At 38.2% G+C, this 144,179-nt stretch overlaps 1 protein-coding gene across 1 annotated transcript; it reads left to right on the top strand.

Moving 5' to 3' along the window:
* The first annotated feature begins 21,017 nt into the window (after positions 1-21,017).
* Positions 21,018-107,010, top strand: CPA6 (carboxypeptidase A6). Its single transcript, XM_090284895.1, has 9 exons — positions 21,018-21,190; positions 45,051-45,165; positions 47,222-47,323; positions 50,235-50,336; positions 71,592-71,702; positions 72,419-72,509; positions 97,812-98,014; positions 101,578-101,662; positions 106,557-107,010. Exons 1-9 carry the CDS (start codon positions 21,018-21,020, stop codon positions 106,742-106,744), a joined length of 1,170 nt encoding a protein of 389 aa, XP_090141021.1. The 3' UTR covers positions 106,745-107,010.
* The last annotated feature ends 37,169 nt before the right edge of the window (positions 107,011-144,179 follow it).

Raw genomic sequence — 144,179 nt, forward strand, 5'->3', positions numbered from 1 at the left:
GTACATATGTTTTCCCAATTAGGTTGTAAATTCCTTGAAAGTATGAATTGTATTATGCTCATTTGGTATCCTCAGCAATGCTTAGTGGAGTTCCTGACATGTATTTTTCACTAAATTAATGGACAGTTTTAAATCACTGAGATTAAAATCCGGGAGTTTTGTTTTATTGGCAATTTGCAGTAATTATAAATTTTGGGGTATGGGAGAAACATTGAAAGTGTTGTTAAAGAATGATGAATTGAATGGTTCTATGAGTATATAAGGTGAATTCGAATAGGAATTGAAAGTGGAAATTTAGAAAGCATTTGGTCATCTATGTAGAATCTTCCACATCTGCATGTTTATAACAGGGTTTCAAAGAATCAGGGTTTTGTGCTGCTGTGTGTACTCTCCGAACAATAATTATTTGTGTTAAGCCTAGCTAGGGAAATGCTTTTGTTTGTAATGTCTGGGTGAATGGGGCCGAGCAGCAGGGAGCATGAAGGCTCCAACTAGTCGTGCACAAGCAGGAAGCAGATCTAAAAGTAAAGTAGGGCGTGGCTTAGCAGTTCATTTCCACTTGGCCTAAGGCCCTGGGGTCAGCAGGTCTGTTAGGGCACCAACCTATACCCAGATTTAAAAGTCAGGAATAGTTGAAAATTCAGCAAACCTCAGTTTCCTCCATTTCAACCCCTTTTCACTGATGTGAACATCTTCTGCTAGTAGAGAGGGAAGAGTGGAAGAATAGAGAGGGAAAGAATGAGTAGTGATTCTGGGGGCCCCTCCCCTTCGCCTTTTCCCCCAACCAATAACAACATAGGTTATTATATTATATAAAGATTTCCCATCCACAGGGGCCATTGCTGTGGAACCCTAGGAAGATCAAAGCCCTCGCAGAACACTGCTCACTAGTTTCTTGCTTTTAAAGCTTTGTATTTCCTCCTAGCACATACCTGTATTAAAGGATAGGAAGTCTGAGAAAAACAATTTGAGACTGTATAGCTTTGTCCTACTGAGATTATAAATCAGGTTAACAATACTAAATGTCATAAATGATGGAGTCTAGCAAGCACCTTTAGAGAGTATTTCTTTTGTAATTACAGTTTTCTCAACATTTCATTGTGTGAAGGTTTAGAAACAGAGGCCTACCAAAAGTACATCTGGGAAACAGGATATTTTTTTGTATAAATCATCAGCAATAGAGAGCCCTAGTGTAGAACTCTGTGTTTATGAAGGTACAGATAAATTTCCCATTTTCCCACCTTCTCTGGATAACCCAGAGTATGATGTCTATGGCTGTCAGAAGGTATTTATGCTAAGGTTTATCAAGGCCTTAAAAGATAAACAGAGTAGAATAAATAAGAAAGCTGGCTTGTATCTCCACACTTGAAAATTTTGAATAGACTTTGTTATATTGGCAGTGGAGAAAGTTAGTTCTACTGTTCCTATAAAACTATGACAGAACATGAGCAGAAATCTGAAGATCATACACTTATGCAGTCATGTGCCACATAATGACATTTTGGTCAAAGACAACCGCATATATACAATGGTGTCTCATAAGACTGTAATCTCATAATTTTTATACTGTATTTTTACTGAATCTTTTCTATGTTTAGATATGTTTAAATATATAAATTCATACCATTATGTTACAGTTGCCTACAATATTCATTACAGTAACATGCTGTACAGGTTTGTAGCCCAGGAGCAATAGGCTAAACCATTTAGCCTATGTGTGTAGTAGGCTAGACTATCAGGTTTGTGTAATTGTGTTCTATGATGTTTGCACAACAACCAAATTGGCTAGCAGCTCATTTCTGAGAACATATTCCCGTCAGTAAGTGGCAAATGACTATACAGCTAAATCTGCTACCTGAGAAGGAAGCAATTATAGGCTATCATGGCTATGGAGCAGTGCAGGGGGTTGTAGGCAGGCTAGTATTCTTGTCCTGACACTGAATTTGCAGGTGATACTTGTCTTGTTCACTTCTTCTGCACAGTTTCCTGTATATGTGTATTTGTAGAGAGGGTAATAAATACTTTCAGTATGAGAAGTATAAGACTTGGATAACATAACAGTTGGGAAATCATTCTCTGAATAATCTAAATAAAATTGCCTATCAGTCTTATTAGGTCACATGTATATATAAATATTAAATGGTTTAGAAACAAATTTCATTGATTGTGTAGATATGGTATAGCAAGAATGTGCCAATATATGAGGGGAAATAGAAATTCCAGCTGGCTGTTAAGGAAATTCAACTCTCCAAAAGTGTAATGTACTAAACCTGACACTGTAATAGTCAATCCTCTGATTCAGGTGGGCCTCATGTGCATTTTGAAAAGCAAGGTGAGTCAATATCACCTGGAAAAACTCCTTGGGCCAGTGCAAGTCGACAGGGCTTTGTTAAAAGAAAATCTCACCAATTTCACTGACTCTTATTCTTGGACTTAAATTTTTACTTACTTGATAAGACTGTACCTTTTCCTTTTTGATGTTTATGGACACCTTCAGCATCATGATGGAGTGTGACCAGGGTGGAGGAAGATATAAACCTGCAAGATTTGTGCTGTGCATTTGCTAGGATGAAACATGTTGGTGAACAGTTTACAACAGCTCTTCTTCACGCTGACAGTGTCTTGCATTGACAAGGTCTTGCATTGACAAGGTCTTGTATCAAAACTATGCTGACCCCTTGCTGCTGATGTCTTCCCCAGATGATTTACTGTAGTCCATGAATGGCAGATCCTATGAAAATTGTTTAGAATTGGTTTAGGAAAAGAAAAAGTTATATTTAGGTACTTTGAAGTTTAAAAGTAATCAATTTGCATTTATATGCCTATTTTAGGTAGTACCAAAAGCTAAATTCATTTTTTTTATTCATTAGATATTTAAAGAGATTAATCTACAAGACAGACAAAATAGATGCCCTTCTGAGCTTATAGTCATGGAGAAGAAAATAGGCAAATGAAGATGATAATTATAGATTGTGGCAAATGCTGTGAAAAATATAAACAGGATTAAATACAGAAAATGGGATTATTCGAAAGTTCCAAAAAGGCCTTTTTAAAAGGTGATTAATAAAGCTATAACCTGTCATGCAAAAGTCTAAAGAGAAAAGTTACAGGCAAAGATCATTGTAAGTTGCAAGGCAGATTTGCCTAGCTGAGCTGAGTTGTTTGGGGCACAGAAATAAAGCCAGTATGGCTATAGTGTAGTAAAAAGAAGGGAGAGAGCAGTTAATATGCAAGGTCTGAGAGATAGAGCACAGGGCAAGTTCATACAAGGCCTTAGAGGAAAGGATAATACCTTGGGGTTTTGTTCAGAGGACAGTGGGAAGCCATTAAGAGTTTTTAAGCAGTCCTGGCTGGTGTGGCTTAGTGGATTGAGTGCTGGCCTGCAAACCAAAAGGTCACGGGTTTGGTTCCCAGTCAGGGCACATGCCTGGGTTGTGGGCCAGGTCCCCAGTTGGGAGCGTGCAAGAGACAACCAATCAATATATCTCTCACACATCAATGTTTCTCTTCCTATCTTTCTCCCTCCCTTCCCCTCTCTCTAAAAATAAATAAAATCTTTAAAAAAAAAATTTTTTTTTAAGCAAAGATGTGATATAATCTAAAGAAAAATACTTCCTTCCAGGAAAGGACAGACTTAGCCATAACACAAAACCAGTTTTGAAAATGGTCTTCCCCAAAGCTCAAGTGCAGTGCTTAGAAGACTAGTTAGTATCTATTCCGTACTTAATTCTGGGCTTATGAACAAAGGGAATAAGTGAGGATTACTAGACTTTGGAGCTTGCAGGAAGGCCCCCAGAGAGCCAGAGTTCAGCCTTGGAGGAAGAGCACTGCCTGCTGATACTGGTGCCAGGGGAGCTTTGAGCAGAGACTCTGCAGAGCTGAGGTCAAACCTGAGGGTGGAGGGGTTTGCTGGCAGACGGTGTGGATCTCTGAAGTTGCACAAGGATGCTGATTCTGATAGAGCAGAACAAAACTGCAAATTGAATCCAACTGCTACTGCTAGAAACACCTGATACAGCAACAGATACAGGGAGGGCAGCAGCAGCTTAATTTTTCAGGAGTGAAATGGAAACTGCAGGCATCACTTCTACTCATAACTTACTGGTCTAATGGGCATCAGCAGATTTTGGAATAAGTACAACTAATTCTTGGTAAGCATGAAGTTCAGCTGGGGGGAACAGGGATGCATGATGTCCTATGGAGAGTAACCATCCAACAAGCCCTGGGCACAAGTCAGTTTGCCTTCCAGAGAACCTGGGTCTAGCAATCTGTTAGTTGCAGTCCAGTTAAGTCAGGACACTCTGACTTCTGGTTGTGCCCAAGCTTCACCACTTGTCCCTGTCTCCAAAAGTAAAGAATTGAATCCAGTTATAGGCCGAAGAGGTACCCACTTAATGGGACAGGTAAAGAACCATAGATGGGGCCTGACAGGAGTAAAAGTTCTTTCTCCTTCTCCCCTCTCTCCCTGTCTCCACCACTCTTGCAAGGTCCGGCAGGACGAGGGTGAAGAGGCATGAACAGCAGTGGCTTATAAAGCTCAGCTTCAGATCTAAGGAGGAAGGGGTCTTCTTCTTCGGTCCAAGTGCTAATCTCAAGGGCAAAGATCAGATACAGTCCTACAACAAAGAGCCTAAGTAACAGACTATTAGCTTTGTTCTTGTTGGGTCATGGGCTAAAGGAAGCAAAAAGAGGTCGACATATAAAAATGGTTCCTCTCCACTCACCAAAGATGGAGTCCAGATAGGGATTTGGGAAGAGCCTGCATTTTTTTCCTGGCATGTGTTCATAAGCAGTGGTACTTTCATGTTTGTCAATATAGCTTAGCTCCCCAGAATTCCCATGCAGTTCTGAGTTACAATTGGCCACAGGAGAAATTGCTGGAGATAAGCAAGGCAGAGGTAAAGAAGAAGCCAGCCTGCTCTGAGGCCCAGACATCCACAGCTCACCCACATAGTCCCTGATCTTCCAGTTCACCCTCACCATGTCCGTGGAGCAGAAATCTGGCCCATGACCGCTAAGATTGCATGGAATCTCCTTCTTCAAGTTTTGTGCAGGTACACATTCAGGTCTGTAACACAGAATGCCAGCTCCTTCTGCAGATACCCATGTAGTGAAGGTCAGAGGTGGTGGGAGACAGGCAGGTTCCACTTTGCCCTCTGTCTCCTCCAGCCCTGCTGACCAGTGGTGGCTCCGGGCCCACCAGGAGACCAGAGGCAGCACCCTCTGATCGACTTGTATCTCTTGAACTTTAATGCAATAAGCTAGGTTATGCTGTGGAGACAAGTTATGCCTAAACCTTAATAATAAAGTTTATTTCTTGCTCATGGTCCATCCGCAGCTCTGTTCAGCTTTGTCTTTGCTCCGGCACCCGGGCTGAAGAAGCAGCCTCCATTCAGAGCATTGCCAGTCATTGTGACACACAGAGAGCAATGGGGAACCACACCCTGCTCTTAAGGCTCTTCCTGGCAGGGACTCCCACCACATCACCTCACCCTTCCTTGGCCAAAGCAGTTCCCACTGCTTTGTATTTGTATGTTTTGTTTTGTTTTTTTCTGACAGTAAATATGTGTCATTTTTCCACACCAATTCTGCAATTCACTAACATCCACTGGGCGTCCAAAAGTTCAATTCAATTCTGACACTAACTCCCACAGTTAGCAGAACCCAGAGATTAAGGGCTCAGTCCCTCAAGATGACCCCTACTTCATATATCAGCTGCAAATAAGGTACCCAGGCTGCCCCACTTCTTTCTGCCCAGTGAACTGCCATTTCAGGGGTTCCCATGACCCCCTCTTCAGGTGTAATGATTTGTTAGAATGACTCAGAACTCAGGAAAGCACTTTGCTTACCAGTTCATTAAAAGGGTATAACTCAGGAACAGCTAACTGTATAGACAAGGTAGGCGGAGGTGGCGCTTCCATGCCCATCTGGGCACTTCAATATGTTCACCAACTTGGAAGCTCCCTGAACCCATCATTTAGAGGTTTTATGGAGCTTTCTTTAGTAGGTATGATTGATTAAATCATTGACCATTAGTGATTGAACTCAATCTCCAACCTTTCTCTCTTCCCCTAAGATCATGGGGTTGGTTTTTCTGGCTACTAACCCCAATGCTGAAGCTGTTTACTCTCCCCCAACACCCATAAGTCATCTCATCAACATACAAAAGATAGTATATTCCAAGGGTTTTAGGAGCTCTAGGCCAGGACCTGGGGACAAAGATCACATATATATATATATTTATTATACCACAATTTGTCACAATAATAGATAAGTACATACCCACATCCTTCAGGAATCTAACAGTTTGCAGAAAGCCAAGGATTTAGGTTTGAAGGTCAATGTTGTCTCTTTCTCTCCATCCATCACAAGTGACTATATTGTTCACTCAGCAACATTTGGGGGACCTGAATTAGATATTTGGGTTATTTTGAGAGCAAGTCATTATCCTGTTTATTTTTATTATTTTTAGTAGTTTTCCTTTGGGACTAAAATTCTACGTTATATTTCATTTGCAAAATGATAAAATATTTATTTGAGAAATGAATGAGTTGAATATTGGGTCACTTCTGAATCTTGAGACCCAAGAGGAAAATTATTGGTTTTTCCCCGCTCTAATGTATCAAAACTAGACAAACTTTAAAGTGGCTGTGGGGGATTAATATTGCAAGTGCTTGAGAAATAAATTAAAGGATTGTTACAGGTTAGTTCCTGTATGCTCATAAAACTAGTTCTACTTTTTACCTATTGTATAATCAATATCCTTCATATAATTATGTTACCAGAAGGTTTCTTCTTGTGTTTCGAACAAAGAGAAAATTAACTTCAGAACTAATAAGATCATTACTCTTTAACCTGAAGTTGATTTCTCTACTTTTCTCCTCTGGGAAAGTATCTTGTTCATTTCTGAATATCCAGTTGTTATCATAGTGCCTGGCATAGAATAGATGCTCAACAAATGCTTATTATATTACCATATTTTGTCTATTTTAAGATGCTCATGTTTTCTGCATTTTAACATCTCTGAAATTGGTATGCACCTAGTAATCAATAATGGCTTACATCAGTGTCTGCTAGGTTTGAAAATCTTCAGTAATTAGTAAGTTATTCAAAGGTTACTTTTCTAGTTATTTTTTATAATATTGATTTAAACATATTATATAAAGTGATAACATTAGTGTGACATTATATACTTTCAAAGTTTTACAGCCCCATAAATTATATAGTTTAACTCAAAATTTATCATCATCCCTTTTGTTACTTATCAGTTCAAATAAAAATATAATCTCTAGCCCTGGCTGGGTGGCTCAGTTGGTTGGAGCATTGTCCCATACATCAGAGGGTCACAAGTTCAATTCCCATTCAGGGTACATACCTAGGTTTTAGTTTCCATCCCCATCAGGGAGTATATGGGAGGCAACCGATCGATGTTTCTTACATTGATGTTTCTCTCTCTCATACTCTCTCTCCCCCCTTCCTCTCTCTCCCTGCCTTTCTCCCTTTCTCTTTCTCTCCTTCTCTCTCTCTCTCTCTCTCTCTCTCTCTCTCTCTCTCTCTCTCTCTCTCTCTCTTTTTCATCAATAAACATATACTCAGGTGAAGATTTAAAATATATATAATTCTCCAAATGGAGTTTATCATTTTAACCAAATTGATAACATTTATCCTGCCATGTAATTGAGACATGGGTCCTTCTCTTCAGAAATCCCATTATCCTTTTATTCATTCTTTTACAATTTACTCAAAAGTATTAAGACATGTTTCACCTTAATTGGTGTTTTGTATTCACTCAATTATTATATACTGAGTCCACATAGCGAGTAACATATTCTGCTGAAAGCCTTGAGTTGGGGGAGTTATATGCTATTCCCATGCCATCTGAGACCCGAAGCCACAGGCAAAGCCTCCACTCAGCAAGTAGCACTTGTCTAGTGAAGCAACTATCACTGTATTGTGTTCAACCAACCCTCTCCCAAGCTTTAGTAAGTAAACTGCTGCTGCCCCTATTCTATTTACAAATTTCAATTTACTATATGTGTGTGTTGCCTGTTTCTCTAATGCTCCACTGGTAAGCTTGGTGGTTTTAATAGCTAAGGAAAAAACATTTCATTATAAACTGCATGGCCATATTTGTTTAATTTGAAAGGATTTGGAAGAAAGGAAACTAAGAGGCATTTTTTTAAAAACAGTGTGTTTGTATATTGTGAATAAAGTGTACAGATGAAAGAAAGTAAAAATATCTTATTTTTAAAGGATCAGTCTGTTTATTATAGCAGATGATCAGAAATGCTGACTGACATTCTGCACCAGACCATTTCATCAGCTGCAGGCATGACAGTCTTTCTGACAACCCTGTGGTCTCTAGGTGCACATAAAGGCAACTCCTTATATCATACATGAAAAGATTATTCAAATGGACACATTTTTTTCAGTTTTGTAAATAGAAATTTGTTATATGTTCAGTTGCATGACAAATATGGGAATATAGGTTATTTTCAAATAAGGGCCAATTGGCCTTTTATGAGTAATTGACATTGCACTTTTGGGCATTTACCCCAGAGAAATGAAAACTTATGCTTATACAAAAACCTGTACAGAAATGTTCATAATGACCTCAAACTGGGGGGTGGGGGTGGGGGGGCTGGGGGAATGACAATATCCTTCCATAGGTAAATGCTTAATTCTTTTTCAGTTTATATATGTAAGCACCTACCATGAACCAGGAATGTGCTTAGAATGAATGAGGCATAGTTCTTGTAGAAGTTGGCCATCAGTATCATCTGGGAACTTGTTAAAAGTGCAAACCATCAGACCCCCTCCTGACCCCCACCCCCAGAAACACTGGGTCCAGAACTCTGGGAGTGAGATTAACAAACTCTGCAAGCTAATTCTGATATATGCTAAATATTTAGGACCACTGATCCACAAATAAACAACTATTAGCAGGTAGTGTTGAAAGTGCCATATTAAATGTGTCTACAAAGCACTCTGGAAAAAGGGAGAAACAGCAAATAACTGGGAACATTAAGAGAGTGTACAGGGAAGAGGAAGGTGGCAGAAGAGTGAGGGGAGGTTGCACTTGCTTGCTCCTGAATCTGGTCTGGAGTTTCAGCTAATTGTGGACAGAACATCTCAGTTAACTTCTGGATACTAATGGGAGTTGAGCCTTGGCACTGGTGAGGATTGAGGAGGAGACATGAGAGAGATGCGAGCTCTGGCTGGCTTGGCTCCCCAGGCAGCGGCTGGTAGTACACAAAGATTTTTCAATGCCCCTGGGTTTCCCCTGAGAGGAGTTGGGGGTGGAGATCAAGGCTGCGCCTGCTGGCAGGGCTGAGAGTTGGCCAGGTGGCGCCTGGCTCTGAGAGGCAAGGAGCAGCATTTTTATGGGTTTGTTGTTGTTATTGTTGTCGTTTGTTTGTTTGTTTGTTGCTGATAGGGGAGGAAAGACTAGGTGTGAGGCAAGATTCTTGAGAAGGGCATGCGCAGGAGTGCATTTGCCCCCCACAACCTTTCCCCCTCCCGCGCCCCCGACTGTGGCAGGAGCCCACATGGCCCACCCACCCCACGCTGGGGAGCGCAATTGGCCAGCACACCCTCCCTGGGCTGCGCGCTCAAGGGAGCACACTAGCCCACTTGACCTTGGCTGCAGCTGAAGGAGGGTAAAATGAACTAGGGGCACTTTGAAAAAGTTTTGGGCACTGGCTTTGGAGAAAGAGCTGGGGAAGCGGTGGACTGGATCCCAGTGCAGATTCATCCCGAGTGCTATGGGGGAAATCTCTTAAGCAGACTACTCCCCTCCAAGTGGCATCAGCGGGAGGGTGAGCAGTAGCCCCTCCTAGAGAAATTACTCAGCGCCACCCTCCATGTTGCTTAAGCCTGACTGCAGATTACAGAGCGACTAGAGCAAAAAACAACCAAAAGAGACAGACATGGGCAGTAGAACACTAGCAGGCTTGAATAGACTGCCTAGATCCAGACTGGGACATCGGGGTGTAGATCCAGAAAGAGAAGAAAGTGGGAAAAAAACAGATACTACAGAGACCAGTTCCAGGGAGATCTACTACAGGAGTTTTAATCTCCTATATATCCTTTTAACAGTCATTTTTGTCCTCACAGTTTATGCATTATATCGTTCCAATTTTAGTATATGTGCTGCCGAAGCGAGCACAGTTTATGCATTATAAATAACTAGTCTTTATATTATAGTTTATTTCAAATTTCATATTTTGTTCATCCCTTTTCTTAATTATACCATCTGATTTCCTCCTATTTTTGTTTTAAATGCTATATTTTCTCTCAATACAACTCACTTCCAATCTGCACTCATTATTTTTCACCTCTCCACAACATTTTCCCTATCATTAGTTACCTCACACTCTTTTTCCATCATAAAATACGCTTACTCTCTCTGTAACTTGATTAGTCAGTGCCCATTGAGTGGGAGAGGGTGGACATTTCTGCAACTTTGTTCATAGATCTTCACTATCTAGTATTTCATATTACAAATCTTATCATCCCCCTCTCCTACTGCATTTATACCTTCCTCCAGCCCTTTCCTTCTTTCATTTTAAATTTGAATTTTTCCGTCTTAGCCTGGTTTTCATTCCTCGTTCTTAGTATTCCTTCTCCCTCTATCATCTCAAAATCACTTCCTGTTCCTCCAGACATCTCTTAAGCTTCTCTGTCTTTCTTTTTCTTTCTTCCTTTCTTTCTTCCTTTCTTTCTTTCTTTCTTTCTTTCTTTCTTTCTTTCTTTCTTTCTTTCTTTCTTTGATGCTTACTTCCATCACACCTATATTAATCTTAGCTCATAGGTTATTGAAAATGCTGTGGTGAAATTTTTCTCTACTCTGGTGCCTATTTTTTTTCCCTGCTCATTCATCTACCTTATTTTGGTGTGAGTGTGTGTTCTCTCTCTCTCTCACACACACACACACTATATATATAATATACACATATGTATAGTATATATACTATATATATAGTACAACTTCTGTTTAAACCTAATACTACATGTGTCCCCTCTATTAATTCATTCTGTCTTATTCCCTCCCCTTATAAATATATGATATAAATTTTACTTTCTCTCATTTCCTTGTCTCTACCCCATACTATTATAGCTCCTTCCCCTTCCCTCTCAAAAATCACCTTCCTTTCAGTTAGTCCACTCTTATTTGTTCTTCCTTTCCTATAATATCTTAATCTCTATACATCCTTATTAATACTGGCTCATTTGCAGTTCATATGGTGATTGAGGGTAGGGGATATCTTTGTGAGTATGGAATTCTTGCCTGGACTTGTGGCTTTATTTTAGCAGCAGTTCAACCACTGTCTACAAGACAAGATGGATGGAGTGACTCACAGTCAGCTAATTGGAGGGAAGGACCCACCAAAGAGCAATACAACAACAACAAAAACCAAAGTACTACCAGAGAATCCAAATAAAAGGCATAAAGGGCATCCCAAGAGCATCAAGTTGAGGAGATCAAGGAGCCTGCACCACTGAATCTCACAGGATTTCTACCACAGAAAGTCACACCACAAGGCAGGAAACAAAAGCAGATCAATCTAAGAATCAGAAACAAACAAGAGGAGCCACCTAAAATGGGGAGATAAAGAAACAACACTCCATCGAAAGGAAAGGAGGAATTCCCAGATGGAGAGATAGATGAAATAGAGGCAAGGAAACTATCAGACATGGAATTCAAAACAATGGTATTGAGGAGGCTCAATGAACTCAAATTCAGAGAAAACTACAATGAACTCCAGGGGAACTACAAAGAACTCCAGGAAAACTATAGAGAACTCCAGGAAAACTACAGAGAACTCCAGGGAAGCTACAAGGAACTTACTGAGAACTACACCAGCATGAAAAGGGACATAGAAACTATCAATAAGAGCCAGGAAAAAATGAAGAATACAATTTCTGAACTGAAGAACACATAGAAGCAATCAAAAGCAGGCTAAATGAAGCAGAGGGTGGATCAGTGAGCTAGAGGACAACGTAGAAAAAAATTTCCAGACAGTACAACAAGATGAAAAAATATTGAAAAAAATGAAGAGGGTTTAAGAGAGCAGCAGGGCAACATGAAGCATAATAATATCCATATCATAGGAATACCAGAAGGAGAAGAAGAGGAACGAGGAATAGAAAAGCTGATAGGAGAGGTAATGACAGAAAATTTTCCCAACCTGATGAGAGAAAAAGTTATGCAAGTTCAAGAAGCACAGAGAGTCTCAATGAAGAGGAACCCCCAAAAACCCACTCCAAGGCACATCATAATTAAAATGGCAACTTTCAAAGACAAAGAGAGAATCCTAAAAGCAGCAAGAGAAAAACAGCAAGTAACATACAAGGGAGCCCCAATAAGGCTATCTACCGATTTCTCAACAGAAACACTACAAGCCAGAAGAGAATGGTCAAAAATATTTCAAGCAATAAAAAACAAAGGCCTAAAACCAAGAATACTCTAACAGCAAGGCTCTCATTCAAAATGGAAGGTGAAATAAGGAGTTTCCCAGACAAAGGAAGACTAAAAATAATACATCTCCACCAAACCAGCATTGCAAGAGATGCTAAAGGGAATGCTTTAAGAAAAAGAAGAAAAAGAGAAAGGAAGAGGAACACAGGTACAAATGGAAATGAATAAGTACATGTCAATAATAATCTTAAATGTAAATGGATTAAATGCTCCAATCAAAAGACAGAGTTGCAGAATGGCCATGAAAACATGACCCACATATATGCTGTCTACAAGAGACACACCTCAAAACAAAAGATCTACACAGACTGAAAGTGAAGGGATGGAAAAAATACTTCAAGCAAATGGACATGAAAAAAAGGCTGGAGTAGCAATACTTATATCAGACAAAATAGATTTCACAACAAAAGCCATAAAAAGAATCAAAGAAGGACATTTTGTAATATTTAAGGGAAAAATCCATCAAGAAGATATAACCCTTGTAAACATATATGTACCCAACATAGGAGCACCCAAATATATAAGGAAAATATGGGAAGACTACAAGAAGAATATTGACAGCAACACACTCATAGTAGGGGACTTTAACATGCCACTGTCAACAATGGACAGATCTTCAAAACAAAGAAACACCAGGATATTGAGGCATTGAACACACTCTAGATCAAATGGACTTCGTTGATATATATATAGAATCTTTCACCCCCAAAAAGCAAAATATACATTCTTTTCAAGTACACATGGAACAATTTCAAAGATAGACCACATGGTAGGACACAAAACAAGTCCAAACAAATTCAAAAAAACTGAAATTATATCAAGCATCTTCTCAGATCACAATGGCTTGAAACTAGAAATCAACCCCAAGGAAAAAACTCAGACATTCAAACTCATGGACAATGAATAACATGCTATTAAACAATGAATGGATTAACAATGACATCAAGGAAAAAATCAAAAAGTTTCTGGAAACAACTGATAATTAATACACAACAGCCCAAAACCTATGGGACACCATAAAAGCAGTCCTAAGAGGAAAGTTCATAGCAATACAGGCCTATCTAAAAAGGATAGAAGAATATCAAATAAAAAATCTAACCCTACACCTACAAGAACTAGAAGAACAACAACAAAGCCCAGAGCAAGTAGAAGGAAGGAAATCATCAAGATCAGAGTGGAATTAGGTGACATAGAGACTAAACAAACAATTCAAAAGATTAATAAAACCATGAATTGGTACTTTGAAAAGATAAACAGAATTGACAAACCTTTAACCAGGCTCATCAAGAAAAAGAGAGGACCCAAATAAATGGTATCAGAAATGCAAGAGGAGAAATCACAACCAATACCACTGAAATATAAAGGACTGTAAGAAATTACTATAAACAACTGTATGACAAGAAAGTTGACAACCTAGAGAAATGGACAAAATTCTGGAAACACATAATCTTCCGAAACCAAATCAAGAAGAAGCAGAAAGCCTGACTAGACTGATAACAACTAGTGAAATTGAGCAGTAATAAAGAAACTCCTGGCACACAAAAGCCCTAGACAAGATGGCTTCACAGGTGAATTTTACAAAACATTTAGGAAAGAACTAACTCCTATCCTTCTCAAACTATTCCAAAAAACCCAAGAAGAGGGAAGACTCCCAAACTCTTTCTATGAGGCCAGTATTACCCTAATTCCAAAACCAGGTCAAAAACAACAAAGAAGGAAAATTACAGGCCAATATCACTGATGAACATAGATGCTAAAATCCTCAACAAAATATTGGAAAGCAGGATCAAGCAACATATTAAAAAGATCAAACACCACAATCAGGTGGGATTCATCCCAGGAAAGCAAGGATGGTTTAATATTCACAAATCAATAAATGTAATACACCATAAAAAACAAAATGAGAGACAAAAATCACGTAATCATATCAATAGATGCTGAAAAGGCATTTGATAAAGTACAACACCCATTTATGATGAAAACACTCAGTAAAATGGGAATAGAGGGAGCACACCCCAACATAATAAAGGCCATATATGAGAAACCTGAAGCCAACATTATACTCAAAGGGCTAATACTGAAAGCATTTCCCCTAAGATCAGGAACAAGACAAAGATGTCCATTCTATCCATTCCTATTCAGCATAGTGTTGGAAGTTCTAGCCACAACAATCAGACAAGAAAAAGAAATAAAAGACATCCAAATTGGAAAAGAGGACGTAAAACTGTCATCATTTGCAGATGACATGATAGTGTACATAGAAAACCCTATAGATTCCATAAAAAAAAGTATTCAACATAATAAGTGAATTTGGCAAAATAGCAGGATACAAAGTCAACATTCAGAAATTGAAGGCATTTCTGTACACCAAGAATAAAATATCAGAGACAGAAACTAGGAAAATAATTCAATTTACTATAGCAACAAGAAAAATAAAGTACCTAGGAATAAACTTAACCAAGGAGGTAAAAAACCTGTACTCGGAAAACTACAGAACACTGAAGAAAGAAATTAAGAAAGCTACAAATAAATAGGAGCATATACCATGTTCATGGATGGAAAGAATCAACATCATTAAAATGTCCATACAACCTAAAGCAATTTGTAGATTCAATGCAATCCCTATTAAAATACCAGTGACATATTTCACAGACCTAGAACATATACTTCAAAAATTTATATATAACCAAAAAAGAGCCTGAGTAGCCACAGCAATCTTGAGGAAGACCATGGTAGGAGGAATCCCAATACCTGTATCAAACTATACTACAAAGCTACTGTAATCAAAATGGCCTGGTACTGGCATAGAACAGACATATAGATCAATAGAACAGAATAGAGAGCCCAGAAGTAAACCCAGATCTATATGGTCAATTAGTATTTGACAAAGGGGGAAGGAATATAAAATGGAGTGAAAAGAGCCTCTTCAACAAATGGTGCTGGGAGAACTGGACAGGGACATGCAAAAAAATGAAACTAGACCACCAACTTACACCATACACCAAAATAAACTCAATATGGATCAAAGTCTTAAATGTAAGCTGTGACATCGTAAATATCCTAGAGGAAAACATAGGCAGGAAAATTTCAGATATCCCACATAGCAATATTTCCACTGGTATATCGCCTAAGGCAAGGGAAATAAAGGAAAGAATAAACCAAAGGGACTACATCAAACTAAAGAGTTTCTGCTCAGCAAAAGAAAACATCAGCAAGATGAAAAGGGAGCCAAATGTATGGGAAAACATATTTGTCAATGATACCTCAGACAAGGGATTGATCTCCAAAATACAGGGTGTCCCCAAAAAATGTATACACACTTTAAATAATTATAAAGTTGGTGTTCATTAAAATACATTTCATTTTCAAAATGTAATAGAATCTACAGACATTATTTAATTGTTTTGTCAACACCTGTTTTCAAACTGACATCTGTTCTGGTCCAGACACTGCTGACAACGTGAAGCAATGGAATTGCAAACATAACAAAACATTTCATTTGGTATTTGTGTGCATTTTCTTTCAATGGCTGCTCTCAATTCAGCAACTGTTGTAGGTTTCATAGTGTAGACTTTGTCTTTTAAGTATCCCCATAAAAAAAAATGTCTAGTGTGAAGTCTGGTAAATGCGCGGGGTATTCTATGAAATTCCTTTGTCCAGTCCACCTGTTTGACAAGATTTCATCAAGGTAGGATCTAACATCATGATGGTAGTGTGCGGGTGCACCATCTTGCTGTTTCGTGATGTTTGCGATTACATTGCTTTGCGCTGTCAGCAGTGCCTGGACCAGAATGGACGCCAGTTTGAAAACAGGCATTGACAAAAAAATTAAACAATGTCTGTAGATTCTATTACATTTTGAAAATGAAATGTATTTTAATAAACACCGATTTTATAATTATTTAAAGTGTATATACACTTTGGGGGGACACCCTGTATATAAAGAACTTATACAAGTCAACACCAAGAAAACAAACAACCCAATTAAAAAATGGGCAAAGGACCTGAACAAACACTTCTCCGAAGAGAACATACAGAAGGTTCATAGACACATGAAAGAATGCTCAACATCACTAACCATCAGAGAGATGCAAATAAAAACCACAATGAGATACCACTTTACACCAGTCAGAATGGCCATCATCAACAAATCAACAAACAACAAGTGCTGGCGAGGATGTGGAGAAACGGGAACCCTACTGCACTGTTGGTGGGAATGCAGACTGGTGCAGCCACTATGGAAAACAGTATGGAACTACCTCAAAAAACTAAAAATGAAACTGCCTTTTGAACCAGTGATTCCATTGTTAGTATTATACCCAAAGAATCCTGAAACACCAATTCAAAAGAACCTATGCACCCCTATGTTCATAGCAGCACTTTTACAATAGCCAAGTGCTATAAACAGTCTAAGTGTCCATGTGTAGAAGAGTGGATCAAAAAACTGAAACATTTACACAATGGAGTACTATGCAGCAGAAAGAAAGAAGGAACTCCTGCCATTTGCAACAACATGGAGGGAACTAGAGAGAATTATGCTTAGTGAAATAAACCAGACAATGAAAGACAAACACCATATGATATCACCTAATACAGGAAACTAAGGAACAACACAAATGAGCAAAACTGAACCAGAGGCATGTAAACAAGGAAATGACTAACATAGACCAGGGTGGAGGTGGGAGGGAGAGAAAGGGGGTAAGAAGGGGTATGGTCTAGTCAAGGAATTAGTATAAATGACCCATGGACATGGACAATGTGGTGGGCATTGACTGTAGGAGAAGGGGTGGGCAGGGTTGGGGGGAGCAATGGGGTAAGAAGTGGGACAACTGTAATAGAAAAACAATAAATAAATCAAAAAAGAGAGAGCGTGTGTGGACAGAAGAGATGACATTTGGGCCAAATGTAAGGGCAAATAAGATTTTATTCTTTGATTTAACAAATCTTTACTGAGCCCATACTATCACAGTCACTCTGTCAGACTGAGAGTTTAATAAATAGTTCAATAGACGTCACTGAGCAATAAATCAGAGGCAGATTTACTAAGTGGAAGCTTCAGGCTTCCTTACTTGCCTGGAATCCTTCCAACACCCTGTCTCTATGTTGTAATTATGCAAAATTATGAGAATATATGTGTGTACTCTTTTTCTTACATTAGACCCCAAGGCTGTAAAAGCCTCAGGTCCCCTCTAAACCTGGATCTGCCTCACACTTGCTAAATTTAGGGGTATGAGGGAGATTATAAGGAAGCAAGCAGGATGTTACAGTAATGAAAATGATATGATCATGCTCCAAACAAGTGGCAGGGGTAGGTTTCAAGCCAGGTCATCTGATTGCAGAAAGCAGCCTCCAAGATTCCACATAGTGGTTGGAATAGCACAGTGTAATGGTTAGAAGCATGGACTCTATGAAGATGGGGGTTTGTAATAGCACCTATTTCTTAGGGTGCATGTGGGAGTGACTGGAGTGAAATAGATAGAGCAGGATGACAGCTAAGGGTGGCAGACGGTTAGGGGGTGGAGAAATTGAGAAAAAAGAAAAAAGACTCATGGACATAGCCAACAGTGTGGTCATTGCAGGGGTGGGGGCATAAATAAGGGGACTGAATGGTAATGAAAAAAATACAATAAAAATTTTAAAATACAGAAAAGAAAAAGAAACACATATATGCCAGGGCAGAGTGATGAGTCTCTTGGTGTGACTAAACTATACATGACTGACAAGGTGCATTATCAGAGGCCTTGGATGTGCTGCCAAGGGGTTTGGACTTTATCCTCTGCTCAGTAGATAACATTAGAGGATTTTCTGTAGGTGCCTGCCTGCATTTAACAACGGTAACTGTACCAACTGTACAAGGCAACAGATTGGTGAAGAGAGACTGAAGCCAGGCATGTAGATCAGCAGTATAATGAAATGGACCAGCAGGGAAATGTTGAAGGTGTAGATTCAGGCAAGGGGAGTGAATTTGAGGGACAATTCGGAGAGAGAATCTACCTCAGGATCAGTTGGAAGATAGGCCAAATAAAGACATTAAGAGTGACTTTTAGATTTATAGTTTGGGTGTCTTGTGTGCATTATAATGTGGATAATACACCTTGCAACTCAAAGAAAACTATGGGAGAAGCTGTGGGTTTTATGGAGAAAATAATGAGCTCTATTTTCAATATGTTGCATTTTTCTACATTATGCTTCCATCATTCTGAATATATTTATAATTCTAATTACTTTTTGATAAGAGCTACACATTTGAAAGAAAAATCACTTATACATAGACCAGTGCTTTATAATTATATATTATTATTATTATAAAATTTGTTGTATTCCAAAGCCATTAATTAAATCACCATTTCTAAAGAACAAGAAATGGGATTTAAGTATATAGACAAAAGTCTGCCTCACTGATAAAATATGAATCAAGCAGGCTTTAAAATAATTTAGCACCATCTCTGATGACTAGAAAAATGGTTCTACAGTCTCTGCAAACAGTTTCTAGGATGAAAAGGTCAAAAGACTCTCCTTTTATAGTATCACTAAATGGAAGATGGCAGAGCAGGTAAGGAGAGGAAGTAAGAGTAAGCTCTGCTGGGATCCAGGTGGAGGTTGGGGGTTAATGGAAGAAAGTTTAAAGTTGCTAGTCAGAGAAATACATGAGAAAGAGAATGAATTATATATGCAATCCACATCAAAGAACGCTAAACAGATTTTGTGTCCTGATATAATTATCTCTCTCGGCAGCCGTCCGTCTCGAGAGACGATGGTGTAGCTTCTTAAGAGTCTATCTGCACCGCCGAGAATGGTTGTGCAGTCCAACTCGGGAGTGACACGGTATCTGTCTCCTCCCGTGTTGAATAGACATCTTGCGATGACGCTGGAGTGTCCTCTCCAGTGAAGCTGAAGCTACAGAGCCTGGCCAGGGTGATATGGAGGGTCTGCTGTTGCCCATGCAGCAGACCCCCCCCTCTCTTCGCAGCTGAAGGATCCAAGGGAAAGACGGAGTCAATACAGCTTGGCTTCAGGTGCGCCGCAGGAGTTGCCGGTGTTGACTACAACGTCAAACCGCCTTAGGGACTCCGGCTCTGGATTTTCTGTCGGGGTTTACTCCCTTAGCCTTTCCCCTGAAGAGGTATGCCACAAGGCAGCGGAGGTTTTTTGGAGTCAGAGTTTTCCTTCTCTGATGTGCCCTGACTGGAAGATCGAACCAGCGACACTTAGCTCGCAGGCTGACGCTCAATCCACTGAGCCAAACCAGCCAGGGTAAGCATAAAGTAGCATGATGTGTCAAGAAAAAGTTCATCTAAATATCCCTAAGTGATTATGCACTGAGATTACTCAGAAAGAGTGAACTTCTCGAGGATGAGGGAAATCTGTGTTTGGTGCATGAGCTTTGCAGTGTCTGTTCAACTTCATTACTTACTCATTGCTATTTAACAGGAAAGCCATGGCCAGGACACCCTGGACCTAAGCTAATGCTCCACATGCCGGGGCCAGGGCATCGCTGAACACAACAGAAGCAAGTAGCAGATGCCCTGGAGTTGCCAGAAAGACTTCAGGCCAGCTTAGCAGATATCAGAGTTCCTTTCCGTGAATTATGAATTGATACACCTGAAATTCTGACATTGCATCCTGACCACATTTCTACTCTTAGGATTAGAAATATTTCCCTCTTTTCCTGGATTTATCCCCAACCTGGTTAAAGTGAATTACCCTGGTTCTCTGAATCTTTTATGACTTCTCAAGTAAAGGTCATTTCAGATATGCATACAATCACCACCTGCTCAACTGACAAATAGTCAGGATTTTTTTTTTTTTAATAATAGGAGAGGGGGAAAAGGGGAGTTGTGTAATGGATATAGATGAAGAAGCTGTAGATCTGTTTCACAACAATGTGAATATACTTAACACTACTGAACTATACACTTAAAATGACTAAAAGCATTTAAAAAATAATAATGGAGTGAAAATTCTCATTCTTATGCATGATGCCACAAGAAACCTTCTGAGATCTTTAATGGGTACCTCAAAACTTTAGCATGCCCCCCCCCAAAAAATATACCTCTTTCTTTCCATACTTGTTTTCTGTATAAAGTTCCTGGTGTGATTCTTGGATCTTTAACTGCACATCTGTCAGAAACTGGGCAGCGATCTGCCACTGTAAGAAGCTGTGTGATTCATAAACCAAACCCCTTGATGTAGCATCAAAAACAAGGCTAAATGATTCCAAATTCAAAGTCAAACCTGCCCATTCTTCAGCATTCCTCTTCATGGCAATAAACAAAAACATAAATGATTTGAAACAGCACATAGATATAGCATTTCCATTTTGTTTTAAAATGTAGGTGTTTTTGCTATAATGCAATATATGTATTCTAGAAAATCCTTGCAATCTACATAATTATACTCTAAAAATGACAAGGTTTTTGAGAAAAACTGGATTAGTGACAGACCACTTAAACCTATGCAGCTTTATAAGCAGAATATTAACAACAAAAGCCCTAGTAAAACACTAAATTCCTAATGAATAAATATGACAGTTAAGATGAGTATGATAAATGAGTATATTGCAGTAAATAACAGCAGCTTGATGGAAATGGATGATGAAAAGGTTGAAGCCATTGAGCTTTATAGCAACACAGAGAACATTCAGAGGAATCAGGGAAAATCAAGCAAAGGCCACTTCCACGAGAGAGCAGTGGCCAAGCTGAGACAATGGTGAGAATATGAGGTGAATAGGATCATGAGTGGTCATGTATTCCTCTGGGCCTTCCTGTGCTCTAATACCCTTTGTGTTTAGTTCCTGTCACTTGGCAGTGCACTGGGGACATCATGTATGAACCAATGAAAATTCAGGATTTTGACATTACCCTGTATTACCACTGTAGACTGAATGTATCCCCCCAAAAAATTCATATTGAAATCTACTTCCCACTGTGATGGGGCCTTGGGGGGTGATTAGGTCTTGAGGGTGGGGCCCTCATGCATGGGATTAGTGACCTTATAAAAGAGACCTTAGAAAGCATCTTTGTCCCATTACCATGTGAGGACATAGTAAGAAGATGGCTGAACAGACTAAGACAAGTACCAGTCATATTGAAGCTACTTTGAATCACAGAAATGTACATTCTACCAGAACATACTGTATCTGCATTTGAACATTTTCTGAAAATTTGTATACTGGGTAGATTTGACTCAGGACAAACTGAGAATTGATTTGGCTCCTATCTCTACATGAACACCTCTATGCAAATCCATTCCTGCAGCCAAGTAGATGAATTTTCCTCTCAAACTGTACCGAGATTTGACCTTTCTCTAAGAGTCACTGGAAATGAGCAGGTGATTAAGTGTCACTGTGGGTTTCTTATGTAAAGCAAGGAAATTTTCAGTGTCTTAAAACTATAGTTAAACTTGGTGCTGTCATTAATGATTACTTGAAAGAACAGTCCCTACATGCAGAAGACTTTCATAAAGCATGGTCCTCACACCAACTACAGTTGGCCCTCTGTATCCACAGGTTTCATACCTGTGAACTTAACCAACCTTGGGTCAAAAACAGTATTCAATCCACAGGTGAATATTTGAGGATACAGAGAGCTGACTACATATTATTCTATGCCATTTTATGTAAGGGACTTGGCATCCTTGGGTTTTGGTATCTGTGGTTATCTTGGAACAAATGAATACATGAAGAACAACTGTACTTTATAATTGCCTAATGGGCTGGTTACAAAGGCAGATTCTCCTGTACCAAACCAAGACTCTTGAAATCAGGATATCTGGCAGGAGGTCCCAAGAATCTTCATTTTGTCAGGATATCTAAATGAGTCTGATGTTCTCTACAGTTCAAGAAGCTGTGATATAAAGGTTTCTCTCCAGATAATACAAATGGACATAGTAGAAAATAGTTGTCTACCAATATATTTTTCAAAGCATGTACTACTTAGAAATCTGATATATCCTTATGACAGGAACTGGAAGGAGGAAGACATTGCAGGAATAGACTTAGGCAAATGCTACCTAATACTATTAAGGGGTGTTACACCTTAGACATTGATCTTAATGTACATCTATTCCCTAACAGGGCATTCAGGTCTATGTTCTAGTCCTTAATTAATTTTGAGTTGATTTTTACGTGTTGTGCGAGATAGGAGTTCAGTTTCATTCTTGTATGTAACTGTGCAGTTTTCCCACCACAATTTGTTGAGGAAACTATCCTTTTCCAGTGTATATTTTTGGCTCCTTTGTCATAAATTAATTGACCGTATATGAATGGGTTTATTTATGGGCACTCTGTCTTGTTCCATTGATCTATGTGTCTCTTTTATGCCAATACCATACTGTTTTAATTACTATCACTTATATAATTTGAAATCAAAAAGTATTGTTCATCAGCTTTGTTATTCTCTCAACATTTCTTTGGCTATTTTGGATCTTTTGTGGTTCCATACAAATTTTAAGATTGTTTGTTCTAGTTCTGTAAAAAATGCCATTGGAAGTTTGATAGGGATTGCATTGAATTTGTACATTGCTGTGGGTTATATGGACATTTTAATGAAACTAATTCTTCCAATCTATGAGCACAGAATATCTTTCCATTCATTTTAGTCTTCTTCGATTTCTTTCTTTAATATCTTACTTTTTGGTATATAGGTTGGTTTTCCACCTCCTTAGTTACATTTATTTTTATGTATTTTATTCTTTTAGATACAATTGTAAATGGGATTGTTTTCTTAATTTCTCTTTTTGGCAGTTTGTTATTAGTGTATGAAACATAACTGATTTTTGCATATCAATTTTATATTCTGTAACTTTACTGGTGGAGTCTTTAGCATCTTCTAGATATAATATGTCATCTACAAATAGAGACAGTTTTACTTTTTTCTTTCTGGTTCTAATGCATTCTATTTCTTTTTCTTATTCTTACAAAACTATAACTTTCTAATATTGCCCAGATGTTAAGAGTCATGTAAATGAAACTATCACTTTAGAAATGAATGTTCTTGATGGCTTAAAATCTTAAACAACTGAACATTTGAAAATTCTTAATGCTTTTAAAAATTAGCAGTTATCTTTTATCTGAAAGAACCACTTGGCTGTCAGTGTATGCAATCTTTCTCATTCTTCTCCTTCTTACAGCTACAGCATTTTCTTGTCTTAGATGATCTGACTCCAACATAGAGTGATAGAGGTGAGATTGTAAGGGCAACCAGTCCTTACCTTCAGTCCCATTCAGAATGTGCACAATTACATGATTGAATTTTTTGTTCCAGTTTAACTAGAAATAGGATTAACAAAAGCATCATTTATATTACTATCTAAAGAAAATCTTACCTAAATGAAGCCCAATTTCTATTGAACCTAGAATAGGTCATATTTTAGCAAGGAACAGCACCCAGGAGGGCTAACACATTTACAAATATATGTCTAAAATATCTGATTATTTAATCCAATGTGCCCAGCCTCAAAAACTTCCATATGTGGGCTGCCCCTTTAGCCGGCCCAAGAAAACAAAACGCATCTGTCAGAATGAGGCAGACAACTATAGAAATCCCGGTGGCACAGCTCACCAGGCAACAGATGAGGAATCTGACAGATGAACAAATAAGAAACCTGTCAGAGGCTCAGTTCAGGGCCATTGTTATCAGGTGGCTTACAGAATTAACAAAAAATCTGGAAAAAGATGAGAAAGAAGTGAAAAACACTGATAACAAAAGGAACAAAACCACATACGAGACAGATGGTGAGGAAAAAAAAGCCAGAGTTCATTTCAACAAACCGGAATATGGAGAAGGAACAAGCAGTCAACCAATGCAGAGAGAGGAAATGGGAAGCAACGATGAGAGGATCAGAAACCTCTGGGACAGCTATAAAAGGCCCAACATAAGAATCATTGGTTTGCCAGAGAGCGAGGAAGATGAACTAGAACTTGAAAAATTGAGTGAAAATATAATAAAGGAGAACTTCCCAGACTTGGGGAAAGAAATAGACTTACAGATCCAGGAAGCACAGAGAATTCAAAAAAAACTGGACCCAGGGAGAACCACTCCAAGACACATTATAATCAAAATGTCAAAAATTAAAGATAAAGAGAGAATCCTAAAAGCAGCAAGAAAGAAGAAAAGAATCATGTACAAAGGGGTCCCAATTAGACTATCAGCTGACTTCTCAAGGGAGACCCTGCAGGCAAGAAGGGACTGGCAAGAAATATTCAAAGTAATGAAAATCCAAAACCTACAACCACGAATACTCTATCCAGCGAAATTGTCATTCAGAATAGAAGGACAGAGAAAGTGTTTCCAGGACAAAATAAAACTGAAAGAGTTCATTAGATCCAAACCACTGTTATATGAGATGTTAAAGGGACTGGTTTAGAAAAAGGAGGATCAAGACTATGAAATCTAAAATGAAAACTGCATCACAAGAAACAACAGAAGCTAGGGAATTGAAACAAAGGCAAACTAAACAGGCAACGAGAGTGGAAAAAGAACTATAGGTACGGGGAACATATTGGGGGGAGGTCAACAGGGAGGGGGAATGGGGAGAGGGAGGGAGATGATATAGGAATTAAGGATCATGGTAGGAGGGAATGGAATAGACAGAGAGAGGTTGAGAAGAACTATATGCACAACTAATGGACATGATCTAAAAGGGGGGGGGCAACTGGAGGGAGGGGGACCACCAAGTGGAGGGGAGCAGAGGGAAGGGAAATTGGGACAAATGTAATATTATCATCAATAAAACACGTTAAAAAAACAAAAACAAAAACTTCCATATGTGCTTATGCCTTGTGCCTATAAATGCCCATCTTTCCTCACTCATGAAATTTAGAAATAATATCAATAAAGGATGATTTTTATGATACTTATTTGATGACCACTAGGTATAGGAAAGAGGACAATAAATTATGAGTGTAATGACAGCCCAGTGGAGTCAGGAACAGCTAATGGGAACATGCATTTATTTAGAGGAATGAAAAGGGAACATAGTCATGCACAATCCCAAAGCTCATGATCTCAAAGGAATATTTAACACAAGAGTCTAAAAACTGTCCGTTAATACCAACAGAGTCTGTCCATTGTAGACTAAGCCTCCAGAGTACTGCATTCACTTCAGCCTTGTAAGGCCAGTGGGCTACGTTGGTGTGTAGCTATCATCGTTAGTCCCTCCTGGACCTTAGAGACAATCCACAGTACAGGAAAGATGAGTGGCATGTCAGCAACAACAGGGTAAAAACAGAGCCAGGGAGGGCCACATCCCTTTGGAAAGTCCTGCAGTAGAGACTCTTGGATTTAAAGTTCCAACAACAGAATGGAAGCACCAGCTTAGTCAATTAACAAGAAAAGCTACGGAAAAAAAGGTATCTAATAGGTATCCCGTACTGTGGGAAAATGAGATTACCAGAAATTTGCCATCTCTTCCAGCCTATGTCCTTCAAAATTAGAAGAGTTTCAGCAATATAGTAAAAAGTATGCCACAAAGAAATCTGTCTTCAGATATTTCAGAGAGTGCAATAGTTGCATATCTGGATTTGTTTTCTAAGGACCCAAATTCATCAATAAATTCTTGGTGCACACACCTTTGGGACAGATCTGTATGTATTGACTGGAAAATGCCCTTGATACATTGGCAAGTTAAAAAAAAAAAACCTAACAGTTCCACTTATTAAGTCATTAGGTTCAAGTAACTAAATAATGGCATACTCAAGGTATTTCCATTAAAAATTTTGAATGTCTATGTGGTATTAATTTATTCTGTCTTAATCTACATTTTCCTGATTACTAGTGAGACTGATCCTTTCTTCTCGTCAAGTTGCCATTTCTTGTTCCCAGTAAGCAGGCAGTTTCCTAACATGAATGTATAAAAGACTTGAAAGAAACAGGTGGAGATAAAAAAAAAATTTTGTAGATGGCAGAGTTGAGTAGCATTCTCTACCAGAAGTCAAACATCCTCTTGTAGAATTCAAATTACTTGAATTATGGGTCTTTTTTCCTCCCAGCTAGTTTTGTATTCATCCCAGTTTTTGTGTGTGTAAAAATTTATTAAATATATATATGTTTGTTTTTGTACAAATGGCATCATACTGTGCCTACTATTCTTTTTTACAGCTTTACTGAGATATAATTGACATACAATTTTGTATAAGGTTAAGGTATACAATTTGTTCTTTTAATATAATTATATATTAAAAAATGATTACCACCACAGCATTAACGAACACCTCCATCACATCACATAATTACTATTTCTTTTTTGTGTTCAGAACATTTAAAATCTAGTCTCTTAGCAACTTTGAAGTGTATAATAGGGTATTGTTAACTATAAGCATAACCCTATGCATTAGATACCCAGAACCCATTCCTCTTAAAATTAAAAGTTTGTACCCTTTGAGAAACATGTCCCCATTTCCTACCCAGATCCTGGTCACCACCATTCTACTCTGTTTCTATGACTTCAGCTTTTTTAGATTCCACACTTATTTGATATCGCACAAAATTTGTCCATCTCTGACTTATTTCACTGAGCATAATGCCCTCAAGGTTAATCCATGTTGTCAAAAATGGCAGGATTTTCTTCTTTCTTGTGGCTGAATAACATCTATTTTATATACTACCCAGCACCCCTCACTCCCTCAGGCAATCCCCCCACCATTGTTCATGTCCATGGGTCTTGCATATAAGTTTGTCTTTTTATGTTTTCTATTTTTTTAACTTCTCATTTTGTTCATCTAATGTTTTCCTGAAATTATTAAATTGTTTACTTGTGTTCCTTTGTAGTTCTCTGAGCATCTTTAAAATAATTATTTTCAATTCTTTGTTGGGAAATTCCTGGATCTACATTTCCTTAGGGCTAGTTATTGGAGTTTTACTTTATTTCTTTGGTAGAATCATGTTTCTCTAATTCTTTGTCATCCCTGTAAGCATAGGTGTCTGCACATTTGAAGAAGCAGCCACTTTTTCCTGACTTTATGGACCGACTTCAGTAAGGGAAGATTTTTACTTGCAGGTGGAAGCATGCTATGGCATGCTGTGAACTTGGGTCTAGTAGTGCAGGGCACCAAGTACACAGGTAGGTTGTGGCACCAAGTCCAGGAGGGCATTATGGCTCTACATTTCAGGCCACTAGGGTCCACACCATCAGTAACAGTGTGGTCCACAGTGGCTACAAGGGCTGTTGGAGTTTTCAGCAATGCCTTCAGGATCAATGGCCAGAGATCAGGGCAGGCACCAGTGGTAGCCAGAGCTGGTAGGATGCACACACTCAGCTGTGGTGGCCAGGTACAGGTGCCTGTGTAGTAGCAGGGGCTACATGCAGATCACTCGTAGTGGTGAGGGCCAGGACAGGCAGAAAGGGCCTAGGCCAACTATGGGCTCTCTGGCAGCTGCAGGGACCCTGGCTGTCAGCGTGCTCTCCCATGACTGTGCAATCTCCCTCTGGGCATGTGCCTAGCAGTGGAGGCCAGCAGCAGGACTTGGGCCAGGATGTGCAGAGGTGCGGCTAGAGAGGCTAACTACAGGTGAGTATGGTAGTGCAGATTATTGATAGAAGACAGAGCCTGATCGTGGCCACAAGCAGCTGCAGAGGCCCTGGTTGTGAGCATGCTCTCCCATGCCTACACAATCTCCCCCAAGGTGTTCACACTACAGTAGAGGCTGGTGATGGGTGTCAGGTTAGTGGCATGCAGCAAGAGGTGCAGCCATAAGCACATACACAACAGTATGGATCAGTCATAGGCTGGTATCTGGCACTTGCTGTGGGTGCAGTTTCCAAGCTCCAGTGGGAGGATGGGAGACAGGGAGGAACTCAGGCAGCTGTTATCAATAAGTGTGACCCTGTGGGGCAAAAGCTGGTGAAGTCTGCAGGATGTATGTGGTGGTTCCTTCTCCAGCAGTGAAAGCTGCTGGGTTTATCTGTATAACAGTTCACTGTGAGCCCTCTTGCTCCCACTGCACGGCTACAATGGGTAGCCCCCGCTTTTCTTCCTTGTTCATACCATCTCTATGCAGCTCAGCTTTGTTGGTCTGAGACGAAACTGAAGCAGAACCATAGTGCAGGACCACAAAGGACTGCAGAAGCTGGTCACTCACCCAACTCTTCCTCTCCTGGTAAGGGGAACTCTTTGATCTGGGAAGTTCCCTCCTGGTGCTTAACAAGGGGAAATGGGATGATGCTGGCAACATGGAGCCATCTTCCTTCTCTTTTTGTGCAGTTATTCTCATGGATTTTGTTCCACTGTGTTACTAAACTTTCTTAAGTGAACTCCAGGGTTCTCCCACATCTGTTTTTGTTCATGGGTATCTGTCTGATTGCTGATCTTTGTTGGAGGACAAAGGCTGAGGTCACCTATGTCACCATTTTGGTGATGTCACCTATTCCTATTATTCTATAATCTGCTTTTTCACTTAATGTTATTTTTTTGAAGATATTTCAAGGCCAATAAATACACATTTACATTGATATGTGTGTATATACATGGGGTATGTCTGAAAAAATTCCAGCCATTGTTAATAAATCAAGAACGGTTTGCACAACATCGATGTAACCTAGCAGCCAAGGAGAGTGGACTGAAACTCACATGCATGAGCAATGATAACTTCACTGTACTAGTCAGTGGGGATGGCAGACACCATTGAGCCACTATGTGGCTCTCACGTTCAAATGACTAAGTGAGTAGACCAATGGATCTGCATCAAATTTTGCATTAAGTTTGAACATTCCTCCAGAGAAACTATTCACATGATTTGGAAGGCCACAGCTATGGGCAACTGGTGATTGGCAACTTCATCATGACAATGTGCCTGCTCATACATCTCATCTCATGCAGAGTTTTTTTTGGCAAAACATCACATTACTATGGTGACTTGTCCCTGCTACAGCCCAGATATGGTGCCCTGTCACTTCTGTCTTTTACCAAAACTAAAATCACCTTTGAAGGAGAAAATATTTCAGACCATCGATGAGATTCTGGAAAATACAATGGGTTAACTGATGGTGATGTGGAAAAGTGAGTGAGGTCCCAAGGTGCCTACTTTAAAGGGGACTGAAGTGTCGTTATCTTATGTACAATGTTTCTTGTATCTTCTATCTTCTTCAATAAATGTCTCTTTTTCATAGTACATAGCTGTATACTTTCTGGACAGCCCTTCATATTTATGTTGATATATCCCTAAATGCCACTAACCTTTCAGTATTCATGGTTTGCCTGAATTGGTTTTCTGGACCTCTGTGCAGATAGTTGTTTATGAATAACAGTTCTGTTTCTTAACTTCTGATTCTTAAAAAAAAATTTTTTTTTTTTTGCTTTGGCAATGACCTTCAGTATAAGCTATGGAACTGGTATTACAGCACATTTACTGTATTTTTTGCTCCACAAGGTGCACTTTTTTTCCCCAAAAAGTTGGGGGAAAATGTCTGTGCACCTTGTGGAGCAAATATTGAGTCACAGACTGTGATGTGTATTACCTGATCTGTCAGCGATGGCGACAGCTGTTAGAAGAGGAAGTGGTGGGCCCATGCAAAACCCCTGGGGACGCTTAAATGTCCCACTTTACTGCTGAATCTCAGGGTGCCTGGTCAGTATGAAGATAGCAAAGAAAGTGATATCAGTGATTGTGAGCAAATGAGCTTCATAAATTCTGACACTAGCCATGATGAGTTCTTGGGGCTCCCAGAAAACTAGAAGAGTACTTGAACCTTGAAGTCTCTCCTCATTTGTTAATGACAGTGATGATGGTTCTAATTACTGCTGTTGACTGCTATTCACTTTACATGGTTGAAATATTATTCTGTTATATTTTATTAAATACTTTAGTAAACATTTGGTTCAGAATTTTTTTTTCTTATTTTCCTCCTCTAAACCTAGGTGCATCTTATGGTCAGATGTGTATTATAATGTGAAAAATACGGTACTTTGTATCTAACTTTAACATGAATGCCTCTAATACCAGTACTGCATATAAATGTTTGCAGAAGATTTTTAGTAAATACCTTTTAATAGATTAAGGAAATATACTTTTTATTACTAATTTCTACAGATATCATGATTAAATAGATGTAAATTTTCCAAAAGTTATTTTTCTGAGTATACTGATATGATCATATTGTTTCTTTTCTTTAGTACATTACTATTAATATGACAAAATCCATTCATAGGTTTTTAATGTTATATTACAATTGCATTCAGTCATGATTTTAGTATTTTTTATATTTAGTTTGCTAACATACATTTTTAAGATTTGCACCTGTGTTTATAAGTAAGATCGGCTTATAATTTTTTTCTTCATGCTATCCTTGCCTGGTTTTTCTTATCAGAATTCATACTAGCCTTATGGAATGGTTTTAGAAGCATTTATTTTTTCTGTAAACTCTGAAAGAGTTAAAATAAGATTGAGATAATATTATATATTGCACATGTGTTAGAGCTTCCCTGAGCCTGCTGTTGTTTTATCTTGTTATATAGGGTTTGCACGTAGCAGTTGGGAAGAATATAAATTTTTAACTACTAAGTCAACTTGTTAATTGATAATAACTCCAGATTTTTATTTATTCTTAAGATAATTTTAAGTTATATTTTGGTAAATTATGTTTTCCTATGAAATTTTTCAATTTTTGTTTTCAAATGTATTGGCTTAAGATCATTTATAGTACCCACTTTTTGTTAATTTGATAAATCTTGAGTTTACATCATTCTCATTGCTAGTATTATTTGAGTCTTCATTTCTCTGTTCTTAAGCAGATTTGCTAATACTTTTTCTACTTTAATTGTTTCAAAGACCAACTTTTGTGTTTTGCTGATCCTCACTATTACCTTTGTCTTCATTTCAATTTATCCTCTTAGCTATATTATACCCTATCATCTACCTTTTTGTAGTTTATACTATTCTTTTTCTAACTTCTTGATTTAGACATATGACTCATCAATTTCTTTATTCTTTTGTAACATGAGTATTTAAGGTCATAAATTTCTCTATTAGAAAGTTGTATTGTATTTAGTTTTGATTTGGTTCTAATTTCACCTGTATCTTTTTTAACCCACAAGTTATTTAAAGTGTGTTTTTAAATTTCTAAATGTAGATAGTATCTATCACTGATTTTTGAATTTAATTATGCTATAATCAGAGAACATTTGTTTGACATCCTCTTTCTGACATTTGTTGAGACTTGTTTTGTAGTTTGATATTGAGTCAATTTTCAAGAAATTCTATGTGTTCTCAGGAAGGAAGTATGATCTTTGTTACTGAGATATATCTAAAGATTTATAATTTACAATCCTTATGATATTATCGATATTTCGTACATACTTTTGGATGCACTTAGATTAATAATACTTATGCGTTCTGGTAAATTGAACATTTTATCAATATATTTTAAAAAGCAGCCAGGTGGTATGTAGATGTTCACTTAATATACCTGTTTTCCATCCAACCACAGTCTCTTAAAATGCCCTATATTACCACTTCTAAGCCTCTCTGATTCACTTTCTCCAGAAAACATACTGGGTTGGCCAAAAAGTTTGGATTTTTCTTTAGGATGGCTCTAATAGTGCTTAGTTGTCTTTAACTTCATTCAATATAATTTTGTTAGATTGTATTGTGACAGCTATCATATCTGCATGCATTTTTTTAAGTTATCAAAATTGGTGAATTTTTGTGTAGCCAACAGAAAATAAGAGTAAATATAGAGCAGGACCATCCTCTCCCGTGCTTCTGTGTTATTTGGGGCAGCTGGGAGGCAGGCCATCTGTTACCAAGTTGAAAGAACACCTCAGGTGTCTTTCCTTATCTACATATGGAACTCACCCTGAAGCTGTTGAAGGACACTGATCACCATTCCAGTGACACCTAAATAAGATGTATAAACAGCCTTGGGCCTAAAAGACAGGTGAGTGCTTTATGGAGGCTGGACCAGGCCAGTAAATGAGCATAGGACTAAAACCAGAAGAGCCATGAAATTAGAGCCACACTGTATTATGATTATTTTTGAATTGCAAAAAAAATTTTGAATTTTGATTTATTTAATGAATGTCTCCTAGTCACCATGTACTGTTTTAAGCACTGTATATGTATTAATTTAAGTCTATCAATCTATGAAAAATTTACTATTCACAATCCCATTTTGTAAATGAGGAAACTGAAGTGCAGAGAACTAAAGTAAATTGCCCAAAGTCACAGAACTAATAAGTGTCAGAGCTAGGATTCAAACTCAGCCTGTCTGGTTCTAGAATTCAAGTTCTTAAGCACTGCATTTTCTATAATCTCTATAATCCTGTAATAATAATAATAATAACAACAACAACACACCAATAACCACTAACATTATCAAATACTAATTAACCAAGAATTAGCATCTTCATTTTACTGAGGCCCAGAACGGTTAAGGAACTTGCCCTACATCACACAGATGCTAATTGGGGCACCTTGAATCCTAGGCATTCAGACTTCCGAGTTCAGGAAGTTAACCACTACATTAGAGTGGCTTCAAATCCAGCCTTTGTGCTAGACCACAGTCCAGCTTTGTTCATATTCATGGCTTATGTATTGCTTTACCATCCTCCTTAAAGCCAGTTATAGGTTTTAATCTCTGAACAAGAGGAAAGTCTCACCATATCCTTCATCTTAGCTAGAAACATGTAAAATATAACTTTATCTTTACTGCTTCCAGCTTTTCTTTTTTTATCCTTTCCAAAAATAATAACAACAGATAGGTAATATTTGTTTGGCTTTCACTGTGTGCCAGACTCTCTGCTATATGGTATACTTCTGTTATTGCAGTTAATCCTACAGAAAAGCCTGCAGGTAGATTTTTTATTTTCACAGGACAGATGAGGAAACTGAGGCTCAGAAATGTCACAGAGCCAATGCTGCCAGAGCTAGCATTCTAGCTGAGGGTCATTGCGTTCCAATATCCATATTCTTGACCTTTATACTGAACTGCCTCTGCCTCTTAAATAGATCTGACTAAATGTGGCAGATAATCATAAAAAAGGACCACATGGGAGCAACCACCCAATTCCAAGAATGGAAGGATCTGCAAAGGAACATTCTTTCCTTGGATTTAAATGACTGTTTGCAGCAGAGACCTGCAATGGTTGGCAAATGACCTTAGACCATCCTGACAAGGTTGATGATACTTTGTTGTCATCATAATCCAAGGTCACCCAACATTCACATGGGGAAGCTATTTTCTTTTGCAGGGCGAGGATTCTTATTTTAGCATGTAAAATAAGAAAATAACCCTTACAGACTCATCTTCAGAGTGGTTATTCATATAATTTTAGGTTCCTGTAGCTCTTTATCCTATGAGTATGGCAGTATTTCCTCCTCTCCATTGGCATTAAGGGATGGTAGCAAACATTAATATCAAAAAAAAAATGTCTGTAGAATAAACTGATGATTGCCAGATGGGAGGGGTTTTGAGTGGGAAGGGATAAAGAAGTTCAAATAGTCATAAAGAACAGTCACAGGGATGTAAAGTACAGCATAGAGAATATAGTCAATAATTTTGTAACAACTATGTATGGTGTCACATGGGTACTAGACTTATTGGGATGACCACTTCGTAAGTTACATAAATGTCTAATCGCTATGTTGTACACCTAAAACTAATATAATACTGAATGTCAACTGTAATTAATTTTTTTAATTAGTGATAAAAGAATTTAAAAAACAACACAATCAGAAAAAAAAGTCTGGCAAGTCCCAAAGGTGATTAAAGGATTAGAAAATCTAACATATAAAGAAAAATGAAAGATATCAACATATTTTATGTCATAAAGGCCAGAAATCAGCTCACTGAAGAAGGGAACAAGAAAAAAATGAAATTGTGCTGCAATGTAAGAGATTAAGACAAATGTCTGCTCCCTTGTTAGTGTGGATATAAGTTAAATTAATGTTATCAACTCTCCTATTTTGGAGACTAAAAAGATGTGGTTTTGATGCATCTATTGGGGAGTTTGTTTGAATCCTAGATGTACCCTTGCCCAAGGGCTGACAGATGGAGCAAATGATCTCTCAGCATCCCTTCCAGCCCCACAATTCTGTTTTTCTAGTATTGTTGGACAGAATGTTAGCAGGTCAGATTTGCCTTTGCAAGTTAGTGGAGGAGTCAGCTGCTTGAAAGAAAACAGGTAGACTCTTTGTCCCAAAAACCAATGCCTCTCTACCCTGTTCCAGATTAAATTATACCACTAAAGGTGTGTTTTTCCTTGAGTCACAAACTTTTTTTAGTCTTAGAATTCCTAACTGAAAACAGATGCTGACACCTAAGTGAAGATAAACGCAACCTTATCTTATAAAAGCTCAGCCACAAACCAACTCTGGAAATGCAGGGTAAGGGAGTCCCAGAGCAGAGAGGAAACAGACATGACTGTACAAACTGCACCTAATTGAATGCATTTTGAGGCTTATGCAGAAAATAGTGGTCTGTTCCCTCCCAGCTGAGTTCAGTCCTTCATTCTTTTTTGTTGTTGTTACATAAATTCATTGGTGGAACATTGGTTGATAACATAAGTTTCAGGTATACAATTTTATAATACATCATCTGTGTATTGCATTATGTGCTCATCACCCAAAGTCTAGTCTCCCTTTGTCACCATATATTTGACCCCCTTACCCTCTTTATCCTCCCCCGACCCCATCTTTTCATTTGTTACTTTTTGTTTTATATCACACACACGAGTGAAATCACACAGTTCTTGTCTTTTTCCGTCTGACTTATTTTGCTTTGCATGATGCTCTCAAGATGCATTCATGTCATCACAAAACACAATAGGTCATTCTTTTTGTGGCTGAGTAGTATTCCATTATATATATATGTACCAGATCTTTTATTGTTGTTTCTTTTTTTCTTGTCTTTTTTTAATATACTTTATTGACTATGCTGTCCCAGTTGTCCCAGTTTTCCCCCTTTGCTCCCCTCTGCCCAGTACCCCCATTTCCTCTATTAACTCCCCCCTCCTTAATTCATGTGCATGGATCATGCATATAGGTTCTTTGGCTACTCCATTTCCTATACTGTTCTTAACATCCCTGTCTATTCTGTAGTTACCAATCTGTACTTCTTAATCCTCTCACCTCTTCCCCTCTTCTCCTCTTTGAGCCTTTCAACTGATTACCCTCCAAATGATCTGCATATCTATAATTCTGTTCCTGTTCTCCTTGTTTGCTCAGTTTGTTATTTGGATTCAATTATTGACCATTGTGAATTTGTGATTTTAATATTTATTATTTTGATCTTTTTTTTCTTATAAAATTCCCTTTAGCATTTTATATAATAATAGCTTGGCGATGATGAACCCCTTTAGCTTTACTTTGTCTGGGAAACATTTTATCTGCCCTTCCATTCTGAATGATAGCTTTGCTGTACTTAGTAATCTAGGTTGTAGGCCCTTGCTTTTCATCACTTTGAGTACTTCTTGCCAGTCCCTTCTAGCCTACAAAGGTTCTTTTGAGAAATCAGCTGACATTCTTATGGGTACTCCTTTGTAGGTAACTCTCTTTTTTTCTCTTGCTGTTTTTAAGATTCTCTGTTTATCTTTAGCCTTTGGCATTTTAATTATGATGTGTCTTAGTGTGGTCCTGTTTGGGTCCAACTTGTTTGGGACTCTCTGTGCTTCCTGGACTTGTATGTCTATTTCCTGCACCAAATTAGGGAAGTTTTCTTTCATTATTTTTTCAAATAAGTTTTCAGTTTTGTGCTCTTCCTCTTCTCCTTCTGGCATCCCTATGATTCAGATGTTGGTATGTCTAAAGATGTCCCAGAGGTTCCTTAGCCTATCCTCTTTTTTTTTTTTCAATTCTCCCTGCTGTTCTAATTGAATGCTTTCTTTCTTGTGTTCTAAATCATTGATTTAATTCTCAATTTCATCCCCTCCACTGTTGGTTCCCTATAGATGTCTCTTTATTTCACTTAATGCAGCCTTTACTTCTGTCTGGGAACTCTTTTATGCTATTGAAGTATTCAAAGAGTTCCTGGAGCATCCTGATAACCAGTGTTTTGAACTGTGCATCTGATAGGTTGTTTATCTCCATTTTGTTAGTTCTTTTTCTGGAGTTTTGTTCTGGTCTTTCATTTGGGCCATATTTCTCTTCATTTTGGCAGCCTCCCTGTGTTTGTTTCTATGTATTAGGTAGAGCTGCTTTGACTCCCTGTCTAAGTAGTGTGGCCTATTATAGAAAGACACACCTATATTTGTATGGGGCAGAGCCTTAGGTAATCACCTAGGTGGGGCAACCCATGTCACCACTCTGTTGCTCTGCTGGGGGAGGGCTCAGAGAGAAGAAAATGCTGCTGCATGGCCTCTGGGATTTTGCCTGGAGGAAGCTGTCTCTTGTCACTCACCCTGTTGCCAGTTGCTTCACTTCTCCCTATATGCCACTGGTAACCTTCCAGCAGCTGCCTGGTGCTGAACCCAAGAGGGGGTGGGTCTGCATGTGTCCTAAGTCTATTGTGGGCCCTTTAAGAGGAGTCTCTTGAGAATCCCAAGGTTCTTCCGCCACCCCAGCCCACACTGGTTTTTATAGCTAGAAGCTATGGGGACTTATATTCCTGGCATTGGAACCCTGAGGTGAGTGGTGAGGTCTGGAGCTGAGATCCTCACTCCCAAGGTATTGCTCCCAATATTTATAAACCACCCATTCCACATCTACGTGCCTCTTTGTGCCTCTTCACATCTCTGCCCCTCTTACCTGACCGGATGTATGTGGCTTATTTAAATCCTAGTTGTCAGACTTCCATACAGCTCAATTTCTGACAGTTCTGGGTGATATTTGTTTTGCAGTCTAGTTGTAGTTTTTTCTATAGTTGTGCAAGGAGGCAAGGCATATTTACCTGTGCCTCCATCTTGACTGGAAATCTATACGAGGTCTGCTTTATCCAATCATCTATCACAGGACACTCAGGTTGCTTCCATGTCTTGACTATTGTAAATAATGATGCAATAAACATAGGGTTACATATATCCTTATGAATAAGTGTTTTTCAATTTTTTCAAGTTGATACACCAAAGAGGGATTGCTTGGTCACATGATATCTCTATTCTTAACTTTTTGAGGAACCTCCATAGTACCTGTGCCAGTTTACATTTCACCAGCAGTGTACAGGGTTCCCTTTTCTCCACAGCCTTTCCAACAGTTGTTTCTTGTCTTAATTGATAATAGCTATTCTAACAGGTGTAAGGTGGTATTTTATTGGTTTTAAGTTGCACATACCTTTGTTGTTGTGGAGTTGTGTTAGTTCCTTACATATTTTGGATATTAGCCCCTTATTGGAGGTACCATTTGCAAATATACAGTCACTCTTTCAGTAACTGTGGAGCTCCTACCAGGTACGGAGCACTAGACTAGACACAAGGGACACTACAGTAAGCCAAATAGACATGGCTCCTGCTTTCCTGCCATACATTGAACATGTGGTAAACATATAGCGAATTGTTAAGTGGAGGTTTACACACATGCAAAGGATAACAACTGAGTTGCTAATATGCACAAAGTGCCATTCTAGGCACTTGGAATGGGGTGGTAACCAAATGGACAAATCCTTTGCCCTTATAGAGCTTACATTCTGATAAGAGGAAGTTACACAGTGAAAACACAATGTGTTCTAAGAACCATAACAAGGAGACCTACCCTAGCTGACAAGTCTTCCCTGAGAAAGGGATATTTCTATGGACATGTGGAGACCTGGTAGGAAATGGTGAAAGGCATGTGTTGGGGAAGAAGGAGGTACCTGGAGAGTGTTCCATTTAAAGTTACCAAATGTCAAACTACCATAATTTGCTTTTATAGTAGAATAAAGGGTAATTTCTATATTTTTTCTCATTATTATTCAATTTTTTTGTGCAGTAAATAATTGTAAACTATCAAAATAATACTTAGAATGATGTTATCTCATTTTTACCTTGTAGCTTTAATATATTGATCTTTAAACTATTATAAATTATGATCAAAATTTATATGAATGTGATGTAATTTGGAGAACAAATTCAAAATCAAATAGGAGTTTTACCCTAATGATGCAAACATTGAGTCTAATTCCATAATGTGTTTATATTGCTGAATGCAAACAAGATAACATGTTTGACATTGTGGCATGGATCTTTCCCCACCTACACTGAATATGAATTACAGGTTGGTTCCTGCACTACAGGTGGACCTATGGCAGCCCAGCAGTATCTCCTATGTCTCAGAGGGAACAGTTACTGATGTCCATATTCTCCAAAATGGTTCCCGAGCTCTGCTAGCCTTCTTACAGGAAGCCAACATCACATACAAGTAAGCATTTTTTCATTGCTTTATTTATACTAAGCTGGACTGGATGGTAACATATTCAGGTGATTTATTGAGTGTCAACGACTATGTTTCAGGTACTGTTTATCAAATTTGGAAAGCAAACACGAATATAACAACTATATTTACCTTTGAGCTTATTAATGTAACAGGGGAGGAGAGAGGAACGACATTGACCTATTATCTCACCATCAACACTAAGTGATCAGTATAAACACAGAAGGTTTTTTCCGGGGGAGGGAAGGGAAGCAGCCTAGCAATCCCTAGAAGGTGAATGGAAAGGCAGAGAGAGAGGAAGCTTTCTGCAGGAGCTATTTAGCTAGGCAAAGATTGAGACTCAGATCCTTGTACACAGAAGGGACAATGCAAGCAAAGTGGAAAAGCAGCATCGTGTGTTTGCAGGAAACTGATGCAGTTGAGTGTTATTAGTGTACAAAGTGCCAACTGAAGAACAGAAAGAAAAAAATGTGGAGAGGTGGGGGAGGCCATGTTGTGGGAAGACTGATATACAGGGTTCGGAGCTCAGACCTTTTCCTGAAGGTGATGCTGCATAAGTCAAGGATGTAAGCAAGGGAGCCACGTATATGTAACTGGATGGAAACTGCAATCATAGTACATGTAAGAGAAGTGAGGCCCTGAGTCATGACCAGAGTTGTGGAATCAGGAGAGCAGTCAATAAAATAGTTCAGAGGCAAAACCACCTGGACTCCACAGTTAGTTGGATGTAGGTGCAAGAGGAAGAAGTCAAGGATGATGCCAAATCTAGCTTGGGTGACTGAGCAGACAGATTCAAACAGATTTGGGTATTTGGATATTTTGCGGGTTTTTTAAGGACTAGTTAGAGTAGTAGGAATAGAGTAAGTGGAAGATAGTCACAGTAGTCAAAGAAGCAATGAAAGACTTTTGAGAGAGGGAACATCAGTGGTACCAGGTGTTGCAGTGATACCAGCAAGAAAGGACTGACCAGATTCCTTTGGATTTGGCTATAGGAACTGTGTTTGTAATTCTAATGCTGGGATTAGACTTTCAGGAGCAGGAGACAGAGAAGTGAACGGGACCTGAGAACATGGAATGCAGAGAAGATGACTGCTCTTAGAGGGTAGAATAAGGAGAGATGCAGAGCATGAGGAGTAACTACAGGGAGATGCAGCATCATTGACTACTTGAGATTTGGGATTTGCTTGGGAGGGAGCAATTTAGGCTTATCTGTAGGCTGAGGGGAAAGACTAATAGGGCAGAAGAGGATGATGAGACAGGAAAAAATACACAAGTGGAGGAGTGAGTTTGAGCAGTACGAAGAAACCTTATCCTCTAAGATGGAAGCAGTAAATGTGGGACTAATTGAAAAAGATCATTACTGATCACTAAATTTTCTGAATGAAGAAAGAAGGAAGATTATCTAATGAAAGTGAAAAAACAAGTGTTGAAAAGTGTTCCAAGAGGAAAACTAGGGTAGCAACCAGTAAAAGTAGTTGTTGGAGAGAAGAGAGATTGTAGCCCTGATACAGAGTTGAGATTTCATTGGACAGGAACACAGAAAGGACAAGGTTGCAAGGAAGTCAAAGTTCCTAGTGAGGTACTAGCTCAAGTCTTCATCCATGGAGTCTAATTTGAATAGGATAGGAGGAGAGTCTGGGAGGCATGATGGGACAAAATGGAAGAATCGAAGAAGGGATGAAGACCTTTACATTGAAAACTGATGTAGTAAGATGGGGACAACAAACTGAAAGGAAGTAAGCTTTGACAGTGTTGGTGATTGGATGGTAAGAGTTCTGGGGTAGAACATTTATGGCTGGTGGCAAGATTCAGGGGGTAGCCATGGGAGAGATGGATGAAGTGTAATGGAGATCACTGAGGCTGATGTGGTCAAGAATGGGTGGGCTAAATCACCATAGAATTATCATAGCAGTCTTGAATTTCCTTGAATAATAGCAAGTTTAGAGGTGGAGAGAGAATTTTACTGGACAGGGAATATCAGGACATATCCAGAAGGTAGAAAAAAGCAACTAGGAATAGTGCAATGATGAAGGGAGGATGAGCTTTCCCTAGAAGATAGAAGATTAAGGGGGAAGCAGGGTCCAGGAGCATGTTGACCTCCCTCTCCTCTGCCCCTATGGTAGATGGAGTGGAAGAAGAGAAAGCCACAAAAGAATCTGCATCCTTAAGAGAGTTCAATTTTTATTGGGGCAAGAATATAAGAAGAGTTCTCTGGAAATGACAATGCAGGAAGCTTATTTATAATGAAAGAGGTATTCCAGCAGGTACAAGGGAAAAGAAAATAGTGGAGGGATGGAGAATCAATACGGGATCTGAAGTGCAGTGTAGTGAATTAATGAGACTCGATCAAGTGACTTACCTTTTGTTTGGAATCCTAGGATTTGAGGAGTGAGAAGCATGATTGTTAATGACTAACCTCAACTTCTCCAACTTCTTAGCAAGTTCTGGGGCTGCCAAAACAAGCCAAAGATTTGTAATCATGTCTGGCAAGGCCTGGGATGAGCTTATGGCTCTGCAGGCTAATGGTGAAGGGCCTAGTCTCTGTGGATGTAATGTGACAGTGACAAATACTTCCCTGCCAGAAATATAATTGCAGCCTTATTAAAGTACTGATTGTCCTTTTCAGTAAGATATTTTATCTGTGCTCCTAGAACAAGGTAGAGTCACAGCTGTGCACAAAACTATTGTTCATATTGAACACATTTTAGTCATTGCCGTAGCTTTGATTCTCTGAATGCCTGGCAGGAAAGAGCTTGGTAATTATATCTATGGGTGCTCAGTAACAATTCACATGCTTCATTAATTATTATTTGATAGAAAAGAATATACCAGTTATTTTAACATGTCTCTATTTCCTATTAAGTATAGGTCATGTGGAACTAACATAGAATAAAATACCACACTGTATGTCACAGAGAATAGAGTCTAATAAATGAGTGTTTTAAACCAGTTTTCTCTTCATGGAGAATAATCATTTAGAATTATTTATTTTGTTTGTCTCAAGATAATAACATGTAAGAGTCCATTAAATCCCATGGGGCCAGTAGGTAGAGATCATTTTAATTGACTTTTATTATTGTAGCCTGGGATATTTTCAAAAAATTATCATTTAGTCTGTACAATTACACATAATGTATAGCTAGAGTCATCTTTAAAGCAGAGATAATGTGACCCCATGTGTCTAGCACCCTAGATGATCTATCCCTCTTAGTAACATGACAGGTGAAATGACTCATTCTGCCGTAAAAAGTTTTATTTTGTAAATTAAACAACAATAAAAATTTGTCATGGAATTTCAAATTCTGAAGCGCCCCCCCCCCCCTTCCTGCCTGGAAGCTTGGAGGAGATGGTTTTGTACTGATGACATCACTTGGAAAGTTCTTCATAGGACTGCCTACAATTGAGGTAGGAATAATAATAAGATGTAAAGAACTAAAATACAATTACAAAAACCATTTTTGGGCTCCATTTCATAGCCTTCTCATCAATTCACTGGTTTCCAATCAACTACTTCATGAGGAAAATGAACTATACTTGCCACATCATAATTATTAATTTTTTATTGATTTGAGAGAGAGAGGTTGATTTGTTGTTCCACTTATTGATGCATTCATTGGTTTCTTCTTGTATGTGCTCTAACCCAGGATCAAACCCACAAACTTGGTGTATCAAGATGATGCTCTAACCAACTGAGCTACCTGGCCAGGGCCATATCACAATTATTTTAATTTTCAGGTTTGTCTCTTGAGACAAATTATTGAACTGTACTAGTTTGCTAGGGCTGCCATAACAAAGTACCACAGACTGGCTGGCTTAAAAACAGAAGTATATAGTCACCTCATGATTCTAGAGGCTAGAAGTCTGAAATCCAGGTGTTGTCAGGCTGGTCCCCTCTGGGCACTGAGAGAAGGATCTTTCCCAGGCCTCTGTCTTTGGTTTCTACATAGCCATCTTCTTCCTTTGCCTCTTCATATTGTCTTCCTGCTATGTGTATCTGTCTTTATGTCCTAATTCTCACCCCCTCTTCACAACGTTTCTTCTACCAAGAGCTGCCAAACAGAGTATTAACATCAGAATCTCAGAACTTCCTGGTGATGCATGAGAGGGATTGCTCTTACCTTGAATGGAAACAAGTTATCTGCACCTGTTCATGTTTGAAAAGTCAGTTCACTTTGGAAATACTGCAAAAACAATATACTACAGCTCCATTTTGAAAACATTCTGAAATTTTTTATACCCTTGAAATCTTTGTTTTTGTAGGTATGTGTTTTATCTTTTTAAACTGAAAATTCAGAGGGAGATTCTTTTTTGTTTAAATCCTCACCTGATAATATGTTTATTGATTTCTTTTTCTTAGAAACAGAGAGAGACATCGGTTGGTTGCCTCCCATATAGCCCCTGGTTGGGGATCAAACCCATAACCCTTTGGTGTATGGAACAATGCTCCAACCAACCGAACCACCTGTGATTCTTCTGTAGATTGCTGGATTTGGCAAATCTATTTATATTTTTCCCTAGTTTCCTGAAATAGAGAAAAGTAACCAGGAGAAATGAAGGGATGGTACTAGAAACCTGTCTAAAAACTGCCTGCAGTAACTGGAAGGTGTTGACAGTTTAGAACCAACCTTCTCAGCCCTGATCACACTCACGTCTTTCTTGACCACCCCAATTCTCTCACAACACAGGAAGTGTGGACATTGGTGTAAAGGTTCATATGGTTCTTAAGCCCTACACTGGCAATAGTTTAAGGTGTTTTTAGTCCACACAGGCTTACTTTGATCTATAACTTCTTTCCTTCAGGAGTGAAAGGAAGAAATAATACAGAAAGGATGACTAATCCTCTGCTCTCATTTTGAGCTACTGCAAGTAGCTCCCAAGCAAGCTTACCAACTTTGTATCACCCTACCTTACTTTAATATTTAATGTTTCTATTTTTAAAGTCAAAAATTGAAACAAAAAGAACAGTAAGCCAATGATAAATTTCTAAGTATTTGTCCACAGGGGGTAAAATACTCAGTAAATATATGAGTGAACTAAAAGGACTGTCCTACACCCAGCATTACCCTAAGTTAGTCTACTTCCTCATGGACCAGATAGTGTTTACTCAGATAATTCAGGGTAATTTTTAATGAAGTGGCTTGTGTAGATCAACCTTGAAAGTCATTTAAAGATGCCATTATGTGTTCATTTAATTAGCACTTAAACCACTATGCAACAGTTCTTTTAAAAGATAAAATATGAAAGCAAAGCTTTTTAGCTAACTGCCAGGCTCAGAAAAATTGCTGAGGGGCTCTTCAACACTTTTAAATGTTTGATATGAATGTGTTACTTCATGGCTACTTACCTCTAGTTAAAGGACATGGGTGAGTTATTACAGAAACAAGCCTGTATCGCTCAGATGTCTCATCAAGAACACTAATGACTACAGCTGAGCCAGTTCCACCCACTTCAGTGACCCTGGACTCCCCCACCCTGGTCTCAGTCTTTACTTTCCAAATGCATCCACTTTGATTAGCTGAGCTTGTCTTATCTTGGCATTGTGGCAAGCAGTGAAATTCACTCTTTCCCACTCTGTGTATTTCTTCAAGTTCCTCTTGAGAACTGTAGCTTCTTTCCTTTTCTCCCTTTCCTCTCTGAGTCCTGGGTCAGATTACTGGGTGATGACATGAAAAAGTCTCTTAGTGATGAGAGGGATAGGAACAGATAGAAACATCAGGAAAGGAGGGTGTGGCGATGGAGTGAAAGAGTTCATCTTGTTCCAATTCTCATAATGTCACACTGGACTTGGAGTCCAAAGACTCGAATTTGGGTTCACATTCTAAGTTCAAATTCTGGTTCTTCACTCACTAGCAGTGACACTTGCAAGTTCTTCATTACTGTGAGGCTCAGTTTCCCCACTTGTAAAATGAAGATAAGAATACAATTTTATTTACACATAATCTTAGGTAATAATATACATGGGACAGTGTGTAATATTCATAGGACAGTGACTGTTACCTGGAAGGCACTCAATAAATACAAGAGCTTTTACTCATTATTCAGTTCTTGTAGCTGCTCAATCAATAGTAGTCATTATTATTAGGGAATATCTGTTTATAATTTTATATCTTATATTTATTATATAATTTATTTAACAGCTTTTATTTCCTGGAAAAGAATACTCTCCCCACATTTGTTGTTTTAGAAATGTCTATCTTTGCTGCCTTCTTTCATAGATGCATGATTTTCTTTTGATATTACCTGATTTTTATATTATCTCCATTTAATTTTCATCATGTCTATCATTTCAAATCTAGGATTCTCATAGAAGATCTTCAGAAAGCACTGGAAAAGGAAAGCAGTTTGCAAGGCCAGAGAAATCGAAGATCCCTCTCTGAATATAATTATGAAGTTTATCACTCCTTAGAAGAAGTATGTAATCAAAGGAGCTTTTATTGCATTTGTGAGGCAGTGACTATAATATATGCTGAATGGGTAGAGCACTTTTTTTTTTAACCCTCACCCAAGGATATGTTTATTGATTTTAAAGAGAGAGGAAGGGGGAGAGAGAAAATTTAAAGAAAACATCGATGTGAGAAAGAACCATTGACCAGTTGCATCTCGTACATGGGATCAAACCCACAACCTAAGTATGTGCCCTGACTAGGAATGGAACCTGCCCCTTTTTGTTGTATGGGATGATGTTCCACCCAACTGAGCCACCTGACCAGGGCAAGTACAGCTCTTTATATTGTCTAGGAACATTGGGTTGGTCCTCTCTTCCATTAAGCATTTAACTGTTATATAAGAAGTAACAAAATAATTTTAATCCATCTGCTTTACCCCATGTACCCCTATGAAGGTCATGGGAAGTGCACTGGAAGAGTAGAGTAATGTTGTTATACTTGTAGTTATAAAGACCTTAACTTAAAAGCTTTATGTGTGTATTGATGAAAGGTAGAGCTAGCCAGAGTGTAAGGGCAATGAGTTGGTTGAAGAGTAGAGTGAGCTCTGATTCTTACCCCACATCCTCTGCAAATCTGAGACCTCCCAAAGGCCCAGCTTCATCTGTGGCACCTCAGGGCCTATTAACATGCTGTTATTTATTCTACCTGGAAAACACAGCAACCTCATTCCCACTACCACATCCTTTACTGTTCACCTGGATAACAACTAGTCTCAGCTTATGCAGGAAGATAGCTGTTTCTACTCTTAGACTGGATCAGAACTCCACTCTCCACCTCCAACCCACAGCATATTTTATGCCCTATAGCATATGGATGTATGATTATTTTTGATCAATGCCTTTCTCTCTAATAAGCTGTAAGTTCCATGAAAGCAGGCCATTTCTTGTTCACCACTATATTCCTAGTGGCAAGCAAATAGAGACCTCCAAATAGATAGTTGAAGACAGAATGAATGCATACATATATTCTACATGTTTCTTCTGATTGAGTAAAGGAAAGCCAGACAGAATCCATAAGATATTGTTATATTCTTAAGAGAATTCTTGGTTCTCTTCATAATAACTTTCTTTTCAAAATTATTTCTACGTATTTTATGTTACAGCAAGGAAAGGTGTTAGATAACTTAGCGCATGGAAGTGCTATTAACTATTAACATGCACTAGAAAAAAGTCAAATTTTAAAAATATCTATATAGATATGTACATATACATACATACATATTATGATATAGACTCATTAGACTAAGGATAGAAAGAAAATAATATGGTACTTCCAAAATCTATTTTTTCAGCACAAACTCTTTCTTTCACATCATGGAACAGTGGGACGCTTTTGTGTGACTGTCTTACTCCTCATAGGGCTTTTAAGTCAGAAAATGTCACCCATCTTTCTAAGTGCCTCATTCATCCACCTCAAATATACATTCTCCTGATGACAAATAAGTGTATGTGAAAGGGCCAGTGCAAATGCATTGCTGTTACTGGGGAATTTATTCAGACTATGCCCCCTGATGTGTGGCTTGATAGAATGAATACCTTTAAGTATTAAAAAAAAATGTCTTTTTCTTAGCGTCTTCTGTTCAGTGGCAAATTACAATACATTGGGCTTTAATGAACACTTTCAAGTAGTTTGGATAGTTTCCCTGAAGCCAATTTCTTTCTTTCCCCTCTTAAACACTTGAGGGTAAATGGAAATAAATTTTGATTTTCTCTAAAGCATCCCAGAACACATTGATTAATTTTCTGTAAAATTCTGCCATCAAGATACTAATGATAAATGGTAGCAGAAGGTATGCTTTAAAAAGGGAACAATAGAAGAACTTGAATCTATTTGTAAAGGCAGAAAATAAAAAATTAATTTCAAATATCCTGAAGAAATTTAAAATAGAAACTTAGTTTTTGTTCAATTTTGTATTCCATGTGTGCTCTTTGAGTTCTGAGACCTATTGTTGTCTTGTTACCTTTTGTTCTCTAAAAGCTCTGTAATTATGGGAGTCTGACATGACTTTTATTTACTTTTAGATTCAAAATTGGATGCACCATCTGAATAATACTCATTCAGGCCTCATTCACATGTTCTCCATTGGAAAATCATATGAGGGAAGATCTCTTTTCATTTTAAAGGTAAAAATAGGAAATTACTCACTAAAATATTTACTGAACAATCATTCTAAATTTGACCTATGGGTAAAATTAATGAAATGGTCTATCATAATATCTAATATTTAATATTATCTTATAATTTAAGAAAAAGCTTTCCCTTAGGTTTTCAAGTCATATTGAATTTTTGCCACTGAGTATTCCAGAGAATACTAACATATTCAGACTTATTAATGCACCTAAAAAATAATGGCCTTCAAAATTATTTGTGAGTTGGTGCTATGTGAGATAAACCAATATAGAACTACATAAATGTGTAAGAAGGTATGCATCATTCCTAGCCCTTGACCCTGCATTCTTTTCTAGTCTGATCTACAGCATTACATCTTAGCCAAACACTTAAAAAGTTTATAATAAAACATCACTCTGTATTTTCTCCCCTCCTATTCAGACCTTGATTCACTGCCTTTGCACCAGCACTGCTCCTCTTGCCAAGGTCAACGATGGCCATTAGGCACCCTTCCCATCTCTCTGACCATCCCCAAGGTCTCATTCTCTGGCACCTCATCGCTTATCCTCTCCTTAGGTTCTGGCTGTCCCAGGATCCTATCCTTAGATGTGCTCTCATTCTACGAACAATCTCTGGTTGGGCACATTCACCCCATGGTCTCAACAATCATTCCAGACTGCTATTCAGTGGAGTCCAGTCTCTGAAGCTTTAAAATTCATGTATCATTTGCTGCTTTACACTCTCAAGAGTCACAAAAGCACCTCTCCTCAGAATGGCACCACACTGCTCGGAGTGTAAAAACATGCATATCATCCTAAATTCCTCTCCTTTATTTTAACCACTTGCTTTAAATCTACCACTAGGAATATTCATTTTTCCTTCTAAGTATCTTTTTGAATCTGCACCAACCTCTTCTCTTTGTCCTCACTCATGTCTAGATCTATTCCCCCTGGACTATCACAATAATGGCCTCAGTACTGAACATCCTTTCTAGACCATCCCATCCTCTAACCCAGTGGTTCTCAACCTTCCTAATGCCACGACCCCCAACCATAAAATTATTTTCGTTGCTACTTCATAACTGTAATTTTGCTACTGTTATGAATCATAATGTAAATATCTGATATGCAGTATGTATTTTCATTGTTACAAATTGAACATAATTAAAGCATAGTGATTAATCACAAAAAGAATATGTAATTATATATGTGTTTTCCAATGGTCTTAGGCGACCCCTGTGAAAGGGTCATTTGAACCCCAAAGGGGTCATGACCCACAGTTTGAGAACTGCTCCTCTAACCCATCTCCATACTGTGGGCCATGTGAGCTCTCCTCCCCGCCCCCCTCTCCACACACATTCCTCCCATGGAATTCAGGATGAAGCCTTCTCTCTTTTACGTAGTATTTGGGAATCTTCATCTGCCATTCCTCTCTCACTGAGAAGCAGTTCCTCAAATATAATGTGCTCAGATTCTTTTCCAAGCCTGTGATGCCTTCTTCCAATTTGTCTGCCTGGCAAGCTTCCAGTCTTGCTCAAGTACTGCAATGCTCAAGAAGTTGTTTCCTCGTTTGAGAAGCTTCTTTCATTTTTCAGGAAAATTAGACATGTTTCCATGTTCTAGAACACCCCCGTGTTCCCAAAATAACTTATGCATACTCACATCATACTGATTAATGGTTGATATATCTGCTGTCCTCACTATCATATAAGTCCTGTCTTTTCATCTCTGAATCTCTGGTGCTGAGTACAGTGTCTGACATTGAAAAAAATTTCCTGAAAGTTGAGTAAATTAATGAATAAATGAAAATGAGACACCTTATAAATATGTCAAGACCCACCTATTGATTACTGGGTTAGAAACAAGGTTATAAGGAATATTTATAACAGGATTATAGAGGAAAATTTGTCAGTTCTACAATTCAAGTTTTGTATTTTTCCATTTTGTGTTGAAATCAAATTTTACTTTCTCCACCTATAAAACATAGCTAATTCTTTATGACAGATTCCTTGGGAATATTTCTGATTCCTTGGATGGAGGAGAGGCAAAAAAAAAATGGCTTTTTACTTAACAGTCACATACAAGGGGGGGGGGACCAAAAGAAACTAAATTTATTTATAAAAATTTGTGTATTTATTCTTATATGTTTAAACTTCAGTCTCCTTCAAAGTAAATACTCTCCATTTATTGTAATACACCCATAAAGACATTATTTTCCACTGCTTAAAACAGTTTTTGAATTCGTCAATTATGATGCCTTTCGTGCTTCTGCCATTTTTTGTTTCACCTCTTCCACATCAGCAAAACATTTCCCTTTGAGGACTTTTTCATCCGGGGAAACAAAAAAAGTCACTCCCGGTGAGAGGGGGTAAATAGGGAGGGTGGGGCACAGGATCATGCTGTTTTAAATCAAAAACTGCTGAACACTCAGTGCAGTGTGGGCAGGTGTGCTTGTAAATCACCCATCATGAATGGGCAAATGCAATGAAAGAGACTTCAAAAAAAAAAAATTCATTGAAGTCGAACCCAGCTTCTCACAATGCCAGCTAATACTCTGATACAAATGCATTCCTGGAACACTAACCTAGCAGGGGAAGCCTGTAGTACAAGGGCCCCACCCTCTAGAAGATAATTCTGGGGTTTTGGGGGGTCCCCCCTCCTATCATATTGAAATAGAGAAGCAAACCTATTAAAGGAATTGCCATTTTCCTTGTGCATTTTCCAGTTCTTTGATTTGTAATTAGGGCAATAAATTTATTTTTTCTGCATAAACAAGCCTGGACTTCTAAAATAGGGAATCTCTCTCTCCTTTTTTATGGGTTACCTAATGAAACAAAGTATAGCGAAGAATTATGCTGAAACCTTATTAAATTATGCTGGTCAGTAAATCCAAAAATAAAAGCCTGCATCGGTTACTTGTTTTCAGCTGGGCAGATCACGCGCTTACAGAAGAGCTGTCTGGATAGACTGTGGTATTCATGCAAGAGAATGGATTGGTCCTGCCTTTTGTCAGTGGTTTGTGAAAGAAGTAAGTTAAACTCTTTACACAAGGTCTGTTTCAGCTCGTCGGTGGTTCCAATGTGTTTTATTCTGCTCAAGTAACAAAATTGGGAATGTGAAGCCAGTGATACCTGCTCGAATGATAACACCTTGATTCTGTGGGTTGCTTTCATGTTTATAAAGACCTCTCAATAACCCTGGCTCAGTTTACCCTCACCTCTGACCGTGAAGGTTGGAATTACCAACCCTCATAGAGGAGAAAAACCTGAGGTTCAGAGCACTTATGAATTTGTGACAGAGCAGGACCCAACCATGGTAGATGATATATGGAAAAGGCTAACAATCAAATTTATGGTGCTCTAGAGCTGTTTCTCATATACTATTCAGCTTGGAAAATTCTCCATCACTCGTCTTCTCTGTCAAAATGATCTCACATACGCTATAACAAATAAAAAGACGAACAAGTGATTGCATTTTTTTCTCCTGCTATGGATATGTGACTTAGTTATGAAAGACCTTTAACATCTGTGGGTTTAACATTCTCAATATCAGTACTTTTCAGTGACTAATTGTTAATGACTCATAGTGATTTCTCATTTTCCAAAGCCTTCTTTAGGTTAGTGTATTTAGTGGGCCCATATCCCAAGAGTGGGCCAACCTCATGAACCAACATCTTAATATGTTCAGCTATTTTTTTATCCTTTGTCAAGAATGCAATGACTTTCATGGGTTTTTTTTAAACTTTGACTTCTTATTTTTTTAAAAGACTCAAAATAAAACCAACAACTAGTACTGGTAATGAAAATAAAGAAGTCTAAGGATATGAAGGTTCTAAGCCAAAGAATAACCCTACAAATATTTTTAGCCCTATACTCATAGAGAACCATTAAGGATACAAAAGATATTTTACATTTTTAGTTCTATTTCACTGTGTTTTATGGAGAAATTATGTGCCCTAGTGAGGTCTGTGATTTTGAGGACTCTCCTAGTCTGGGAAAATATCCCTCACAAATGTCAAGAATGTACTAAACTTGTAAAATCTGCCTCTGCCACTACCAAACCCATAAAAGTAACCTTAATTTTATAAATATATGTAATAATAAATTTTTCAAACTATTCCCACTCAGTGTATTGAGCAATTCATATTCTTTAAAATACCATTTTGCCCTAGTAGGACAAATGCAAAAGCTAATATGAAATTAACTCTATTACCTTGTATTAAATATCCATTGTATACATACATCATATTGTCTGCTGTCTCAAGTTTGAAAAAGAGGAAAAAACTGGTAAAGTACAGAACACTAATGGCTTACAGACCATGGTCCTGTGTATTATTGAAGGACATAAGGAATTATCTCCCAAATATTTTACCTCACCCCCACCTGTGCAGCCTCTTCTTTACAATGCCTAAACTTTCTTTATATGTTCACAGTGTTATCAATCTTTTTTTGTACTACGGGCAGAGACTCTATTTATCTTGTTCATTGCCAAGTCCCCAGCACCCAGAACAACACCTGGCACTTAATAGATCTTCAAATATTTGTTAATGGACGGGAATAATGAGAATCCAATGGTAATGATGTGGAAAGATTTCTGAGAGATGACTTGTCAAATCATCTCATGCAATATGAACAATACCACCTGGATTTATGCAATGCACAATCTGTACAGCCATATACGGCAGCTCTATAACAACTAAATTTCCAAGGAAGAGGAAGACACAGTGTAACCACAGAAAAAGAAAGACGTACATACGGTGCCTGCCAGTTGATAGTGGTTGATTTTGGCACAATAGCAAGAAGCGCCAATTATGATCAGGTGCCATTTCACCGAAGATAAGTCAAGGAAAGGCCTTGCCCTTCTCCACCAGCCATCAGCAGGCATGCAGGCATGTTTAGCCATCTCTGAGCCCCTGCTGCCCTTCCCACACCTCTCTCACTCTCTGTTTATGACTGTTGCTTACCCCTCCACTTTATCACTTACATTTTCCATCTGAGTTAGGAATGGAAAAAAGAAGGCCTAAGGTCACTTGTCCCAGTGGCCTGGTGGAAGGAGTGGGGCTGCCAAAGTGTGACAGAGATGTGGTAGCAGTGACTGGAGTGGGTCATTACAGGCTTGTAAGAAATATTCTCATTTGCTTTAAAGCCCCCGTTTCCACTAATGGTGGTGTTGGAAGCAGAGGGAATAGGCAATTTAAAGATGTAAGTAACCTTAAACCTGTCAAGCACTGGAACATCATCTCTTACACACTAATTCAGTCCCTTGTTAAATCCTTAGTCTCCCAAAGAAGGCAGGGGGTGACTGGTCTTAGAGGGGCTCCAAACAGTACCCCTTCTACAGGTTTCCTCCCCTTCACCACACAGGTCCCATGACTAGCTCCCCAGCTCCCTCTGGGGACACCAGGGTACCTGTGGGTTCTCTGCCTCCCATGAGACTCTAGGATGATATGTCTATCCCTCTCTTAGCTAACACATGCCACTCTTCTGATTCTCCACTCCTGTGTTTGCCCCTTACTGGCATACAGGAACACATGAGGGAATGTCCCCTCAGACACATGGTAAACAGGACAGAGGTCCTCTTTCCTTATATTTTTTACTCCAATCTGTCAGTGGTCTTTACCATCTCCTGCTTTCCCTGAAGTTCCAACCCCACGAAGAGAGTGTAGTGTCAGACACCTAAAGATTGGCTTCCTACCTTTGCTTTTTCTCTTTCTTGGGTGCTTTTCCCCAAAATCAACAGCTTAAAAAAAAAGATAACTCCTCTGGGTCAGCAATCCAGGCCCAGGTAGCCGGATGAGTCTTGCTCAGGATCCCTCACAAGGCTACAGAAGCTTCAGTCATCTAGAGGCTTGTGCGGGGGAGGATCTGCTTCTGAGCTCACTCACATGGCTGCTACTCACATGGCTGCTGGCAGTCCCAGGTCCTCCCTGGCTGTAAGCCAAAGACATCAGTTCCCTGTCACACGGGCCTCTCCATAGGGCAGCTCACAATACAGCATCTGTCTTCCCTCAGAACTTACAAGGGAGAGAGTAGGCCCAAGATGGAAACCACCATCCCTTTGTAACCTAATCTCAGAAGGGACATCCCATCACTTTTGCCATATTCTGTCCATTAGAAGTGAACCACTAGGTCCAGACCATATTCAAGGGGAGGGCATTACATAAGAGCTCAACTACTGGAGAAGTGAGAATCGTTGGAGACTAGCTGAGAGGCTGCTTGCTATACCTTGGTGGGACTTTCCCCATAGCCCCCACTATAGTGTTTAAATTCTTACTCAAATCTGAACTGAAAAAAAATGTATCAAGTACCCTGGGATTCTGATAGAACAGCAGATTGCATAGAGGTTATGCACACACATTTAATAAAGAGCCTTGGGCTGGAATGCCAGCTCTGCCATTTACTAGCTGTGGATGGTGAGCAAGTAACTTAACTTCTCTGATCCTCAGTAAAAAATAATATGTGACACATTGTGTTACTGGGATGAGTAAATGATATAATGCATGTAAAAGTCTTAAGTGCTTGGCATATAATGAGTACTTCAGAAATGTTTAGTAGTAGTATCTGCAATTTGGTATTTTTAAATAATCATCATAAAGAGGATTAGAAAATCATCAAGGATATGAAAGAACTCAACAACACCATCAACCAGCAGCATCTAAACAACATTTATAGATCACACCACCCAATAACAACAGAATGCATTCTTTTCAAGTGCCTATGGAACATATTAAGGTATACCATATCCTGGGTGAAAAAACAGACCTTCACAGTTTAAAAGAATTAAAGTTATACAGACTGTGTTCTCTGACCACAGTGAAATCAGTCTAGACCTTGATAGCAGAAAGATAACAGGAAAACCTCCAGACACTTGGAAATTAGCATACTTCAAAATAATCCATGGGTCAAAGACAAAAATCTCAAGGAAAAATTTTTAAATACACTGAACTAAATGAAAATGAAAATACAACATACCAAAATTGTCAGGACACAGTTAAAGCAATGCTGAGAGAAAAAATTTATAGCATAAAATATATACATTTAAAAAGAGGGAAAATCTCAAAACAATAATCTAAGCTCCCACCTCAAGAATCTACAAAAAGAATAGAAAATAAAACCAAAGAAAGTAGAAGTAATTAATTGATAAGAGCAGAACTCAATGAAATTGAAAACAAAATCAAAGAAAAATCAGTGCAATAAAGAGATGGCTCTCGAAAATGTCAGTGAAAATAACAAAACTCCAGCAAGAAAGACAAAGGAAAAAAAAAGATAAAATTACCAGTACAGTGTATTAGAAATTAAATAGACCATGCTGATATCAAAAGGATAATAGGACAAGACTATGAATAACTCTACACATATATAAATCTTACAACTCAGACAAAATGGATCAATAAATTGAAAAACACAAACCACCACAACTCATTCATTATGAAACAGATAATTGGAATATTGCTATTACTATCAAGGACACCGAAATCATGATTTTAAAATTTAAAAAAAAGGAAAAGATAAAAAGAAATCTCTAGACCCAGATGGTTTTACTGAAGAATTCAATCAAATGTTCAAACAAAACTCACAACAATTCTCCACAATTTCTTTTAGAAAATAGAAGAAAAGAAAACTTTCAATTCATTTTACGAAGCTAGTAATTGCTCTGATATCAAAATCAGACAGACAGTAAAACAAAACACAAACAAAACCTAGAGATTAATATCTTCCATGAAAATCGATTCAGAGAAAGTAGATTCAGAGATCCTTAACAAAATACTAGCAAATAGAATTTAACAATCTATGAAAATAATTATGTACCATGTCCAACTGTGGTTTATTTCAGGGATGCAAGCCTGGTTTGGTATTTGAAAGTTAATCACTGTAATCTACCATAGTAACAGGCTAAAGAAGAAAGAAAAATCATATAATCTTATAAACTGATACAGAAAAAGCTTTGACAAAATTCAACACATATATAATAAAATATTTTAAAATAGGAATAGAAGGAAACTTCCTCAACTTTACAAAGAACCTCTACAAAAATCCTACAACAAACATTTATATTTAATGCTAAATGACTAAATGCTTCCCCACAACGTGAGGAACATGGTAGGGAAGTCCACTCTTTTGCTCTGGTACTGTGGGCTTTATTAGTCATTTTGAAAATTGCTCAAATGAATTCATCATCTCCACATGTAGCTGCTGGTTTTTAGGTCTTTTTTAAATGCAAAATGCACAATAAAATTTTGGGCTTTTATCTTTTTTTTTTTTTTTTTTCCCTTTTTGCCCTGGCCAGGTGGTTCAGTTTGTTGGAATACCATCCTGTACATCAAAAGGCTAGGGATTGTGGATTTGATTCTCAGTCACGACACATACCTAGGTTGCAGGATGGATCCCTGGTCAGGCTGCATACAGGAGAAAACTGATGTTTCTCTCTCCCTTCCTTTCTCTCTAATGGGGTGAGGATTTAATTTTTTTTTTAAATCCTTTGGGCTTTTGTCTTTTAAGTTAAAAATCATTTAATTATATTGAAAAATATAGAGCCATCCCTTTTGATTTCAATACTTGCCACCTCTCTTCTTTCCTAGTATTCATATTGTTACAGAACAGCAGCTGGGGTCCTGCTGCCTGCTGCCACCCTCTAGGCAAAATTCAAGAGACAAAGGTTTGGTGATAAAGGAAAGGAGTCTTTATTCAAAAGCAGTCAATTTAAACCTATCAAGTCACAGCTTTTAATCTCTTCAGCCTACCAGTAAAGGCTAAACTCTGACACCTGAGTTATGTTACCCTTGTTTTCAGTTATTTCATTTCTATAGGGTTACTTTACAAACTAAAACAACCTAAGATACAAAAGCTACATAATTTTGGAAGAACAGCAGGCTTCTGCCTCAGAAGTTGTCCCCTCTAGAACACCCAAAGAAAAAAAACCCTGCCACCCTCTGCAGACCAGCCCGACCCTAGGTGGTGCCTGGAGTTCCTTCCCATCCAAAATACCATCCATTGGGAAATGCAGGCATCTGCAGCACAATCATCCAGGCATCCTCAAGTAAGAGAGAGAGCCCAAGAGCCCAAGCCTGAGCCAGCCAGAGAGCTAGCTAGCTAGCCCTCTTTTAATTCAAATCTTCTAGCCCATAATTTCATGCACTTTGGAGACATTCAGCTTCTCAGCCAACCCTGCCCTAGACTGTTTACCATTGCCTCCTCCTACGGCCCCTCCCTACTCTTCCCCAGTAATCTGATCTTTATCAATATCATGAAATTTTATATCTTATAAGCAAAATAAACAAATGGAGGTATGCTTAGATTGCAAAATCTTTCTCTTGTTCAGTGCTTGTTTATACCAGTTTAGCAGAACCATTGCTAATTATAGTACTATGAGGGTTTGGGGGGGGGGGGCTGGGGGAGCAGACATGGTAGACTTACTAATGAAATGTGTACTACAGATGCCCCTTCACCACGAAACCAAAGGAGCTTTAAGAAACACTACTTTTTGGCGATAAAGTTTCCTTAAATTTATCATGGGCTGAGAGATGATACAGGCACAAAATTCATCAAAGAGATAATTATACAGATCTTGGAGGTTATCTTTGTGCAGAAGCAAACTGATACTATTTACCAGAATAGGGACTTAAATCTGAGGGCAAACAGAGAGCAGGGAAGAGAAAATAGACAACAAGTAGATACTTAGGAAAGGGGACACTCAGAAAGCTTTAAAGTAATGGACTTAAAAGTTCAAATATAAAGCAAACAAAACTACCCAGTTAAAAAACAGGTTAAAGACAATTGAATAGTTCCTTAAAAAGTTAAACATAGAGTTACTATGTGACCCAAAAATTTCACTCCTGTGTATATAACCAAGAAAAATAAAAACATATATCCACCTAGAAACTTGTATATATACTGTATCCATACAATTGGATATTATTCAGCCATAAACGAAATGGAGTACAATACAATTTACAACATAAATGAACCTTGAAGACATACTTAAATAAGCCAGACACAAAAGACCACCTAGTGTATGATTCCATTTATAAGAAATGTCCAGAATAGGCAAATCCATAGAAACAGGAAGTAGATTAGTAGTTGCCAGGAAGTGAAGGAGAAGGATAATTGGGAGTGACTAATAACAGGTATGCTGTTTCTTTTGGGGGTGATGGAAAAGTTCTAGAGTTAGATAGTAATCATAATTGCACATTATGAATATACTAAAAATCACTCAACTATCCACTTTAAAATGGTGGATTTTGCGTTACATTAATTACATCTCAATAAAGAAGAGATGAAGTGCTGATACATGCTACAACATTGATAAACTTTAAATTCACTGTTAAGTGAAAGAGGCCAATCACAAAAGACCACATATTACATGATTCCATTTATATGCAATGTTCCAAAATAGATGAATTTATAAAGACAGAAGTAGATCAGCTGTTGCCTGAGGAGTTGAGGGAGTTGGAGTATTGATACTTAAAATATTTGAGTCTTCTTTTTGGATTATGAAAATATTTTTAAATTATGTAAGGGTGATAGTTATACAACTCTAAGTATATTTTTAAAACACTGGATTGTACACTTTATAAGGGTGACCTATAAGATATGTAAATTATTTTCCAATAAAGCTGTTGTTTTTAGAATTAAATAGGGCTTCCCTAGAAGATATTTATATTGACCAGTCCAACAATTTCTTAGTGAGCACTACATTTTCAGTGCTCTGCTAGCATTATGAGTCAGCATGAGCATAATTCATGGTCTCTGCACTCAAGTAGTCTACATTCTATTTAAGAAGAAATATTTATGTGCAGGAAACAATAATAAGCAACATAAAACAGTATATCTTTGGGGGTTAAATTGTACTGACTATAGTAGCTGAAGGAATTCAAGAATCAGAGAAACCCACGAGGTTTTGGAAGAAGACAAGGTCTCAGGAAGATTTGTGGAGGAGGTGAGTCTTGTTAGGCCTTGATTGAGAAATAAGAACTTGATCAGGGAGATAAAAGTATGTTCCAAAAATAGAGAAAAGACTAGTGTTGAGAACATGGTATATGTGTGGTTGTAGATTTGTGAAACAAAGCCTGATGTCTGTATGAGTAGATTTTAATTCAGTATAAGACTGACTGAAAAGTTACACTGAGCTTTGAAAGACAGAGTTTGGTCCAATAAAGTAAAATAAAATTCAAAAACACTGATATACAGTAAAAAGCATATGTCATTGTCAGAGAGTTTAAAGATGAAAGGCGATGATATATGGATAAGTCCATGTAAGAAAGAGTCCGGAGTGAATCCATACACAGACAGGAAGAGTGGCTGTAGGAATGGAAAGTAAAGAAAGCATAGATATGGTCCAAAGGAAAAATTATTAATTCATTCATTTATTCTACTCAATGCTTATTGAGCACTTCTTTTCATGGGAAGGTAGCTTGCTAAGTCCTGTAATGATATAAGTACTGTACTGTAATGTACAAGACATGAACCCTTTCCAAAATTTATTTACAATTCTACTGGGGAGATGAGACACAAACACAAAAGGTGGCACCTATAAAGGAGGCCTTTAGGAATTGGTGATTGGCTTGATATGGGGATGAAAGTATAGAATCTGCCCAAGATGACAAGATGCCCAAGAGAGTGATGAATTCATTGAAATTGGGGAACATCAACTAAAGTGCCGACAGGTACATTAATTTAAAGGGAAGAACCTAACACAACACTACATTAAGCAGGTTAAATGATTAATTTTCTCAACAACTAATCACTAAGTGCCTACCATGTACCAGGCCAGGCATAATTAACATACTGGATAATGAGAAGGGAAAGGCAGGACCATCAAAAATTCTACTCTCCTGCAACTTTATTCTCTTGGGCCAAAAGAATGAACTACTCTCTGATGAGAGATTAAAGAAATTCAGTGAGCAACTAAAATGATTGAATATCTGATTCACAGGCTTAATTGGGCAGAAGACATCCAGGAATAAATATCAGTGATTTTTGCCCACCATTAAAAAAACTGTTTCTAAGTACTTTTCTTGTTTTATTACTTAATCTGATAAGAGGAAACAGGAAAGAATGAAAGAGTGTAACAGTTCACCATTGAAGTTTTGGCACAAGTTCAGACATAGTAATATAGACACACCCAATGGTCTGTCCAGAAAATATCCAGCATGTAATATGAAAAAGACATTTATTGAAGAAGATACAAAATACAGGAAACATTGTACACAGGACAATAATGCCTCAGTCCCCTTCCAAGTAGGCACCATGGGACCTCACACAGTTCTCCCAGTAACCATCAGCTGCCCCATCATATTCTCCTGAATCTCATTGAGGGCCTGAAATCTCTTCCCTTTCAAAGGTGATTTTAGTTTTGGGAAAAGCCAGAAGTCACAGGGTGACAAATCTGGGTTATAGTGGGGCTGAGTCACCTGGGTGATTTGATGTTTTGCAAAAAAACTCTGCACAAGATGTGATGCAGGAGCAGGCACTTTGTCGTGATGAAGCTGCCAATCACCAGTTGCCCATAGCTGTGGCCTTTTGAATCACCTGAATAGCTTCCACAGTGGAATATTCAAGCTTAATGCAAAATTTGATGACTTCTCAGTCATTTTGAATGCAACAGCCACACAGTTCATATGCTCATTCAAAGGCTTTTACCACCCCCACTGAATAGTACAGTGAAGTTGTCATGGTTCATGCATGCTCATTCCAGTCCACTCTCCTTTGCTGCCAGGTCACACCGATGTTGCACAAACCATTTTGATTATATTAACAATGGTTGGACTTTTATATAGGGTAGCCAAGTAATGTTTAGCCACAGCCCTTTTTTCTTTTTTTTAACCATGGAAAGGCTACTTAATTCTTTGTTTCCAATACATATGGAATAGTATTTGCTTCATATCTCAGGATCATCTCCAATTGAATGAGGCAATTTGGGGCCTTGTTCACTTCTGAGAGTTTGAAATTGTCAGTTTCCTGAATTGAATATCTCAAGCCATGGCTGGTACTAAATGGCCCAGAGTTATGTACAGCACTTAATTTTTGTCTCGAATAATTTTACATTGCTGGGGGAAACATGACAATAGTTGTTATTCATAGAATACTTAGAAAGTAACTCAGAAATACTTATTTGATTTCAAAGTGGGGAAGACATTTCCAAGCATAAAAGCAAAGGAGAAGTTATAAAGGAAATGAATGATAGCCCTGACTTAATAAAATATTTTAGAGTAGTCATTATTGATGTGAGAAACTGTCCACGACATGCTGCTATAGCCACCAAAATAAATAAATAAATAAAACCAGCATGGACATTATCATTTCAATGTTGTAAAATCTATATGACATACATATACATGAGAAATACATTAAATGCTAAAAGGATTGTGGGTGATTTTATTTTCTTGTTTATGTTTCTTTTTCAATTTTCCAATTTTTTATATTAAATAGAACTAAATGTGATTATTTTAAAACAAGAATATTTAACCCAGCCAAAACTGAATACATTTTATTCTCAAACTACATTCATTTATGCTTGAGACATCTATTCCTACAGGTATTTTAGAATCAGTGGTTGTATGCTATTTAATTCATTAGTAGACCACAAATAAAGCAAGGGATTGTGAGAATATGATCCACAGGAGAATTGGGACAGTAATGTTCAGAAATGGAAAGTTCTTCCCAACTTTGAAGTATAATGTACAAGTGGATCTAATTTGATCTTGTTACAGAAAGGTAGCACCTCAAAAAAAAAAAAAAAAAAAAAAAAGAGTAAGAAAGAAACAAAAAAAGAAAGGAAAGAGGAAAGGAAAGGAAAGGAAAGGAAAAAGAAGGAAGGGAAAAAAGAGGCAAGGAGAGGGAGAGGAGAAAGAGAAAACCTTGCTTCATTTCCCCGGTGAGCCACAGTATTCTTCTGCTCTTATATAGTGTGAAACCTCAGCCTTCCTGGCCCAGCCTGATTACACAGAAAAACCACCTCCGTTACATGACTCCGCCCATCTATACTGGGCTCCAGTGGTGGCCTGGTACCAAAATCTGGCATGTGATTCAGATGTATTCTGCAGATAATTCAATAGCCAAAAATAGAAATAAGAGACTTAAGGGAAGGCAGTTATTTTCTAAGAACCAGCTGATGACTGCGAGCTGGGTTAGTCTAATACTTGGAGGCTGTGGTGGGTGTGTAAAGGACGGAGCTCTCAGAAGACTTAGAGCTGTGGTTGTGGAAAAAGTCCTCCCACTTGGAAGTCTTCCCAGAAAGGGGAGGTGCTTACTCCCACAATCTGAGAGCTTCCCAAGGAATACTCCTTTTGGATAACCATCTTTTTCAGTCTTATACGTCTTGGTGATTATTAAAGCTAAAAATATAACAAACTCAAAAAGTATAAAACTCAATTGAAGTTTTGTTAAGAAATGTATCACTAAAAAGAAAATAAACCTTTTAAAGAAGAGAATTTAAGTTGTGTGTATAAAACACGCCAAAAGACAGGGAATAAATTATTGAGTTACTAAGCCCAAATCAAACATTTAATGAGTTCGGTTAAGTAAGCAATTAAGTCTTTGTTCTTAACCATGTCATAAAAAAACAGTTTATCATATAAAAATGAGCTATGTTTTTTGAAATGTCTGACTTTTTCACTAACATTCCAAGTAATTATAATATTTTAATTTTTTCTACCAGCCTTTTAGTACCTTTAACTCCACATATTCTCCCATCCTTTCCCCCACTCCCCAGTCTTTGCTTTAATATTCTGCATCCATCAACCTAGTTTCTTCTCCCTCTTTAGTTAATTTATAATGTTTTGTACATAGCAAGGTCTATATTAATGTTTGTTCAATTTAATTAGATTGAAATTCATTTCATCCCTTGTACTCCACTATCCAATATTTGAGAATGTTCCAAGCACTGTTTATACAGGCAGGCCTCAATTTTTCTGCACAGTAGTGCAGAACTGTGAAAGTGACCATGCCACCTGAAGCCATCAAACTCTTATCTTAATAATCAATGGGAGGGGAGGGGGATGTTGGAAGGGGGGAGCAAAGGGGAAAATGGAACTATTGTGAAAATATAATCAATAAAATATACCTTAAAGAAAAAAATAATCAATGAGGAAAGTTACGTTCATTCTATTACCTTTATGTATTTTTGTCAAAAGATTAAAAACTCTCTTACTCCATTATAAATATGTAGGGAAATGACCAAAAACTAGTAAACCTGATCTTTATTATGCTGCAATTTAAAACATTAGAAATATTAACAATTAAAATGACCTATATCTTTGTAAAAAAAAAAAGAAAACTATGACAGGTAGTTAAATAGTGCTTGTCTTCTCATTATATGACTTACAACATGAAGGGAGCATCCTTTTTTATTGTTGATACTTTACAGATGCCCCTTGGATCAGCTTGCAATGTTTTTTTCCTTTGCCCTTTCAACATCATAAAATATCTATGTGTTTCTTTAATGTGAAATGTTGACAGCATCATTTCTTCTAGAACATCTTCCTCCTTTTCATCACAACCACAATTCTCATTTATGATGTAAATTTGTTTAAATAAGTTCCTGTGGCTGTATACTGAGAAGTGAATGTTGGCAGTGCCAACATGAGATATCACCTCACACCTGTCAGGTGTGTGTCACACCTGGTGACACAAAATATTTCATATATTTATTTGTATCTCTTATTAACAAATACAGATTAATAAATACAAATTTTTAATTATCACCTGCCCTGTTATATCACTCATCTCTAGGTGGTTCTAAGTATAAGTTAAGTATAAAAACAGCTAGAGTGTAGATGGCCAATAGACATATAAAAAGATATTCAACATCACTAATCATCAGAGAAATACAAATAAAAACCACAATGAGATATCACCTCACACCTGTCAGAATGGCATTCATACTAAATCAACAAACAACAAATGTTTGTGAGGATGTGTAGAAAAAGGGACCCTCCTGCACTGTTGATGGGATTTTAAATTGGTGCAACCACTATGGAAAACAGTATGGAGGTTCTTCAAAAAGTTAAAAATAAAACAACCTTATGACCCAGCAATTCCACTTCCAGGTAGTTATCAAAAAAACAAACAAACAAAAAAAAAACCCAGAACACTAATTCAAAAATATACATGCATCCCTATGTTCATTGCAGCATTATTTACAATAGCCAAGACAAAGGAGCAATCTAAGTGTCCATCAGTAGATGACTGGATAAAGAAGATGTGGTACTTATATACAATAAAATATTACTCGGCCATAAAATAAAATAAAATCTTACTATTTGTGACAACATGTATGAACCTAGATGGTATTATGCTAAGTGAAATAAGTCAGAGAAAGACAAATACCATATGATTTCATTTACATGTGGAAAATAAAGAACAAAATAAATGAACAAACAAAACAGAAAGAAACAAATAGATATAGAGAATAAACTGATGGTTGCCAGCTGGAGAGGTTTGGGAGGCTGAATGGAAAAGGTGAAAGGATTAAGAAGTACAAATTGGCAGTAACAAAATAGTCACGGGGATGTATTATAAGTACATTATAGAGAAAATAGTCAATAATATTGTAATAACTATGTATGGTACCAGGTGAATATTAGACTTATCAGTATGATCACCTTATAAATTATATAAATGTCTAATCACTATGCTTCTACACCTGCAACTAATATAATATTTGATGTCAATCATAGTTGAAATTTTTAAAACATTTTAAACTAGAATTTATAAGAGTAGCATATGATTTTTCTAATTCTCCATCTTTTATTCACAGAGCCTCTTGCTCACTTTGCTTTCAAACTATTATTTAGTTACCACCTTGTATTTAACAAGCTTCTCATAGCATGATGTCAAATACCTTTACAGATTAAGTTCCCTTTTAAAAATTCCTCTGGAAACTCTCCTGCTGTAATTAATTCTCTTAGTATTAAACTTTAAATACCTCTTTTGTGTCAAGATGCACTCACTTAGGTGCTACAACTTTTTTCCATCCTAAATAATTTTATTCCACTCCAGTCCAGGTGAAGATATTCTTCAACTTGACTGGTGACTATGACTTTTTCCTTTGGCTTCAATTGGAACGTGCCTACTTCTCCCAATATGCCCTCCACTTACTGTGCGGTTATTATTTTCAGGTCCTCCATAATGACTCTAGAGGGGAAAAAAATAATGGAAAATTTTAAAACTAATTTTAAAAGGCCAGTAACACTGATCCTCAAAAAAAAGAAAAAATACCCCAACATTTCAGGCTATTATGGGGCTCTAAAGAAACAACATCCAACCAAATAAATCATAACCTAATACCAAACATATAATTTTCCTAGCAGAAGATAATATTCAAAGTTTCTTTGATATCTTTTATTTTAAAACAAAAATCCATTTCAGTGAAGTATTTTTAAATAAATGGATGAAGGTGAGTGTAGTACCTAGAGACTGCCACACTGAGGCGTGTGGTGCATTGTTTTGTGACTGGCTTTCAGATCACGACTTACCTACATCTTCCTTATCAGTAATAATAGTAGTCAAGAAATTAAACTTGTAAAGCCCAGATGGAATTTAATTAGTAAGCATCTCCTTTTCTGTGTGCATAGATGGTGTGAATGGATAGCTAAAAAGAATCCTACATATTAGAAGGAAAACACACCCCTTTATGGTTAACATATGTTAGAATGATAGGAAATAGAAAGTCACATAGTCAACTTTATTCTAGATACTCTGCCTAAACCATAAAAGAGAAATGATCTATGTCCTATTACTTAAAGCATTCAAGCAAGGAGGTCTCTCAATCACCCTACTCAGTGCTGAATAGTCATCATAGTATAATCACTCTCACTTTGACCAGAAGAATGGGTACAGTTTCTAGAGTTACAAAAATCACAAATATGGCATGTGCAATACACTGACACCATTTATTTGCCAGAGGAAAAACACATTTTGGCAAGTCTTGGAAATCAAGTCCACTTAAGAATAGAATACTAGAAAACAGCTTTCTTACTTAATATATTATTCTAATAATCTAATAAACACATACAGAATCCATACCCAATAAGTAGAGAATACATATTCCTTTTAAGCATAATTGGAATATTTGTAAAACTTAACTCTGTACTAGTCCACAAAGCAAGGTTTAAGAAATACCAAAGAATCTGTATCACATAGACCATATTCTTTGGTTATAATGCAGTTGTTAAAAATTATTTATAAAATATGACTTTAAAAAGAATATTTACATGTTTTAACATATAAAATATTTGTAAATAACTCATGGTTTAAAGAAATCAAGAAAAAATAATATTAACAACTAAATGAAAACAATTATTATGTATCAAAACACCTAGAATATAGCTAATATAGTACTGAAGGGGAATGTATAGTTTTAAAAAAATACACTAGAAAAAAATTAGATCTCCAAATTAATGAGCCTAGCTTTCAAGTAAAAAAAATTAGAAAAAAAGAGTCAACAAAAGAAAACAAAAAAAAATCAATGAAAAAGAAAGCAAAGGATATATATCTTCCCTATTGAATCTTTGTTTTATATTTAATTAATTTCTGCTCTAAGCCTAGATGGTTTACTCCCCAAATAATAATAGAGTGACATAATCCTTAAACTGAAACCAGACAAGGACAAAATAAGAAAGAGAATTATAGGCCTATCTCACTCAGGAATATAGATGTAATTATTAGCAACCTGAACCCAACCAATGCAATAAGAATACATATTATAACCAAGTGAACTTATACCAAGAATAGAGGGATGATTAAACAATAGAAAATTACTTATTGAAGTTTATCATAGCAACAAATATATGATGTTAATATATAAAGAAAGATTATTTGCTAAAATTCAATATCTGTTAATGACAAAAATATAAACAACAACCTAGGATAGGGCAAAACATCTTTAATGTGCTCAACCTTGACTTTAAAATTAATGTAAAGAAGGAAGGGTAAAAAATAGCCAAGACAAGTCTGAAGTGGAACAACATGGGAGGACACATCTACCAGACTCAACAAAATCTATATAAACCATAGTGTGGCTTGGTTTTATATCACCAAAGTGCATTAAGGCAATTCCTTAAATGAAAACTTGATGTTTGGCAGAGAACATGCTAACTCACTAAGGAAAAGACAAACCATCCAAATGAATACAGTGGCACAATTGGTCTTCTATAATGAAAAAATAACTATTTAATAAATTCCAACCTCACATTATGTAAAAAATCATTTCTAGGAGGTTTAAGGACTATATTTGAAAAACAAACTTGAAAACAACTTTTTGGAGAAAATATAGGATATCTTTATGATCGTAAGCAAAGATAGGTTCCCAAAGAAAACATACAGTAGTCCCTCTCTATATTGCAGTTCACTTATTGCGGCCTCACTGTATCGCGGGGTTTTTTTAAATATTATATTTAATTATTTATCATGGATTTTTCACTATATAGCGGGGTTTTGTGGTACAGTATACATATGTTGTTAAAGTTACATAGGTTTGAGAGTGTAGAATATGTTTAAGAATATAAGTAGTGTTTATAAAAGTGTGGAAAAGGTTAATAAGGGACTGGGAATGGTTTATAAGTGTGTGGGAATGGTTTATAAAGCCTTAAAATATATATACTAAAATAAATGTAAGGTTCCTACTTCATGGATTTTCACCTATCACGGGGGGGTCTAGAATGAATACTGTACATTAAATGGTGAAAATAATCTTTGTACAAGGACATGATGAAAATAGGAAACAATATGTTTCAAGAAAGGAAGATGTTCATGATACACATAACCAATGGATTAATAGAATATAAGAATTAAGAAAAGTTTAATAGAAAAATGAATAAAAGTATGTGTGAGCAATTTATATTCAGAATAGTGTATTATTATATAAAAGGCTATTTAATATAATTTCTAATCAGGGAAATATGAATTAAACAACAGAACAATTTCATACCCTTAATTTTTTTTTTAATTAAGAGTTTAACAATATCAAGGGTTGGTAAGATTGTAGAGCAATGGGAACTCTAATTCACTGCACATGAGAGTATTTAGAGAGAAAATGACAATATTTAGTAAAGTGGAAGGCATGTAAACCTATGATTCAACAAATCCAGTCCTACATATATAACATCAAAAACTCTCACATGTCTTGGAGAAATGTGCAAAAATGTTCGTTGCAATACTGTAACAATGAAATATCAGAAGCAGCCTAACTGTTCATCAACAAATTGTTTATTTACCTATAATAGAATACTGTATAGTTAAATTAAATAAATCACCAGTTTAGTGTCAGAAATATATTGGGGAGAACAGCAGACTGAAGACTGACACACCTTGATGCATGAAATCTCAAAGCATACACATATATATTGTTTATGAATCTATATATGCATATGTGTAGCAAAACAAAATCATGCATGGGAAAAATAATATCAAATTTAGGACAGTGGTTACCTTGGTGGAGGGGAGGAAAATGGAATCATAGCGTTATTAAAAGGAAGCTTTAGTTTTATATACAATTTCTCAAAAGATTTGATAAATATGGAAAGATGTGGTTGGAGGGCAGATAGATATTATATTCTCCTCTGTACTTCCTGTATTTACTTAAAATATATTGTAATTTTTAAAAAGGAAGTTACCAATATTCTTTTACATATAAAAGTATGGTGGTCACTTGCATTGAAGGAGAAGAAGGCAGGATAAGAGAACATTCTCATGAAAATCTCTAGCATAGTCTGATGGTTAGGTGCTAACATGACCTGTAATCCATGCTTGGAAAAGGTGAGACTTCCCCAGCTTAGACTGGGACAAATGAGCCAACATTCTAGTGTTATTCGAATATGTTACCATGCCTTTTCCCTACCCCTTTCTTTTCTGCCTTGTTGCCCCAGCTACCTTTTCTTCCATCTCTTCTTTCTCTCTAGAGTGGCATAGAAAGCCACTTAAGGAAGGAATGTCACTAACCATAAAGCTCTGTCACTGCCATCTCTAACATGAGATTTCCTGCAAGCACTGGGGAATCCTCATTTATTAGAGAAAAACAAAATTCCTAGGTATGTACAATTGACTGTATATCAGAGATATTTCTCTAGTTTAGAAAATTAAACAATTAATGGAAATTCAAACATATATGAAAGTTCTACCAAAGCTATTTGGCCAAAAAATTATTAAAGAGCCTTCAATAAAGGAGAAAAGGAGAAAATTACATTAACATTTATCAACTTGTGTTGACCCCATATTTATATTTAATAAAATTGTATTTACTAACTCTTATGTTCTTAAATATATCCCTATATTCTTATTATTCTCTCTAGTATAGTGATAGTTTCTAATAATAACTTGTATTATTGGATTGCTCTCTATGAAAAGAATTCTCACCATATAAATACAGAATGCTACTTATGATAGATTCAGAAATTCTACTTAAGTGTAAAGGAAGATTGAAATTTTAAGCATTAAGTTTTCCAAGAAAGTATTTCCATAATATTTAAGAATTATTTTATTTTGAATTGCAATTCAAATGCATATAAAGTTAAAGATGATTCTCTTTCCTGTACATTGTCCCCCAGTCCCGCTTCCCAGGGGCAGCCATGTTATAAAATTCCTATGTGTTTTTCTAAGATACTTTATACATAAACATGCATCAAAAAGAACTTTTTGAAGATGGAGGCCTAGACACCCTGCGTCTCCCTCCACAACTAAGAAGGAATACAACTACATCAAAACTAGAGACAACCAGAAGTTCCAGAAAATTGAGCTGCATGGAAGTCCAACAAACAAAGATCTAAAGAAGAAATACTCATCCAGAAAGAAAGGAGGGGCGGAGCTGGGGCAAGGAAGCAGTGTGGCGATAGCAGCAGCAGCAGTGGCAGGCCAGTGGAAAGCCTGGTCACATGTTTTTTAAAGTCAGCAGGGACACGTGGGGAACGCTCCCATCACCAGACCAGACCGCGCAGCTCATAGTCCTAGAGCCAGGGAAAATAAAGCCTCACTGCTTTTGTGCAAACCAGTGGGAGTTGGGGCGGAGGAAGAAACTGCCAGTCTCTCAGCTGAGACTGCTTGTTTAAAGGGTTCCCATGGTCCTAGAAAATCCACAGAACCACCCACTCTGGGAACGATGATCAGTGCAACAAATAGAGATGCGCCAGTCCCATACAAAGTGGGAGAAGTGCCTGGAAAAGGGGTGAATGCTGAGCATTCAGACCCCTCCCCCAAACACAGCGCCACAACATGGTGAAACAGGTCACACTCTACTGATGAATACCTAAGGCTCCACCCCTTACAACATAACAGGTGTGACAGCTCTACCTAAGACACAGAGGCAAACAAACACAGAGCCTGTCAAGATGAGGAGACAGAGAAGTATGGCCCAAAATGGGAAACAAATCAAGGTTCCGGTGAGAGAACTTAGCGATGAGGAGATAGCCAACCTAACAGATGAGGAGATAGCCAACTTAAAAGATGCAGAATTCAAAACACTGGTGATAAAGATGCTCACAGGTTTGACAGATATGCTTAAGTATGGCAAATGCATAAGAGAAGAAGTGAAGGCTATGCTAAATGAAACAAAGGAAAATCCACATAAAACCAATGGTGAAGAGAAGGAAACTGGGGTTCAAATCAATGATTTGGAATATAAGGAATAAAAAAACAGTCAACCAGTACAGAATAAGGAAACAAGAATTGAAAAAAATGAGGAGAGGCTTAGGAACCTCTGTGACAAATTGAAAAAAATGAGGAGAGGCTTAGGAACCTCTGTAACAACTTTACACATACCAACATCTGGACCATAGGGGTGCCAGGAGGAGAAGAGGAAGAGCAAGAAATTGAAAACTTATGTGAGAAAATAATGAAGGGAAACTCCCCATATTTGGTGAAGGAAATAGATTTACAAGTCCAGGAAGCAAAGAGAGTCCCAAACAACCTAGACCCAAAAAGGACCACACCAAGACACATCATAATTAAAATGCCAAAGGTGAAAGATAAAGAGAGAATCTTAAAAGCAGGAAGAGAAAAGCAGAGAGTTACCTACAAAGGGGTGCCTATAAGACTCTCAGCTGCTTTCTCAAAAGAAACTTTGCAGGCAAGAACAGACTGGCAAGAAGTACTCAAGGTGATGAAAAGCAAGGACTTATGACCACGATTACTCTATCCAGCAAAGCTATCATTTAGAATGGAAGGGCAGATAAAGTGCTTCCCAGACAAGATAAAGCTAAAGGAGCTCATCATCACCAAGCTATTATTATATGAAATTTCAAGGGGACTTACTTAAGAAAAAGATCAAAATTATCAACATTAAAATGACAACAAAGTTACTACTATCAACAACTGAATCTAAAAAATAAAAACAAAATCCAACTAAGCAAACCAGAATAGGAACAGAATCATAGTATGGGGATCATTTGGAGGATTATCAGCTGGGAGGGGGGAGGGACAGAAATTGGGAAATGGTGCATGGATTAAGAAGCATAATCGATTGGTACAAATAGAGGGAAGTTAAGAATAATATAGGAAAGTGTGAAGCCAAAGAACTTATATGCATGACCCATGGACATGAACTAAGGGGGGTGGGATTGCTGGAGGGAAGGGGGTACTGGGCAGAGGGGAGCAAAGGGAAAAGAAATTGGGACTACTGTAACAACATAACCAATAAAATATACTTTAAAAAAAACTTTTTAAAAAAGGGGTGGTATGACAAAATGTCTTGACTTGGTACATTCAATATCTTTCTACTTGAGGCCAAGTCTACAGTGCAGAATCTTCAGATTTGGGGTCAGACACAGTATTAGTAAAACCCAGTTACAATAACAAGATGACAGAGATGTTATATTGTTCATTAAGCTTTTTATAGAAAAATCAGGAGAGATCCATGCATCCAAGTGTCCATGCAATAAGTTCTAAGGCTTGAATCTGGTACCAGTTAGACAGACAATTAAGTGACATATATCACTAGCTTGTGTTATGATGTATCATGTAAAGATATCAAAATATTTTAGGTAATTATTTTGTCCACAGTTGAATGAAATCTTATAAAGAACTGATTATACAAAATTATTGTTTTCTTAATCAACCTAAAATTTAGCCGTATCTGAAATACTGCAAGAGGCTGCCCAATTAATATTTCGCTACCTTTGCTAAAATGTTACTCATAATATAAAATTTGAGACAAATGTCAAAGAGGATAGTTCATATTATCTTGTTGCTTTTTAACCCAGCATATTTAGTATTCCCATGGAGAGAAAGAATTCTTTTTTTTTCTAAATCTGTATTTGGAATCAATTTATAAGAACACTGTCACCTTTGTCTTTTAGGTTCTCCTAACCTATAGGAGTGATCCAACCATGAGAAAATTGATGAATCATCTGTATTTCTATATCATGCCCGTGTTTAATGTTGATGGATACCATTTCAGCTGGACCCATGTAAGTCGCCTTTCCTATCCAATCAGCGAGAGACTGAATAAATCATAGAAAACTGTCACAGAACAGGGAGGAAGTTTGTGGGCAGCCAGGCTTAGTGACCCAGAACTGCAAAAGACATCTCCACTCCTTCCCCATCATATCAACCTTTTGATTTTGTTTGTATGCATAGCTTTGCATAAACTTCATGGAAATAAAGATTTCTCTTTAATTTTTTTATTGTTGTTCTATTACAGTTGTCCCAATTTTCCCCATTGCTCTCAACTGTCCCCCCACTCCCACAATCCCCACTCTGTTGTTCATGTCCATGGGTCATTTATATTAGTTCATTGACTAGACCTTTGCCCTTCTTTCCCACCTTCTCCCTCTCCCCCTTCTCCTGTGGTCACTGTCAGTCTGTTCCTTGTTTCTTTGCCTCTGGTTCTATTTTGCTTGTTTGTTTTAAAATAAATTGTGAAAAATCACTAGTTCAGTCCAGCTTATTCAATTTGCCTGTGAAGGGATGAAGCCAAGCTAAGGTAAAAAACAGCAAGTTTGTGGTAGATAATGGGAGCATGCACCGGGATGTCCAGTCCTCTCTTCCACTCCCTGAATTTGTCTGTTCCAGCAGGAACTCTCGCCTTCAATGGGGTGATTCGTTCACTGACTGTGCCACTAAAATGCGTGTGAATAATCTTTTAAGTATTCTTTCTGCAACTATGTTTGTAATTACATTGTAGGATCGATTTTGGAGAAAGACAAGATCAAAGAACTCAAGGTTTCCCTGCCGTGGAGTTGATGCCAATAGGAACTGGAAAGTGAAATGGTGCAGTAAGTTGGGGACTCACTGAGATTCTGAGCCAAAGATTTCCACAATCTTTACACTCAGAAATGATGAGCTCCTTAGGACTCTAATATATGACTGATGTTTTTCTGTGTGTGAAAACCTAATAGAGAAAAACATGAATATGTACATAGTAGCTATAATTTGCAAAACAAAATTATAGCCAAAAGGACTTTTAAATATATAAATATCAAGGATTTAAATCTATCAACCCAATCCTGAAAACTGAAAATTAAACACAGAAGAAAAAGCAGAAAACTGAGGAAGACAGTCTTTGTCATTCAGAAACTGAAACAGGAAGTATGGTTTGAGGTATAGATCTGGTTAACTGTTTTCATCCTTTCAGTGAGAGGAAAGGAGCAGTGATCCTGCTGTCATCTGTCTACGATGATTCAAGCTGCCAGATCCCTGTTGAGAATCGACCAATCTGCCAGCTCTGCACTGATTGGCCACACACAAAGCAAATATATTTCTGCTACATTACATGTTTCCTTGATGCATACCTTTCAAGTAAGGAAAGGATGTCATTTTAAGAAAGGGAACTTGCAAAATAAAAAAGCAGGTAGGGAGAGGGAGAGAAAGAGGGAGGGGGAGGGGGGAGAGAGAGAGAATTAGCTCTTGTAGAGGAGGCAAAACTTTACCTCTACCCATCTTGAGTTTTTAGCTGGGACTTTTAAACAAAAAGACAGTTTAACAAGAGAAAAACAGTTTATCAACATGCACAGTTCATGTCACATGGGAGAAACCTTGTAAAAAGTAACTCAGTCGCAACTTAGAACTCTGGCTTATACTGTATCTCCAACAAAGAGCACTACATTTAAGGAGAAATGGCAGGACAGAGGAAAGCAGTTTTAAGCTTCCAAGGGCAGCAAATGGTGGGAAGGTAAATATGTGTGAGGAAATTCATGGAGTCAAGTTTGCTTTAGATTCCTTTCAAGTGCTCTTTCTTGGCTGCTGGGAGTTTGTCTACAAGATAAGGAGAACTTATAGCCTGTCTTTAGGCAAAAAGAGGAAAGGTAAAGAGATCTTTTATTGCATTTGCTGCTGCTTCATTGCCTTCACTTCAAAATAATTTTTAGATCAAAGAGGCATATTTGGGGGTGATATATTTTGGTGTCCTTCACTGGTATTATACTTGTGGACAGAAGGGAGGAAAAGGGGAAGTATTACCAAAAGGCAGAGTCCTACCTTAACTCCCCGAAAATGTAGACCATTACATAATAGAAAGTCTTCGTTTGTCCCTTAAAAATGAGGCTTGTCATAAATCACTCATTCTGTGACACTTGGCTCTGTATTATATGCTACTCCTCCTCTCCCCACCAGCCTCAGACAGAATAACTGGGCATGGGCTTAGCCTCCTCCTACACCTCACTCTGGGGAACTTCCCTTCATCAGTTAGAATTGGCAACTAAGAATATAATAGAGTAGAAAGAATATGGTTCTAGAGTATGGGAGATATGGTTTTATTCTACCATTATTGCTCAAATGATTTGGGCAATTTTCCTCAGTCTAATAATAATAATAATAATACCAACCTTGAAGGGTTTTTATAGGAATTAAAGAGATGTACATATGTTTAATGCCTAATTTAGTCCTAGCTTCAAACAGCGACCTACCCCTTCTCCCCGCCAGAATAGTCAATTCACCTCTGAGCCACAGGAGGTGTTGCGGTGGTAAGTCATGGGGATAGAAAAAGCATTTCATAAATACTACTACTATAAAGTGGTATTATTAATGACTGTTTAGTGTTAAGATATTTTTCTTCAACCTGGACTGAGACAACAAGCTTGTTCACATTAAATTCCTAAGAATGCTAATTTTTTTAACTTCTCTTTTCCCTCTCTCTGGTGGGACCACTGTGCATGCTCATAGATATGTATCCTGTTTCACTAGTTGGCAGCTACCCACACCCATACATGTGTCATACACATGATGCCCACAACCATCTGAGTGAGTGCCATGAATGGGTAACTGAGCTGAGTAACACTAGCAGGCCGGCCGACCAGCCCTACCTGTGTAAGGTTAGACCCTTGTTTATATCCAGTTACAAATAACCGTCCTGCTTCCCTTGGTTCTTCTTCCCTTATCCAGCTTGTTTCCTTCAAACATATGCCTTCTTTGATTTCTTAGTTTCAACTGCTGTCCCAGCTATAATTCCTTTGATTCTTCCCATTTTTTAATCATTCTGATTCTTTCTGTAAGTCAACACTCAAGATGTTGACAAGGGATTATGGCAAATGTCAGTTACAAAATGACCTTGATAGATGATTGTAAGTGATGTGGAAATGAAGACAGCCTGTCTGGGATCATCTCTCCTTCCAGACATCTCCCAAGTAGGTTCAGCTGATTTGACAGGTAGGCAGATGTGGCCTTCCTCCCTCATGACATCAGACCCTTCTTACCACAGCTATTTGCTTGGTCAAGGGGACAGTGAACCTCCCTGAGGGAACCACTCCTAGGTCAAAGGCATTGAAATAAATGAAATCCCAAGTGAATCTCCAAATAAGAATCCATAGTATAAATGATATGGAAATGCCCAGGCCCACTGAAAACAACTGCTTCTTTCTCTTAAGTCAGTGAGTCTCAGACTTAAAGTGTAGAACGCAGAACTGCTTTTTACCATGAAAACTGACCCGTAAGAAGTGTTATGCTTTAGTGCATTTAATGTCGAGTTGACAGCTTACAGCATACATCTGAAAACAAGTGCATGTGTCCAACACTTCATAGCGCCCCCTGGGGGTCTTTAGGCCATGAAATGGATATCATTGCTCTGAAAGTCTCAAGTCAGAGTAGCAGTGGGAACCAAGAATAAATATATCAATTTTATGCATTCATTTGCCAAAGTTAACTGAACACATACTCTGCTCTCTACAAGGCACATTGAGGTTCTTCTCCCATCTTTCTCTGCACTCTTTTTACAGAATGCTGTGAGCACTGCTTCTTCCAAATTGGAATAAATCCAGGAGAGGAACAGCAGGTTTGGATGATATCCATACTTAAGCTTTAATCCCTGAATAAATCAAGTGTTGACTAAACATAAATTACTATTAGAACAACTTACAGAATTGGAAAACATGTTTGAAAATTGTATATCTGATAAGGGATTTGTATTCAAAATATTAAAAGAACTCTTACAACTCAACAATAACAAGGCATATAACACAATTTTAAATGCACAAATGATTTGAACAAATATTCCTCCAAAGAAGATAGACAAACAGGAATAAGCATAAAATGATGCTCAATATCATTAGCCATCAGGTACCACTTCACACTTACTAAGATGGCTATAATAAAAAAGAAAGACAATTACAAGTGTTGGTGAGGGCATGGAAAAATTGGAACATTCCCAGTTGCTGGTGGAAGTGTAAAATGATGCAGCTACTTACTTGGGAAGACTGTTTAATAGCCCTGACCGGTGTGGCTCAGTTGGTTGGGCATTGTCCTGCAAACTGAAAGGTCACATGTTTGATTTCCCATCAGGGAACATGCCTGGGTTGCAGATTCAGTCCCCAGTAGGGGCATGTGCAAGAGGCAGCCGATCAATGTTTCTCTCTCACATTGATGTTTTTCTCCCTCTCTTTCTCTCTCCCTTCTCCTTTCTCTAGAATCAATAAAAGAAAAATAAATTTTTGAAAATTATTTGATAGTTCCTCATAAAATTAAACACCAAATTATCATATGGCCTAGCAATCTCACTCCTCGGTATATACCAAGAGAAACAAAAACACCTGTCATACAATGGCCTGCACATGAATGTTTATAGCAACATCATTCATTCACATCAAAAAGTGGAAACAACCCAAATGTCAGTCAACTAATGGATAAACAAAATATGGTATATTCATACAACAGAATATTATTTGACCATAAAAATAAGTACTGATATATAGATGAACCTGAAAACATCATGCTAAGTGAAATAAGCCAGTCACAAAGAAACAAATATTATATGATTTCATTTATATGAAATGTCCAAAACAGGCAAATCCATAGAGAGAGAGAGTAGACTAGTGGTTACCAAGGGCTAGGGAGAGGGGGCAATGGGGATTGACTGACAATGGGTAAAGGGTTTCTTTTGAAGAAAATAGAAATACAGAGGTGGGAAAAAATAGGTTAATAATAATAAATACAATAATAAGTAAATAATACAAGAATAAACTGTGTTTCATGTACTCTCAACTGTAAGCCTACTTCTGTCAACCTCAATGTTTTGGAGTTAGATAAGTGGTGATGATTGAGAACATACTAATATTCATTGAACTATACACTTCAAAAGAGTGAATTTTATGGTATGTGAATTATAGCTCAATAAAGTGGTTCTAAAACATTTTAATTGCCATTTAGGAGCCAGTTAGGCACTTAATGAAATATAACTACTCTTTTTAGAACATTCAATCACCTAATATTGTAAATTAGGTGTAATATGAAGAAAATCATATTTTTTTTACAGCCCAATTACTATGTCCCTCTGCACACATGCCTTTCTCCTGCCCATGGCCCCCTACTCCAAAAAAAGAGGCCCTATTTAGTTGGGCAAATATTTTGATAGATCACCTGAGCTGAAAAGAGCAATTACGCCATACTGGTTGTTTTAGACCAATGCCTGGGAAAGAACAGATCGTCACTGCCATCTTTCTAAGAAGATGAGTTCCTCCTGCTAAAGGGCTTTGGTTTAGAGAGAGCTACTCTAGCTGAGAACCTTAGCTGGATTGCTATAAAAATGTAGGAATTTCTGAGACTAAATTTGGGGAAAGAAGAGAGGGTAAAAAGTAAAAGAGGTAACATTGCTAAAATGTCTACAAAGGGACTTTGGAACTCAAAGATGTCTAATGAGGATTCTAATTAAATTTTTAATTAAATCCTCTTCAGTATTGCATAACCACCACCACTGGAAGTATTTATACAATCTACTTTGCTGACTGAGGTTTGTGTAATTGGACCTGCTATTAGGGTATATGAGGAAGTGCTGAGACTGGCCTCCAGGTGAGCTCAGGGAGAGGACTCATCCTCATCAAATTCTCAGAGGCATAGAAGTCACAACAGCAATGCACTGCCTTATAAGACAGTGAATTTACATCATTGAGATTTACAGACGGGAGCTGGATAACTTTGGTCTGAGAACAACATACAGATGGAATAAGATATCAACTAGATAGTCAAACTAGACCATTAAAATCCCTGCCACCTCTGTTAAGGGTAGATTCTAACACACTACATATCAATCCAATTTTAAATCAAATGTATAAGCACCTTCTATAATGCAAGGTGCTATAAGTTGTATCAGAAAGCTCTGGAAGACATAATGAGTCCTTATCTAATGTGCAAGGAGTTATTTGAGATTGTAGAGAAATATAAACAGAAAAATATGTTGACTTGTTCTATTTGCTTTATAACCAGACTTGTTCTATTTGCTTTATAACCAATTCAATGTAAAAAGATAATTAATCACCTAAAAATCTCCTGCAGAAGTCAACAGAGAAATTTTAAAATCAGAGAATCAATGAGTTAAATTATTATGCTCACTTGTACTTTTTGTAAAGAGAGTAAAGTGCATAGAATCCTTGAAATTTAGAAATTTAGATCATACAGGGTTTGCTCATTGGTGGTGCTGATACATGGCTAACATTTATTAAAGATTCACCATGTGCTTAGCATGTGATAAGTGCTCGAGATGAATTTCTCATTGGTTGATGCTAGTATTATCCCTATTTAACTGATGAAGAAACTAATATTCAGAGAAATTAGGAAACATACTCCAATTTACACAAAGATGGAGCCAGTATGAGAAGCCAAGTCTGTTTCCAGTGTCCTGTTTCTAGCCATTAGTGTGACCCTTAGAGATCAACTTACCATGATCAGTCACTCCACTTGCTTAGAATTGAACAACACATGTCTACAAAGGAGTAGTTTGGTACCAAAAGAATAATAAGACTGGGCCTGTTTAACCAAAATGATGAAATACAAGAGAAAGAAAGAGATGGGAGCTATATGGTAATAAGAAAAGAGAGGAAGATTCCTCAGTTGCTATTCATGATCCTGGGCCACCTCATTACCATGCAGATAGTTTGAATTTGCATGTGATGTCAGGTGTATAATTACCAATTCTCTGGGTAGACTTCTTTTCTCCTAGCCAGAGGTTGATATCTTCCCACAGAGGCAGACTGCTTTGTAGCCCACACTTCAACTGCAAGTGTCACCCTTTCAGGGTCTCAGGTATATGTTTGGGTCTTGTTCTCTGTCTTGTATATTGAGAATCCAAATCCTGGTCCAGGCCACATTCAGCCATTGAAACAAGCCTCTGAGGTCACTGAACACCCTGAGAATGGCTGTAGCTTTTGTTCCAGCTGTTCTCATTCCAGCTCCCACTTCCTGTCTGTTCCTTCAGGAACAGTTGTGAGAACTCTACAGTGTATTTACATTGATTTATTGAACACTTAGGGGTGTTTCTAGAAGGAACTTTATCACTATATTGGCCACAATTCTGCCACATTGCCTGAAAACCCAGCTATCATTTGACATGAACACAGTTAGAATTAGTGTTGGCCTGACTTCTTAGTGATGGTTTTAGACCTTCTATCATCACCATAGTTCCCTAAAACAATGCTACCTTACCTGATCATGCAGAATCTAGCATTGCCAGAAAGCTTGCTTTCTTATTTGCTGCCTCCTACAAGTAGCACCAGAGCAATACCATCACAGTTTCAAATTAAAGGTTTCCAAATAAAAATATGCAACTTTAACGTATTTCTTAGTCTTGTTCCAAATGTTGTTTTTTAAATCTTTGTATAATATAGCCTTTGTGATACTTGGAAAGAACTGACAATGGATGTTGAAATTTAGGAAGAACTAGTTCTTAATGATTTTTCTGGTTTTATCAGTTTTATGTGTTTTCTCTTTAACTTTTCTCTTGTAATGAAGTCTGTAGTGCGTGTCCTGGGTAGGCACTCTTTACCCATTCTGACCTCTGTCTGGTGTGACTTTCTATACTGCAGAAGCCAAAAAAGATAAAGACTCCACTTCCTAGAGGCCCTTGGAGCTAGGAATCTGGGTGTGATTTAGGTGCTGCCATTTGCCTGCCCTAGTGGGAGGCTTTAAATGTGGAAGGAAGATGGAGGTCACTTTTTGGTGGCTTCTCTTGTCCGTGCTGTCCGACACCACTGTGGAGGTGTGTGGTTAGACTGAGGCAGCTTCCTGATCTCCACTCTTCCTTGAATGTGCTACTTTTCATTTTAGAAAAGACCGTAGCCTTCCTGGTTACCTGCACATTGCCTCTTTTTTTTTTCTTTTTTTAATTATTATTTATTTATTTTTTATTTATTTGTTTTTAGAGGGAGGGTAAAGGAGAAAGAGAGGAAGAGAAACATCACTGTGTGGTTGCCTCTCACTCATGCCCCCAACTGGGGACCTGCCATGTAACCTAGTCACGTGCCCTGACTGGGAATCGAACCAGCGACTCTTGGCTCGTAGGCCAACGCTCAATCCATTGAGCCACAGCAGCCAGGGACACATTGCCTCTTAAAGGGTCAAACTAAAGTTTCTTACCTAATGGCTCTGAAAAACCCTTAATACCTTTTTTTAAAAAATCCTCTGTACTTAAACTAACCACAGTGGATTCTGTGCCCTTTCATGAAACCGTGACCAATGCAGAGCCTCTCAGGAACATTTCATTTCCCAGTCCACACCTACTACCTCAGCCAAGAAGGTTACACTTTCATAAGCTTTTTCTGACATTCTGTTCAATTTTTGTTTTCATTATTGCTACTATCCCACCTTTTCATATTCAATTACCATCGTACTATTTTGGCCTTTTAAAATAATGCACCTATTAGACATACCACTAGCTGTTACCTCTATCTCCTTAGCATTACTCAGCTGAAGAATATATTGTCCATTCCTCTCAGTGCTCCTCTAATTCATCAACTTTCAACATGCTTTTGCAAATTTTGTTCTTTCTAGAAGATTTTAAGACTGAACTGAAAATTTTTCTGTTTTTAAAGCTAAAGAAAATATGGAAAAAAAAACTTTTATTTTATTCTCTTGCTATAGAAACACATTTTCCTAATCCAGATAACTGGTTATATGAAAAGCTCACTTCATCTCTCTGTTTTATATTTCATGTTTCTTATACAAGACACACCCAAATACTTTTCCCCTTTTTTTTCTCCAAATACTTTTAAAAATCAGCTTTTTGTAACCTCAGATTAAATTATGTCTGATACTGATCATGTATGTATGCACAAAATGATATATTGCTTTATTTCTCTGATCATTCTTGTGGGTAAATATGTAATAATTTGCATGTGAAAGACAATATCTTAGTTTATTTATAACATCTATTCCAACATTACAAACAAATATCTTTGTTCAAGTTTTTCAGAATAACATTACAGAGTTCTGAAACCTTTTACAAATAGCTCATTTTTGTAAGTCACTGAAGTAGCATATAAAAGCATTTTTTTAAATAATGTATAATAGAGGTCACAGAATCACTCCCTCAGCTCCTTGGACACTGCGCTACTGATATTTCATTTGGTTCTGTAATTTTAAGTGATTTTTAAGCCCAGTAATTTTATTGCACCTGTTTCAGCAGGTAACATTCTCATGCTGCTCAGTCTTGAGAAGGCCCCTGGTCTCGCCATGGGCGTATGAGTAAGATTCTTAAAGCTTTTATCTATTAATTCTTTTTTCACTAGGCTGGTTGCTTTTCAGCATTATTGCATTTCTGAGTTACCAAAAACAAACTACATCTCCCTGATAATTTTCCTCCAGTTGTATCATTTGCATTTGACAAGTCATGTTATTTTTTTATTTTCAAAAATTTCATGCATATCTAACTGCTTTGAATTTTTGGGTTCTTGTTACTGTTTTTAACATCTCATAAGCATTGCAGCGTTATGTTCCTTCTGGGTCACTAATGTTAATTATTTTCCTTGTGTTCAGATTCCCAGTTCCCTTTTAATCTATATGCTTATTTTTAATCCAAACTTGTTTTGAAGTAACTTTTCTATTATTAAAACAATCTCTTTTGCACACCATTCTTACATACAGAAATAGGAAAACCATGGTATTCTTTTTATCTACCACTTTTTATAACTATTTGAAAAGCTGTCATGTACTGAATAATACTGGCTTCTAGAACAGCACTTCCCAAACCACACAAAATCCTAGTGATCTGCAGACCTACTGGCCCAGGAGAAGTTATTAGGTGCCCCAAAAATAACTGACATCTTTAGAGAACCATGGCATGTATGAGGGGGGACACAAGAAAATGCAGAATTATCTTCTGGAGGGTGGGCCCCTTGTAGCAATAGTATAACCTTCCTTCACTAGGTGAGTGTTCTAGGAACCCCTCTGTATCAGTGAACCAGCTGGCATCATTGTGAGAGGCTACATTTGGCTTTAGTGAAGTTTTTTGAACTCTTTCAACACATTTGCCCATTCATGATGGATGATTCACAAGCACACCTGCCCACACCTCACTGAGTGTTCAGCAGTTTTTGACCCAAAACAGCACAACCCACATACCCCACCCCCATTCTCCTGAAACACCCGAGTGACATTTTAGTTTCTCCAGATGAAAAAAAGTCCTCAAAGGTAAACATTTTGCTGATGTGAGAGAGGTAAAGCAAAATACAGCAGAAGCACTAAAAGACATCAAAATCAATGAGTTCAAAAACTGTTTTGAGCAGCAGAAAAAACATCTCAATAGGTGTAGTGCAGCAAATGGAGAGTACTTGGAAGGTGGCTGAAATTTAAACATATAAGAATAAATACACAATCTTTTATAAATAAGTTCTAGTTTTTGAGGGTCCCCCCTCATATCACAATAAATTCCAAATGTAAATATATCTTTATTAAGGAATAAGTGTTTTTACTTTAAACCAAAAGAAAGATAAACAACCATGCAAGAAAAAAAATTGCAGTAAATATATCAACTAAAGTTTGCTATCCTTGTTATATAAATGCTTCAGAATCAAACATTACATAATAAAATAATTGAGTCCATATAAAATGTGAAAAAAAACTCCAAGATTCTAGAGGTTAAAAAAAATTTTAATTATAGTTCATGAAAATAAACCAACATGACAAAATGGGCAACACCCTAGTAATTAAAAATGATATTAAAATAAAACAAGGTAACATTTCATCTATTAAATTATTCCTCAAAATGTTTAATATAACTTAATCTGGAAGCAATGGTAAAACTGGGAGAACATGTATCTCTGAAGGCATTAGAAAGAAATTTGAACAGATACATCACAAACACCATTCATTCCTCCATTCATTAAAAAAAAAAAAAAATGTACTGCATGCATCCTGTTTGCCAGACTGTGCAAGACACATGGGAAGCAGAGGCAAATCTAACACACTCCCTGTCCTCACCAGATTTTAAATCATTGAGGCTGGAGTAGGTACAGAGAAGAAAGAGAAAGGAGAAAGGAGTGAAGGGAAAAGGAAGAGAAAGAAAAAATAAAATAAAATGTTACAGATACTATGTAGAAATATATATGGTATATCTATATAGATATATGTATGATACAGTGGGGCTATAAAGAAGGGACCAGTTTTACTTGATAAAGTCAAAAAAGTCTTCATAGAAGAGAGAAGAGCAGATTTAACTAAACTAAACTGTGGAGCAGAAGGTAAACAGAGCAAAGGATTCAGTGTGAAGAAGGCATCCAGGTGGGGGCAACAGGTATGTTCTTGAGGGAAACATACAGCATGAAACAGGAGGAGGTGTTGTAAGGATGGCAGGTAACCCTGCATGACTGGAAGGAAGGAGGACTGGAAGGCCTGGTGAGAGATGAGTCAGGAGAAGGTCCCAGGTTCATGATGGACATGCTGAGATTCACAGAGAGAGTTATGTCACAGAGAGAGTCACAAAGAGTCATAGCAAACCTTCAAGGTATGTCAATCTCACTTCAAGTTTTCAGAAGGAGAATTATTTGATGTTAAAACAAACACAAATACATAATTGAGTAGAGTGGACAATCCACATGATTTTTAAGGTAGAACAAAGATTTCAAAGAAGTTCTGGACCTATAGTCTATGTTGAATTTGCCTGTTAGGGTTATTTTGATGGAAAAGTTTGACGAACACTGGATAATTAGTAGCCTTTAAAGGGAGGAGTAATTAGGAGCTCTTAAAACTAGGAAGAAAATGAGTGATCTCTGAGTGTCACTTGAGCAAGAGGGTCAGCCAAAGGACCCATTAATAAACTAAAGCAGGACCATAATCCAGGGGGGCGTGGCAAAAATGGAGAATGCAGAAACAGCAGCATTCACTTGGACCCCAGGGAGATGTGGGCCATGAAGTTCAGAGGAAAACAGGAGAAGTCTAGCTTCCACTTCTGGCTAGAGTGATTGCTGGATAGAGGCATCAGCTACCAAAATTTGGCATCTGGTAAGAGGTGAGGATTTGGTGGCAAATATATGTCCACTTTGAGCAGTGGATTTAAAGTGGTTGTGGGAATCTAGAGGAAGATGTGCACTAGGTAACCAGGTATAGACTTGAAGTATTGAAAAGGGTCTAGTTTTATCATATAGGCTTTTAGGTTCTTAACATATAGGGAGTAGTTGAAGCTTTGGGAACAGGTCAGATGGGTACACATGAACATTGAGAAGAGAAGGCAGTCAAAGCAAACCTTAAGCCTATATATAACCTTGGTCTAAACATTCCATTTTGAAAACACATTATAAGGAAAGAGAAAAAGATGCTGACCATAGTATCATTTATAATAATAAAACATCGAAAACGACCCAACTATTGAACTGAGCAATGATTAAATAAATTAATATATATTCATATGGTGAAATTTTAGAAAGTCATAAGAATGGATAAGAAGATCATTTTTTAAATAATTAAAAGCTTTTAATATTGAGTCTAATTCTGGCTGTAACTTTTTCCCTGTGAATACAATTCTATCGTCGTCGGCAGCCGTCCCTCTCGAGAGACGATGTTGTAGCTTCTTGAGAGTCTATCTGCACCGCCGAGAATGGCTGTGAAATATATAATAATCCTATATGAACATATGACATATAGAGGTGTGTGATATATACACATTCACACAATAACATGGAGCAGGGGGCGAGGGGGATACTGAGGAAAAAATACCAAAATTCTGGAATTGGAGGACTTAGTGTTGTGTTTTCTTCTTTTAAATGTTTTCTAAAGTTCTAGAATTCCATTTTAAGGAACAAATTTGCCTTTAATAGTATGCACTCTGTATTTATTTTTTTCATACAACCTACAAGTGATTAGCCAAATGTCCAATCAATAAACACATATTTTTAAAGATGCATACAATGAAATATATACCATTTAAATATATATTCTTGTTGACATTCTGAGACTTTAAGTTAGGCAACCCTACTGTAGCACTGAGAATTTAGCAAACCTCAGGGAGCCACAAGAGTAATTCAACAAATATTTATTGAGCACCCAATGTATGTTTGCAGGTACTCTGTATGGATGCTACTTTGGAATGTTTCTCTAGCTCAAGAAAACAGCTTCTTAATTTTCTTTAAGTACATTTTTCTCTACCTATCAATGTTAAAATGACACTTTAAATAAAAACATCTTTTCTGACCATCTAACTTGAACCTATGTATATTCTTATGAATTTATTAGGTACCGCCATTCTATGTGTTAAGAGACAGAGGTAAAATTTGAATGATATGAGAAAACAATATTATACGTTCTTTTGAGAGGTGGGAATAGGTACAACTTCTGTGAAAGGGTATTTGGCATGCCTACAAAATTTTTAAAAATGCATCCTTTTGACTAATTCATAATTCTACTTTTAGAAATTTATCCTATTGCTATAATCACATGTGTAGACAATAATTCATATACAAGGATACTCACTACCCCACTCTTTGTAACAAGAGATTAGAGGCATCCCAAGTATCCATCAACAAAAGACTAGTTAAGTAAATTATTGTACAGTAAGAGATAAATAGCCACAATTATATAGATATTTTATGTACTCACATGAGAAAATCTCCAGGATTACACACATAAAGCTGAACAAGGCAAGGTTTAAGGTTTAAAAATATAAATAATATTGCTCTTTTTGTAAAAAAGTTTTATTTTTTTTTTTTGAAAAATGCACATAATTAAACTGGCTTTTTGGTTATAAATGCATAGACTAAACCTGGCATAAAACAAGAAAATAGTAAAAGTGATTTCTTCTGAGGAAAAGAAATTGATGGCTATACAAGTGAAGGGGGAGCAATTTATATGGCATAACTATGTATATATATTGGCCACTCAAAAAAGAATTAAAAACAGTACAAATAAGTTAACATTATTTTCTTACAAAAGAGAAACCAGAAATGCAATTTTAACTAAAATCAAGATTCAGAATGTACTATTACCATTCAAAGCACTTCTCCTTTCATTTTAGTTTTTGTTATTTAGCTTAATTATTAGTAAAACATGAGAGAGAGAGACCAAAAGAAGGCAGATCATGGTTCTGTAAATGTATAACTGACCCATGGACATGGACAACAGGGTGGGGATTGACTCTGGGGCAGGGAGGGGCAGGGTGGGGCAGGGGAGAGCAAAGGAGGGAAATTTGGGACAACCGTAAAAGAAAAGCAATAAAAAAGTTTATAAAAAAGTTATATTGTATGACTCCCATCATCATTCCTCATCGACTCCCCTCACGACCCCCACCAAATGGAATAGGTGTGGGAAACGCAAAGTAAGAGTTCCCACTTAATTATATACTATCTAAAAACACCAAATGCACTGCCCTCCCCCTGTCTGGCCTCCCTCATCATTTCTTTTGATATTCCTCTAGAGGGATTGAATATGAAATAGGGAGAAAAAGTAGTTTTACACTGATTCAAAACATTTTACAAAAATTGTTTTATTATGTAGAAAAATAGAAATATCAGCAAAACATTATTTTATCATTTTTTATTGTTATTCTATCACAGTTGTCCCAATTTTTCCCCCTTTGCCCTCCTCCACCCATTCCACCATCTGCTCCCACAGTCAATTCCCACACTGTTGTCCATGTCTGTGGGTCATTCATACATGTTCTTTGTCTTTAATTCATGTGACATATTTCACTAGACTAAAATAACTTTTCTTACACTGGCATCTATTTAAAATGAGGTTCTGGCATGCCATTCTAGCCTGTGAAATTCTAGAATGGCCTTCCAGCAAGTTCCATGACAAAAATAGCACTAATTATCTCACTCATCACCTTAGATTGGGAAGGTGCATTGGCAACAATCAAAGACAAAGTAGTAATAGGATTCAAAACTACTGATTCCCTTTTCTTTTTATTTATTGTCATTCTCAGGTATATTCTTATTCTCAGGTATAATTTTATTTGCATTTATTTTGAGAGTATGCCAGAAACCTAGAAAACAACATTGTGATTCAGGCTCTTGTGCAAGCTCTTTCCTTTTATTATAACCTAAAATTATAATAAAACTGGCCTTCAGGTTTAAAATACAAATGGAATTTTGATGTGACATACTATCAGGGACCTTGCTGTAGGACAGAGTGAGTCACTCAATAAATATTTATTGATCTCTTGCTATGAGCAAAACACAATGCCAGGCAAATAAGGACACTATTCAGTCCTTGTTCTTGGGAACTCGCAGCCCAGTGAGGGAGCCTAGCTTGTAAACAACCAGCTGTGATCTGAGGCCCTGTGAGAGCTGACAACTAGAGGAGAGACACTGTCACACTCACAGATGAGAGAGGAAGGAAAGATTCTACTGGGATGACAGTGGGCAAGCTGCACACATGCAGCTTTTGAGCTGAGCCTTCGGGGCGTGAAAGGGTTTTGATAGGTTTCAAGAGGAAGAGAACAGTCCAGGCTAAAGGAAGAGGAGAAACAAAGGCAAAGAGGTGTGGGAGGAATTCATGGAGTGGAACCGGCTCTGGGAGGGATGGGGCTGCAGCTGCTGAGGGGGTTATACAGAGAAGAGCATGAGCCTAAAAATGGTCCATCGGTGGGGGCCTGGACACTCTGCTAAGGGGTTCACAGTGATGTTGTTACCCCTGAGAAGCCAATGAGAGTTTGGGGGGAACCTGGAGGAATAACATGATCTAATATGATCTATTTGTGGTTTAGAAAAGCACTGATAGCAGTACGAAGGATGGATTAAAGCATGTGGGAGCAGGGAGACCAATTGAAAGGCCATGGTATTGTCCAGATGAGGGCTTATGAATGCCAACATTAGGAGAGGTAGGAGAAGATTCTGGAAGGCAGAGCCATGGAACATGGTGACTAACTGGAGGGAGAGATGGGGACACTGTGAGAGTTAAGGAGGACTCTAAGATCTTTAGCCAAAAATAAATAAATTCCTCATATATCCAGTTAAAAGATTTTGACCCCCAAACCAAAGAATATTAATAGAGAGAAAAGTGAAAAAGGAATTTTCTGGAGGCATCCTCTAGTCTTGAGTCATATTGATAAGTTTATTAGCTTACTTAATAAATATTTCAAGGGCAGTATGCTAGGCATAGGATATATAAACAAGAAAAAGACATAATTCCTGCCTTCAAGATTGACAGTTTAGTAAAAATGTGATTACATTAAACGGTGACAAACGCTGTGTAGAGATAAAGGGTACTTATAAGCGTATATTAGTGTCCTTTTGCTGCTCTAACAAATTACCACAAATTTGGTGGCTTAAAACAACACAATTTTATTTTCTTACAGTTCTAGAGACCAAAGGCCCAAAATGGATTTCACCGGGCTGAAAGTGGAGCAAATCACACTCCTTGCAGGGAGTGGGTAGTTCTAAGGGAGAATCCACTTCCTGGCCTTTTTCAACTTCTAGTGGCCACCTGTATCCCTTAATCTGTGACCTCTTCCTCCACCTTCAAAGTCAGTGGCATAGTATCCTCCCTCTGACTCAGCTTCCTTCTGCTCCTGTCACATAGCCTTCTCTTCTGTGTATAATCGAATTCCCCTCCTATAGGATACTTATGTTTACATTTAGAACCTACCCAGAAAATCCAGGATGCTCACTCCAATTCAAGAACCTTAATTTATCACATTTGCAAAGGCCCTTACCCATATAAGGTAACATTCACAGATTCCATGGATTAGGACCTCACAATCTTTGGGGGCCATTATTCCGCCAACCACAAGAGTTATAGACAAAAGGCCCCTAATGTGGTCCCTTTATCTTGAAGGCAGTGGTTGGAAAGTTTTAGTCAAAGAAATTGGGTATTAAGGTTTACATTTTAGTAAAAATAATTCAGGACTTCTGAGGATGCAAATGGAAAGAGAGCCTGGAGTCAGGGAACCCCTACAATACCCAGGAGAGTTTTGACTAAGACAATAGTAGTTGGGTTGGGTGAATTGGAGAGAAATTAAAACAATGGCTTCAACAGTTCTTTGAGGATCGTTGGATGCAGTAAGTGATTTGTCTGGTCAATCGGGAGCCCTATGCCAAGATTTGTAATACAACAGCAGAGACCAATTGGGGAGGGGATTGGAGGACTTTAAGCAGAAAGGAAAGTTTTATCTAAGGAAAATATGTCCTAAAAATTAAACGATTTGCTTGCCTTCTAAGTTTTAGATTGCAATCCATTCTTAGAGACTGCCTCCAAGAACAAAAACATCAATTGAGTCACAGATTTTATCACTAAATTTTAACCTCACATCCTCAGAACGGAATTTAAGGATGTTAAGGAAAAGTGAGTATGTAATTACATTGGAATTTTCTCTCATCTGGACTGGAACCACAAACTATCAATGCTGTAGAGTCTTAGCAATCATTTTCTAGCCAACGGTTTTCAGTTTGTCCCCCCACTCCCACGCACCCAACTGATGATGAGAGCACACTCCTGGGTTACTTCTAAGCACACCCACTTTAATTGGCCATTTCTCTCCCCCATTATGAGTATATTACAATAAATCAAGAGTTATTTATCAGGACAACTAAACCAATTATTTTAGTTAAATAATTTTTAACATGTAACTAGCTACTATGTGACACCCCCCCCACGTGAGCGCGCGCGCGCGCACACACACACACACACACACACACACAACTGATAGCAACACAGCATTACATGAGAACCACTGACTCAGGTCCCTGGTCCACCCAGGACAAATGCAACCAGAGCTGTGACATGCCTGTCACAGAGCTCATTAGTAGTACAGTTCTCACTGGAGCCCAGCTTTGTGATTTTTCAGTCCGTTGCTGCTTCTAGTACCCCCTTTTTCCCCATTTTTTTCCTCTAAAGAATACCTTCTTCCTCATTTTACCATCCAGAAAGACTAAGGTTCATAGAAGCAACAAAACCTTTTATTGTTTTGTCCTTTATTTTTCAGTAAGATCCTATTGTTTCGAGTTCCACCCATCTTGAGTCCCCCAAGTCTCTGCCATTGCAGTGTCCCCAGGGCTGCTAATTCCCCTGCTCCCTCTCCCACCTCTGTGCTCTGTGTACTCAGTCTGCACTGTGCCCTTTATGACTGCATTCCTTCTACATTGCCTTGTCCTCAAATTTCCTCCCATGTGTGCACCTTGTCTCCTTCCTAGATTTATGAGGTCCTTGTAGAGTTTCACATTTCAGTACTCAACAGCTAAAGAGGTGATGTATGTGGTATGGAAGTTAAATTGCTGAAATGTTCAGAACAGAGATGTATGCTGTTTTATTTGACAAGGCTAAAATCTCTCCCTCTGCACTGCAGAGATCTGTTATATATTCTGCTCTTGTTCTGCATGTGAAGATGGTAAAGAGAATTTTGTCTCAGCTCCAGAAACAATACATTGGCTCCCCTAAACTAAGGGGAAACAAATCAGCTTTAGATTCTCATGCTCCTAAAACCTAAAGTTTTAGGTTTTATGCTTCTTGTCCTTCTCCCTTAGAAGTCTATTTTATCCTAGTTCCCTAGGTATTGAATCTTTTTCTTGGTGTCCTTTACTTGTTTCCTTGAAACGCTGTCTGGTGCTTTTCCTTTCTGCTATCTTGATCTATAGTATAGCATATATTTCTGATCAGAATCTGTGTAACTAAGGCTAGGTCTGTACAGAACTCTTCAAATTGTGTATACAACACAGCTGCTTAAAATCACGAAGGGACGTACTGTTCAATAATGTTTGTGAGCTGTTCCTCTGTGTTTTAGTAAAGCCTGAACAGTGCCCCCAAAGGCTATAAATAAAATTAGATCACATTAGTGGCTTTCTTTCCACCTGAATTAATTCATTTCCATTTTGGAGGCCCTGCTGTTCATATTCTGTTTTTATTTTTTAAAGACAGGGTTGGTATAGGAGATGAGTAAGGCAAACATTCAGAGAAAAACACAGGCAGAGAGAATTTTGAATGTGCCACCCCGTTCTGCTGAATCAATACTTAATCTATGGTAAATAACATTGGCAGAATGCCAGGCCATAAAATAAGCCATAAAATGCTACAGTATATTCCAGTATCTAATGTGCTTCTTAGGCAAACAGCTTTAAATCAAGGCATGGCCTTTCTTAATATTATAAAATTTAGTTTGTGCATGATAATTAGAAAATAAAATGCTGCTTTATTTTATTATGTGTCCCATATTGATCAAAATGAATAGGGCAATGGGTGTGCATATAATTTTCACACAGGATACTAAGTTCTATGACAAATGCAGGTAAATGGTGTTATGGAAACATACAGAAGAGACATCTAACACAGTCTAGGAGCAATGAAGAAGATATAAAGAGAAAGTGGTAACTAAATTGAGCACTGAAGGACAAGGAAAATCAGACTGTGAGGGAAAGAGATGTTTCAGACAAAGGGAACAGAATGTGCAAAATCAGAATGGCAAAGAAGTATGGAACCTCAGGAAAATGACCAATAGTTTAAGAGGAATAAAAGGAGAAGGTTTAAGGCAGACTGGTAGAAGCTAAAATTTCAATTAGATCTACCAAACAGAACATGAAGGGCCTTATCTCATAAGCATCTAGTCAGAGGGAGGAACCCCCTAAGTTCCAACAAAGGGAAAAACTGCAACTTTGAAACAATCATAAAGCCATGGAAAGTAGATGAAATTATCTAGTAAATGGTAGAATAACAGTCACAGTCTTTTCTGTATAGCCACGGGGGGGTGGGGGTGGATCACAAAAAATTTTAAGACAGAAAACACACACACAAGATAAAATATAATACTTACCACTACCAAACTCAAACACTGTTATCACACTACTTCTGTGGCCTTTAAGCCCTAGTAAAGGTTTCAGAACTTTGTCCAGAAGGCAACCACTGAAGGATATTAAGCAGCAGAGCAATAAAATTGGATTTATGTTTTTATTTATTTTATTTTGTTTTTGGAAAATTACAATGACATGGCTGAGAAGGCTAAATTCAGGGTTGGCCAGAGTGAAGGCAGAGAATTATTCTGATAGTATAGGAGAATATTAATGAAGGCCCGAAGTTTGTTGGCAGAAGTAGGCGCAGTGAGATTTAGCAGATTGGATTGACAAATTTTGCTCTCCAATTGGATGGGGGACGAAAGAGAAGAAAGCTCCTAAGTTTGTTCCACCTAAGTGTCTGACCTAGAGCACTAGATGAATGAGGGAAACACAAGTTAAGAAACATAGCAGAAGATTAATGAGCTGGGTAGTAAGAGAAAGATGACATGGGCTTTCAGAGCGTCTGAAACAAGCAGATGGCGATGTCCAGAGGGCTACATTATACATGAATTTGAAGCTTGAGAAACAGATTCAGGAATTATTGACTTGCTTATTCAAGATTATGCACCAGGAATTATCCCATTTCTTTTGTTCTGTTGTCTGGTTGGTTGGTTTATGGTGTTTGTTTGTCCTCTACTGGATTTTTCCCATTAGTACAAAAGCATGTAATTCCCTCATCTTCAAAAATCCTTCTCGTCTCCACTTCTTCCACCAACTACCAGTGTCTAATTCCTCTCCTTCAAGTCTTTCTTAAGCTCATTTCCCATATTGTTATACCCCTACAAATCCATCAAACTGTTCTCCACATTGCTAAATCCAATGGCCAAATCTCAATCTCATCTTATCTGACTTCCCAGCAGCATTGACAAAGTGGACATGCTTTATTTTCCAATACATTCGGCTTCACTAGGCCCTCAGAATATTAAACTCTCTTCCAAACTCATTAGTTGCTTGCTGGTTTCATTCCAGCACATATATATTTTCTCCTTCCCCTTAAATCCTTTAAACTTTTATCATTGGAATGTCCAGGATTCAGCCTTGGGCCTTTTCTTTTATCTTCTATATCATTCCTTTATATACTTAGTTAATTCTCACCCAAGGTTATGTTTATTGATTTTAGAGAGAGAAGGAAAGAGAGAGAGAGAAAAGGAAAAAACAAACAAAAAACATTGATATAAAAGAGAAACAGTGATGGGCTGCCTCCCCTACCTGGGTATGTACCCTGACTGGGAATTGAACTCATAGCCCTTTGGTGCACAGGATGATGCTCCAACTAACTGAGCCACCCTGCCAGGGCTACATTCATTCATTTAGATATCTCATCCTCTACCATATGCCTGTGACTCCTAAGTGTATATCTTCAACCCAAAATATTCCCCAGAACTCCTATATATAACATCTACTTGCAATTTCCATTAGGGTATCTAACAGATATGTCAAATTCAAAATATCCCAGAACTGAACACCTGATCTTCACTCTGCCAAACCTGCTATTCCTACCCCCATTTTCAATTCAGTTGCTAGCAACGCTATCCTTCCAGTTGCTCAGGCCTAAAGCCATGGAATAATCTTTATCTCCTCTCTTTCTCTTACATCCTCCATCTAATCCATTGGGTAATCTCTCTGGTTTTACCTTTAGAATACAGTATTCCCTCACTTATCGCGGGTCATTACATTCTAGACCCCCCACCCCCCGCGATAAGTAAAAATCCACAAAGTAGGAACCTTACATTTATTTTAGTATTTATGTATATTTTAAGGCTTTATAAACCCTTCCCACACAGTTATAAACTGTTCCCAGGCCCTTATTAACCTTTTCCACACCTTTATAAACATTACTTATGTTTTTAAACATATTCTACCCTCTTAAACCTATGTAACTTTAACAACATGTGTATACAGTACTGCAAAATCCTGCGATACAATGAAAAAATCTACAATAAATAATTAAATATAATACTTTTAAAAATCCCACAATACAGTGAGGTCACGATAAGTGAACCGTGATATAGAGAGGGACTACTTTAGCTCCAGATTCCACCCACTCCTGACCAACTCTATTAGTACCACCCTGGTCCAACCTATCATCATCCCTCAGCTGGATTATTGTATGAGCCTTATAACTAGTCACAACTTCTACCCTTCTGCACACCCTCCACATAGCATGCACACAGACAGACAGACACATACACACACACACACACACACACACACACAGACACTCTACCTTCAGCCAGAATGAACCCTTGAAATCTTAGTCAGATGATGTCAGTTCTAAGCTGAAAATGCTTCAAGTGCTCCCCATTTTACTCACCCATATTCAACTGGTTTGGCTCAGTGGATTGAGCGTCGGCCTGCGAACTAAGTGTCGCTGGTTCGATCTTCCAGTCAGGGCACATCAGAGAAGGAAAACTCTGACTCCAAAAAACCTCCGCTGCCTTGCGGCATACCTCTTCAGGGGAAAGGCTAAGGGAGTAAACCCCGACAGAAAATCCGGAGCCGGAGTCCCTAAGGCGGTTTGACGTTGTAGTCAACACCGGCAACTCCTGCGGCGCACCTGAAGCCAAGCTGTATTGACTCCGTCTTTCCCTTGGACCCTTCAGCTGCGAAGAGAGGGGGGGTCTGCTGCATGGGCAACAGCAGACCCTCCATATCACCCTGCCCAGGCTCTGTAGCTTCAGCTTCACTGGAGAGGACACTCCAGCGTCATCGCAAGATGTCGATTCAACACGGGAGGAGACAGATACCGTGTCACTCCCGAGTCGGACTGCACAGCCATTCTCGGCGGTGCAGATAGACTCTTAAGAAGCTACACCATCGTCTCTCGAGACAGACGGCTGCCAACGAACGATACAACTTCACATGATCTGGGCCCCCACTGATGGATCTCATCTATTTACCCTCCCTTCACCACTTGGCTCCATCCACACTGGTCAGGCACATGCCAGGCTGCTTTGGAGACTTTGCATTTGGGTAGCTGTTCCCGCTGCCTAAAACTCTCTTCCCCAGATGCTCTGACTGACACCTTGTGATCTTTAAGTCTGCTTGAAAGTCAGTTTCTGAGAAGAACTTTAAGCATCATCTTATAATTGCAACCCACCTCCCAGAATTTCCGACCTTTTACACTCCATTGTTTTTTCTTTTCCACAGTACTTTTCTACTACACAGTGTAATCCTTGTGGTTATTCCTAACTTATTAAAATCCATGCTTAAGTTTGTTTTTCTCCATCAATTTCTAAGTTTAATCAATAGCTATATTTCCTTTGCGGAAGACACCAATCACTTAGCATGCTTTTATTTCTTCTGGTCCCCCACCTCCAACATTCCATCAGTTTTTTTATATTCTAGAATTTGCTACCAGATCATTATACAGTATTTCCTCACTTATTGCAGATATTACGTTCTAGACACCCCCCCCCCACGATAGGTGAAAATCCGCGAAGTAGGAACCTTACATTTGTTTTAGCATTTATATATATTTTAAGGCTTTATAAACCCTTCCCACACACTTATAAACCATTCCCAGTCCCTTATTAACCTTTCCCACTCCCTTATTAAACTTTTCCACACTTTTATAAACACTACTTATGTTCTTAAACATATTCTACCCTCTTAAACCTACGTAACTTTAACAACATAGATATACAGTACCGCAAAATCCCGCGATAAAGCAAAAAGTCCGTGATAAATAAATATAATATTTTTTTAAATCCTGCAATACAGTGAGGCCACAATAAGTGAACCATGATATAGAGAGGGATTACTGTAGTTTTATTTTCCTTGGGACATTGCTTATTCAGACAATAGATCTTACTAAATATCTTACTCTCCAGTAATTCTCATATCAAGTACCTTCTCCGGAGTTATTCATCATTTTGTTGGAGTAGTTTCTCCAAGGATGTTTACAAACTATGTCTGTGTATAGTATACCTTCTGAGGAATTTCATGCCAAAAACACCTTTATTTTGCTTTCACATTTCAATGAGAGTTCAGATATAAAAGTCTAGATTCAGATTTCTTTTTTAAAAATACTTTGGAAATATTACTCTAGTGTTGCTATTAAAAAGGTAAATGTGAATCTAATTCTTATTTCTTTATAGATGAACTACTTCTGTCTCTCTGGGATTATTTCCTTTTTTAAAATTTCACTTTGGGTGTCAAATAGTTGATATTTTCCCTTTAATTTCCTTTGTTTAATATACAATAAATTCATTCAATCTTTTTCTAACTGTGGGGAAATTTTAATTAGCAGTACTTCAAGTATTTAACTTGTTTATTTTTTTTCTTTTCTCTTTTAGGGCCCCTATTAATCAGATGATGACAGTTACTCTATTTTTTTACCCTTTAATTTTTCTAATTCTTTGTTTCTTCTTAATGCCTCTGGAAATGTTTCAAAATCCATTCCATCTCATAATTCACTCATCAACTATATTTATTCAACCCAGAAATTTTTTAATTTCTATTATATCTGATTGGTTGTTTTTTATAACTTCTTGTCCCTGTTTAATGTTTCTAATGCCTTCCTACATGCTCTTGAGAGTATTTATTGGGATTATTATAAATTCTTGTTTATCTAGCCCATTAGTTCTGCTCCCTCTGAAATTGGTTGTTCAGCTTGTGATCTCTCCTTTCCAGTGTTTACATCAGTGTTCATCAGGTGTCTCTACTTTTCCTATTCCTTTTGGAATATTGGCTATAGTTTTCACATTAAGTTCTTAGTTCCATCCACACCCCACTTCAGAGGATTCTCCAGAATTAGACTGAACCAAGGAAAATCACAATTTCTTTAAGTTCCCCATCTTGACTCTCCTGTAGCATAAACTAAACTTACTGCCCTCCAGATTTAGTCTGATTTGACATGGTTGTCTTTTTGTGCTCAGTAGAATTAGACAGTGTCACAGGATCACCAAACATTTTCCACTTGTTTATAGAAAGTTATAGTTTTCTAGAGGTATGGGAGATATAAAAACGGCTCAGAATGGCAAATAACTATGAAAAATATAATTTCCAAAATTTCTTGGGAACATAATAGTTTGCGATTGTTGCAGTGAATTTTATTTTTCCTTCCTCCTCTTCATAGACCCATATAACATAATTTTGTACTTCAAAAATTATCAAAATTTAGTTTTGAGGATTTCTTAACTGAACCTTATCAAACCCCCTAAATGGGTTTTACAAAACCTATTTGGATATTGCTGATCTAAAAACATAACAGAAATGGTTCGGCATGCTTTGTAGAATTATTTGTCTTGATTCCATGGTCTTGTTACATCAATATTTGCATCTCACCAGACACCTGTATAGCTGTCTAGCCTTTTCTTTTGATTTGACATTCACTTATTCAACAATTATTTGGTGAACACTTGCCATATTATTGTTCTAATTGCCACATGCCCAGCAAGAAGGACACAATCCCTGCCTTCTCAAAGCATTACAGCCTAACAAAGACTCCATATTGAATGTAGGTTCTGTTAGAGGAGATTTTTTTTCTGTGTTATTTTCCAGTGTATCCCAGATACCTAAAACAGTGTAAATATCAGTCGAATGATAAATAAGTAAATATTGATGCTAATTACAAGTGTGTTAAGCATTATGGAGGGAAAGTATGGATATTGCAGAGAATATAAATGAGAGGATTTATCTTCCCTAGGGGATCACATAGAATTCATTCTCCAGCTGATAGAGCCATTTCTTTAAAAGTGATTACTTAAAAGTGAAAAAGTAGTGTTCCTTTCTCTTCTCATCTCAATAGCCCAACAAGCTATCGAGTATAAGTATAATTCCTTCTAAAGTGGGTCTGGTTCAGAGCCTATAATATCTAAAGGCCTATTAAGTTCAAAACCAGAACAAACTAATATGTAGCATAGTGTTTAAAGTCATTTTTGCAGGCTCACTTAAAAAATCAGTATCTGTTTTCTATTCAGGTCACCCCTCTACCTTTTATACATGAAGGTTTGAACCATCTTGGATTTTCCAATAATTGATTTCTGTAAATGAGTAGCTAGATGAATTGCTTAATAATACCCTTTGTTTATAGAAATAAAATAAAAACCACAGTTTAGTAATGCTGATTTGTGTTTCTTGCTTCTTGCCTACCCATTCCACCACCCCGTTTTCTTTTCTAACTTGCAGCTGAAGGAGCTTCTATGCACCCATGTGATGATACATACTGCGGACCTTTCCCAGAATCTGAGCCAGAAGTTAAAGCTGTAGCTAACTTCCTTCGAAAACACAAGAAGCATATTAGAGCTTACCTCTCCTTTCATGCATATGCCCAGATGTTGCTGTATCCCTATTCTTACAAATATGCAACAATTCCCAATTTTAGCTGTGTGGTAAGTATTCGACCCTGTACATGTGTGTTAGGCTTCATGCGTCTTTTCTAATGCTAAGAAGATGCTAAGTAGTCATGATAATAGCAAGCATACATTGTGTTTATTCTAATAAGCTATATATAAACTCATTTATTTTTATAATCATAAAAGGTGAAAAACTTATTATCCCCATTTTACCAATGATAAAACTGAAACCTAGAGAAATTAAATACTGACTAGACTATGAACACACAGCTACTAAGCATCACAGCCAAGATTCAGCCCCAATTCTAGCTCCAGTGTTGTTTCTTTTAACCACTGTGCTCTGCTGCTTCTCAAATGCAATCATTTCAAACCTATATACATTCTTACCAGAGGTTATACAGGAAATTTCAGGATGGATTTCTTGCACAAGATTACTTAAAAGTGAAAAAGTAGTGTTCCTTTCATCTCAATAGCCCAACAAGCTATCCAGTATAGGAATAATTCCTTCTAAAGTGGGTCTGGTTCAGAGCCTATAGACCTAAAGGCCTATTAAGCTCAAAACCAGAACAAACTAATATTTAATGTTAGAACTGAGGAAGGGAGAGGGAGCAGAGATTGAGAAAAGGCACAGGAGGGACTTTGGGTTGCTGTCGATGTTCTATTTCATGACCTGGATGGGATTACATGAGTGTGCACAATTTGTGATCATTCATTTAGCTATAAACTTAAAATTTGTATAGTCTTCTTTATGTATATTTGAATTTAAAAGGTTTTATAAAAACAGAAGCATCTCTTTTCTCCCTATACCTTGAACTCTAAATCCTGTACCAGTTATTTGGGTTTGTAGGAATTCCTGATCTAGATGTCCAGGACTAGAAGGAATAGGGAACATGAAGTCAGAAAAAGGCCTGGGGGAAAGATTCTGTCCAAAAGAAGAACTTTTTTCTTGGCACTCTAAGCAATAATTGTGAGCAAAACCTCTCTTTGAGAAATATTGTGAAGGAGGCCCTACCCAGGTAGCTCAGTTGGTTAGAGCATTGTCCCAAAAGGTTGCAGGTTCAATCCCTAGTCAGGGTACATACAAGAATCAACCAATGAATGCATAAATAAGTGGAACAACAAATTGATGTTTCTCTCTCTCCCTTCCTCTCTAAAATCAAAAAATAAAAATTTTAAAAAAGAAATTTTATGAATGTGGTAGTTGATTTGATTGTGCTATTCTTCAGCTACTCTGAGGGTCAAATATTGGTGTTGGTCTAGCACTCTCACCACCTGTTTCACAATGTTTCTGTAGGCAAACATCCAGTCCTTTCTAAACTGGGCACAGTGTCTACTTACATGTTCACAAAACATTATATGGAGTATGCAATATATTAAAACTATTATATGAGAATGTTTTCCATAGTTTGACTTCATCTTCCCACTAGTAATGAAGCCTGTTTTCTTTTTGCCTTGGATTAGAAGATGTGGTATAAAGAGTACATTAGTTTTTCAACCAAAGATGAATTTTCTTCCCAAGGGACATTGGACAATGTTGGAGACATTTTTGATTGTTGTAACAGGGTTGGGGGATGCTATTGACATCTACTGAATAGAGGTAAAGGATACTGCTAAACATCCTACTATGCACAGGACAGCCTCCCACAGCAAAGAATTGTTCAATTTAAACTGTCAGTAGTGCTGCTGTTGAGAAATCCTGTTAGTGGGTTGCGTATAAGCTAAGTCACTGAAACCAGGCTTACAATTCTCAGAAGCTAGGTAGTCTCTAAATGTCAACCAGAAACCATTAAATTCTATTAAAATTGTTCAAAAACATTCCATCAACATGTAGGAGCCTGTTTCTGATAACATTTTCAGGTCATTCATTAGGTTACTTTAAATATTGAAATATTTAAATTTTAAAAAATCTTCCTTTCTTGGCTGAGATCTGTCTGATAAGTGAGGCCTCAGTCCTTTTGGACAATTGGAAAGAGAAAACAATGGAGAAGAGAAGTAGCACTTAAACTCAAATAGGTGTCTACGCCAACTGGAAAAATAACTCTTTTTAAAAAATTGCTGAAGTTTCAGTATTTTGTGGAAGGATATATCTGAACCTCTTATCTACATGCACCCGCATCAAGTGGCAGAAGTGCAGTGAGCTGAAAAGCCTAAAACTATGCACATGTTTTATGGAAACAGAAAAAGTGGATATATTTTTGTTTCCTTAATAGGTTTTTTCCCTTGGGTTTAGTCACTGAAATAATAAGGAACAAAGATCTCCACACCAGCAGAATGCAGTAATCTTCTAAATGTAGAAATACCTGCCCTTGCCATGGAATATTTCTGTGACCATTGGACAAGATGTTAAAATATTAGAACATTCTCCATAAAGATACCTAATTATGTTGTTTACATTCCTTTTCTGTTGGCTCCTGAGAGGAAAATGTCATCAGCATTGAGATCAATAATAAATTGTCTGCCAGGTTCTGGAGCCTGGTCCCTGAATATCCACAAAGGGCAGCATTTGCTCCAAATGCTGCTTCATGCCTTCCTGAGGTGAGTGAGGATAGTAAGATGAAGCTGTGTCTAACACACAGCCCCTGTGGCCCAGAGAGCTTCAACCGACATACTAAATTATTCATGGGCAAATTGAAATGGGAGAGTTGTATACTGGTTTCAACATACTTCTTTACTTCTCACTGGTCATACAATACTTCTCTAACTCCTTGCTGAAATGTGTCCTTTTATATTATTTGAATTGTCTTCAAGAGTAGTCAGTATCATTCCAGATCGTGTTAGAATATTCACCATTTAGTATTTTAACTGTTGAATATTCTGTCTGGTTTTTGGCATTGGTAGGAAGACTTCCACCTCAAAATTTCTACATCTTGGAACTACTGGCTAGCTCTATCAGAGGCGTATGTAACTTTAGAAGTCATGGAGTATTCTGAAACTGTTCCCATTCCCAGTAGAGATAAACATATAATGTAAGACAAATAATTCTTACTGAATTAAAGAGCTTCTTAATTGATCCATGTGTGTTTTAAATACCTTGTACATCACCACTTATGTACTTAAAGGTCAATAAGATTATGTTGATACACTTGTTGACCTATGCTTATTCAACATTGATGCAAGACATATTGATTAAGCATCTCTTATGTACAGGCGCATGGCTAAATCCTGAGATGAGCTCTGCCCTATCAAGCACTTTGTAATTTATAGAAAAAGGTGTCTCTGAACTAATGAGAAGAAGACAGAACACTAAATCATCACCAGAAGATAAGAGTACTCATCCACTCATCCCAACTCTACCTCCCTTGCTGTGTAACACCACACTTCCCATTTAACTTCTCTGAGACTTTCCTCATCTGTAAAATAAAAATATTACTGATCACTGGCTTGTTGTGAGGATCAATAGAAGGAAATGGGTTCTAAAACATATTGCAAAATGCAGCATGTGACGAAGGGTACCATAACATTATTAAATATAGCTATTAATTAATATGTCCATCCTTCTTCAAATTGATGGCTGATAAGGCTCAAACAACATGCTGGTGTTTCCAAAGGTTTCAGTGCAATGATATAAGTGAAATAATTTCTCCATCTTTTCCTCACAGGAATCTGCAGCTTATAAAGCTGTGAATGCACTTCGATCGGTGTATGGGGTACGGTATAGATATGGACCTGCCTCCAGTACATTGTGTAAGTTTCCCATGTATCTTAAGTTAGAGTCATTTCTTGAACCAATATCCTGTATAATGACTTCCCTTTAAAAAAAGAGAAAGTGTATCCCTCACTAAAGTGAATTTCTGACTACCAAATTAGCCAAGGAAGATGAAGGGAGTTTATATATGATTATTTTTACACTGCTTGACAGAAATCCCTGTACCAATTTAGATAAATTTGAAGCAGAGAATATTCTAGTCATGTAGTAATGACTACAAAATTGAATTGAGATCTTATGGCAGTAGAAAGTACCAAAATAGGCTCCTTAAGCAATTGTAACTACTATAAGCCTGGAAATGGGCCTGGAGGAAATCATGAAGTAATGTTTCAGCCTGAAAAGAGCTTCCCTTTTATTTTTTTCCTCTACCATTCTGGTTATGAAATTTTGTTTCTTACATAACATCTTCAGCTGAATTTCCCCTTAACAGGTGATTGAATTTTTTCTTATATAAAATAAATATTTTAATGAAGAACAACTGGGTATATGGAAAGAACTTGAATAAAAATCAGGAGACATGGATTCTAGTCCTAATTCTGCCACTAGTCGGGATACAATCCTGGCCAAGACATTAATCCTGGGCTATAGTATTCACAATTGTTAAGTGAGAAATCAGACTAGATTAAGTCCCCTAGCCTTCCTTTTAAACTCTGGGTAGAAATCCTTAATATCTGAATGTCTATGTATACATGTTACACACAGGTCATGTGTGTATGTACAGATACTGATACCCAATTATGCTTTATAGTGAGGTAGCAAATTTTTTCTGATGTCTTTAATGTACTTACCATTATATTTATAACTGTTCACTTCCTTCAGCCTTCAGAAGAGCTTGGTTTGTCTATTAACACTACTTATCAAATAAGTTTATCCTAATAATGAGAATGTCCTAAGTATCAGAACTTTTTTCAAACTCCATGATCACTGGTCTCAGGCTGACCTTTTTAGAACTACTTTTCAATAAAGCCATCATGAGTGGGGAAATAAAAAAAATCACATTACAGACTTCCAGTCAAGATGGAGGAGTAAGTAGACGATGCACTCACCTCCTCTCACAACCACATCAAATTACGACTAAATTACAGAACCACCACCCTTGAGAACAACCTGAAGACTAGCTAAGTAAGAAGTCCTATAACTAAGGATATAAAGTAGCAGCCACTTGGAGACTGGTAGGAGGGTTGGAGACATAAAATGGGCTGGCCCCATATCCATGTATAGAGGTTACAAATCAGGAGGGATATCATGGCTGCAGAGGCCACCCCTGGGGGTGAAGGGGCCCAGCCCACATTAGACTCCCCAGTCCAGAGCACCTGTGCCAAGAAGAGGAGTCCCCACAACATATGGCTGTGAAAATCAGCAGGGACCTAACTGTCCAGGTGAGACGGAGGGCTGCTTCAGGCCCAGACATCCTCTTAGAGAGCCCAGTCACAGACTCACTCACAAAAACTTACCCTAAGTTATAGGGAAGGGACAGCAGCTGAAAAAGCAGCAGGGACTTATGGGGAGGAAATGAACTGACTGGCTTCTGGGCAAGGGCTGGAGGGGCAGCTCTCTCCAAGGACAGAAGTGCTGACAGGTGTCCTTGTTTCTTTGTTGAGCCCTACACCAGATCAGCCTATATGCATGGGCAGGTGACAGATCTGAGTCTCAATCACCCTGGCTAATACCACTTTCCCCACCCTGGTGACTCCTTGAGACCCTGCCCACTCAGTTCACACACCAGCCCAAAGCACTTCCAGCAGCTTTCCACACAAGCAGCCAGATTTGGCCCATGCTGTGAACTTTACTAAAATCTCTCAAAGGTCTACAAACCCAAAACAAGCAGCATCAGGCCTCAGCACGCTCTGTGCCTCTTGTCAAGTGGCCCCAAGTCCAGCACTAGTGGCATGCAGCCTTGATTCACAGCATAGCCCCTCAGGCACCGCCAAGCCCAGCATAGGCAGCTCGCTGTTGCAGATCACCTGAATAGACATTTAACCAAAGAGAACATACATAGACATATGAAAAGATTCTCAATATCACTAGTATCAGAGAGACACAAATTTAAACCACAATGAGATACACTGTCAGAAACACTGTCCTCAATAAATCAACAAACAAGTGATGGTGAAGATGAGGAGAAAAGGGGACCCTCCTGCACTGTTGGTGGGATTGTAAATTGGTGCAGCCACTGTGGAAAACAGTATAGAGGCTCCTCAAAAATTGTAAATTGGAACTACCATATGACCCAACTATTCCACTTCAGGGTATTATCAAAAGAAATTCAAAACATTAATTTGAAAAGATATATGCATTCCAATGTTCATTGCAGCATTATTTATAATAACAAAGACATGGAAGTAACCTAAGTGTCCATCAATAGGTGATCGGATAAAGAAGAGGTCACACGTACACGTATAAAAAAAATGCAATCTTACCATTTGCAACAACATGGATGGATCTAGAGGGTATGATTTTACTAATATGTAAAATCTAAAAGACAAAATAAACAAACAAAATAGAAACAAACTCATACAGAGAACAAACAGATGGTTGTCAGATGGGAGAGGGTTTAGGGTGCTGGGTATACAAGGGGAAAGGTTTAAGAAGTACAAATTGTCAGTTACAAATAGTCACAAGGATGTGAAGTACAGCATAGAGAATATAAGCAATAATATTGTTATAATATTGTAATAGTTCCAAATGAGTACTAGACTTATTAGAGGGGATCGCTTCATAAGGTATATAAAAGTCTAACCGCTATGCTGCAAACTTGAAACTAATACACTATTAAATATCAACTGTAATTGAAAATGTTTAAAATTTTAAATAAAAAAAATCACATTACCAATTAATGCCCATCATATTAACAATTCTAAAACATTAATTTTTTTAAACCTTATACTTCACCTTTGCACCTTGATATGAAGGCACAGTCATAGTATGATATTTACTAAAAAGAACATGTTACCATAGAAATTAGGTTGTCACACTACCATGAGGTAACTGTTGCACATATTGTCTCTGACTTTGGCTACTATGACTACTATTTGTAGTACCAGCATACTCTAACCCAGAGAGACAATGAAGCCACAACCTACCTTCTGTCCTTAATGGAAGCAAGGGGAGCCTGAGAAAGACCAGAGTCATCTAATTGATAATAATTCTGTCTCTAACTTGTCCTGACAAAAATAGCATAAGAAGTGATATTGTTTGATTAGATGAACATGCTCTGAAAATTTTAAAATAATAGTGTATGTCAGGCTAGATCATATGAATTTCAGGAGAAAAATATATAAAGATTCTTCTGTGAAACTTATTCATTTATTTAAAATTATTAAGAATATGTTAGGTTAAAAACTACATACTAGGCACTTTGGGGTATAAAGATGCAAAATAATAACAGCTAATATAGGCTAAGAACATTATTTTATTTAATTTTCACAGAAACCCTATGCAGTAGATATCATCATCCCTCTTTCAGAAGGGTAGCCTGAGGCATAGAGCAGCCACAGGTGGTGGGATCAGATACAGCCCAAGCCCGCCTCTACTGCCTGCACTTTCGACTCTGCTGAAAAGTTGGAGCATGTGAAGTCACTGGAGCCAGAAGAAGAGAGCTATCAGGAAGGATTGTCAACTAGGTTAAATGCTAGTGAGATGTAGAAAATAGAATCTGAGGGAGAAGGAGGGAGAGATTAGTCCTGCTGTCATTGGTGACCTTCAAGAACATAGACAGGTAGAAGCAAGAACCAGATTTAAAGTGACTGAGGATATAGAAGGGAGATATATGTATATATTTCAATTCTCTTTTAGTTCTAAAGCAACAGGAAGAAGAAAAAGAGGGCGGCATATAGAGGGATGATAAAAGAAAGTGCTATAAAAAAGGGTTCTTCAACATTTTGGTCAGTGCAGTTGCAAGATAGAGGGGGTTTTAATTAATGAAACAAAGGCCTGGAGAAGATACTCGCACACCAGCTGAGAAGACAGTGACAAATGGTATCAAAATATGACACACAAAAAAGACGAGCAACATTTCTTCCTGTAAGCTAGAGAGAAGTCGGAGAGCTATGATGTCAGAAGAAGGGGTGGTGAGCTAACTTCCCCTTATGGGGACAGTGAGAAAGTGAGGAGCAGGGCTAGAGAATGAGAGAAGTCCCATAAGTAAAGGCCTAGGAAAAGGAGCCTAGAGCAGCATAAGGAGCAGAGAAAGACTCCAGGGATTGCATAACTTTATAGCAGAGACTTTCTCCAGCTGCCTCACAATGCATGAAAGCAGAGAAACTGGGCCAGGGATTGAGAATTAGCAAAACCAAGGCAGAGAAAGGAATGGATGAGTCTTATTAGGGGTCTGGTAAAAAATTCAGTGAAGTACTTGATCATGGCCAGGTAGAGAGTAAAATGAAATTATAAGGCTGGAAAGAGTCTGGAAACTACAAACTTAAGCAATGGCAAAGATCAAGTTCATCAGGAAAAGGAAAAAGAAAAAATAGGAGAAGTACAAGAAATGATGAGGGTTTTCGGGAACAGAATTTCAATATTCTAGACCTTGGAAATGAAGAAGAACTGAGTGATAAGAGGAAGGAAAGCCCATGGCATGGTTTTGGTTGTAGGTGAATTAAGTAGAGGTGGAGATAAATGTTATTGGGGTTGACGCTGAGGAATTTTGAGGTCATTATACTGGAAAAGCATTAATACTGCAGTTAAGCCCTCAAGGGTGATGGCAGGTATGATTTATAAGGTCTATGAGCTCGATGCCAAGGAACTACTGTTAAATCATCCTTGTTGAAATGGTGTTTATTGAAAGAATTTAGTATAGCTTAGTAATATATACATTTTTGAAAATTATACATATTCCTAATGAAGCTGATTTTTTTTTCTTTTAACTTCTAGATGTGAGTTCTGGTAGCTCAATGGATTGGGCCTACAAAAACAGAATACCCTACACATTTGCTTTTGAACTACGTGACACTGGACATTTTGGATTTTTACTCCCGGAGGTGCTCATCAAACCCACCTGTACAGAGACCATGCTCGCTGTGAAGAATATCACAATGCACTTACTGAAGAAGTGTCCCTGAGATGGCCCAAGGGTCAGGTCAACTGCCAGAGGAAGAGCTGATTTTGCACAAGAGCTACTTGACAATGGATGAAAATTGTTTTTAAAGAAGATGGGGTAACTGCTTGGAGTGAACATATCTGTGCACTTTTAAAGGAATTTCTCATGCAATTCAACTCTCTGCAGTAATTAAAAAATGGTAAAAAATAAATAAAATAAGAGCATAGCATAGTTTGTTGTAAGCAAAAGCATTTATTTTATATCCCATTAGAGGCTCATTTGATTAAGGTAGGGGATATTTTCAAACCATTTTCTCATGATATGTGCAAATTGAGAATGTTACTTCAATAAATCTTCTGTTCTTAATTAAGATCTACCAATGATGTTTAATCACTTCGTTCTTTTGAAATAGAAATTTTTGAAATGGCAAGAACTATATTCCTTAATATAATAAATTAAAAATTTTCAAGACCTTGGAGTAATCACAGCTTTATCCCTTGGCATTAGTGTACCATATACCTATAAAAATATAACAGGAATGAGCACTTACATTTAGATTCTGAGAATACCACTTTTAAAATAGGAGAAAACATGAATTGAGGTGCCAGACACAGCATTAAGAGTCTTATGTAATAATCTCACATTATTCCTCAAATTCTAAGAGGTAGATGCGACTATTATCCTTGTTTTTCAAATGAGAAAATTAAGGCATAGAAAGGCAAGTTATCTATCTGGACTGCTGGAAATAACTAAAAAGTGTGAACAAATGTAACTTTTTAAATCATCTTTAATACATCAGACAGAAAAAGTAAGGGAATCTCAGGCCAGGCACTGAGTAAAGGCAGGAAACGTACAAGCTAAGTCATGCATCATTATCCGAAGAGCATTTGTTGCACCAGGTGAGTGCAGACTGATTTCCACAACTTTTTGGAAAATAAGAGCAGAGAAAAAAGCCCAAGGCTTCTCCAAGGTGGAAAGTCTTATAGCAGATTCTTCTACAAGAATTCTAGTAATTCTAAGGGTAAATTACAAATAACCCCAATATTACCTCCAATGGACATCACGGAAAAAGAACAATTTCAAATTTTGGCAAGAGTAAAGAGTGGGGGAAAACTGCTGCTGAGAATCTGGAACCACACATCAACCCTCACCTGGATTTGTGGCCCAAATTCAGTCCACAGGTATCCCCCACTTTTCAAGAGTTCACTTTATACCACGTGGTTTTTATAAAAGACCTACGTTAGTACGCATTTTCACAGACCAAAAGAAATCTGAAGAGGATTTTCAAAAAATAAAAAGTGAAAAGAACATTTTGAACTTGCTTTGCATCGAGAGCAGCCCCACCAAGCTCCTGGCCAGGGATCCAGACTCAGCATCTCAGCATCGAGCCACCAGACCTCTGAACCGTGTCTGTGCTTATCTGCGTGTCATCTCTATTTATTTTGTGCATCCATCAGCAAGATGTGTCCTGAGGAAATTGCTTCTTTACTTAATGCCATTTCAGCTTTTGAAAGATTTCATGGGAACAAGCTACTCTTTTGGATAGCAGAGGAAACCTATACCTAAATGGTCTGATAAACCTCTAAACAAGAATTTAATTCAGATTAATCCCAGATTGGTTGTATCCTCCAGGTATTTGGTAGATGCAAATACAAATTCTCTCAGAGGATTTATCTGATGTATCATGAGCACCAGGATAAAGAGAGAAGCTTAACATCTTACAGTGAGGGGAGAAAACATGATCACAAAGGAATGAAGATTAGAGTAGCATGAAACTTCTCAACAGCACCACTGAAGCCTGAAGACCATGGAGAAATGTAGCAGAGTTTTGAGGAAATTTTCTATCCTAAAAACCTACACCTAGCAAAACAATCAATGAAATGTCAGGGTAGAATATTTTTCTGAAATTGAGATCCTAAATTCTGTACCTTTCTTGGGAAACTTGTGAAGACTATGGTCTACCAAACTGAGGGAGTAAATCAAGAGGAAGATGTAGGATCTAGAAAATAGGAAATCCAACATAGGAGAAAAACATGGAAAAAAAAAACTAAGGGTAATGGAGAAGGGAGAAGTCCCAGTAACAGCTGTATGTTGGGCTTAGAGAAAAGCTAACTTGGACTAGGAGGAGAAGAACTGAAGACTTGAGATGAAATTCTCCAAGACGAATGTGAAACAGAACACTTAAATATGTTCAGAGGCAATTTTTATTTACTTACATCAGAAAGAGTGGGGATGACCTAGTGACAAAAGCACAAAGATCAAGGGAACAACATACATATAAATATATAAAACTGTTAACTCTGGTGAAAACAATGAGCAATACATGAGAAAATATAACCATAGTATACCATGTGACTTAGCTATAAGTAGTATTTGTATATTATAGTCAAATAATGTTAGTTCTAAATATTAACTTAGCCAAAAACTGCAATATAAATATATTGAAAGGACAGGAAGAAGTAAATGCATGTGAGAAGAGGAGGTATAGGAGAGCTAAATCCTCATCTGCTGTAGCAGAAAGTTAATGGACAACACCTAAAACTTAAAAAACAATTAAGACATATCAGTATTTGCACTTAATTCAGAAATAAGAAGGGAAATACTAAAAGAAATAATTTAAGAGATTATGAATTATTGAACCAATGAAAGGGAATTGGGAGTAAGGAAAAGGGTGGAGGAGAGGACTGCTGTTTTAACATAAGCCTTGTCATAATATTTGACTGGTTTTATTTTTTTTAACATACAAAGAGTTTACTCCTCTTAAAGGAAGATTGTTATTAAGATGAATTCCAACTACTCAAGACCCAGTCTTTTTGATGTTTATAAAATATGTATTGTTTCCATTTAAAAAATCAAATTTAAATTTAAAAATAGTAAATGAGATTGTATGTGGAATGCCTAGCACAGAATCTAGAATATAGTAGACAATAAGGAAGTGTGAGTCTTCTCTATGTTCCACAAATGTAATTTATCTTTTTATCTTGTAGCACCAGTTACATATTTACGGGAATGGATCTCAGGCAGGTTTGAGGCTCAGTCCAGTTTAGGATTAGTACACCTGGGAATTTAGACTTCAATTCATCCCATCTGGCAGTAAATGCTCAGAAATGATCAGGAATGGAGTTGTATAGCTAGTCATTTCTACCCGCCAAACTGGTAAAAGCCAAAGTGCTCAAAACAACCAGTCGGGCAGGAAGCTCACGAAGACCTCCAAGACTGGAAAAGTGCTGCTTATCAAAAGACCTGACAAAGATGCACACAATTGACTGGTATCATCTGGTGGCCTTCATGGACCCTTGTTACCAGGAAGCTTTTCCCTTCAATTGGGAGCGAGCTACGGAGCCCCTGCTCTGATTGCTGTCTGAGTCCAGATCTTTTGCTGGTGTCTAATAATGTCTTTCCATCAAATATTATCACCACTGTAACAACCAAACAATAAGCAACCCTTGAAATAAGAATTTACAGATAATCCCCAAAATTCATTTTTTATATTTTTAATTTTCAGCTATTCTATACCCTCTGTAATAAGATCTATCAGCAAGTTAACACCAATATCTTAAATTTATATTATTTTTTCTTGCCCTTCACATAGCATAGGATCTAAGAATATTTTTCAAAGTCAAAATGAGGACAATGGAAAATCTGAATAATGCACAAATTAACTGGGCATACAGTTTCCTTATTATCACATACAAGTTGAAGATAAATTTTGCCTTGATGAAGCTCATGTAAATTCTTTCCAATAATTGCTCACACATTTCAGTAACACTATATTTAAGGCTTAAGTTCTATAAGTGGGTATTTTAATATTTATAGCCTAATCTTTTTAAACTAAGTCACAAAATGTACTGGCGAATGACTTATGTTCAAGGCACTCTGCTCAGTGCTATGTATGTGGAAGAGTGCTAAAAGCAAAAAGTATTATATTTCTGTTGACACTTGCTTAGGAATGTAAAAGTTAACCAAACTGAAAGCAGCATATGCATTTTAAAAATTAGTTTAGCCCTGGCAGGTGTGGCTCAGTTAGTCGAAGCATCATCCCATAAACCGAAAGGTTGTGGGTTCAATTCCCAGTCAGGACACATGCCTAAGTTGCAAGTTCAGTTCCTAGTCATGGCAAGAGGCAACTGCTCAATGTTTCATTCCCTCTCTCTCTCCCTCCCTTTCCCTTTCTCTAAAATCAATAAGCGTGTCCTTGGGTGAGGATAAAAACAATTAGTTTAGCAAGATACTCCCTCCTCCCATACTATTATTAAAAGTAATTTTATAGATTCTGGTTATGTTGAGTTATAGCTCTTAGTTTGAGTGAGTGTATTCGTTTCCTAGGTCTACCACAATGAAGTCCCACAACTTGGTGGCTTAAGGCAACAGAAACTTATCTCACAGTTCCAGAGGCTAAAATTTCAAAGTCAAGGTATCAGCAGGACCATACTCCCTCTGAAACCTGTAGGAGCATCATCCTTGCCTCTTCCTAGTTTCTGTAGTGTTCCTGAGCTATCTTCAGTGTTCCTCCACTTGCAGGTACAACTTCAAATTCAGCCTTGCTTTCAAATGACCTTCTTGCTCTGTGTCTCTGTGTTGTCATACGGCAATGTTCTTATAAGGACACTAGACATATTGGCTTGGGGGCCCACCCTACTTCAATATGACCTCATATTAACTAATTACTTCTGAAGTGACCCTATTTCCAGATAAAGTCACAATATGAGGTACTGGGGAATTATAACTTCAACATTTCTTTTTTGGGGAAGTTGGGGGACAAAAGTCAACCCATAATAGTAAACAAATATCATGAGATACTGATATTGATGAGTCTATTAGCAAAGCCAAGAAATGATGACTCTTGCTTGAATTTAATCACTTGTTCTCAAGGCTAACTATTGGGGACTAGCTGCAAAAATAAAGCATGTTTTTTATGAGATTGTTTTTAATAGGCTATTAATGGAAAAAGAATTATCTACTCTGTATAGTTTATGTTCTTAAATAAAGTTATATTCAAATATGACTTACTTTTTTTAACATGAGAAATTTGTTTGTTTTAGGTAGTGTCATATATCGCTTTAGCTCTCAATAATTATTTTGGGCTGCTGCATCATGGAAAGTATTTACAGCTAAGTTATACTAGATCAAATCTAATTGATTATATCAGAATTCCATGCAATGTTAATTAAAGTATGCTGTAGATTAAGCAAAGAAATTACCTGAGCGATTGCATTTAATAGAATATTTTCATGAATCGGAATATAGCATAATAAACCTAAAAGCAGCTATACTGAATACCTAATATATTTAACAAAATAAATAGCACTAAGAACTGCTAAGATACCTGAATAATGCATATGAAAATAAAGGCAACTTGAAGACCTTCTACCAAAGATTTGAACTCTTCATTTCCAGTGTGCTGCCCATCTCCCCACCATGGTTCTACAGGTAGGACTTCTAGGACAACTTCTTTCCCCAGTGGATGTCCTGTGGGAGTTTCTGCCCAGGGCATCCATCCTTGTCCCACCAGCCCAGGCGAGGTCAGGGAAGCACATCAAATGATAACTCTAGACTTCATAGTGTGCAGGCTCTGGAGTACTGTTCACCTTATAATTTATTTATGAGGTAAACAAAAATGATAGCTTCCTACGTAATACTGAAAGAGTGTGTCCTAAGTTTCAAACTGACTCAAGAGTAAATGCTTCACCAGGTTGGGAAGAATGCAAAGTGACAGGAACACCCAGCCTCTCTAGAAAGTGAGCCAGCAGCCCAGTATATACACTCTGGAATAAAAAAAAAAATTATGACCCAATGACTGCTGTTAGGTTCTGTTGTTGAATTTCTATTATAGCTATACTTTTGGCACAGATCCCTGCTATCCTAGGTAGCAATCTTCAGTAATTTAAAGTTGTATTCAATATGCTGAGAGAGACTCTCTGCTATCTGCTAGCCAGAAATTGTGTCGCTAGATGTGTTATCTGTCTCAAGCAATATTGATCTGAAATACTGGGTAAGATTTTCATTTGGTAGAGCAGCAAATTTGAATAGACAGTTTAATGGTTTTGTGCCAGGGTCAACAGAATTTCATAAAAGAATTGAAGTGTCACTGCACCTGTCACAATCTATCATGGGAGATACACGAGAATATACTAAAGAGGTAGCACTGACCTAACTAAGGGTGTCCAAGAATCAACTAATTATTTGTGATAATAACATAACTCTAAGTAAAATTAACCCCTACCCTTAGGGGTACTTCTGTATTGGGAACTTAAAACTAAATTATTGACATTTTAGACTCATAAATATGAACACTAACCTTTATCTTTCTTTTAAAATACTTAGGAGTCTGTTCTTTTTTATGTATTTATTATCTTTAACCTAGTTGCTTTCATATGGAAGACATTTTGAATCACAATCAACATTTCAACCACAGATCTTAAAGGAGTGTGCATATTTGCTTAAGACTAGTTAATTATTCCAAGTATTGCTCTTAAAATCACTATTAAAAGTATCCCTATAGCTGGATATAAATTTTTAGTGTACTACTGTCTTTCCCCTCTCTCTCTCCTTCTCCTTCCCTTAAGGGCTAGAGAGAATTCCTAGTTTTGTCTGTCTTAGTCTCTTTCTTCTGCTCCATCCAAGGCAGATTCTTCTTTACTAAACCAGTTCTTGAGCTTTCACATGGGGAATTGGAAGGAAATGTGGGGAACAGAGGGGAGAAAGAGGTTATTTAGATAAGGAACAGGAACTTTCCCAGGGACTTTGAGGACAGGAGGCATGAGCTATGGCTAGGAGAGTAAAGAAGGAATTTTAAGAATCATTGCTGAAGACTTTTTGTGGTGTTCAACAAGGACTTTGAAGTTGCTGGGCCATAGTCTTTTAAATACATCATTATATGAGAATAAACCATTTGGATCCCAGTTTTATAAAAATTAAAATCAGTATTGGACATTTAATACAATTTCTGTATTGCTAGCACCTCAGAATGTCCTTGCCACATGTAGGCAATATGAAGCCTTAAGAACCCTGTGTTTCTAGCCCTGGTTGGTGTGGCTCAGTGGATTGAGCACTAGCCTGCAAACTGAAAGGTCACCAGGTGCAATTCCCAGTCAGGGCACATGTCTGGGTTGGGGGCTAGGTCCCCAACTGGGGCATGCAAGAGGCAACCAATTGATGTTTCTCTTGCACATTGATGTTTTTTTTCTCTCTCTCTCCCTCCTTTCTCTTCTCTCTGAAAATAAATAAAATATTTTTTAAAAGAAAGAAGCCTGTTGTTTCCAAGATGAAATGCAGAAAATATGGTTCCCGAATATCTTTTGCAGAATACAGGAATGTGACTTAGGCTCCTCTAAGAATAGGTTCAGAAGTGAGAGTTACTACCCAACGAGTATAAAGTTTACTTACACAAGATGAGTAAGTTCTACAGATCTGTTGTACAACATTGTTCCTATAGTTACCAATTCTGGACTGTACACTTAAAATTTTCATAAAAAAATAGATGTCACATCAGATGTTCATATCACAATTTTTAAAAAAATCAATATAGGAAATTCCAAAGAAAGGAAAAGAGCAACTTGAGAAAGGAGACACCACACAGAGTCCATCAGGCAGCAAAAATGGCAGGCAAGGTCATGCTGCAGAAATGGCAGTGGTGGGGTGGGGCAGCTGTGTCCCTAAGTGGTTGTTGGGCAGTAGCGGGAGCCACGGCTAAACTCATCAGGTCAGTTCTGCAGTCTGTATTGCACAGCATTCTTAGACTCAGCTTTGCGCTGGTTCTCTCATTAATATCTATATCATAATAAATTCTTTTCCTGTTTAATCAGCTAACACCAATTTCTGGTGCCACACAAACATTGTATTAAAACTCGTATTGGGTTGTAAATGAAAATAATGGCTCAGTTTTCCAGGCTTACTCTACTTTTATATTTAGCCCAGGCATGATTTGCTGGATAATGTTACTTGTACATTTTAATCAGTGGCTTTTAGTTCAGAGTAAGGTTTTGTTTCCAAAATATTAATGAAAATGGCATGAGTAGACCACAGAATAAGGTGTTTTCAAAATTCCAAATGTAATTACCAAGTGAGACAATTACAAGGGAGGGCACAGTGAGACAAGAAGTATATTTAATTTTATATTTATAAGAGAAAAGGGGTCAGGTTATCAGTGCTGAATTTCTAATTGTACTCCAGAGGAGACTTCCTTTAGTTTTCCTCTGAAAAATAGGGATAACAAGACCTGTATTACAGGTATAATGTGTTGATTAAAGGCGGCAACACATGAAAAACATCGGTGAAGGGCCCAAGCCCTGTATTGTCCATACCAAGCACAGTTTTCTAAATTTTACAGTGTGTAACAACATAGGATAGAGAATGTAGGCACATTTTTTTTTAACTGGAAGGAAAAATATTAATATAATGAAAGTATGCAAAAATCTTTATTGACTATCGGTAACTGATTATTAGGATTTTAAAAAATATGTTTTATATTTTTTTATCCTCACCCAAGGACACTTTTCCACTGCTTTTAGAGAGAGAGAGAACAACATTGATTGGCTGCCTCCCATATATACCCAGACAAGTGATCACATCAGCAACATAGCTATGTGCCCTGACTGGAAATCATACCCACAACCTTTCCGTTATGGGACAATGCTCCGACCCACTGAACCACAATGGTCAAGGCAGGATTCTTTCTTGATCTACTTTTCTCATACTCGAGCTAGTGGACACCTTGTTTAACTAAAAGAAATTCATTTTCCTTCCTATAGCACACTGTTGACAAAGTAAGTCAATTTAGAAAAAAATGAAATACAGTAGTCCCTCTCTATATCATGGTTCACTTATCGTGGCCTCACTGTATCACAGGATTTTTAAAAATATTATATTTATTTATCACAGGTTTTTTGCTATATCACGGGATTTTGTGGTACTGTATATGTATATTGTTTAAGTTACGTAGGTTTAAGAGTGTAGAATATGTTTAAGAACATAAGTAGTGTTTATAAAAGTGTGGAAAAGGTTAATAAGGGGTTGGGGACTGTTTATAAGTGTGTGGGAAGGGTTTATAAAGCCTTTAAATATATATAAATACTAAAATAAATGTAAGGTTCCTACTTCACGGGTTTTCACCTATCAGGGGGGGTGGGGTGTCTAGAACGTAATACCCACGATAAGTGAGAGAATACTGTATCCCATCTAAAAGGAGGAGATCATTTAAATCTAGACTTTAATATAAGAGAAAACATCCCTATGCAGTGCTCTGCAGTAATAAAGATTATTCTTAAAAACCTAAACTAAAAAACTAAAAGAGTTATTGGGTACATTAAGTATTCTGTGTATATGACGAACAAGTAATTTGCCAGAGGAAAAATATCCATGTCCCAAGGGAATTGTGCACTTTGATCCAAAGGTTTACTGAGCAATTTTTGTGTGATTGATACTGTCTCCTGCCAAGGAAATCCACAAGCAAAACTGTATAAAGAAAGTAAAGGTTGCATGTATGCAGCTTCTGTGTCCTCCGGATAACCAGCACCTTCTGTTGCCTCCCACCGGCCTGACTTTCCAGACAGGTCTCACACTCCAGACCTCTCCACACCTCCTCCTACAAAAGCTGACTTCTCCAGTGCACCACAGAAGGAAGTGCTCTCAGCTGTCTATCGGAGGATGTATTCGTTTGTTCAAGCTGCAAAAACAAATGCCATAGATTGGGTGGCTTAAACAACATTCATTTTCTCAAGGTTCTGGAGTCTGAAATTCCAGTTTCAAGGTTCCAACCAATTCAGTTCCTGCTAAGGCCTCTCCTCCTGGCTTGCCTTTCTTTCATATGTACAGAACAGAGACCCCCTGGCTGGTTTGGCTCAGTGGATTGAGCATCGGCCTGCGAGCTAAGTGTCGCTGGTTCGATCTTCCAGTCAGGGCACATCAGAGAAGGAAAACTCTGACTCCAAAAAACCTCCGCTGCCTTGCGGCATACCTCTTCAGGGGAAAGGCTAAGGGAGTAAACCCCGACAGAAAATCCGGAGCCGGAGTCCCTAAGGCGGTTTGACGTTGTAGTCAACACCGGCAACTCCTGCGGCGCACCTGAAGCCAAGCTGTATTGACTCCGTCTTTCCCTTGGACCCTTCAGCTGCGAAGAGAGGGGGGGGTCTGCTGCATGGGCAACAGCAGACCCTCCATATCACCCTGCCCAGGCTCTGTAGCTTCAGCTTCACTGGAGAGGACACTCCAGCGTCATCGCAAGATGTTGATTCAACACGGGAGGAGACAGATACCGTGTCACTCCCGAGTCGGACTGCACAGCCATTCTCGGCGGTGCAGATAGACTCTTAAGAAGCTACACCATCGTCTCTCGAGACAGACGGCTGCCGACGACGGAACAGAGAGGGGATGGAGGATGGGGCAAGGCAGAGAGAGAAGAGGGGAAGATAGGGGGCAGAGAGGAGAGGGAGGGAGAAGAATAGAGACAGGGGGAGAGGAATAGAAAGGGAAGAGAGGGGAATAGAGGGAAGGGAGAGGGAGGGAATGAGTGAGGAGGAAGAGAGGGATGGAAGGGGGAGGAGGGGGCAGGGAGGAGGGAGAGAGGGAGGAGAAGAGAGAAAGGGAGGGGAGGAAGAAAGGGAGAACAAGCCCCACCTTTATGACCTTATTTAGCTTCCTCAGATGCCCAATCTCCAAATACATCTATGCTTGGGGGTGTCCACAGGAACTGGAAGGTGGACAACAAATATTCAGTCCATAACAGAGGGGATACAGTTAACTCCAACTCACCACATTATGAAAGCATTTTAACCCTCTTTGTACCTTTAGGCAGGGAACAATTGCTTAGCAATCACAGGAAGGAATTTCTAATGATTCAGGAGGGTAAGTACACCCTACATTTGTCATATGGTTCCCATGTCTCCCTACTCCACTGGGTGCAAGGCACATCCTCATCCTAGTTCATAGTTGTCTCTTGTTCCCACTTCCTTAGTGCCATTCAGGAGTGCACTCCATTTAGGAGTGTCAGTGAAGTAAACCACTTCACTGACAGCCAGGCATGTGGTCACTCTGTCCAGTCCCCAGACCTTCAAGCCACCGACCATTTCTGGACCTGGCCCCTGCCATGGCTTCAAGTCCACAAATAAGAAGGGGGACACAGTCTTCCCTATTCTGGCACTTGGCTGCACAGCCATAACTGGATTGTATTCCAAATTTTCTAAACTCTTTATGCTGGTGTATACACAGCAACAGACATGCAAACTTGCATATTCTTAACATGTAAGTTTGTCTGTGCATCTTTACCTGCCTTTTGGGGATTTGACGGCAAAAGTGTCCAAATTAAATGCATATTACCGTGTAGCAGATACAAATGGTATTTAGAAGTCTTAAAGGTTGCTTTGCTTTTTCCTCAAAAATACAGAAGGAGCCAAGATGTGTAACGTGTTTTTCTGTTCTATTCTCATGTAGGAATCTGAGCAGCAGCTCTCTCAACAGATACCTAACCTGAATAGCTTTTTATAAAAAAATTGATTTTAGAGAGAGAGGAAGGGAGTGGGGGAAATGAGAGAGGAAGAGATAAGGAGGGAGGAATATAGATTTGTTTTTCCACTTATTTATGCATTCTTTGGCTGATGCTTGTATGTGCCCTGAGCGGAGATCCAACCTGCTGAGCTACCAAGCCAGGGCCTGAATTCTTAAACACGGAAAAAAAAAAAAAAGTCTTCAGGAATCTTTATTTACCAAAGCTCTGTGCTCCAAGCATTTGTACTCAATAAATTTCAACAATGGATTTTGTAATAATAATAGTTGAAATATAAGTTAAGTTTTTAAAAGCACATTATACTTTCCAGTAATCTGACAGCATCCCTGGGGATTTGGCCAGTATCATCAGAATACTCCTGCCATGGTAAGCTTTGCTCAATGATTACTTAATGATTAATTGCAATATGATCATTTTTAAAAATTGGGACACAGAACATTTCAATGATTTAAGTATGGAATTTTGATCCAATTAGTGGCAAAACTGAAACTATAATCCAAGTCCTTAGCTTTTTTTTAACTAATAGAAATGTTTAAATACATGAAGGTAATTTAACATATTAAACCTTATGGTCCCATCATCCAGTTTTAAAAATTATCAGTATTTTATTTTACCATACGTATTTCATCTTTCCTCCTCCAACCTTTTTCTTATTGTAGCATTTTAAGCAAATTCTAGACATCATATCATTTCATTCATAAATACTTCATTATTTACATCTAATAAGGTAGTCCTTAGATTTTAACACATATCTGTAGTAAATCAGACAATGGCCAAAGAACTCAGACACCCAGCAAAATTTTCCAGTAGCCCTTTTTCGTTTTTTCCCTATGTATTTCTCTCCCTCAAAAAAGGAATCCAGGACTTCCGGCCAAGATGGAGGCTTAGACGGACACGCTAGGTCTCCCTCTACAACTAGAGAGGAATACAACTACTTCAAAACAAAGGATAACTAGAAATTCCAGAAAATAAAACTACACGGAAGTCCAACATATGAAGTTATAAACCAGCGGTGCCATTTGGGCAGGTAAGAGTTAAAGAGGGCAGTGCTGTTTGCGGTGGCACCCGGAGTGGCGGGCAGCGAGGAATCCCGGCTGCGCAAGCCCCTGGCGGTGCGCGACCCCGGCGAGGAGTCCCGGCTACGCAAGCCCCTGGCGGTGCGCGACTCTGGCGCTGGGGAGAGCGGCCGCGGCATCGCCTTGAACAGTGAGGCCCAGGGGGACGGGAGGACGGATCCCGGTCTCCTAGCTGAATAACTGTGTGAATCCATCTTGGACCCCCGCCCCCAAAGAAAGCACCACAGGGCTGCGAAATAGGTCGCGGACAGGCAGGCGCCGGTCGCTGATTTGTGACGCCAAACGGCGCCCGCCGGTCGCTGGGTCATTACGGTACACAGGCACTGCCCCCGACAGCCGGCCCAAGAAAACAAAACGCATCTGTCAAAATGAGGCAGACAACTATAGAAATACTGGTGACACAACTCACCAGACAGCAGATAGAGAACCTGACAGATGAACAGATAAGAAACCTGTCAGAGGCTCAGTTCTGGGCCATTGTTATCAGGTGGCTTACAGAATTCACAAAAGAGCAGGAAAAAGATAAGAAAGAAGCGAAAAAATTTCATAACGAAAGGAACAAAACCGCATACGAGATAGAAGGTGAGAAAAAATCCAGAGTTCATTTCAACAAACTGGAATACGGAGAAGGAACAAGCAGTCAACCAATGCAGCGAGAGGAAATGGGAAGCAACAATGAGAGGATCAGAAACCTCTGGGACAGCTATAAAAGGCCCAACATAAGAATCATTGGTTTGCCAGAGAATGAGGAAGATGAACTAGAACTTGAAAAATTGAGTGAAAATATAATAAAGGAGAACTTCCCAGACTTGGGGAAGGGAATAGACTTGCAGGTCCAGGAAGCAAGGAGAGTTCCCAAGAGACTGGACCCAGGGAGAACCACTCCAAGACACATTATAATCAAAATGTCAAAAATTAAAGATAAAGAGAGAATCTTAAAAGCAGCAAGAGAGAAGAAAAGAATTATGTACAAAGGGGTCCCAATTAGACTATCAGCTGACTTCTCAAGGGAGACCCTACAGGCAAGAAGGGACTGGCAAGAAATATTCAAAGTAATGAAAATCCAAAACCTACAACCACGAATACTCTATCCAGCTAAATTGTCATTCAGAATAGAAGGACAGAGAAAGTGTTTCCAGGACAAAATAAAACTGAAAGAGTTCATTAGATCCAAACCACTGTTATATGAGATGTTAAAGGGACTGGTTTAAAAAAACAGAAGCTAGGGAGATGAAACAAAGGCAAACTAAATAGGCAACGAGAGTGGAAAAGGAACTGTGGGTACGGGAAGCATATTGGGGGGAGGTCAACAGGGAGGGGGTATGGGGAAAGGGAGGGAGATGATATAGGAATTGGGGATCAAGGTAGGAGGGAATGGAATAGACGGAGAGAGGTTGGGAGGAACTGTATGCACAACTAATGGACATAATCTAAAAGGGGGGGACAACTGGAGGGAGGGGGGCCACCGGGTGGAGGGGAGCAGAGGGAAGGGAAATTGGCACAAATGTAATATTTTAATCAATAAAACACATTAAATCTGAAAAAAAAAAAAAGGAATCCAAATCAATTTTAATAAGGCAATAAATAGAAAAGTGGATTTTAGGAGTTTTCAGGATAAACATAATGGAATATGATGCAGCAGAAAGAAAGAAGGAACTCCTGCCATTTGCGACAACATGAATGGAACTAGAGAGAATTATGCTTAGTGAAATAAGCCAGGCAATGAAAGAAAAATACCTTATGCTGTCACCTATTACAGGAAACTAAAGAACAACACAAACAAATGAACTAAATAGAACAAGGAACAGAGTAACAGTTATTAGGGTAGAGGGGGGAGGGAGAGAAGGGGGATAAGTAAGGGAAGGGTCTAGTCAAGGAACGTGTATAAATGACTCATGGACATGGACAACGGGGAGGGATATGATTGTGGGAAAAGGGGTGGGCTGGGTGGGGGAGAGCAATGGGGGGAAAATGGGACAACTGTAATTGAAAAACAAAATAAAAATTCTATATAGAAAAAAGAAAGAAAGAAAAGTGGAAAATAAAAACCAATTGATAGTAGAAATATAAAATATCCGCTTTAAAGTTACTTTAAATATTTCAGTATGTTACTGTTCTGTAAAAAGGATAAGGAAATCCCTCTTCTATTGTATCTTCCTCCAAGAAAATCAGGTGCCTGGAAAAAGTCATGATGTGGAGATTTCATTCTGGATACTCCAAAAATCTTGAGGCTGTATGAATGAAGCGTGTATATAATTTGCTATGGAAATTGTGGTGGTGTTTAATAAAATATAAATAAAATTCCTGAGTGTCTCACCTTGTTAAATATTTATTTGGTATGTAGTTTAACAAAGGTTCTCTGCTATTACTATTTTATGGGCTTATGGAAATTTTAATTCTATTCTAATTTTAATTTCACACTCCTTAAAAGGCAATCCATTCACCACAGAGGCAAGTACCTTACCTATAGAGCGTCTATGAATTCTGGAAACAGAGGCAACTATCTATAATAAATGGCTTATTGGTATTACATGACAATATATGATGTTTGATGTGTTGTCCCTCATTAGTGATGCATAGTTTAGTGTGCTGGTCAGAATGGCGATGAGCAGAATACATAACACAGCATTTCTAGCTATCCTTGCACATACCTTTGTAATACATCGCCTGCCATCAGTAGTTCTCAGATGAGATCCCTGGAATCAGCAGTATCGGTAATGCTTGGGAATGGTAAAAATGCATATTTCAGGAGGCCTCACCCCAGACCTACTGAACGAGGCACTGTGTTTTTAACAAGCTCTGCAGGTGATTCTCATACAAGCTAAAGTTTGAGAACCCCAGGCTCAGATTAGTCTCTGATTTTCACTGAAGAGAAACAAACACCCTGCCCTTTCAGCATACCCAAAACAGAGTTCCCGGATGTAGCAAATAAAAATATAGGAGAACACAGTGAAATCTGAATTTCAGATTTTTTAAAAGTAAGTTGTTAGTATAATTACATCCCTTGCAGGTATGTCCCATGTAATACCCCACTTATGCAAAAGATATGTAAGTATGCTCATGAATACTTATACTAACAAATTATTTGTTGCTTGTCTGATATTCAAATTGAACTTATCGTTTTGTGTCCTGAGTTTTCCTGGCATCCACACCAAGGGTGTTCTGATCTGGCCATCATTCAGTCTAGTTTTAGAAATTATGCTACACTCTCTCACCACTCAGGGTCTTGTGGTATCAGTCTCTGAGTGACCTTCCCTCACCTATCAAAAGCATACACTAATTGGTGGTCACACAATATGGTCTAACAAAGCAGAGTCACCTATTTTTTCCAAATTTTGTGGCCACTGTGTAGGTAGACATATAGTAAGTCCTCATTTAACATCCTCATTGGTCCTGGAAAACTGCAACTTTAAATAAAATGACATATGCTGAAACCTACTTCACCACAGGTAAATTGATATGAACAAGAGTTAACTTCCTACAGCATATTTGTAATCACAAAAACATTTAAAAAACCTCTAATTAAAGACCCAGAACATTTCTAATATTAAACAGTAAAATCGATATAAGCTAGACCTACATTTAAGAAAGATGAGAAAAACAAGTAAGGTAATTAATTTCCTATCCTGGCTGGTTTGGCTCAGTGGATTGAGCGTCGGCCTGCGAGCCAAGTGTCGCTGGTTCGATCTTCCAGTCAGGGCACATCAGAGAAGGAAAACTCTGACTCCAAAAAACCTCCGCTGCCTTGCGGCATACCTCTTCAGGGGAAAGGCTAAGGGAGTAAACCCCGACAGAAAATCCGGAGCCGGAGTCCCTAAGGCGGTTTGACGTTGTAGTCAACACCGGCAACTCCTGCGGCGCACCTGAAGCCAAGCTGTATTGACTCCGTCTTTCCCTTGGACCCTTCAGCTGCGAAGAGATGGGGGGTCTGCTGCATGGGCAACAGCAGACCCTCCACATCACCCTGCCCAGGCTCTGTAACTTCAGCTTCACTGGAGAGGACACTCCAGTGTCATCGCAAGATGTCGATTCAACACGGGAGGAGACAGATACCGTGTCACTCCCGAGTCGGACTGCACAACCATTCTCGGCGGTGCAGATAGACTCTTAAGAAGCTACACCATCGTCTCTCGAGACGGATGGCTGCCGATACGATACGATAATTAATTTCCTACCTGCTTATTCCAGTTCCAGTCACGATGGCTGGAGCCTGTTCCAGCAGTTCAGGGTGCAAGGCGGGAACCCACCCTAGAGAGGACACCCTTTTATCCCAGGGCCACCCACGTTCCCTCAGCTGGGGACATGTAGACCCATGTATTTACCTCATGTGCACATCTTTGGGATATGAGAGGACCTTGGAGTCCAAGAGAAAACAGATGTGGGCAGAACGTGCAAACTTCATATAGACAGTGGCCCCAGCAGAGCAATTTTGTTTATCTCATCAACGTTATAAGGAAATCATGTTGACTGAAATTACCTTATTCAAGGACTCGCTGTATTGTGTCAGCTGAAGACGAAAGCTAGAGAAATTTGTACCAGATCTCATCTACCTAACTTTAATTATGAAATGTAGAAACAGTATTTTTCTGTTTCATGTAAGATTCATGGTTTATAATACAAATGATTAACTATGGATTAAAAGGTTTTTATATCCCTTAGCACAACTGCATGCTGATGGTAGGTCCTTTCCTCTGTCTTTAAGTCAGGAAATTAAAACCAAACAATTCTGAATTATTTTGAATCTGAATCTTTCCTGTTATTTTTATATAGTCATTTCCTTTCATTTTTGAACTGTCATCCTAGTTTCTTTTTAAATTTACATAAAATAAAATGCATAGATTTTAAATACATACTTTTGACATACACCCTGCACCCCATCAAGGTACAGAACGTTTCTTTCACTCTAGAAAAGATCCCCAAGCCCCTTTCTAATCCAATACCTCCCCCCATCCAGAGGCAATTATCACTGATTTTTATCACCATCAATTATTTTGTTTGTTCTAGAACTTCATTAAATTGCTTTCGTTTTCACATATTCAAGACATTTTGCTATATGGCAGAGGATTTATAATGTATTTCTTTCTTTCTTTCATCTGAAATTGCCTGAAAAGGCCTAAACATAGCACCCCATTGCCCTCCCTCAAGGAGAGGGGAGGGTGCTGAACATTTATCTGGTCTTAGAAGAGGTGACAGAACCTAAGGAAGTGACTAGAGGGACAAGAAAGGATAACTTAGGTCAGGGACCCCTGATGGTCTTCTGCAGTGTGTCCCCAAATCAAGAAGCACTTGAGCCAGGGGACCGAGGAAGGGATGGCTGTGAAGGCCATCCAGCTGTGCCAGATGGAGAACAACTCGGGCTGTGTAAGGCAGGTGCTATGCCATTACCTTCATGGTGACACCCATCCATACGGCTCTGGTCATTTAGTGACTAGAGTCACACTACTGCCTATGTGCTCAAAGACATTTGTAATGAAGACAGATCTGTAGCATCCCCGGATCTTTAAGGTGGGCAGGGGTTCCTGTATCTATACATTGAGGGCAAACTGGACCATAATGATACACTGTAAGTTAAGGGCATAGGAATGGAGATACCCCTGTTCTAGATAATATAAGTTAAACATTCAAGTTATTTAATATTTCAGTACCTTTCAAAGTACCCACTGGAGTAGCATCTAATTATCATTTTAAAAGTCTACTACTCCAACAGAACATAAAATTTTAAGTGCCAGTAGTATATAATCCAATATCATCCTCCATTGAAAAAATATTGCTATGATGTTCTCTTTTGCTCACATTCCTGGGGGATCCAGGGATGAAAGACCATATAAATCCAAACACACATACATCTAGTACAAGGTATGGTTAATTTACATAGACATATACAAATGTTATCATTGGAGACAAATTTGGAAAAACACATAGAAAAAATAAAAGGCATTTTAAACGCACCCCAAAATGTTAAAGCTCATCTCAAATCTTCACTCTCCTCCATATGTCCTTGAACTTCCAGCATGTCTCAAAGGTAAGCCTACCTGCAAATACTTCAAGGAAGACTCTGAAGTTGCTCTCACTTACCTCACCAGACATGGAGTCCATCCCTATTGGGTTCCAAGGATCCTCACTGCCTTTGTGTCTAAGGAGAGAAAACTTGTAGTATTCTCACACATGACACAAAGCCTTTCCGGTTCTTCACTGTTGAAGATCAGATCCTCCAATAGCCGGTTCTGATGCAGAGTTTGAGGAACACAATATTTCTTAAGGATTAACACCTGTGGAAGTAAGGAGCAGAAGCAGGTTGGACTGAGGAAGCAATCGAACTGCAATGCAGATCCAACAAACATAGCCAGGAGCTCCGGAGTGAGTATTGCCCATGAGAATGTCCCCCACCAGGCCCAGGGGCTGTGCCTCTATGTCCCTGTTTCACTCAGTCACCAGATGCAGGCAGCTCCAGGAAGGGAGTGACCTTGGGTGAGGTGGCTCTGGGACATAAGGTACACCTGAAACAGCTAAAAGCTGTAGACTGTTTTGCTGACCACTGTATGCTCCACAGCTGGACACTAAACCCTGCCTTGAAGGGAGATGTAAGGACCTCACCCAACTGTTCTCCAACTCTTTATTCAAGAGCCATATGGATTTCTCTTAATTCCCCAGAGCACCATGCTCACCCTTATCTTGGAGTGGGTCCAGGTGCCAGGAACATTTTCCCCACCCTTTTCACCTGGCTAACCCCTTTGTGTTCCTCAGACCTCACCCACTCCTTTAGAACACTCACCTCACTTGTAGGCTGGGTAATGCCTTTATCCCTGCTGAAACACCCTCCGTGGCAGCCGGGGTGACACTGGGCTTGTTGGTGCTGTCTCTTCAGTGTTGAGCTATGTGCCAAGCACAGAGTAAATGTCAGTGTATATTTGATGAGTTGATTAGTTAACTTCACATACCTGGTATTTTAGTTTGGGTTGCCCCAGAAGCAGACCCTACAGCAAAGATTGGATTTGAGAGGTGATTCAAGGACACATTGGTGGGTAAGTAGGAAAGTGAGACAAGAGGGGAACAGCAGCCAATTAATTGCCAATTACCACTGTGGGTAATGAGCTTAATCCTCCTGGGGAAATCTGAAAACCAGCACTGAACATATGCCCTGAAGTTGTCTATCCAAAAATGAGTATGATTCTATTTACACAAAATGTCCTAAACTGGCCAATTCATGGAGACAGCAAGTAGAGATTAGTGGTTGCCAGGGGATGAGGGAGGTAGAACTTGGAGTAGTTACCCAAGTTCTCTTGGGACCTCTTATGGGGATAAGAGGTATGGGGGTTTTGCAGGGGAAGGATAAAAAGTTGATAGTGATGATGATTATACAACATTGCAAATATACTAAAAGTAACTGAATTTTATACTTTAATATGAATTTTATGTAAATTATATCTCAATAGAACAAATTAAAATAAACAAATGAAGACACTGGGATCTTTACACACTAACTCCATTTATTAGTCAGGGATGCTAGGGGCTAGGGGTGTTAATTTCTGCAGCATGCCAACTTGTCCCAGCACAAACAAAACAGGCTCAGAGACCAGGACAAAGAGATACCAGCGCTCTGCAGTCTGGAGGCATGATGCCTGAAATGGGAAGCATGAGGGGGTATGGGTAGGGCACAGACAGGGAAGGTGTTTAATGAGAGACGGACCTAGCAAACACACATTGCATATTCAAAGATGAGCCATTCTGTGGAGAAGGAGGATTTACTCAGAAACCTCCAGCTCCAAGGATATATTTTTCTAAATCTATTCTAAAACAGAGCAATATACGGATGTCATGTTTAGGGAATCCAATGAGCTTAGCTGTAACCCCAAATCAAGAAAAACTGCGGAAAAAGAAAAGAACGGTGCTTTCAGTGGAAAGTGGAATTGTGGTAGGTTGAATAATGACCCTCCTCCCTGGAAAAAAGAATTTTCCGCATTCTAATCCTCAGAATCTGTGAATGTTCCCTTTTAAGGGTAAAGGGACTTTGCAGGTATGATTAGGTTAAAGATTTTGAGATGGGAAATTATCCTGAATTACCTAGGTGGGCCCAATGTAATCACACGGTCGTTGCAAGACAGACAAAGGAAAACCAGAGGCAGAAGAGATGTAACAACAGAAACAGAGGTCAGAGTGAAACACTTTGAAAATGGAAACAGGGGCCATGAGCCAAGGAATACAGGTGCCACTAGAAGGCAAAAATGGTGACAACACAGATCCTCCCCCTCTGAGCTTTCAGAAGGAACCAATCCTGCCACCATCTTTACTTTAGCCCAGTAAAAATGATTGCAAAGTACACATTGGGAATTACAAATAGTCACAGGAATATAAAGTACAGCTTAGGAAATATAGTCAATATTATAATAACTATGTATGGTGTCAGATGGATACTAGACTTACCAGGGCATCACTTCGTAAATTATAGGAATGTCCAACCACTATGATGTACATCTAAAACTAATAAAAAATAACATTAACTGTCAACAATAATTGACAAATTAAAACAATAGTGATTACAAACTTGTGACCTCCACAACTCTGTGTTGTTTTACGCCACTAAATTTGTGGTAACTTGTTACAATGGTAATAGGAAACTAAATGCAAGGATTGAAAGCACCTTCCCAGAAAAGATTTTAAAAATAATCATCATCACTTTTTCCTCAGAATACATTGCAAAATTTGAAATGGTGTTAAAATTACAAAGAAAATAAAATAACACACTTTATGTCTTGACTTTGTGTTCAATATAGTTAGTCCATTTTTAATCTTTTAAAATATTGTATTTATCTTCCTATGATTTTTTAGAATAATTAAATACTATTTGAAATAATATTTGTGTGTTTTTTACTTTAATAAATTGAATGTTATAATTTACTTTTTTTAGACCTAGGATTTATAAATTATATCATGCCAAGTAAAAATTCTTACTAGAATGTTGATATATGAAAAAATCAGTGGATAAATTCCCAGAAAATATCATATTTACAACTCTAAAAAATACTGAAAAATTCAGTAAATTAAATAGAAATATTCCTACTGTATAGCAGCAAATATATGAACATTTTCAATGTGAGTTAAAGGGACACGGGAGATGGTTGCTAGGCATGCAGGTGAGTGTGTGAGGTTCTTGAAGCTGAGAACGGGACATAGAGTAAGGTAAGGTAGGAAGTCTTATAAAAATTAGGGGGGGAAAAGGCAAGGGTTTAAGGCACATAAAATAAGTGAGATGTTCCAGGAACACCTAGGAAAAGACTCAGGTACCTTATCTCCAGTTCCAGCCAATTCTCCACATTATCACTAGATAATAGAAAATAAAATTCAATCAAGTCATACCTCTACTTAAAATGCTGTGAGCTTCATAAGTAGAAATAAAACAAAAAGCCAGTGCACCATAATCCCAATGGCATGCAAAGCACTTGATGACTGGATGCCAGCCTGCTTATTCAACCTTATCACCACCATGCCAATCATGCCAAACTCTCCACTGCTCCTGAAACATCTCAGTATCTCTCATACCTCAGGGTCTTGGCAAATACTATTTCCTTTGGAATGTGTCATTCTTGTTCTCATCAAATATCAATTCATTTCAACCTAAATGTCTTCTAAGTGAAGTTTCTGCTAGAAGTAATTCATCAAGGGCCCTGAGCATCCCTCCTGCACATTTTTGCCAGGGATGCCAGGAACACAGAGCCCTGGGTACTCTTCACCATTCCTGGCAGCCATGCTTGCAGAGGGCAATCTTGAGGGATGAAGTGGCATCTTGCTTGGCCCTCACTATAAAAATGGTAAATTCCTTAAGCTTAGCATTCCTCTTCTATAACACAACCTGTGGCATGTACTGGCATGGGATCTGAGTGCACCATGGGACCTGGGGGTGGGGTGGGCATGGGGACGTGGTACTGTCATCATGCTAGTCCTGCTCACTGTGCTGTGAGTAGAAAAGTCATTTGTCCCTGATCTAGGAGCCTCATGTCTCTGACAGCATCCAGGAAATATTACCAGGCTAGCTTGTTAGCTTGCAAGTAGGGTAAAATCCCAGATTCTTCATAGACTTTGATATTTCCCTCTCTCTAGACAAGGTTTGTGGTCTCTTATATGTATGATCTTATAATATTTGCTCAAAAATGTAATTTTATTATATGAGGGCATGAGTTATGGCTTATAGGAGATGTTCAGAAAAATGTTAGTCAAATAAATAAAATAGTCCCAATTCAATAAAGGTGTCTTCTCTGATGACTGCTTCATTTTCCCCTAACTAAAATTGGGCTTATTTAAATAAAACAGACAAAATTAAACTGTTCTTTCATTGTCAGAAGAGAGTCTTCCTTAAATGACTAATGTTCTGAAGGAAGACCTTGGAGAATCTAAGAGTGACAGTATTAGGCTCTTTCACTTCTTCCTCATGTCAATTAAATTTGGCTAGCATAATCCTGTTAATTCCTAGACTTTAAGAAAAATCAACTTTCAAATCATCCTTTCTCTAGTCTACAGTATATGTTTTCTATTCTTAAGAATTCAACGTTAAGTCCATATCTTGAGATTTTGAGTAAGATTTTTTTTCTGACTTTTGTAAGCTGGGGAAATAAAACTTTCATTAATTATTGAATTTTTCCTAGTAATGTAATCATATTGCTGCAGCCAGGAGGTGTGGCGGTACATTAATAAGCTGAAAAAAATAAATTAATAAATAGAATCTTACTTGTTTATGAGAGTATGAAGAGAAATTGAGAAAATGCAAAGCAGCAAACAGAAGCAGCTGTTAGAAACCCCAGAAGTGAGGATATTATAAAACAATAGACAGCTCTCCAGCCAAAGGCAACTGGTTGGCTTGCAGAGGAAAGCCAGAGTTGCCCCACTAATGAGCTACACAACAACCACATCCTTCCTCCTGCCCAAATGGCAGGGAAAAGGAATTACTTACTTTACTCAATTCAAAAGAAGTAAAACATTTGTATTTAAATTAAGAACAGAACACTAAAGCTTTAATACTTGAAATCAGATTTATATTGATGAAATGTGCATCTTATTTTTCAGAAAGTCTGTGGGCAAGGCTGAGTTCCTGCCTAGAAATAGACCCCTATTAAGCAAAGGAGGCATATCCAGCCCCTCAGTCTCAGATGGACAGTGACCTTTGAGGCCACACCAAGGTTGCAGGATTACTGCGTTGTGCTCCAAGCAGCATCATTCACCTCACACCCTGGCTCCAGGGCTCAGTCTGTGTGGAAAGTTAAAAAAACAGCTAGATGTTTTGCCAGAACTTTCCAAGATTTGGAATGGCTAGAGAGAATATTGCACATTTTATTCCATCTTAATCTATTTTAATTTATCCTACATTTGAAAAGTGGAAAACTGGACCCATGGAAATACCGTTATCAAAGCAACATGAGAGGAAAGATGATTCTCCTGAAGTTTGGAGAAAAGGATTATTTATATACATATATATACCCTCCTACTTTTGTCTGCTGTGTTGTACTGCCCTTACTGTGCCTCAAACCGGAATGCATGATCTGTATCTTGGGCTCTGGGAGGAGAGTAGATAATCCCCAGGGATGAACCCAGGAGTTCAGTGCTGCTCCTACTACTGACAGAGGAGCGGGAAATGCAGAAATGACCAACCTCAGGTCTTTATGTTGGTCATTGCCAATGGCATCCATCTGCCCTTTTTAGTGCAAAGTGGAAAAGCATGGTGCCTTTTACTTTACATGTGCCAACTACAACTTTTACTCTGTCAGCATCTTCATGGTAGCTCAGGGGCCAGGAAAACATAAAATTGTGTTGAACTATTAGCCTTTAGTAATTAGACAATTTAGAGAATTTGGGATTCAGCAATGAAAGAAAAGGGAAGGAGCGAATGTCACTGAAAACAAAATAATTCAGGAAAAAGAAAGAAGTCTCCAGTCTCAACAGTCCCCCTCCCCCACCCACCTCCTTTAGTCTGCCTGGCAGGGTCCTTTTCCCACTGGCAGCTTCTGCAGGGAATAGGGTTATAGTTCCTGACAAGCATGTGTGTTTTTATGTTTTGTGTGCTGCAAACTGATCTAGTAATGTGAATGTCAATGAAATCTCCCCTTTGCCATTTTGTATACACGATTTATAGGATGAGGACCATTGACAGACATTATCACAGCACCCAGGAAATTTGGAACTCCTGAGTTTTCTTTTTTAAAAATATATTTTATTAATTATGCTATTAGTTGTCCCAATTATTCTCCCTTTGTCCCCCTCCCCCTGGTATACCCCATTCCTTCCCGCAATCCCTACCTCTCAGTTCATGTCTATGTGTCATGCATATAAGTTCTTTAGCTTCTCCATTTCCTATAGTTCTTAACATCCCCCTATCTGTTCTGTGCCTACCAATCTGTACTTCTTATCCCTGCACTTTTTCCCCTATTCTCCCAAATGATAACCCTCCAAATTATCTCCATATCTATTATTCCGTTCTGTTCTACTTGTTTGCTTAGTTTGTTTTTTTAGATTCAATTGTTGATAGTTTTGAATTTATTACCACTTTAATGTTCATAGTTTTGATCTTCTTTATCTTAAATAAGTCCCTTTAACATTTCATATACTAATGGCTTGGTGATGATGAACTCCTTTAGCTTTACCTTGTCTGGGAAGCACTCTATCTGCCCTTCCATTCTAAATGATAGCTTTGCTGGATAGAGTAATCTTGGTTGTAAGTCCTTGCTTTTAATCACTTTGAATACTTCTTGCCAGCCCCTTCCAGCCTGCAAAGTTTCTTTTGAGTCAGCAGCTGACAGTCTATGGGAACTTCTTTGTAGGTAACTCTCTTCTTTTCTCTTGATGCTTTTAGAAGTCTGTTTATCTTTAACCTTTGGCATTTTAATTATGATGTGTCTTGGTGTGGTCCTCTTAGGGCCCATCTTGTTTGGGACTCTGTGTTTCCTGGACTTGTATGTCTATTTACTTTGCCAAATTAGAGAAGTTTTCTTTCATTGTTTTTTCCAAATAAGTTTTCAATTTCTTGCTCTTCCTGTTCTCCTTCTGGCACCCCTATGATTGAAATGTTGGTATTCTTAAGGATGTTCCAGAGGCTCCTTAGCCTATCCTCATTTTTTAAAATTCTTTTTTCTTCTTGCTGTTCTGATTGAATATTTTTTTCTTCCTAATGTTCCAAATCATTGATTTGATTCTTGGCTTCATCCACTCCAGTGTTGATTTCCTGTAAATTTTTTCTTTATTTCACTTAGTGTAACCTACATTTCTGCCTGGGTCTGTTTTATGTTGTTGAAGTATCCAGTGAGTTCCTTGAGCATCCTAATAACCAGTGTTTTGAACTCTGCATCTGATAGAGTGCTTATTTCCATTTTGTTTAGTTCTTCTTCTGGAGTTTTGTTCTGTTCTTTCAAATGGGTCTTATTTCTTTGTCTTCTCTTTTTGGCAGCCTCCCTGTGCCTGTTTCTATGCATTAGGTAGAGCTGCCTTGACTCCCTGTCTTAGTAGCATGGTCTATTGTGGAAAAGTGCTCCAGTAAGTTGGATGGGGTGAAACCTTAGCTAATCACCAGAGCAGGGCAATCCATGTGAACCAGATTGATGGAGTCTCTGACATGGTGTCACTGCTCTGTGGCTCTGTGTGAGGGAGGGCTCAGAAAGGGGACAATGCTGCTGCCTGGCCTCTGGAGTTCTGTCTGGGAGGAAGCTGTCCCCCAGAACTCACCCTGCTTCCAGACACTTCAATTTCTCCCTGTCTGCCATTGGTGCCCTTCCAGCTGTTGCCCTGGTATTGAAGCCCAGAGGGAGTGAGTCTGCATAATTCCTAAGTTCATTGTAGGCACTTTAAGAGGAAACTCCTGAGAATCTCAAGTTTCTTCTGCCACTCCAACCCCTAGCGGTTTTTACAGCCAGAAGTTATGGAGACTTATCCTCCTGGCACTGGAACCCTGGGCTGGGTGGTCTTATGTGGGGCTGGGATCCATTCCTCCTGAGGTATCCCTCCTAATTCTTATCCACCACAGGTGGGCATGGGACCACCCACTCCACATCTCCACATCTGTGTGCCGTGACACCTTCGCACCTCTAGTCCTCACCACACCTCTCAGTGTCTCCACCCCTCCTACCAGTCTGAATGAATGTGACTTCTTTAGTTCCTTGGTGGTCGGGTTCCCATACCGCTCAATTTTCTGACAATTCTCGGTGATATTTGTTCGGTAGTCTAGTTGTATTTTTTTTGTGGTTGTGCAGAGGTGAGCTGTGTTTACTTGTGCCTCCAACTTGATCAGAAGTCCGTGGAGTTTTCTTATGCATCATAAAGAAAAGCCTTTTTTTTTTTTTTTTTTTTTTAAACCCAGCCACTCAAGTTTGTGCTTCGGTCCACTAAATTGTGGTTTGGGTTCTTCTGGTGGTTTTGCTTCTGTCTTTTCAAGTTGGGAAATAACTAACTAGTGAAAGTTGTTTTTAACTTCCTCATTTGAAGTAAGAGAAATAATAGGGCTCAAAAATTAGAGTCACCTAGTTACCACTCAGCTTAAAATTTGCCTTCTAGAGGCTGGTACTTTTCTGTGTTCTGTGTTGCACATGTCTACATATGCCTCACCCCAGAGGGTCAATGTTGGAACCATGGAAATGACCTTACAGACGTGTTTCTGAGAAGTAGACTTACTAGAATCCCTAGATTGACAAGTAGTAGTTTAGAGCCATACCCACTTCCCCAGAGGCACAGCCCCCAGAATACTCCTTCTTAAGATCTATAATGGTTGGCCACATTTTTATATTAACGGGCTCCACAAAAAATGTGTAGGTAAACCAGCTTTAAAAAAATTACATTTAAAGAGAGTTATATGTAAAACACTAAAAGTAAAAAGCTAGAATACACTGAATTGCTATACTGGGCTATATTTACTTTCCCTGGGTATTTACTAGAATGATAAGACTATTCTAAAGACATCACTAATTTTGGCTAATTTATAACTGCCATTTAAAACTCATTTACGGATGTGAGGGCGATCTGGCTGCGACATCTGTCACCCCATTGATTGCCAGGGTTGATTCGGCTGATCTGGCTGGCTAGGCGGGTGTCCCCTTCCTCCCTCACCGATCCATGCGCGTCCCTCCTGAAGCTGCGTGCTCGGTGGAAGAGGACGACCTTCCCAACTGGAGGAGAGGACCGGTCTTCGGTCAAGGGTATACGAGTAGCTGCGCTCCCCTGCTAGAACCTCCAAACAAGCTCTCAAGGTCCATTTGTAGGAGAACGTAGGATAGTCAAGCTTCCAAGACTCCAGACACATCCAAATGAGGCGCTGCACGTGGCAGTCTGCCTTCCTAAAAAATATATAAAAAAATAAAATAAAATAAATAAAACTCATTTACCCTGAGCCAGATTTCTCATGTAATCCCAAATAGCTATTATTCCTGGCTCTCCAATTTCTGTTAATAGCACTAACATTCTGCTCACCAGGCATAAAAATGTCAGATCCATCATGACACTCCTTCTCTACCCAATCAATTGTCAAATCCTATATTTCCTTAATAAAGTGGCCCCTAACCTTCTTTTCTACTAAAGCTTGAGTTCTGATTTTAATTCTGACCTGAAATGGTCTCCCAGGTCCCAGCCTCTCCCTCCAACCCAGTTTGCACATGGCAGTTCAATTAATCTGCCCATATCATCACTTTGGTAGTAAGATCTCTCTGGTTAAGTCTTTCAGCAATGGTTTTCAAAGCACTCTGCTGCTATACTTTGCATGCTTTGCAAACACCGTACCACTTTTTGATCAACAGGTAAATTATGGTATTGCCAGTATTCAAACTTTTAACAGTAGTTTCTGGCAGATAGAATGCTGAGCAACATCTAGAATGTTAGAGTGCAACTTGCTACAAGTAAGAGGGAAGAGGCTTAGAGTAACATCCAGTCTGTGCCAAGGGAACTATCTCTTGCTAACCGAAACTTGTGAGAATATTGCCTCAGAATATTCAAGGGTGTCTGGCAGTAAAAAGCTCTGTTCCAGAGAAACATGCTAAAGGTTACCCAAGTGAATAGTGAAGTAACTATGGATGATTTTGTAGACACTGTGAGACCATAACTACACTGTACAATTGCTTGCGCTGTGAGTGCTGCTGGCTTATTTAGTGTTTCTAGATCTTTAATCCTTCCCATTGTCCTGCTAAAAATTCTAGTATTTGAAGGTGTGCCACAAACCAAAAAGATTGAAAGTCACTGGTTGTTAAGACTTAAGTCCAAATTCCTTACCACAACCTATGAGGCCCTTCTCATTTTGACCTCTACCTTCTTTCCAGCCTCAACTTTCAGTACTTGCCCTTTAAGTCACATGGGACTAACAAGTTGACCAAGTCAGCTCTTTTGTGTGTTTGAGATGCACAAGAAAGGTTATGTTCTTTTTTCTGTACTCACTTATCAAGACCCAGTTACAATACTGTCTCTTCCCAGGTGTTTTCTCTGACTCCCCCAGTACTTGTTCCCATTGTCCTTTGAATTTATTTTTTATTACAGCATGTACCCTCACATGTTATAATCATTGCCAGTCTCCAAGGTATCAAAGATCGTCTGAATTTCCAAGGGCATAGGCTTCACCTCATTCATCTTTGAATTCCCAACTCTTAAGATATTACAAACCCCTAATAAATATTTTCACAACTCTTTGTGTCCTTAGGTTCAGGCCACCTATGACTTATTGCTAATAAGCTTTTGGAAAGTTATCTCTCACAACTGTGCTACGTGTACTTTATACTCAAACCAAGCTAGAGTACTTACTGCTTCTGAAATATGACTTACCCTTTCCCACCTCTGCAAATGAGCTCACAGGATTCAAAGGATCCTCACGGTTAGAATACTCACTTCTCTCTGTGAGAGCCACCTATATAAATCCCACTACTCCCAAAAAGTCAACCCTGATACCCAGACTAAACATTTTCTCTGAACTTTTTCATATTTGGTGACATAGTTCTTAGGACACTTTACCTCCCTTAGAAGGTATAATCTTGATTCAATAAAGATGCCTTAATTTTGATTTCTCATTAGTACCTATGTAATATTTTGCACATAGAAGGTACAGTTTTTAAATACATCAATGAATGAAATGATACATATGTCTAATGCATCATGCTATTCACTATATTCTATTTACATAAGCTATCATACAATTAAGTTATAGTTTATGTAATAAAGGACATTTCAACATTTCCTTGGTATATTATGCAATTGTTATTGTATGTAGCAAATTCTTCTACCACATTCTCAACACTGTTGTGGGCCTGTTTGCACAATTAGGTAAACTTTAAAACTCTACACAGGATGGAGGTATTAACTAACCTCATCATGGTAATCATTTTGCAATATATGTATATCAAATCATCACATCGCACACTTTAAATTTATATATGTTTTATGTCAGTAATATCTCAGTAAAGCTGGGGAAAAAACTCTAAACAAACATTCTCCTCTTACTCTGTAATGTGAAAATCCTAATTTATAACACAAAGTACTAAGTTCTAATACAAATGAATTCCTTTTTCTTCCTCCTCTTTGCTTCAGTGTACATATCTATTATAGGAGTTATTTACATTGCTTTGTTGTTAGGTTTTCACATTGATCTCCCCTGCTATATTTTTTGAGATTCCCAAGGCTGAAGCCATGTCTTATCTGTCTCTATCTACCTATTGATTAGCCTATAATAATTAAGTTTACATAAAAATATACACATATATTTATTTACTTTATACTTATATGTGAATATTATATAAATATATCTTAATACTTATATATGTGATAAGTGTATATATAAATTTATGTAACTATTTTGCCTGGCAATATTTTTCATTCAATAAGTATTATTGAAATAATGAATGGATATTTTAAATAATCAATACTTTTTATCACTAACAATTTTTCCTCTACTAGATGGAGAAAAAAATTAAGCATAGATATTAAGACTCAGTGCCCCCAAAACAGTAATTCGATATGAATACAAAACACCTATGGAATAATAATAAAAGCCAATAGTCAAACATGATTCAATTTTCACAGACCTTTATGTTCGATATCATTGGTTTGATATTATTTAGCCACTGGGTTAATACTGATTTTCCAGTGCAGTCTAAAGCAGTGTTTCTCAAACTTCAGTAATGAGCAGACCCCTTTTAAAATATAAGAATCCGAATGACTATCAACTTCCAGCCAAGATGGAGGCGTAGACAGACATGCTGCGTCTCCCTCCACAACTAAGAAGGAATCCGTCGGCAGCCGTCCATCTCGAGAGACGATGGTGTAGCTTCTTAAGAGTCTATCTGCACCGCCGAGAATGGCTGTGCAGTCCGACTCGGGAGTGACACGGTATCTGTCTCCTCCCGTGTTGAATCGACATCTTGCGATGACGCTGGAGTGTCCTCTCCAGTGAAGCTGAAGCTACAGAGCCTGGGCAGGGTGATGTGGAGGGTCTGCTGTTGCCCATGCAGCAGACCTCCCCTCTCTTCGCAGCTGAAGGGTCCAAGGGAAAGACGGAGTCAATACAGCTTGGCTTCAGGTGCGCCGCAGGAGTTGCCGGTGTTGACTACAACGTCAAACCGCCTTAGGGACTCCGGCTCCGGATTTTCTGTCGGGGTTTACTCCCCTAGCCTTTCCCCTGAAGAGGTATGCCGCAAGGCAGCGGAGGTTTTTTGGAATCAGAGTTTTCCTTCTCTGATGTGCCCTGACTGGAAGATCGAACCAGCGACACTTAGCTCGCAGGCCGACGCTCAATCCACTGAGCCAAACCAGCCAGACTAAGAAGGAATATTGTTACAGAAACAGGGAAGTCCAAAAAATCCCCAGAGCTTGCAGCTGGGGGATGGGGAGAAGGAAGCAGCTTTTGGAATGCTTCCACATGCCTGAGGCTGGTGGCTAGTGTCTTTCTTATGCAAATGGCTTTAATGCATCCAAAGCCTCAGGCAGATGGGAGGAGTCTTGAACCAGGGGACGGTATGGAAAGCACACAGAGCCTACGTAAGGGTCCGTGAATGGTCAGAACTGTTTGCAACGCCCACTGCGTCAGATGACGCAGTCAGGGATATATAAGCAGCTGCAGACATTTTAGACTCAGACACTCTGGCTCTCTGACTCGGGTTCTCACTCGCGCTCTGGCTCTGGCGCTCTGACTCTCTCTCTGGCATGCTCGCGCGCTCGCTCTCACTCTCTCGCTCTCTCGTGTGCTCCCTCCACGTGGCTTGGTGAAGGGGTCTCCAGGCTGCTTTAAGAGGCTCTCGCCATGCAGTTTTGAGAAGGAGAGAAGATCCACGCGGTTTGCAGGAAGAAGGCAGTTTGCAAGGAGGCTGAGAATCCAGGTGGTTCTGCATTGAGAGCTGGAGGGCACCACAGTACAGAAAGGACCTCCCCAATCAGGATTGAATGATTGGCAGCTGCTGGTAAATCTGAACTGTGTTTGGAAAGTAGGGAAACGGTTTCTGTGACTTTCCTAAAACTAGCCTGGTTTGGAAGGGGGGGAGGCAAGGATATGTGTTTGTGGGTGTTTTAAAGAGCATAAGACTTAATAACAGAAATCCGCAAATAACTAAATCTATATAACTGTTAAATAAACAATTCTTTTTCTTTTCGCTAAACTCTGGTATTGAGAGTTATAATTTTGGCGGCGGGCAATCGGGCCCCTAACTAAAGAGCCCGTGGGTTTGTTTTCAACTGGAGTAGCCCAGGGGTTCTGTAACAATATAACTACCTCAAACCTAGAAAAAAACAGAAGTTTCAGAAAATCAAACTCCATGGGAGTCCAGCAAACGAAGATATAAAGAAGAAATACTCATCCAGACAGGTAGGAGGGGCATAGCCGTGGCAGAGAGGACACGGTGTGGTGGCGGCGGCGGCGGCAGGCTGGCAGAAAGAGCAGTCGCATGTTTTAAAAAGTCAGGAGGGACACCTGGGGAGCCTTCCCAGGTCCTAACCAGACCTAGCAGCTCACTGTGCAGCACTGGGGAAAATCAAGCCTCATTGCTTCTGACTGTGCAGACCAGTGGGGCTTGGAGTGGAGGCAGAAACCGCCGGTCTCTCAGCAGAGTCTGCTTGTTTAAAGAGCCCCCATGGTCCTAGAATGTCCGCAGACCCACCCACTCTAGGAACGACAGTCAGGGCAGCAGCTAGAGGAGCGCCAGTCCCATACAGAAGTGGGAGAGGTGCCTAGAAAAAGGGCCAGTGCTGGGCAGGTGGCATTGTTCCCTCTCAGACCCCTCCCCCACATATAGTGCCACAACGTGGTGAAATATCTCTCCCATTAGTGATGAATCCCGAAGGCTCCGCCCCTTATAACGTAACAGGAGCTACAGCTCTACCTGGGACTTGGAGGCAAACACAGGAGCCTGTCAGAATGAGGAGACAGAGAATTATGGCCCAAAAGAGGGAATAGATCAAGGTTCCAGTGAAAGAACTAAGCGACGAGGTGATAGCTGTCCTAATAAATGAGGAGACAGACAACCTAACAGAAGCAGAATTTAAAACACTGGTGATAAAGATGCTCACAAGCTTGACAGATATGCTTGAGTATGGCAAACACATAAGAGAGGAAGTGAAGGCTATGCTAAGTGAAGCAAAGGAAAATCCACACAAAACCAAAGGTGATGGGAAGGAAGCCAGGGTTCAACTCAATGATTTGGAACATAAGGAAGGAAAAAAACAGTCAACCAGTGCAGAATGAGGAAGCAAGGATTGAAAAAAATGAGGAAAACTTCCCAAATTTTGCGAAGGAGATGAACTTACAGGTCTGGGAAGTACAGAGAGTCCCGGGAGAGCTAGACCCAGAGTAGACCACACCAGTACACATCATGACTGAGATGCCAAAGGTGAAAAAAAAAAAAGAGAGAGTCCTGGGGGCAGCAAGAGAGAGGCGGAGAGTTGCCTACAGGGGGTGCCTATAGGACTATCAGCTGATTTGTCAGAGGACACTTTGCAGAAAGGAAGGGACTGGCAAGCAGTATTCAATGTGATGAAAGGCAACCTGCAAGCAGGATTACTCTATCCAGCAAAGCTATCATTTGGAATGCAAGGGCAGATGAAGTACTTCCCAGACAAAAGCTAAAGGAGTTCATCATCACCAAGCCATTATTATATGAAATGTCAAAGAGACTTACTTAAAAAAAGATCAAAACTGTAAACACTAAAATGACAGCAAGCTCACAACTATCAAGTGAATCTAAAAAATCAAAACAAAATCCAACTAAGCAAACCAGAATAGGAACAGAATCGTAGGTATGGGGATCATTTGGAGGGTTATCAGCTGGGAGGGGGGAGGGGAGAAATGGGGAAATGGTGCAGGGATTAAGAAGCATAATCACTTGGTACAAAATAGGCAAGGGGAAGCTAAGAATAATATAGGAAAGGGTGAAGCCAAAGAACTTATATGCATGACCCACGGACATGAACTAAGGGGGGTGGGATTTTTGGAGGGTAGGGGGCTACTGGGTGGAGGGGAGCAAAGGGGGAAAAAAATGGAACTACTGTAACAACATAATCGATAAAATACACTTAAAAAATAAAATAAAATAAAATAAAATATAAAAATCCTCCAGCCCTGGCTGGTGTGGCTCACTGGATTAAGTGCTGGCCTGTGAACCAAAAAGTTGCTGGTTTGATTCCCAGTCAGGACACATACCTGGGTTGTGGGCCAGGTCCCCAGTTGGGGACACGCAGAAGGCAACCACACATTGATAGTTCTCTCCCTCTCTTTCTCCCTCCCTCTCTAAAAATAAATAAATAAGATCTTTAAAATAAAAAAATAAAATAATCCTCCGGACTCACAGATTTGTCCTAATTTGTGTTTGTTCTGTTATTATTTAAACATGTAAAAAATATAAAACAAGTTACAAATATCTTACCTTTATGGCCTTCATAAAATTTAAAATAAATTTGCAAATTAAATTCCATCAAAACTAGAGAAGAGAATAAAATTCAAATTAACAACATTAATGTGATAGAACACAGCCTTTTGCTAACGCAAACTGCCATTTGCAGTAGGAAGGTGGTAGGCATCCCTGCTCCTTGTCTCCCCCCTCAGAGATCACTCATCTCCTCCTACTTTTCCCTGTTCAATGTTTTTCTTACAACCACAGAATGACTCATCTGGCCTTTAGTTGGAACAAATAACATCATTTATTAATTTGACCACTAGTCTTTTATCATTAGCCCATGAGAATTAGTTACCCAAAGCTATTTTACAATTACCCAAGTGAATATAAAACTAAATATTGCCCTGATATCATTATACACTATTCTGTTATAGAGTGGTCATCCTGGTGATTCATGATATGCTTATGTTAATATTGTAGAAGATTATGATCAAATGGAAGCTATCAAATTTGACCCAAGGACTCACCTTTCTCAGGAATGCAGGGTTCGAAAACCACTTCCACAAACATTAGCCAGGGAAATGTTTCCCCCATTGCGGGTTTCTGTTGGAATCTCATTACCAATAGTATAAGTAACCTTGAAAGTCCTATGTAAGTTAGCACTTCTGAAAGCAGTGACGAAAGTGTAGCATCCTCAATGAGAGTCTGCTTCTTCCATTTACTATAGTTCCTCTTCTCTTTCTCCACTGCTTAACTCATCCTTCCTACTTTGTTTACCTACTTGTTTATCTTTTCTTCTCTCTTCTACCTTCCCTATTTCTTTTATTCCCTCTTTTCCATTCTCTTTACTGGACATTCCATAAATTAAAAATATTCTCCCAAATTATTTTAAATGTGCCCTTTGGTCTTCAATGGATTAATAGCAAAAAAAAAAAAAAAAGCTTTCCCATCCCCTGGAGGTATGGTGAGATGCACATCTAACATCAAGGTTGGGTGGCTAGATTCCCTCCCCAGTTTCAACAAGAGCTTCTCTGAGAAGACTGGCTTGTTTTAATTGTATGCAAAATAATGGGAGATCTTTCTTTTATCTATTCCCTGAAGCAAAATTTAGAGAAAATGACTGAAATCTCCATTTACATGTTACTGAATATGCTTATCATATTTTATCCAGTACTAAATATTTCTACTTGAGATAGGCCTGCCTTCTTCACAACTGTTTCTGAACTTCTACTGGTCACTAGGTTTGATGGCAGACAAAAGCAACTAACTCCCTTAGATACAGGTCTGCAAATTGCCAGAAACATTTCTCCTCTCTGCTGCTTTCCACAAGTCACAAAGAAATGAAAGGAAAAGCCAGGGTGTCCCAGGCTCCAGATAAGCATCAAGTCCTCTGAAGGGATAAAGGCTATATCTGCTTGAGCTGAGCAGTGAGCAGCATACTGAAAAGCAAAGTGTGACTCAGAAATAGGATTTAGAGGCAATTTCTAAGATATTTTGATTACTTGTCACATCATTGAAATGAAAATAAACATAGCCTCCTAAGCAGATCTCTATGAAGGATAATTCTGGTAGGTTTTTGTTTGTTGTTTACTGTTTAATTAAGACTTAGATCAATACCACCCTTTTGTAAAACTTTCCTTGACATTTTTTTGTCAAAATTCATTGTTCCCTCCTTTTTATTTCCATAAGTATACCTCTATTAAATAATTTTCACTTCATTTCATTATTTTATTGCAAGTCTCTTGAAAACAGAAGTTAACTTCGATTATATTTATATCCTTCAAGTTTCATGCAGATGCCTACAAATAGAAGGTATTCAATGCATGCTTACTGATTAGACTGAAAACCTGCTAAGTTGTTATTTTGCTCATCAGCAGTTATGAGAGTAGTGAGTCTATGTCACATGGTCTTTAAAACTGGCTATGGCAGCTAAAAAGTTAGTCTTTCATGAGATAGTACAGAGAATACATGCATGCTCGTACACACACACACACACACATAACCTTATCTACCAGCTTAAATTTAAGAACATCTTTCTTTGGAAACACTTTATCATGATGTATGTGAAAGAACTTTAGAAAGAATAAAACATTATAAAAATGCTTATGGTTCCTGTGAGGTTCTGAGATGAACCAATGATATAGCATTTCTGTGGCTAGACAGTGTAGCGATTTTTTTAATTAAATGTGGTTGTTTAAAATAAACCATAATATAATTAAATTTCAGGACTTCCATTAATTCATACTCCCCTAAAGTCGGAATTCATCATGATTATATGAGCTGAACTGTATCTTTTTCAGTAGTTCGCTAAAAAAAAAAAAAAAAAAGAACAAGAACAAGAAAGCAATCTTTCTTGTTTGCAAGAGTTTGATAAACAAATTATAATATAGCAATAACTGTGTTGTAAAAAAACAGTTTTTTACAGGGACAGGTGCAAAGGACCTCAACCAACACTTTGGTCTAATGGAGAGGTATCTCTATGGCTACTGCATCGGAAGGTATTAAAGCTCTCTAGCTTGAAAAATTGCTTTTTATTTATACTTTTCCGTTAGCACGATTAGTAAGTTGTATATTTCCTACATAGTTTATTTAAAATTGCTGTTGACACTGAGTAGTACTGGAGGATATCAGAAATTCAAGTTATTTTATATAACAGTGACAGAAAAATCATTCCAAAAAGACTAATGAATACCAACAAGAAAAAAAACCTTCAGTTTTTATAAGCATGGAAACCAAAAAGCTGATTGCATTTGAAGCAATCTACTGTTGTAAACATGCCATAAAGTTTAAAATTCAAAGGATTCCTTTGAAATTAACAAAGGGAGTTGAGAAAGACCAAGATTGCGAAGGATCTTAACCCCATGTTGCTACAGTCAGAAAGTCATAGATACTAGTCAGATATGCTACCATTATTAAGTAGTTAATATCTGAGAGATCTAAAACATCACTCAATGGTGAAACTTTTGAATGGAAAGAATTAAGTGTAAATCTAGAATTACACAATGCTCTGAGCAAAAACAGAGAAACAACAAATAGAAAAACTCATAAAATGGACCAGGAGCT

The sequence above is a fragment of the Furipterus horrens genome, unplaced genomic scaffold, assembly GCF_987537825.1.
Source record: "Furipterus horrens unplaced genomic scaffold, mFurHor1.1.pri manual_scaffold_7, whole genome shotgun sequence".
Lineage (NCBI taxonomy): Eukaryota > Metazoa > Chordata > Mammalia > Chiroptera > Furipteridae > Furipterus > Furipterus horrens.

Excerpts from the sequence above, each read along its gene's own strand:
- CPA6 (XM_090284895.1), top strand. The coding sequence starts at position 21,018 with ATGAGTATGATAAATGAGTATATTGCAGTAAATAACAGCAGCTTGATG. Across the intron at positions 45,166-47,221 it reads TTTATCACTCCTTAGAAGAA|ATTCAAAATTGGATGCACCA; the intron begins GTATGTAATCAA and ends ATTTACTTTTAG. Across the intron at positions 101,663-106,556 it reads ACCTGCCTCCAGTACATTGT|ATGTGAGTTCTGGTAGCTCA; the intron begins GTAAGTTTCCCA and ends TTTAACTTCTAG.